Genomic DNA, 144179 nt, shown 5'->3' on the forward strand with positions numbered 1-144179 from the left:
TCTCTCTCTCTCTCTCTCTCTCTCTCTCTCTCTCTCTCTCTCTCTCTCTCTCTCTCTCTCCCCCCCCCCCCACCCCCCTCTGTCTGTCTCTTTCTCGCTCTCAGAAAAACTCCTACCCCCCAGAAAAGTGCCTCCCCCTGGCACAGACAGGTCAGTCTTTAACATACTAGAAACATACCATAACATACTATAAAAGCGAATGATGTAAATTGTTACATCATCTATAGGAGCATGGACAAGTTCGGCGGTCTGGAAAGTTTTGGCAGTCCGAACAAGTTTGGCATTCTGGACAGGCTTGGTGGTCTGGACAAGTTTGGGGGTGGTGGGGAGCGGAAGCTGCAGAGGTCACAAACACTGCCTCGCAACATCGGGATGCAGGGCAAACGGTCTCTGTTTGAGAGTTTGGCCTACGAGAGTGACAGGTACGGTAGGCACAGTCAGTCACCCTGACTTCACCCATTGTCTCTCTTGCCCACCTTAGCTAACTATTACTTCCTATTGGATAATTGTTAAAGCCAAGTTATATGTTCCCCAACCCTTTACTACATGTATATTATCAATGTCATTAACCATGTTTGCATCCACCGTTTTTATGTGAGTAAAGTCAAACCATATAAAAAAAAAAATCACGACAGCTGTGATGGAAACAGGAAGTTTTGGTACAATTTTATAAAAGCCAACAGATCATTTGTTTGCTCGACATGGTGGGATCATTTTGTGTCAGCAAAATTAATGTGAGAAATGGAGGTGGGAACTCCTTTATGAGCAAATTATTTACACAATAACCATCATATCAAAGCAAACTTGTATCACACGATATGGTGTGTGGTCCTCCCACTATGACTTGGGAAATTATGCTGTTTATTAGGCTACAGATTACTTTCACCACTTCACAGGGTGGTGAAAGTGCACGTTGATGAGCTTGATGCTCCTTTCCAATAAATATCCAGGGTCTTATTCTGGTGACATGATGAGCGATGCTTGGCTGACGTTTGACAATGAAAACATATTCTTGCTCTTATCCATAATAGTCTCATCATGTAGACTAGCCTAACCGCACAGCCTTCCCACACTGTATCTGCGAGCTGTTGGCTGGAGCGCACGCGCCAAGACCAGAGTAGGCATATTTGCTATTAAACACAACAGTTTTTTTTACATGACTATCTGTAGAGTAAAAAATGTGATGGAAACACATTGAAATTTAGATTTTTATTTGGTAAATGAAAAAGTACATTTTTATTTGGTAAACGAAAAAGTACATTTTGGGTGCACTACGTCATCCACAACAAATCTGTTTGGTGGAAACACCACAGATGCAGATTTTAGAATATTCGCAGGAAAATTCTTTATGCGGATTTTAGAATATTTGCATGAAAATCTGTCACCAGTTGGATGGAAACCTAGTTATTGTGTGATATGTCAGACTATTGGGCCCTGTTTATATGCCCCTTAGCAAACAACGCAAACAAAGCGAATTACAGCACAATGAGTGCATACATGAACCCATGACCTTGATGTTGCTGGTACTGTGTTCTCACCAACTAAGCTACACAGCCACAAACAACTGAACACCTCTATGTTCCACTCTGCAGGTCCAAGGCTGCAGGCTCCAAGCCCAAACTGCAGCGCTCTCAGAGTTTCAACAGCGCTAGCAACATCAAGGCAATGCTCCTGGAGTGGTGCCGCTCCAAAACCATTGGCTACCAGGTGAGTCCGGCCTTAGTCCCTCGTGACGGACTGTTCACAATGTGATATAAATGTTAGTTAGCAAACGTGAGATTTTCTTCTGGTTTCCAGTGATTAGCCCATTACAGTCCTTGCCAGGACTTTAGACACCATAGGAGGCTCCATATTCTGATACCATTCACTTTTGTTCATAACTGGACCACGTGTGTTAATCATGCATTTATGTTAATAGAGGATTTACAATCAAATTTGGCCCTTAGTTAGTCAATGTATAGGAATACGCAAGTTTTGAACTGTTTTTCCATGGAAGTAACACTGCATTTGGCTCCTACCATTCTCTCCTCCACCAGAACATAGACATCCACAACTTCTCGTCCAGCTGGTGTGATGGGATGGCATTCGCTGCCCTGGTCCACTCCTTTTTCCCCCTGGTGTTTGACTACAATACACTGAACCCTGCCAATCGCAAACACAACTTTGAAGTGGCCTTCACCACAGCAGAGTAAGTGTGTGTGTGTGTGTGTGTGCGCGTGCACATGTGATCCTGGGACTACTCTGTGGATTACAGTATCATAATATAGATCTACTGGAAAACTTTTTTTTTTTTCTCCTTCCGTCTCTCTCAGGGAGCAAGCCGACTGTGTGCGTCTCATAGAGGTGGAGGATATGATGGTGATGGGTAGCAGACCAGACCCTATGTGTATTTTCACCTACGTCCAGTCCCTCTACAACCACCTCAAGAAGTTTGAGTGACACTCCCATGCAGAGAGGAGCACCCCTACATTGTCTCATGTCGTCAGCAAACCAAAGCACTACTCCCTACTTTGTTCAAATCTTGATAACTGTATATGACGATTGTGCCTGTAGATTTCTATTTGAATTCTTCTGGTCCTGTAATCATGTGCTGTGCATATGGTTTGGGGGATTTATTTTGCCTCATTTAGAAAATAGAGGTAGTGAATTGGGGAAAATATTGGTAGTTTTACAAAGATATTTGTTGACTCAGAGTCAAATGCTGGTTATTTTCTATTGGTATAATACGGATGCATATCATAAAAGAAATAGAACAAGATCTATAAAATAGTGTTTATTAAGCATGAAGCTAGCAAAACACCTGAAAGACATACTTTAGTAGACAATGCAAATGAAAGGTGTACATTTAAAGAAAGGTGGCAGGATCAACGATGTAACATAGGTACCAGAGTGACCAGATCTGAGTTGGTGACTACGACTATTGTGTTGTGTAGAAATGAATTACATTGATCTTTCTAATGTGCATATAAGAAGAGGTTCAAATATACACTCAACAAAAATATAAAACGCGTGCCTCCCGAGTGGCGCAGTGGTCTAAGGCACTGCATGGTAGTGCTAGCTGTGCCACTAGAGATTCTGGTTCGAGTCCAGGCTCTGTCGCAGCCGGCCGCAACCGGGAGACCTATGGGGCGGTGCACAATTGGCCCAGCGTCGGCCCCCAGGGATGTTCTTGTCCCATCGCGCACTAGCGACTCCTGTGGCGTGCCGGGCGCAACGCACGCTGACACGATCACCAGGTGTTTCCTCCGACACATTGGTGCAGCTGGCTTCCGGGTTAAGCCGGCGTTGTGTCAAGAAGCAGTGCGGCTTGACTGGGTTGTGTTTTGGAGGACGCACGGCTCTTGACCTTCGCCTCTCCCGAGGCCGTACGGGAGTTGCAGTGATGGGACAGGACTGTAACTACCAATTGGATACCACGAAATTGGGGAGAAAAAGGGGTAAAAAAATAAATAATTATCATATCAAAAAATATAAAACTATTTCAGATGTTATTGAAATTACAGTTCATATAAGGAAATCAGACAATTGAAATAAATTCATTAGGCCCTAATCTATGGATTTCACATGACTGGAAATACAGATATGCATCTGTTGGTCACAGATACCTTAAAAAAAAGGGAGGGCGTGCATCAGAAAACCAGTCAGTATCTGGTGTGACCACCATTTGTCTCATACAGCACAACATATCTCCTTCGCATAGAGTTGATCAGGCTGTTGATTGTGGCCTGTGGAATGTTGTCCCACTCTTCAATGCCTGTGCGATGTTGCATGATATTGACGGGAACTGGAACACACTGTCACACACGTCGATCCAGAGTATCCCAAACATGCTCAGTGGGTAACATGTCTGGTGAGTATGCAGGCCATGAAAGAACTGGGACATTTTCAGCTTCAAGGAATTGTGTACAGATGCTTGCGACATGGGGCAGTGCATTATCATGCTGAAACATGAGATGATGGCAGCGGATGAATGGCTTTAGGATCTCGTCATGTTATCTCTGTGCATTCAGATTGCCATCAATGAAATGCAATTGTGTTCGTTGTCCGTAGCTTATTCCTGCCCATATCATAACCCCTCCACCACGGCACTCTGTTCACAACATTGATATCAGCAAACCGCTCGCCCACGCAATGCTTTACATGCTGTCTGCCATCTGCCCTGCACAGTTGAAACTGTGATTCATCCGTGAAGAGCACATTTCTCCCATGTGACAATGGCCATCGAAGGTGAGCATTTTCCCACTGAAGACTGTTACGATGACGAACTGCAGTCAGGTCGAGACCCTGGTGAGGAAGACGAGCACCCAGATGAGTTTCCCTGAGATGGTTTCCAAAAGTTTGTGCAGAAATGCTAAATTGTGTAAACCCACAGTTTCATCAGCTGTCCGGGTGGCTGGTCTCAGACGATCTCACAGGTGAAGAAGCCGTAGGTGGAGGTCCTGGGCTGGCGTGTTTACACATGGTCTGAGGTTGTAAGGCCAGTTGAATGTACTGCCAAATTCTGTAAAATGGCATTGGACACGGCTTATGGTAGAGAAATGAACATTCAATTCTCTGGCAACAGCTCTGGTGGACATTTCTACAGTCAGCATGCCAGTTACATGCTCCCCCAACTTGAGACATCTGTGGCATTGTGTTGTCTGGCAACACTGCACATTCTAGTGGCATTTTATTGTCCACAGCACAAGGTGCACCTGCGTAATGATCATGGTGGGGGGTTTTAGGGCGGCACTAACGTTAGATACACAAGTAAACTGTGGCTGTCACGGCTTTTAAGAGTCATGATGGCTCACAGTGATGTTGCAAAAAATGTACTATTGATGGAATTAACTATTGATGAACTGACAAGTAATTAACTTTACACTCACCATTGATAATGTCTTTATAAATAAATAAATACCGTTAAATATATGAGTTACACAAAGTAGGGAACTTTATTTTGAGAGGGGATGGATTGTGATTCTGTTCAAAGAGAGAGAAGAAGGAACATAATGTTACTTTATATAATGTTAATGAACAAAGCATGAGAATGATTAGGGTTAATATGGTAACTTCCATTAGCACGAGACAAATCATTGTATAAAGTACTTAACGTTAGTAAATTACTGTATAAAGCAACAATATTAATATTAAAAATGTATTTAATAACTCACCTCTGTCCTCTCAGTCCATCATATACTGTACACTGAATGTACAAAAAGTTATGAACACTTGCTCATTCCATGACATATACAATAACGTTATGTTGAATTACATGGAAATTATATCTACTTTTTTGAGTCCATTGCCTTGGAATGGAATCTTAATAAATGATGTTGCATGAACACAAAAACATGGCGCCGTTATACCCCTGAACAGCTACAGGCTGCTAACGAGGAGGTGAAGGCTGGGAGGAGCCTGAAGGAGGTGGCTCATACCTCCTGTTAGTACCTGTTTACCGGGAAGCCAATGGTCCAAAAACATTCCACATAGTTAATAACTATTGCAGTATGGCGATATGCTGTAAAATGTCACCGAACTGGCTGTGCACTTTGGTCTTTAAGGGAGTCACGATAATTTTCTTCACCTTTAAACAATCAAGAGCAGAAAGAGAGGCACGCAGGAATGTCATGTTTCAATTTGGGTTAGAGCATGACATTTGCAAACAAGTTTAATAGATAGCACGTGAGAGTTTAGGAAATGTGTTATTGCACACAAGATTTAACACTTCAATTATTGAACACAGCACTCGTGAACAGGTTGGCACAGCAAAGTTATTTAAAAACGTGAACACAGCAAACGTGAGAACAAAAAAACGAAAGCTCTTTATCAGAAGGTGAAGGGTTTACTTGTATAAATGCAGATTAAAGGTTGACGCAGTGGTATTCTTTTTAATATTCTGCACATCAAAGTCTTATGCAATTCATTATTGATTGATTCAGTGTTTGTGTTATTGATAACCACATTGCTATTAGCACCCTAATCATGAAAAATGTGTTTAATATTGGCCATAATAGTATTAATACTAATGCTCATTTAAACAAAAATGTCTTACAAGTGTATATGGTTAAGCATGTTTTTAATCTGCGCAAGAAACTCTACCCCTGGTGGAAAGACGCTGTACGGCACACAATGAGTTTCATAATGAGTGCTGTATGTTGCGTCGTGACATTTGCATAATATTGAGGTTTATTTTCATACATTTGACTTTTATTTGAATCAACTCTATTTTACAACAGCCCTGAACATTGTATGACCACCCCATCTTTGGACAAAACATGTTGAAATTAAGAATCCAGACAGTTGATTTGGAACCATTATTGACAAGGGATTAAGATTGACCAGTCCGCGACTTGATCACTTGAAAATAAGATCTCAGCAATGGTCAATCATATCCTCATGAAATAAAGTGTTCTGTGTTTCTGAGAAGCTTCTCTATAACATGAAATACAAAAGTATAACACCAGAACCACAGTTTAGCTTTGACCCCGGCGCCAACATACTATTACTGCTTATGAAAAGCATGCAGTTACTTGCTGTATAACTCTGATGATACAAATCGGGAATTTGTAGTTCTGACTATGCTCTTCAAGAGGTGGTGATATTAAAACCAAATAGTTCAAGTGTATTTTACAATCACTTATTACCATCAGCTAAACCAATTACATTAAAATGCCTATTTACCGTGTTCCATCTGACTGTGCAATCCACTGTCTTATCAGCCCAGCCAGGTAATTTATTAATTCTCCACCATAAAAAGCATCTAGACGTTATCTCACATTTCTTTTAGACTAACATTTAGTTTTCAACAGCGGAGATTTGTGTAAGCCTTGCTGTCTGTCTTTCCGACGTTTGCAACATTGTTTCAATATTCAAATTTGATCTCCAGCTGTCCCACAGTATTGAACGTGTCGGGACTCGGGACAAGACAGACAGTCAGGCAGCGTTTCTCAGCCAGTCGAAATCATGGTATAATTTTTATGGATATATGCAAAGAAATGTCAATTGAAAAAGGTCAAACGGAACGACGTGCAGCTAGTTTGCAATCTTTCCAGATTCAGTTTGAAGTGATTGTGTTAGCTGTGTTGTTGGCTATCTCCTCTGAACAACAGTGTCCTGACAAGAGAGCACATTTTCTATGCCAGGTGAAATCGTGCCTCATTAGCTCATTGTTATGGCTGTATCCAAATAAATGTCACTAGAAAACAGCTTAAAACAAATGCAAAGGCAGCTACTGTTGTTATTCTATCTGCACTGTTTGACGTGACTAAGTTAGCCATTGTTGGCTAGCTAGCAAGCAAGGGAATAAGAACGTTGCCAGCCAGTATTCCCAGAAGCTAGGATATGCATATAATTGGTAGATTTGGATAGAAAACACTAAAGTTTCTAAAAAACTGTTAAAATAATGTCTGTGAGTATAACAGAACTGAAATGGCAGGCAAAACACCGAGGACAAACCATCCCAAAAAAAAGAAATTCATCCAACCACTGATTTCAATGGCTGGCACTTTTATAATAGGGCGAAATCGTGCCCGATTGCAGTTCCTAGGGCTTCCACTAGATATCAACAGTCTTTAGAAAGGGTTTCAGGCTGGTTTTTGGAAAAATGAGCCAGAAATTGTAGTGTTTCTAGGTGGCTCCCATTTTGGCTGTAGTGTTTCTAAGCGCGTAAATGATAGTGCGTTCTTTGGTATTTCTCCTCCGGTAAAGACAATAACGATTCTCCGTCTTAAATTGTAGAGTTTATTTGCGTATTAGGGTACCTAAGGTTTGTTTATAAACATTGATTGACTTGTTTGGATAAGTTTATTGGTAACATTTGGGATTCATTTTGTATGCATTTTGAAGGAGGGAAACCGAGTGGATTATTGATTGAAGCGCGCCAGCTAAACTGAGTTTTTATGGATATAAAAAGGACTTTATCGAACAAAAGAACCATTTTTAATGTAACTGGGACCTTTTAGAGTGCCAACAGAAGAAGATCTTCAAAGGTAAGGCATATATTATATCACTATTTCTGACTTTTGTGTCGCAACACCCTGGTTGAAAATGATTTGTTATGCATTTGTGTGCTGGGCGCTGTCCTCAGATAATCGCATGGTTTGCTTTCGCCGTAAAGCCTTTTTGAAATCTTACATGGCGGCTGGATTAACAACAAGTTAAGCTTTATTTTGATGTATTGCACTTGCGATTTCATGAAAGTTTAATATTTATAGTAATTTAACTTGAATTTGGCGCTCTGCTATTTCATAGGAAGGTAGTGGGACGCTAGCGTCCCACTAATCCGTAAAAGGTTAACAGCTTCTACCCCTTCCCCCACTTTGATTTTACACTGCTGCAACTCTCTGTTTATTATTTATGCATAGTCACTTTACCCCTACCTACAACATTTGACATTTCTCTAAAACAGGCTATAGGCTAAATGTGCACCACCAAGTCAGAACAGTAGGCTAAATTATGAGGGGAAAAGGGACCAAATTATTAGGTTGAGGTACATTGGCTACTAACAGCTTACTACACAACATACACTTACTATTGCTTTCTTAGCTACAGTATACATATCTCCCTGGCATATTACATAATTTATGCAGCTGCATACAAGACATTTTTGGACTCAACCTTGTTGTGCTGTGCTCACTTGAACAGGAAGGTGGCGGGGCGGTCCTTCGTGGGAGTCACGTCCTGACCATGGTAAGATGTTATTTTCTATGGTAGAGTAGGTCAGGGCGTTTTGTGTTTTTCTATGTTTTCTATTTCTATGTTTAGTTCTAGTTTTCTATTTCTATGTTGTTGTTTTTTGGGATGATCTCCAATTAGAGGCAGCTGGTCCTCATTGTCTCTAATTGGAGATCATACTTAAGTAGGGTTTTTTCCACCTGTGTTTGTGGGTAGTTGTATTCTGTTTAGTCTTCAGTACTTGACAGAACTGTGAGCTGATCGTTTTCTGTTTGTTATTTTGTCATTAGTGTTTTTGAGTTATAATACATTTCATCATGAGCACTCAACACGCTGCGCTTTGGTCCCATCTCTACGACAGTCGTTACAGAACTGCCCACCACAATTGGATCAAGCAGTGTGCCCGAGAGGAGATGGATACCTGGTCTATAGAGGAGTGGCGAGAAAGGATAAACTGGACTTGGGGCCAGGTATTGGACAGATATCGAAGCCTGCCGGGGAAGAACGAGAGGCAGCCCCCAAAACATTTTTTGGGGGGGCACACGGGTAGTTTGGCGGGGTCAGGGGTGAGACCTGAGCCAACTCCCCGTGCTTATCGTGGTGAGCATGTGCCTGCATCTCACACTCTCCCTCCAGTGCGCCTCCACAGCCCAGTACGTCCTGTGTCTGCTCCTCGCACTCTCCCTCCAGTACGCCTCCACAGCCCAGTATACCCTGTGCCTGTTCTGCGCACCCGGTCTCCAGTGCGTCTCCCCAGTCCGGTGAGACCTGTTCCAGCTCCACGAAAGAAGCCTCCAGTGATGATCTATGGCCCGGAGCCTGTAGGGATGATCTACGGCCCGGAGCCTGTAGGGATGATCTACGGCCCGGAGCCTGTAGGGATGATCTACGGCCCGGAGCCTGTAGGGATGATCTACGGCCCGGAGCCTGTAGGGATGATCTATGGCCCGGAGCCTGTAGGGATGATCCATGGCCCGGAGCCTGTAGGGATAATTCATAGCACGGAGCCTCCAGAGGTAATCCATGGCCCGGAGCCTGTAGGGATAATCCATGGCCCGGAGCCTCCTGAGACGGCCTACAGTCCGGAGCCTCCTGAGACGGCCTACAGTCCGGAGCCTCCTGAGACGGCCTACAGTCCGGAGCCTCCTGAGACGGCCTACAGTCCAGAACCTCCTGAGAAGTTCCCCAGCCCGGAGTCTTCAGCGGCGGTCTGCAGCCCGGAGTCTTCAGCGATGATCTACAGTCCGGTTCCTTTGATGATCCACGGTCCGGTGGTACTAAAGCAGAGGGATCGGCGGGTGGAGCGGGGATTACGCCCCGGAGCCACCTCCTCTGCTGGAGGATAAGGCTAACAGGTGTTAGCCTTATCCCCCCACCCTACACTCCCTTTTTGTTTTTTAAGAGCATTCGGAGTCTGCACCTTTGGGGGGGGGGGGGGGGGATACTGTCACGTACTGACCATAGTAAGATGTTATTTTCTATGGTAGAGTAGGTCAGGGTGGTGTTTTGTGTTTTTCTATGTTTAGTTCTAGTTTTCTATTTCTATGTTTTTTGGGGGGATGATCTCCAATTAGAGGCAGTTGGTCCGTTGTCTCTAATTGGAGCTCATACTTAAATAGGGGTTTTTCCACCTGTGTTTGTGGGTAGTTGTATTCTGTTTAGTCTTCAGTACTTGACATAACTGTGAGCTGATCGTTTTCTGTTTGTCTTTAGTGTTTTTGAGTTATAATAAATTTCATCATGAGCACTCAACAAGCTGCGCTTTGGTCCCCTCTCTACGACAGTCGTTACAGTGGGCAAGTTTTGTCATCAAACTTTGTCATAAAAGTCTGCCATTCTCTGGATTGATGGTGCTGTCAAGACAACTGGGAACTCGGAAAAAAAACAAGATTGAATCATGACATCAGTGATCTTCAGGTCAGAGCTCTAGAAAGAGGCCCGAGTTCCCTACTTGGAGTTCCGAGTTGGATGACCATACAAAATGTATTTTCCCAGTCAGAGCTAGTTTTTTTCAGAGTTCCCAATTGTCTTGAACTCACTGAAGTCTGAGATTTCCCAGTTTCCAGTTGTTTTGAATGAAGCAGAAGTAATGCATTATTGACAGCATGGCCAATGTTGAATGTTTATCCTTTTAAGCTTGGAAAAGAGACCCTTAAACCCAGACTTGGACCACACACCCACTCTATTGAATAGCAGGCTAGTGATTGCTTTGCAATGCTTGCAGTTAGCCACTGATTCCTTCCAAACCACTCATTGTTGAATTTGCGATTTTCCAACTTCCAACGGTGTAATGTTTATGTCCAATGAGTACCGATACGTTTTATCTATTCACTTCATAATTCCGCTGCCCCACCTGCCCTGAATGACGGGTCGCCACTGCTGTAGTGATTGGCTGTTTCCCATGTATACTTTGCATGTTATTAATGTGTGGTTCTCATTGGCCAGTTAAAGTTTGGGAAAGTTATAAAGTAGGCATGCAGCCAGTGTTCCGTGATAGTAGACTTATGACATGGACGACAAATATGATGTTCCTGCCAGAGCGTCCTATTCACACAACTGCTAACGAATGTTGAAAGTTACAGCATTGTACGAGTGTAGCCTGTGTGTCAGCTGTCAGAGGACATTATAGCGCACGGTTGCTATTCCTGATTACTGAACTACTTCCCTGTGTGTGTGTGAATGGGTGACGGGGTGTGTCCATGTGTGTGAATCGATTCATGTATTGTTTCTGCACTTCAATGTGTGATTATGCAGTTTTACATATTCAAAAGCTTAATCAAGTTGTCACGGGTTTACTTTTAATTGGTAATTTCATACTTCAAAACATTATAACACGGCCTGTGCATTGTTACACAATTAAACCCTCTTTCACGCTGGCTCCCACTACCCTCCCTGGCGCTCGGAGGCGCCAGGCTCCCCAGCATTACGCGCGCCTGCCACCATCATTGCGCTCACCTGCCTTCCCCCTTCACACGCATCAGCAATTATTGGACTCACCTGGGTCATTTCCTCCCCTATATCTGTCTGCTCCCGAGCTCTGTTCCCCGCTTCAGGATTAATGTTTGTGATTTTGTTAATGGGTTCTGACGATGTTCAATGTCTGTCCCACATTAAATGGTCAACTCCCCGTACCTGCTTCTCTTCTCAAGCGTCGGTCCATACACCCTCACGTTATTTTTGGCAGGTTAATCATTTTTTACTAATAAATGTCTTTGCTTGGTGGAGGTCAATGTCGCAGTCAAATGATATGCCTCCCGGCAGGACTGCCTGTGGGACTGCTCCATTTCAGGATTACCCAATGTGCCTACAGTCACATAGAAAGTTCTGGCTGATTCAAGCCTGAAAATGTCAACCCTGTTACTGTCCAACCTGTTACTTTTATGGTCCACCCTGTTACTCTCTTACTGTCCACCTCTTACAAACGGAGGACAGACTGAAAATAGTTACACTTTAAAATGGAACTGCTTGTAAACTGACCCACTTCTTCCTATACCGAACTCAACTCTGATATTTAGACACACTTGTATGTCCGTTTAGTAATTGGCCATTACAATTAGAAGAACTCCGTGCTGCCTATAACAATTCCCAAAACCAACAAGCGAGCAGTTATCCACAGCAAATAAAATAGATAAACCACGGTTTGAACAATGTGAATGGGTAGGCCGACAGACTAAAGGTAATTGTCAAGGCTTGAAGGCTGCAGTTTGATCATCTTTAGATCCCCACCCCCATCTCTCTATATTTCTATTTTCTCCCTCAACCTGTCTGAATGAGATGAATTCAGTTTGGTTTTGCATATGCGCTTTAAATCACCATTTCGATTTACATCAGGTCTGGCTAGAATATTTTCTGTTCTATGGATTATCTGCATGCGCTTGAATCTGAGACCGCTCGAGGAAATCAAGGACATCCTTTATTTTGCGGGTCAAGTGACTTGTAGCCTATATTTTATGCCTCACTGCGATGTGTGGAGCTACGTCTGCCTGGTCATTTGTATACAGTAGACTAGCCTATGGACTGGATACTTGCATTAGGTATCTTTATTTCTTTCCATCTTGAGCAATAGGTCTATTGTATTTGCGCAGCGCGAACGTTTTTGTGCATGCATGGGTCTTCACCAAATGTGCTGTTTTTAGTTTTTCTAATGATGCGTTGCTCCGTCGCTTTGTCGTCCCTCGTGAAGCGGGAGGTTGAGTGAGTAGCAAGTTTTACAGATTAATAGACGTCATTCACGATTTGGGAAGTCCGTTTACGACGCACGATGGGAACTAAACAGACGAAGGGAGCCGCGTCGGACTCCGGCGGGTCATGCTCACTGCTTGGAGACGGACGCAGAGCGCGTACAGGCGGCGGTCGTCGGGTGATCGTCTGGGACGCGGCGGGGCTCCTCCACCCTACCTTAGACGCGTCAGTATGTTCCAGGGGGTGTTGATGATGGCTAGGGACGGGAGACAAGAGGACGCAACCGAGCTGCTGAAGACACTCCGACTGGTGAGTTGTGTTGGGGTATGTGCAGGGGCGAAAATCTGATATCAACTTTGGAGGGGACAATTACATTACATTTTCTCAAGAGCAATTCCTGAGGGGGACACCAAAAGTAGTGCTGTAACACATAGCCTACGTTTAATATGGTAAATGTATATTGAGGAACCAAAGAAATAAGGTGTTTGCCGTACTCCTAACTACCGGTACCCAAAACTACACAACTAATCACAACAGCAATACCATTGCCTTTAACAAATCTTAGTTCAGTCACCAGTTTAAGTTGAGAGTGGGGGTATCCATGGCATTTTCCAATTATGTTCCTATTTTACAAGTCAAAAAAATTGAGAACCTTTCATAATGTTGCCAAACAAAGACTCAACAAACTTACCTGAGACCCCCTGTCTCTGCCAGTCTGTCCCTGCATATGTCCCCAACTCTGCTGTCTGTGTGCCATCTGTTGCCTGCTCTGCCTAATGACATCATTGTGAAACATTTCCATTAGAATTTCATTTCTTTCTTATGAACATTTTATCAACTAGTCTTTGAGATATTAGGCTACTAGGGTTCTTACTTTGCGTTTTGGTGTACTGAAAAATACTCTGATGTCCATCTTTTTTCTGCCATTTTTCTGCCATTTTTCTACCTGGTTGGCACACACAGTATGTAGGTTATTTACAGTAGGAGATGGGCTTCTATCATCTAATCTTCTATCATTCTATATGGGCTTCGATCTAAAAGGTAGCTAGCAAATGTGAAACGGATTGCAGTGACAAGAGTTGACAGCTGTATGAGTTCACCATTTACACAACATATGCTGCAACCTTTTGTAATTTTAATCGTTTGTTTCATATTGGCTGGCTTCTAACAATAGCTGAATTTGCAAAGCTAGCGAGCACCAATTCAGTGGTGTTTGCTATAATCTTTGCTACCCGGGTTAAATAAAGGTGAAATAAAATGTATAAATAAAAGTTCCCTTGCGATAATCTAGCTTTTGCAACGAGACCATTAAATATATTTAAAACAATGGTAGAAGACAGTGTAGTTCAGTTTATTGCTAACCTTATCACAGGGACTTTGAAGCACTAACTTACATGCATGCTGATCTTGGAATAAATTGACGATAGCAAAGATTCCATCTTTGACGATGCCACATAAATAGAATAGGTACTAGCTAGCTTAATAGTTAATATTTGCGCGCTAGCTCTGCATATTCAGCTAGTGTGTGTGTGCGCGATTGACTGGATTAACCTCACATCAGTTACGTGCATTGAGTGCCTTTCAGACAGTAGATACGACCTCTACGTTACCTCGCAAGCTAAGGAACTGGCAGTGGATCAAACCATTGTGAGGCAAAGGGTGGGGGGGTCGCAATCTTTTGAAACTTAAAAACGAGCTATTAAGTGTCTATAATCAGCACAATTGCTTTCATTGCGTATTATTAATATTATTTAAATTACATAGTTATGTTTCAGTGATATAATCCTCCCCGGGATTTCCGCCCCTGGGTATGTGAGGGCTTGTGTGTGCATGTCCACCTCTTACAAACGATGATGACGTTGGTAGGCCCTATTCTCTCACACAGAATGTTTTTGTTTTCCATTGCAAAATGTTCTGCTGCTTCCTGGCTGATGTTTTGGTTACTTTTGAATGCTGGCGGTGCTTTCACTCTAGTGGTAGCATGAGACGGAGTCTACAACCCACACAAGTGGCTCAGGTAGTGCAGCTCATCCAGGATGGCACATCAATGCGAGCTGTGGCAAGAAGGTTTGCTGTGTCTGTCAGCGTAGTGTCCAGAGCATGGAGGCGCTACCAGGAGACAGGCCAGTACATCAGGAGACTGGAGGAGGCCGTAGGACGGCAACCACCCAGCAGCAGGACCGCTACCTCCGCCTTTGCAAGGAGGAGCAGGAGGACCACTGCCAGAGCCCTGCAAAATGACCTCCAGCAGGCCACAAATGTGCATGTGTCTGCTCAAACGGTCAGAAACAGACTCCATGAGGGTGGTATGAGGGCCCGACATCCACAGGTGGGGGTTGTGCTTACAGCCCAACACCGTGCAGGACGTTTGGCATTTGCCAGAGAACACCAAGATTGGCAAATTCGCCACTGGCGCCCTGTGCTCTTCACAGATGAAAGCAGGTTCACACTGAGCACATGTGACAGAGTCTGGAGACGCCGTGGAGAACGTTCTGCTGCCTGCAACATCCTCCAGCATGACCGGTTTGGCGGTGGGTCAGTCATGGTGTGGGGTGGCATTTCTTTGGGGGGCCGCACAGCCCTCCATGTGCTCGCCAGAGGTAGCCTGACTGCCATTAGGTACCGAGATGAGATCCTCAGACCCCTTGTGAGACCATATGCTGGTGCGGTTGGCCCTGGGTTCCTCCTAATGCAAGACAATGCTAGACCTCATGTGGCTGGAGTGTGTCAGCAGTTCCTGCAAGAGGAAGGCATTGATGGCCCGCCCGTTCCCCAGACCTGAATCCAATTGAGCACATCTGGGACATCATGTCTCGCTCCATCCACCAACGCCACGTTGCACCACAGACTGTCCAGGAGTTGGCGGATGCTTTAGTCCAGGTCTGGGAGGAGATCCCTCAGGAGACCATCCGCCACCTCATCAGGAGCATGCCCAGGCGTTGTAGGGAGGTCATACAGGCACGTGGAGGCCACACACACTACTGAGCCTCATTTTGACTTGTTTTAAGGACATTACATCAAAGTTGGATCAGCCTGTAGTGTGGTTTTCCACTTTAATTTTGAGTGTGACTCCAAATCCAGACCTCCATGGGTTGATAAATTGGATTTCCATTGATTATTTGTGTGTGATTTTGTTGTCAGCACATTCAACTATGTAAAGAAAAAAGTATTTAATAAGATTATTTCTTTCATTCAGATCTAGGATGTGTTTAAGTGTTCCCTTTATTTTTTTGAGCAGTATATTTTAAAGTCTCCATCGGCCTCATGATGAATTTGAACTTTTTAACTGTTTTAAAGACACCATTGGCCTCATGCTAAAATCCCTGAGCAGTTTCCTTCCTCTCTGGCAACTGAGTTAGAAGGACACCTGTATCTTTGTACTGACTGGGTGTATAGATACACCATCCAAAGTGTAATTAATAACTTCATGCTCAAAGGGATATTTTTACCGATCTACCAATAGGTGCCCTTCTTGGCAAGGCATTGGAAAACCTCCCTGGTCTTTGTAGTTGAATCTGTGTTAAAAATTCCCTGCTGGACTTTGGAACCTTACAGATAGATCATTGTAGGTGGGGGGTACAGAGATGAGGTAGTCATTCAAAAATAATTATTGCACACAGAGTGAGTTCATGCAACTTATGTGACTTGTTAAGCATATGTTTACTCCTGAACTTATTTAGGCTTGCCATAACAAAGGGTTTGATCGTTCCACTTTCACATGATGTGGTATTGTGTGTAGGCTGGTGACAAATCTAAATGTAATCAATTTTGACTTCAGGCTGTAACACAACAAAATGTGAAAAAAGTCAAGGGTTGTGAATACTTTCTGAAGGCACTGTACATTACGTTCTCGGCGTTGTTAGGTGTGTTGGCAGCGCCCACTAATCTTAACGAGTGATTTGTTTCCTTTGTAATGGGATCGTTTGAATAGACAAAAATGAACAGCTTTGTTTGAGTTTAAAAAAACATGGCATGCTAGCTCCATCCTGGAGGCACAGTGGACTAATTCCATGGATAGAGATCATAAGTTCTAATATCACTGACGCCATGCCACAATAAAAAATAAATTGTGGTTGCATGATTAATGCCTAAGCAAATTAATTTCCAGGTGTCCTATCTGTGCCTGGATTTCAAAACAGTAAACCTAAGCTAGCACTGTTATTAAGTCTTATTGAAACGTTCAGTTTGAATAAGGAAGTTATTCAAAAACTTCAAAATAACCTATCATTTCTGTTCTCAGAATGTTAATTAAACCAGAGTAAAATGTTCACAGAACTTCCCTGCAACCTAAAAAGGAATGTTCCCAGAATACGTAAAATTTTCACTTTTCTCAGAATGTTTAATAAAAAACATTGTTTTACCAGTCAGGACACGTATGGCTTTGTTCTCCGAACCAATCGGAAACCAAAAAGTTAAGTTCCCAGAACTTCCAAGGAACCAAATGTGCTAGCTGGGCTGTGTGTAAATCCTCTTCAGAACCAGTCTTTACAGAGGGGTGCTTCAGGGATCAATACTGGCCAAGTCAATATATGCTGTGGCAGCAGGCATGGAAAGAGACCCTGCTGGGCTACAAGTCAAGGCTGTTATGAAAAGGAAGGTCCAATAACATCATTCACTCTCATTCACTGGTTGTGGAAGTTACCTCTAGGGACACCTGTAGTCAATCTTAGATGAATCAATGTTTATTAACGGCAAGCTGGAGAGGTCACAGTCAAACTGATACATAAAGTACCGCTCTGAAGTGAGCTCTGTCGGGGGAGTCCCGTTTTGTTCTCTTATACAGTATACTGCTTAAACAGACCAGTCATATTTGCATGGTTCATAAGTTGGTTCCTGCATGTGTCTGGCACCGTCTCCTATTTTAACATATAAAACATCATCTGGGCATTCTGCCAAATGGTCCTAAGGAGGGGGTCATGTCGTCGTCCCTCCCTTATATCTTTACCAAGCACAGACAGGAACCAAGTATTATTTATGACATAAAAGACAAAAGTCTCTTCACATAATAACATTTTCCATCACATGCTCCGACACACTTCTAAATGTTCTCTCTCTCTCTCTCGAACGGGATTCCCTGGGTGCTATGGAGAAGGTGTGTCATCAGTTGATGTAACACTTGAGCCCTCACTCCCAGTGGCGCAGGCAGGGGCTCCTGAAGAGCAAGCCTCAGCCCAGGTGAGGCCACTGCCCCTACGACAGAACATCTGCACTCATTCACACACATGCATGCACTCACTCATGCAGGTACACATACACACACGTTTAACTGACTGTCTGGTTATAGGCATGGCCTCAATTGATCCTTTCTACCAATGGGGAGCTCAGAGACGGATAAGACAATAGCTCTTCACAGGTTAATGGATCATCACTACCTCCGCAGCTGCCCCCGCCACACAGAACACACTCCCTAATATTTCTTCCCACTCAAACACCTCTGTGCGTCTCAAATGTCACCCTATTCCCTACATACTGCACAACTTTTGACCAAGGCCCATGAGGTTCTGGTCAAAAGTAGTGTGGTCAAAAGTAATGGACTATACTGTATAGGGAATATGATGCTATTTGGGACGTACTCCTAGTACAGTGTCAACTACAAACATGCATGCAAGAATGTTTATAGGTAATCTTGTACACATTAGCAGCTAAAAGCTGAATTGTGGTACACCAACTCACTATCACAAATTATTGTGAAAACAAAATAGTGACAGACACGCAGAAAAAAAATGGCCACCACACTATTCTTATACAGTGCATTTCAATCACAGATGAAGGCAGTAGGTTACTTAAGGCAGAAACAATAGGAGGGAGGTTGGTCGGTCAGGGAGAATGGGTGGGCATTTAACAGGAAGATCTAGCAACCCAAAGGTTTGAATCACATGATGGACAACTTTAGCATTTTAGCAATTTTGCAACTACTTACAAGTTTTTAACTATTTTGCTAGCATGTTAGCTAACCCTAACCCAGGGCTTCCCAAACCTTTTTGTTCCATAACCCCATCTGAAAATTTTAGCGACCCCCAACCATGTGAAAAAAAAATGTCATTATGTAATCTCCACATAGTTTTGCACAGTGGATGGGGTTTAATGGAGATTACAATCGAAGTTAACCTGCTGCAGTATATCTCAGAGTTCTGTGCTCAGCTCTTTTGCCGCCAGTTGCTCTCAGTGTATAATACAATGCGTCCATATGGCAGAGGGAGACACATTCATAACTAGAGTGCACAGGCCTGCCTGCCATCCTGCCATAGATGGAGCCCCATCTGTGCAAAAGTCCACTATTCGATTCCATGGAATCTGTTTTTCGTCATTATAGCCACGCAGCACATTGAACGTTTCATGCTCGAGAGTCGTGAGACAGAACTATTTTGGGGGAGGAAAAAACGTATTCTGATTGTCTTATCCCTAACCCTAAACCCTAGCCTTGGAATTAGAATTCTTTATGAAGAATATTGCGTACTGGACACATGCCTTATAAGGAAATTATTAGGCAGAAAAAAAGTGTTTTTGTGTGCTTGTCACGAATTTCAAATAAGTAATTTGTGTCTATTTCACAATTTGTGATAATGTGTTGGGTACACAGGAAGAAAATAAGAGAGAATTAGATGACAGTTAGCTAGATAAAGAAGAGTGACGAAATCTCTAGCCAGCTTTAGAGGGTTCCTTCACAACAGAGAAAAGTGTGTGTGTGACTGTGTACTGCCATGCTGGGGGCAGGAGGAGGTCAGAGACCCACATGTTCTGGAACACTCTGTCTCTCTCTCCGTCTCCCTCGCCATCCTCCCTAAGAATTCCTCTCATTCTCTGCTATTGTTACGGGGGAATTAGCTGGAAGGAATGTGAAAGGCTTGTACTACTGTACTAATGCGATTAGCTTCAACGCAGCTCTCTCTCTCCTGTTCGCACCCGTCTCCCTCTTCCCCGGCACATGGCGCTAGCACTTAACCCCAGGCTTAGTGCAGCCACCGCATTGTTTGGATGCCTCTGCAACTGGGAGATACTCGTTTGTTGTGCTAATGGTAGGGCTTGATATACTCTAAGGGATTCCAGATGCTAGCAGCACCTTTTTACAGTAACTATTGTGCAGAAAGACATGTGTGTGTTGCGTTTGCTAATGCTAGTGCATGATATCCTGAAAGAGATTCCGGCTGCCAGTTGTACCTATATGGTGCAGAAAATGTCTCCTTTCTAATCCAAGTACCCTCACAATACCTACTCACAGTCTCTATATCGGGGATGAATTCAGGGGATGTTCCGCAGCTTGCGAAGTCAGTGATGGAATGAAAGCAAATCAAGGGCTCTTATGGAGGGATTTGTACAGTTAGTGTACAAAACATTAGACTGACCAGGTGAGAGCTATGATCCCTTATTGATGTCACTTGTTAAATCCACTTCAATCAGTGTAGATGAAGGGGAGAAAACCGGTTAAAGAAGGATTTTTAAGCCTTGAGACAATTGAGACATGGATTGTGTGTGTGCCATTCAGAGGGTGAAGGGGCAAGACAAAATATGTAAGTGCTTTTGAACAGGGTATGGTAGTAGGTGCATGGGCCCTCAGATCCTCAAAAAGTTATACAGCTGCACCATTGGGAGAATTTTGGCTGCATCACGTCTTCGTATGGCAACTGCTTGGCATCCGACCGCAAGGCGCTACATAGGGTAGAGTGTACGGCCCAGTACATCACTGGGGCCAAGCTCTCTGTCATCCAGGACCTCTATACCAGACAGTGTCAGAGGAAGGCTCTAAAAATTGTCAGACTCCAGCCATCCAAGTCAGTCTGTTCTCTCTGCTACTGCACGGCAAGCGGTACCAGAGCACCAAGTCTGGGACCAAAAGGCTCCTGAACAGCTTCTACCACAAAGTCAGAATGCTGCTGAACAGTTCATTAAATGGCTACGCGGACTTTCTGCTTTTCACCCCCTACCTACATGTACATATTACCTCAATCAATCACCCCAACTACCTCATACCCTAGTACACTGATTAGGTACCTGTACTCTTTGTATGTAGCTTGTGTATATAGCCTCGTCATTGTTATTTTATTGTGTTACTATATTATTTGTATCTATTAATTGTCATACTTTTTAACTGCATTGTTGGTTAAGGGCTCGTAAGTAAGCATTTCAAGGTAAAGTCTACACTTGTTGTATTCGGTGCATGTGACATACAGTTTCCTGTGTGTATCAAGAATGGTCCACCACCCAAAGGACATCCAGCCAACTTGACACAACTGTGGGAAGCATTGGAGTCAATATGGGCCAGAATCCCTGTGGAACGCTTTCAACACCTTGTAGAGTCCATGCCCCGATGAATTGAGGCTGTTCTGATGGCAAAAGGGGGTGCAACTCAATATTAGGAATGTATTCTTAATACTTTGTACACTCAGTGTATGCCCCAATTCTCTCAAATACCTGTAGTCTATGTTCCACAAAACTGTGTTAGCCTGTTGAACTAAAGCCTATGCATTCGCTTGGGAAGCCAACGCATGTTTTCAGGTCTCAGGCAAGGTTAGAACCACCTCTGTTACACTTACAAACGCACTACCGGGGTACGGGGCGGTAGTGTCGAGGGGATGATACAAACATACTTTCTACTACAGTGGCAGGAGACCTAATGTAAATTCAGACCAATCACTACCTTTCTGCTTGTGGTAATGTAAAGGTTGGCCCTAACCTCAGATATAGGATCAGGTTATCTTACCATCAAACCTAGCCGTAACTATTAGGAGGATGAAATGTATCTGATTCTGGATCAACAGTGAGAGGCAACTTCTATCATCTGGAATACGGGAATGGGAACCAATCTTCTGCCCACTATGTCTAGAGATGATGAGGCATTAATTGAGTAAAATGTCATTTTCTAGCATTAAGCTCCGTTAAAATAAGTTCCCTGCCCCTCGTCAGGAGGCAATTCGTGCTGACACAGAGATAGGAGAGGACGGGAGGGGAGTGGTCCCTTTTTGAAATGTCTCCAGTTTTGGAACCGCTAATCATCGAGATAAAGACGAATATGAATTTCTATGAGTTTTATCCCTCACATATCTTTGTCTGGTAATACACTGGGGTGCAAGATGACAATGTGATCTAGGGTTGAGCAGTGTCCAGATTTTTATACCGTCATACCATTCCTGTACCATACCGGCGTATACTGCTATTTCTTTCCGAATGTAAAAAAAAAACAATTGAAGGCTAACAAAGTACTATTCCCATAGCGGACACTAGCTAAAAGCTAACAAGCGCAAAACAAAAACGAATCGCAAAGACAGATAACCCAGCTCATAAAGTTAATACAATTTCTTAAAAGGCTACTCAGTTTGTTGCATGCACAAAACAAATATTAGGTAGCAGGGATCTTGATCCAGGAAGGGGATTGATTGTCTCTGCTGTAGCCAAGAAGCTTGATCTTGCAAGCTAACCACTTAGCAAGCAAGTTAGCAAACCAAATGCACAACTGGAGCCCTGAGCTGGAGAGAATTGATTTGGCACATCTTAGATAGTTAACCAGTGGAGGCTGATGGGAGGACGGGCTCATTGTAATGGCCGTAATGGAATGGTAACAAGCACATCAAACATATGGAAATCACGTTTGACTCCATTCCATATTTTCCATTCTAGCCATTAACTCTCTTTGCGCCAACAGAAAAGGACGCCTCGCTTCGCGTTCTTAGGAAACTATGCAGTATTTTGTTTTTTACGTATTATTTTTTACACTGTTACCCCAGGAAATCTTAAGTCTTATTACATACAGCCGGGAGGAACTATTGATATAAGAGCAACGTCAATTTACCAACATTACGACCAGGAATATGACTTTCCTGAAGCGGATCCTCTGTTTTGGACCGGCCACCACCCAGGACAATGGATCGGATCCCAATAAGCGACCCAAAACAACGGCGCCGCAGACAGAGCGATCTTCTGGTCAAGCTCCGTAGAAGGGCACATCGCCCACCGCTCCCGAGTATACTACTCGCCAATGTCCAGTCTCTTGACAACAAGGTAGACGTAATTCGAGCAAGGGTTGCCTTCCTGAGAGACATCAGAGATTGTAACATTCTTTGTTTCACGGAAACATGGTTCACTCGGGATACATTATCAGAGTCGGTACAGCCACCCGGTTTCTTCACGCATTGCGCCGACAGAAACAAACATCTCTCTGGTAAGAAGAAGGGCGGGGGTGTATGCCTTATGATTAACAAGTCATGGTGTGATCATAACAACATACATGAACTCAAGTCCTTTTGTTCACCTGACCTAGAATTCATTACGATCAAATGCCGACCGCATTATCTACCAAGAGAATTCTCTTCGATTATAATCACAGCCGTGTATATCCCCCCCAAGCAGACACCTCGACGGCCCTGAAAGAACTTCATTGGACTCTATGCACACTGGAAACCACATATCCTGAGGCTGCATGTATTGTAGCTGGGGATTTTAACAAGGCTAATCTGAAAACAAGGCTCCCTAAATTTTATCAGCATATCGAATGCGCGACCCGGGCTGGTAAAACTCTGGACCATTGCTATTCTAATTTCCACGACGCATACAAAGCCATCCCTCGCCCTCCTTTCGGCAAATCTGACCACAACTCCATTTTGTTGCTCCCAGCCTATAGACAGAAACTAAAACAGGAAACGCCATTCTCAGATCTGTTCAACGCTGGTCCAACCAATCGGATTCCACGCTTCAAGATTGCTTCGATCACGTGGACTGGGATAATTTCCGGATAGCATTGGACAATATCATTGATGTATCCGCTGATTCGGTGAGCGAGTTTATTAGCAAGTGCATCGGTGATGTGGTACCCACAGGGAATATTAAAACCTTCCCCAACCAGAAACCGTGGATTGTTGGCAGCATTCGCGCAAAACTGAAAGCGCGAACCACTGCTTTTAATCATGGCAAGGTGACCGGAAACATAACCGAATACAAACAGTGTAGCTATTCCCTCCGCAAGGCAATCAAACAAGCTAAGCCTCAGTATAGAGACAAAGTAGAGTCGCAATTCAACGGCTCAGACATGAGACATATGTGGCAGGGTCTACAGTCAATCACGGACTACAAAAAGAAAACCAGCCCCGTCGCGGAAACCGACATCTTGCTCCCAGACCAACTAAACAACTTCTTTGCTCGCTTTGAGGACAATACAGTGCCACTGACATGGCCCGCTACCAAAACCTGCGGCCTCTCCTTCACCACAGCCAACGTGAGTAAAACATTTGAAACGTGTTAATCCTCGCAAGGCTGCCGGCCCAGACGGCATCCCTAGCCACGTCCTCAGAGCATGCGCATACCAGCTGGCTGGTGTGTTTACAGACATATTCAATCAATCCCTGTCTGCTGTTCCCACATGCTTCAAGAGGGCCACCATTGTTCCTGTTCCCAAGAAAGCTAAGGTAACTGAGCTAAACGACTATCGCCCTGGAGCACTCACTTCCGTCATCATGAAGTGCTTTGAGAGACTAGTCACGGATCATATCACCTCCACCCTACCTGACACCCTAGACCCACTCCAATTTGGCCAAACAGTTCTATTTTTGTTTCATCAGACCAGAGGACATTTCTCCAAAAAGTATGATCTTTGTCCCCATGTGCATTTGCAAACCGTAGTCTGGCTTTTTTATGGCGGTTTTGGAGCAGAGGCTTCTTCCTTGCTGAGCAGCCTTTCAGGTTATGTCGATATAGGACTCGTTTTACTGTGGATATAGATACTTTTGTACCTGTTTCCTCCAGCATCTTCACAAGGTCCTTTGCTGTTGTTCTGGGATTGATTTGCACTTTTCACACCAAAGTACGTTCATCTCTAGGAGACCGAACGCGTTTCCTTCCTGAGTGGTGTGACGGCTGTGTGGTCCCATGGTGTTTATACTTGCGTACTGTTGTTTGTACAGATGAACGTGGTAGCTTCAGGCATTTGGAAATTGCTCCCAAGGATGAACCAGGCTTGTGGAGGTCTACAGTTTTTTTTTTTTACTGAGGTCTTGGCTGATTTCTTTTGATTTTTACCATGATGTCAAGCAAAGAGGCACTGAGTTTGAAGGTAGCCCTTGAAATACATCCACAGGTACACCTCCAATTGACTCAAATGATGTGAATTAGCCTATCAGAAGCTTCTAAAGCCATGACATAATTCTCTGGAATTTTCCAAGCTATTTAAAGGCACAGTTAACGTAGTGTATGAACTTCTGACCCACTGGAATTGTGATACACTGAATTATAAGTAAAATAATCTGTCTGTAAACAATTGTTGGAAAATGTACTTGTCATGCACAAGGTAGATGTCCTTGTCACATGCGTCGAAAGGATAAGACCAAGGCGCAGCGTGTTGAGTGCTCATCTTCTTTTATTAATGAGAGAACACTTAAACTAAATAAACAAACGACAAACAACAGTTCCGTAAGGTACCACGACTATACGAAAAACAACCACCCACAAAACCCAAAGGAAAACAGGCTGCCTAAGTATGGCTTCCAATCAGAGACAACGAAAGACATCTGCCTCTGATTGGAAACCATGCTCGGCCAAACCTGGAAAACGAAACATAGAAAATGAAAACTAGATCACATTCCCCTGGAAACAAACAAACCCCAAAACACACAAAACAACCCCCCCCTGCCACGCCCTGACCATTCTGCTATGGCAAATGACCCTTTTCACTGGTCAGGACGTGACAGTCCTAACCGACTTGCCAAACTATAGTTTAACAAGAAATTTGTGGAGTGGTAGAAAAACAAACAAGTTTTTATGACTCCAACCTAAATGTATGTAAACTTCCGACTTCAACTGTATTTATTTAAAAATATCAAATATTAAAATTGATGACAAAACAAGAAAAAAAAGTTCAAACTGTGTATTGACTGTTTTGTAAATCATACCATGGGTATTTTAAAATACCCCGGTATGCCTATACCGCCCAAGCCTAATGTGATCACATTACTTTCAGAAAGTATTCACACCCCTTGCCTTTTTCAAAATGTTGGTGTGTTACAGCCTGAATTTAAAATTGATTAAATTTAGAGTTTTTGTCGCTGGCCTACACACACTACCCCATAATGTCAAAGTGGAATTATGTTTTACTACTTCTTTTTTTTAATGAATTAATAACAAAATGGAAAGCTGAAATGTCTTGAGACAATAAGTATTCATCCCCTTTGTTATGGCAAGTCTAAATAAGTGCTTATTAACAAGTCACACAATATGTTGCATGGACTCACTGTGCAATAATGGTGTCTAACATGATGTTTGAATGAGTACCTCATCTCTGTACCCCCACACATACAATTATCTGTAAGGTCCCTCAGTCGAGCAGTGAATTGCAAACACAGATTCAACTACAAAGACCAGGGAGGTTTTCCAATGCCTCGCAAAGAAGGGCACCTATTGGTAGATGGGTAAAAACAAAAAAGCAGAGTTTGAATATATCCCTTTGAACATGGTGAAGTTATTAATTACACTTTGGATGGTGTATCAATGCACCCAGTCACTACAAAGATACAGGTGTCCTTCCTAATGCCGTTGCTGGAGAGGAAGGAAACCGCTCAGGGATTTCACCATGGTGACTTTAAAATAGTTACATGGAGTTTAATGGCTGTGTCAGGACAAACCTGAGGATGGATCAACAACATTGTTGTTACTCCACAATACTAACCTAATTGACAGAGTGAAAAGAAGGAAGCCTGTACAGAATAAAAATATTCCAAAACATGCATCTTGTTTCCAACAAGGCACTAAAGTAATACTGCGAAACACTTTTTGTCCTGAATACAAAGTGTTATGTTTGGGGCAAATCCAATAAAATACATTACTGAGTACCACTCTCCATATTTTCAAGCATAGTTGTGGCTACATGTTATGGGTATGCTTGTAATCATTAAGGACTGGGGGATTTTTTCAGGATAAAAAAGAAACAGAATGGAGCTATGCACAGGCAAAATCCTAGAGGAAAACCTGGTTGTCTGCTTTCCACCAGACACTGGGAGATTAATTCACCCTTTCAACCGGACAATAACCTAAACCACAAGGCCAGATCTACATTGGAGTTGCTTACCAAGAACACAGTGAATGTTCCTGAGTGGCTGAGTTATTGTTTTGACTTAAATCTGCTTGAACATCTATGGCATGACTTGAAAATGGTTGTCTAGCAATGATCAACAACCAATATAACAGAGCTTGAAGAATTTAGAAAATAATAATGGGCAAATATTGTACAATCCAAGTGTGCAAAGCTCTTAGAGACTTACCCCAAAAAGACTCACAGCTATAATCGCTGCAAAAGGTGATTCTAACATCTATTGACTCAGGGGTGTTATGGAAATTAGATATTTCTGTATTTAATTTTCAATACATTTGCTACAATTTCTAAAAACTTTTTCACATTGTCATTATGGGGTAGTGTGTGTAGGGGGGTGAGAATAAAAATCTATTTGATCAATTTTGAATTCACGCTGTAACACAAAATGTGGAATAAGTGAACAGGTATGCATACTTTCTGAAGGCACTGTAAGTTTCTATAATTTCTCCCTAGCCTCAATCCTTTTCATTGAGATGCAGCCCTGACCTCAGAAGCCAACCAAGTGCCCTCTCAATCCCCTGAATCAGTAAGCTCACCTGAGAGCAGGCTGTCATTTAGCAGCCAGTCATTAGTGACTGTGTGTGTGTGTGTGTGTGTGTGTGTGTGTGTGTGTGTTCGCTTTCAGTGTCATTTGATCCCTCATTTTTGGTGTACTTTTAAAATTGTGTGTGTTAAAAGTGTATATTTTACAAATATATGTGCTCTGGTCATTTTTTAGACTTGGAACAAGACTCTGCTGTGCACAAGGACATTATCTTATTTTTCTCCTGATATAGGATATTAATGCGTCTCCTCTCCCCAGTCTGAAAGTCGCCCTCTCTTCCCCTCCCGTGGGCGACGCCGTGGACCTCTCTGGAGTGCCACTGGATGTACGGGACATGGAGCGCCTGGCTGCCCACCTCTGTCTGCACGCCGCCTGTATGCGAAGCCTCGACTTGGGCTTCATCGAGCTCACGGACCAGGTCATATGAAAACGTCTCAATATTACAAATACAGCTTGTATAATATATTTAATGACTATGACCGATTGTCAGTTGAACCAAAAATCATAGTATTTCACTTCTAAAATTAAAATTCAACACTGAGCAAGAGCTTGTGTAACCCACAGGGATCAAACCCTAGATTGTTTCTAAACAAAGCAAAAAAAGATACGTCCCTTTTTCAGGACCCTGTCCTTCAAAGATAATTCGTAAAAATCCAAATAACTTCACAGATCTTCATTGTAAAGGGTTAAACACTGTTTCCCATGCTTGTTCAATGAACCATAAACAATTAATGAACATGCACCTGTGGAACGGTCGTTAAGACACTAACAGCTTACAGACGGTAGGCAATTAAGGTCACAGTTATGAAAATGTAGGACACTAAAGAGGCCTTTCTACTGACTCTGAAAAACACAAAGATCGATGCCCAGGGTCCCTGCTCATCTGCGTGACCGTGCCTTAGGCATGCTGCAAGGAGGCATGAGGATTGCAGATGTGGCCAGGGCAATAAATTGCAATGCCCGTACTGTGAGACGCCTAAGACAGCGCTACAGGGAGACAGGATGGACAGCTGATCGTCCTCGCAGTGGCAGACCACGTGAAACATCACCTGCACAGGATCGGTACATCCAAACATCACACCTGCGGGACAGGTACAGGATGGCAACAACAACTGCCCGAGTTACACCAGGAACTCACAATCCCTCCATCAGTGCTAAAGACTGTCCGCAATAGGCTGAGAGAGGCTGGACTGAGTGCTTGAAGGCCTGTTGTAAGGCAGGTCCTCACCAGACATCACTGGCAACAACGTCGCCTATGGGCACAAACCCACCATTGCCGGACCAGACGGGACTGGCAAAAAATGCTCTTCACTAACGAGTCGCGGTTTGTCTCACCAGGGGTGATGGTCAGATTCGCGTTTATCGTCGAAGGAATGAGCGTTACACCGAGGCCTGTGCTCCGGAGCGGGATAGAGGTGGAGGGTCCATCATGGTCTGGGGCGGTGTCACAGCATTATCGGACTGAGCTTGTTGTCATTGCAGGCAATCTCAACGCTTTGCGTTGCAGGGAAACATCCTCCTCCCTCATGTGGTACCCTTCCTCCAGGCTCATTCTGACATGACCCTCCAGCATGACAATTCCACCAGCCGTACTGCCCGTTCTGTGCGTGATTTCCTGCAAGACAGGAATGTCAGTGTTCTGCCATGGCCAGCGAAGAGCCCAGATCTCAATCCCAGAAATATCCGGGAACATGCAGGTGCCTTGGTGGAAGAGTGGGGTAACATCTCACAGCAAGAACAGGCAAATCTGCTGCAGTCCATGAGGAGGAGATGCACTGCAGTACTTAATGCAGCTGGTGGCCACACCAGATACTGACTGTTACTTTTGATTTTGATCCCCCCTTTGTTCAGGGACACATTATTCCATTTCTGTTAGTCATATGTCTGGGGAACTTCTTCAGTTTATGTCTCAGTTGTTGAATCTTGTTCTGTTCATACAAATGTTTACTCATGTTAAGTTGACAGTGAGATGACGTTTCTTTTTTTGCTGAGTTTAGTTCGTTTTATCTCCATGGTGTAACCCACAGAGATTGAACCCTAGATTGTTTCTAGTTAGTTTGTTTTATCTTCATGGTGTAACCCATCTCCAGCGCAGCTTGGAATATCTCCAGAGGAAGGAAATTACACCCTACTAATGCACAGACACAGTCACCTCCCCTAGCCAGTTGTCTCCAAATAACTATGTGCTATATAAACACTAGTGTCTCAATTTTGGTGAAAGTCACAATATACAAGGGATGCATGTTCAACTATGTTATGCTCCGGGTGACGTTTTCCTTAGGTGCAGATCCAGGATCAGCTTCCCCTCCCCCAATCTTAACCTTAATCATTAGTAAGGAAAATGCATCAGCGACGAGGGGCAACTTCATCCTACTCACTCTGTTACACAGGCACTGCTACTGCTGGTGCCAATGCTGGCCACGGTGCCCTGCCTCCAGATGCTGGCGCTCAACGCCAACCGGCTGACGTGTGCCGTCCTTTGCCAGCTCACCGACACCCTCAAGGACCCGTGCTGCTTCCCTGCCCTCACCGGGATGGACCTGGGCAACAACAGGGACATCTTTTCCCTTACTCATGGGCCTAAGGAAGCGCTGCCCCAAGCAGTGCAAGCTGCCCACCATCCAGGAGCAGGGAGAGGCCCAGGGACAGGGGGGCAATGCCCATGGAGAGAACTCCAATGGCAGGCCACTCAAGGGGGAAAGCAGGGCTGGAGCTGGGGATGGGACCTCTGGTGAGTGGCAAGGATGGAGGACACTGGACGATACTGAGGAAGAAGAGTTAGAGGACGAGATATGGGACTGTAACATGAGGAATCCAGTGAATGGAGACGGAGGACAAAAATATTTAAAGAGCGTGGCACACAGTGGCGTTGGCGAATAATCATCCAGCCAATCCAAACAGCCAATAGGAAGGGAGATTGATGATCACGTGTCCCCTCAGTCAACCAATCAGACCTGAACATTTTTGGGGGGGCTGTATATTGAGTGAAGTGAAACATTCAGCAAGTTGCAGATAGAAACGTATGAATAGAGCTGACACCATTCCCTATTCGCCAGACATAATGGGACCCATCTCGTCCAAAAGGTTGAGTCAAGTTTGCCAAAAATCACCTGGAAGTACCTGGATGATCATCAACACTCTTGAAAGAATGTTCTACGGACAGATGAGTCAGAAGTATAACTTTTTGGACGACGTGGGTCCCATTATGCCTGGCGAAAACCAAACACTTCATTCCACAGTAATAACCTTATACCAATGGTCAAGAATGATGGTGGTAGTGTGATGGTTTGGGGATGCTTTGCTGCCTCAGGACCTGAATGACTTGCCTTAATAGAAGGAACCATGAATTCTTCTCAAATGTGACGTTTTTGAATGGCCTAGTCAAAGTCCAGACCTAATCCCAATTGAGATGTTGTGGCAGGACTTGAAACGAGCAGTTCATGCTTGAAAACCCACAAATTCGCTGAGTTAACCTCTCTAGGGGAGGTGGGACGAAATCGTCCCACACTATTCAACAGCCAGTGACAAATCAGAGCGCAAATTTTAAAACCACAAAATGTCATAATTCAAAGTTCTCAAACATAGGACTATTTTAGAACCATTTTATAGATACACTTCTCCTGAATCGAACCACGTTGTCCTATTTCCAAAAGGCTTTACAGCGAAAGCAAAACATTAGATTATGTTAGGAGAGTACATAGACACAAAAAACCACACAGCCATTTCCAAGCAACTAGCATGCATCACAAATACCCAAAACACAGCTAAATTCAGCACTAACCTTTGCTCTTCATCAGATGACACTCCTAGGACATTATGTTATACAATACATGCATGTTTTGTTCAATCAAGTTCATATTTATATCAAAAACCAGCTTTTTACATCAGCATGTGCTGTTCAGAACTAGCATACCCACCGCAAACTTCCGGTGAATTTACTAAATTACTCACGATAAACGTTGACAAAATACATAACAATTACTTTAAGAATTATAGATACAGAACTCCTTTATGCAATCGCTATGTCTGATTTTAAAATAGCTTTTCGGCGAAAGCACATTTTGCAATATTCTGAGTACATAGCTCGGCCATCATGGCTAGCTAATTTGACACGCACCAAGTTTGGGACAACCTAAACTCAGAATTACTATTAGAAAAATTGGATTACCTTTCCTGTTCTTCGTCAGAATGCACTCCCAGGACTTCTACTTCAACAACAAATGTTGTTTTGGTTCCAAATAATCCATAGTTATATTCAAATAGCTCCGTTTTGTTCGTGCGTTCAGGTCACTATCCGAAGGGTGACGCGTGAGCGCATTTCGTGACAAAAAAATTAGAAATATTCCATTACCGTACTTAGAAGCATGTCAAACGCTGTTTAAAATCAATTTTTATGCGATTTTTTTTTCTCCTAAAATAGCGATAATATTCCAACCGGGCAACGTTGTATTCATTCAAAGGCTGAAAGAAAAAAATGGAGTAGTCTTGTGAATGCGCATCTCAGTCTCACTGTCCCCAGGCTGACCACTTACAAATTCTGCTGCTTTTCTTTGCCCAGAGACAGCAGACACCTCATTCCACTTTCTGGCGGCTTTAGAGAGCCAATGGAAGCCTTAGAAAATGTCACGTTACAGCACAGATGCTGTATTTTCGATAGAGATGCAACAGAAGGACAACAAATTGTCACAGGGAACTTCCTGTATGGAATCTTCTCAGGTTTTGGCCTGCCATATGAGTTCTGTTATACTCAGACACCATTCTAACCGTTTTAGAAACTTTAGAGTGTTTTCTATCCAAATCGACTAATTATATGCATATTCTAGTTTCTGGGCCAGAATAGTAACCAGATTAAATCGGGTACGTTTTTTATCCTGCCGTGAAAATACTTCCCCCTATACCACAACAGGTTAAAGGAGTTCTGCATAGAATTCCTCCATAGCGACGTGAGAAACTGATTAACAACTACAGGAAGAGTTTGGTTCGAGTCTTTGCAGCTAAAGGTGGCACAACCAGTTATTGAGTTTAAGGGGGCAGTTACATTTTTACACAGGGGCATTGGGTGTTGCATAACTTTGTTAATGAAATAAGTATGTCATTGTTGTGTTATTTGTTCACTTAGGTTCCCTTTATCTAATATTAGGTTTTGGTTGAAGATCTGATAACATTCAGGATTTTTTTTTGCAAAAGTAGAGAGAATTAGAAAAAGGGCAAATATTTTTTCACAGCACTGTACATCGAGGGGAGCCCCCTGTAGAACATTGAGAATTTAGACTCCCTGTTCTTTCAGGGGTCTGTTCAGAAGGGTGCAGCGTTACAAAACTTTGATAAAAATGCTTTTTGTAGAACAGAAAGGACTTTCCCTCGTGTAATTGGGAATCATGTCAGCTCTATGTATCTTTTTTTTTATATGAAACGTTTTGACGTTTCAATTCACTGAATGTATTATTGATGTGCCCTGTGTCCATGTCCATGCCCTCTCTAAGTGAGATGGATCCAACAGCATATTTAGGACAAGAGAATAAGCTGCATTCAATGTGCATTGCAGTATGATAGAACTGGAATGGAAGCTATAACATGTGACTTTGTCGGTCATCACACCCAACTAGAACACAAAGAACTTGGCACATGAAAATGAGAGAGAGATAGTTTGGAATGGATCACGTACTGTACAGTACCTCTTGCTTGCTCACTTTTTTTGCGAGATCTCTGAATAGAGAGTTGGTGAAGACGGTGAGTGGATGCTGTGGGGACTTCACACTCTGCTGACTACAAGTTTTAGATGAGAGACCAAGCAAGTCCTATTCTTTAACTTAGATTTTTGGATGAGATGGAGACGTGAGTTCAACATATCAATTATTAATTTGTAGACATTAGCCTATTAAATACAAACCATCCTAGGTTTTGTATTGAAGTCAATGTACCCAGAGGAGGACAGAAGCTATCTGTCCTCCGGCTACACCCCAGTGCTACCCGACAGAGTGCTGTTGAGGCTACTGTAGACCTTCTTTGAAGAATAGTGTGTTTGAATCAATTATTTGGTGATGTGATTATATTTAGTATAGTTTTATCTAAAAAGGATAACTTATTAAATGTTTTACAATTTTTATTTTCTATGAAATTCACTGAGGAGGATGGTCCTCCCCTTCCTCCTCTGAGGAGATAGATTTCACTAAATATCATTACATTTGAAATCAACCAGAGCTTGAAACCCTAGGCCTATGTATTGTCTATTTTTAGTTGAACCCTGGGTTGAATTGAAACAATAGCTGTTCATGACTTTGCAAATGCTATATAGGCCTAAATAGCATCATTGATGATTTATGAGTGATAAAGTATGGTCACATTTCCTCTGCTCTGCTAAACCTACCCTTTGGAATGAATTCGATAGCAACAATGAATCTATTTAGTTTTTAAGTGGATATTTCTCAACATTCATTCTCACGATATCACATAGCTATTGGGCTGGGCTTGGTTAAAACCTTGGATGAGAGATCAAACGGTAGCTGTAGATAGATCAATTCTCCAGTAGGAGTTAATGCCCAGCCTATTGTTTTTTTTATGATAGTCGATGTAACATTGAAGTTCTGCCGTTGATTTAAAGGTACAAATTCAGAATAATTTATACACGGTTTGTCTCTGTTAAAATTTGGTTACCATAATAACATAATCATGTGGTTCAAATTTGTCCATCAAAACAAGAGTTTACATTGATTCCACATCACAATACGTTGACAAATTACGTTGAAACAACATTGATTCCACCAGTTTGTGCCCAGTGGGTTGTCACTCATTGTCATCCATTGCCAAACATGAGCAATGGAGACACAAACAGATCTGGGACCAGGCAGTAAGTACTTCCCATCTGGTAATGTGTCATTCTAACCTCCATCAAGCTTGTCAAGCAATGTTAAAAAAATAATAATGTCAAATAGCACATACTACACGTTTTTTTAATGACCAGTATTTTATTCCCTGTTCTTTTCATTCTTCGACGGAAAAACTAGAGCGAGATTTGTTTGCATCCAGTGTGGATTAATGTTATGGCCTACATTACAGCATGTTTTATGCATTTAAATGACAATGTCTCCCCAAAATGTGGTTCCTTGGAAGTTTTGGGAACGTATGTTTTTAGTTTCACATTGGTTGTGGAAACAAAGCCATACGTTTCCTGACCGGTAAAACTGAACGTTTTTTTAAATGTTCTGAGAACAGAAGTGAACATTAACTGTTCTGGGAATGTTTATTTTTAGGTTGCAGGGAGGTTCTAAGAACATTTTACTGATTCCTTAAAAGTTTTCCATTAAGGTTTTATTAACGCTCTGAGAATGGAAATTATTGGTTATTTTGAGTTTTTTTAATAACTTAACTTTCACTGAATGTTAAGATTTTTTTCTTTAGGAATGTAGTGAAGTAAAAGTTGGCAAAAATATCAATAGTAAAGTACAGATACCCCAAAAAACTACTTAAGTAGTACTTAAGTACTTTACACCACTGTGTATGTGTAACCTACACCGTATTCACTACAGTGTCATGACTGTCCTGTGAGGATCCAAATTGATCAGATCAGCTTGGCAATAAATAACTTCAACCAGACCCCCTCTCACCCGCAGAGGGGGGAGAAGGGAACTGGGGGGGGGGGTTGACAGCTCACACCCTGTTGTAAATCAATGACAGAACATTCAGCATCTCTATCTCCAATGTTCACCACAGGAATGTGCCTTTGCTTCACAGACATTTTCCTGCCGAAACTCTAACATGTTCTAAAGTGAATACTGGAACAATATTTCTAATATAGAACGTGGGGAATGGTCAGAGGTGACCTAAAAGAACACTGTCGGTTTGGTTGTTTATTTTGTGATGTTATACTGTAGAAGAAATACTGTAACTTAAAGTATACATACTACATGCACAAAGTTTTCATCCTCTGTGTTGTGCATGAAATATGAAAAATTATTAGAGTTTTTGTTAAGATAGGGATATGATTTTAGGAGCCATAAGAGATAGTTTCACATAACTTTGTACAAGTGACAAGCCACACCCCTGAGTGAGGTCAGTGAGCCTGATGGAACCGCCCGTTTGAATGAACTGTATAAAATGATGGGTTAAGAATTAACATAGCAGACCAGAGAGATGTTGAGCTGCAGCTCACGTTTAAAGTGGTTTGAACTCTGAAACCACTCAACACGAGGTAGAAACGATAAAGTCACCTCCCGGACAATCACTGGTACGGCTGATTTAGTAAAGTATCTAGAAAAGCGAATTTATGTGGGACCATTACCCTTCTCAAATCACCGTAGTACACTACTCTCATTACCCCATTGAGAACCATCGACACGGCTGGCTAGCCTATCTTCAAATAAGCTTCTTCCAGAGCGAATGGAAGTAGAATAAGCTCTGTAGTTCTGTTCAGGACTACACAATAAGTCACCGGATATCGGACGACTGCAGAGGAGAACAACCGTAGAAGACGGGTGGGGACCCCTTTTGGACAATCAGAGCCTTACAAGCGTGCCGCGAAAAGGTCCAACCAACCCCCTTTCCAAGAAGGCCAGGTTCCGAAAGAGATATACGGTGAACCAAGGCATTTCCATGTAAATACATTCACGATTTCTTTACTCCAAGCGGGCGGCGGTTCATGTGCAAAGTATAAGTGAGAGTAGTTTCAAAATGTACCAACGTTTAGTGTCTCTGTCTGTCTGTCTGTCTGTCTGTCTGTCTGTCTGTCTGTCTGTCTGTCTGTCTGTCTGTCTGTCTGTCTGTCTGTCTGTCTGTCTGTCTGTCTGTCTGTCTGTCTGTCTGTCTGTCTGTCTGTCTGTCTGTCTGTCGTAACAAGCCGCCATATTGTTGTCAGTCCGCTTGGGACCTGTTTCTAATGTATTAAGTGTGTATATTTATCCTGTGTTACCATTTAGTTAGCTAGTAAATAAATAATTAAACCAATTTGTGTTGTACTGAATCATAAGTAAGGCTCAGGTTCTTTCAGATGCAAGGAGGATACAACTGTTCAGAATGATGATATGATATGAGGTTATGATTGATAAGTTGACTGTTTATGGATGTAATAGCTTTTAGTTTAATTCAGGACATGTTAACTCTTTCAAGAACCACTCTCGTGGTGTCCCAAATCCTAATGAGTTAATTATTTCATGATTCATTTAATCAATTAAACATAGTTAGTTGATTAGATAAATAACAGTCATCAGATTAATGAAAGTAAAGTCACGACAACAGGCACAAACACATAGTCCTGAGCTGTGTTTGAAAACTCATACTAACTGTACTATTTGTGACGTGAATTGAATATATAGTAAGCTTATTGGTCATAGTATGGATATAGTTTGTATGCCAAAAGTTCCCGGATGTCGTACTAAATTCACCAAAATATGAAGTATACACACAGAGGACACTATTTCCGTACTTTAGGGCCCATAATGCAATTCTTAAGGAAATGGGCATGGCTTCACATCGTTTTCAGATTTGAAGAAAATGGCGGAAAATATGCAGCCGAAGTACAACGAGCGGATACAAATTAGGTGTTTTAACTAATTATGACAAATGTTAAGAAAATGTTGAGCAATGTAATGACTTTTCAAATAAGTTACCTTACACGTTATGTTGGCTGATAATTTGTTACCTACGCTGTACTTACGAACCACATAGCATATCATTACAGCAGTATGTACCGGTATGTTGTTAGCTAGCTACCTAACTTAGTTGGCTACTTATACATCAAACTTGCCAGTATATTAACTATAGGCTATGTAACTTAACTACCCATCGTTTATTAACTTGATTATTCCCATCATTCTTAGCTTAGCTAAATGGTATAGTCATTGTGCGTTCTCAATCGACATTCGGGTGCTTTCGTAAATTCAATCTGGCGATCTACTCCGATTTCAGAGCACTCAACACCAGTTGAATATGGGCGGTGTCAGTAAACGTCTGCAAAAAAGCGCAATTCAATTGATGCCAGCAACACAGTTACAGTCATTAACACTCTGGATAACATGACAACTGCCTAACCAGCTCTGCTAGGGCGAGTAAAATGGTCAGTGGTCTCATTTGTGTCTGGGAGAAGCTAGCAAGCTAGCCAACGTTAGCTTGATTGCCGTTGTAAGATCAGAACACTCAAATCAACCCTACTCTTGGCCGGGGCGTCCAGTGTGCGCTCCGAGAGCGAAACACTCTGAATTTACAAACAGACAATCTGACAACGTTCCCCAGCTAGCAATGAGGAATCGGCCCAGAAGCGGCCCTCTTTCGGGGTGTCGGAACTGATTGATTCGGCCCAGAATCAAGTATCGGACTCGGCCCGGGAATCAAAATGAATGACTGCCCAGAATCGGCCCAAGTACATCAGGCCGTTTCCGTCTACCGGAATTCAGCTGACTTTGCCGGCATCTTACCAGAAACCCCCCAGAAGCGGCCCGATGCATATTTAAATAAATGTATGCAAAATTACCCGATTTAGTAATTTTAAATATGACTATTATACACATCCACAAAAAAAACATTTTGTGTCGGAGGAAACACCATTCACCTGGTGACCATGTCACCGTGCGTGCGCGTGGCCCGCCACAGGAGTCGCTACAGCGCAATGGGACAAGGACATCCCGGCCAAACCCTCCCCAAACTCGGACGACGCTAGGCCAATATTACGTCGCCTCATGGGTCTCCTGGGCGCGGCCAGCGCGGGTCTCGAACCAGCATCTGTTGCAACACAGTTTGCACTGCATTGGAGTGTCTTAGATTGCTGCGCCACTCGGGAGGCTCCATCCACAAAGTTTTTGATGCTTATCAATTGCCTTGCACAAAGTATCAAAATACTAAAATACTACACAGGACTCTTAAAGAATTTAATTTAAATGTTAATTGTATTTCGTTGATCACAGAAACAGAGAAAATATGGAAAAATAAATAATGGAATGTTAATTACATAAAGCAGCCCGTGTAATCATCTGCCAGAGAGTAGCCCCAATCGGCCCGAGCCTCAAGTAATACATTTGGTGCAGATAACACACCGGAATCAGCCAGAGCCCAATCCCCAAATCCTAGCCATAAGTAATACTGCCGAAGGCGGCCCAGACTCGGGCCACATGACTTCGGCCGAGTCTGACTCTCAGCCTAGTGCCCCAACTCTCAGCTAGAATCGGCCTAGATCCACTGTACTAGCTGGGTCTGAATTTACGAGCGGAATTTGGCACTTCAGATTGAATTTAAGAACACAATTTTGTAATTTGTTATGCTAACTAGCTAGTAAGAGGTTGCATAGCAACAGCATCATGTTCCAGTAGACTGGCAAAGAGCTAGTATGCTCAACTGAAAGGATACTGTTTGTTTACAGTATACTAAAATGAACTAATAGTACATAGTATGTACAGTGAGGGAAAAAAGTATTTGATCCCCTGCTGATTTTGTATGTTTGCCCACTGACAAAGAAATGATCAGTCTATAATTTGAATGGTAGGTTTATTTGAACAGTGAGAGACAGAATAACAACAACAAAAAAATCCAGAAAAACGCATGTCAAAAATGTTATAAAATGATTTGCATTTTAATGAGGGAAATAAGTATTTGACCCCTCTGCAAAACATGACTTAGTACTTGGTGGACACAGAGGTCAGACATTTCTTGTAGTTTGCCACCAGGTTTGCACACATCTCAGGAGGGATTTTGTCCCACTCCTCTTTGCAGATCTTCTCCCAAGTCATTAAGGTTTCGAGGCTGATGTTTGGCAACTCGAACCTTCAGCTCCCTCGACAGTTTTCTATGGGATTAAGGTCTGGAGACTGGCTAGGCCCCTCCAGGACCTTTATGTGTTTCTTCTTGAGCCACTCCTTTGTTGCCTTGGCCGTGTGTTTTGGGTCATTGTCATGCTGGAATACCCATCCACGACCCATTTTCAATTCCCTGGCTGAGGGAAGGAGGTTCTCACCCAAGATTTGACGGTACATGGCCCCGTCCATCGTCTCTGATGCGGTGAAGTTGTCCTGTCCCCTTAGCAGAAAAACACCCCCAAAGCATAATGTTTCCACCTCCATGTTTGACGGTGGGGATGGTGTTCTTGGGCTCATAGGCAGCATTCCTCCTCCTCCAAACACGGCGAGTTGAGTTGATGCCAAAGAGCTCCATTTTGGTCTCATCTGACCACAACACTTTCACCCAGTTGTCCTCTGAATCATTCAGATGTTCATTGGCAAACTTCAGAAGGGCATGTATATGTGCTTTCTTGAGCAGGGGGACCTCGCGGGTGCTGCAGGATTTCAGTCCTTCACGGCGTAGTGTGTTACCAATTGTTTTCTTGGTGACTATGGTCCCAGCTGCCTTGAGATCATTGACAAGATCCTCCCGTGTAGTTCTGGGCTGATTCCTCACCGTTCTCATGATCATTGCAACTCCACGAGGTGAGATCTTGCATGGAGCCCCAGGCCGAGGGAGATTTGCGAATAATTGCACCAACTGTTGTCACCTTCTCACCAAGCTGCTTGGCGATGGTCTTGTAGCCCATTCCAGCCTTGTAGGTCTACAATCTTGTCCATGACATCCTTGGAGAGCTCTTTGATCTTGGCCATGGTGGAGAGTTTGGTATCTGATTGATTGATTGCTTCTGTGGACAGGTGTCTTTTATACAGGTAACAAACTGAGATTAGGAGCACTCCCTTTAAGAGTGTGTTCTTAATCTCAGCTCGTTACCTGTATAAAAGACACCTGGGAGCCAGAAATCTTTCTGATTGAGAGGGGGTCAAATACTTATTTCCCCTCATTAAAATGCAAATCAATTTATAAAAATTTTGACATGCGTTTTTCTGGATTTTTTTGTTGTTATTCTGTCTCTCGCTGTTCAAATAAACCTACCATTAAAATTATAGACTGATTCTTTCTTTGTCAGTGGGCAAACGTACAAAATCAGCAGAGGATGAAATAATTTTTTCCCTCACTGTCATGTATATACTCATTAAGTATGGGTATTCGAACACAGCTCTGGATTAGAAAACTTTCAATGGAGAATCTCAATTGAGATTTTTTTAAATCCTGGTCTGTATCCACAAAGCATCTAAGAGTAGGAATGCTGATCTAAGATCAGTTTTGCCTTTTAGATAATAATAACTGTTCTATAGTTTGCATGGTGCCCTCGTAGCAGCATAAGCACAGAGCTCATGTTACTGTGTACATATTTTGTTATTTTGTAGGTGTTTTTAATTGCAGCTTTTTTGTTTTTGATAACATTCAAATCAAATGTATGTATATAGCCCTTCTTAGATCAGCTGATATCTCAAAGTGCTGTACAGAAACCCAGCCTAAAACCCCAAACAGCAAGCAATGCATGTGTAGAAGCACGGTGGCTAGGAAAAACTCCCTAGAAAGGCCAAAACCTACTAAGAAACCTAGAGAGGAACCAGGCTATGAGGAGTGGCCAATCCTCATCTGGCTATGCCGGGTGGAGATTATAACAGAACATGGCCAAGATGTTCAAATGTTCATAAATGACCAGCATGGTCAAATAATAATCACAGTAGTTGTCGAGGATGCAACAGGTCAGCACCTAAATGTCAGTTGGCTTTTCATAGCCGATCATTGAGAGTATGTCTACCGCTCCTGCTGTCTCTAGAGAGTTGAAAACAGCAGGTCTGTTTAACATTGAGTTTTTATTGCATATATCTGATGTTTTTGAGCCACAGATTTTCACATTGACTAACAGGTTAACACTTTTGTCATGGCTAGCTAGCTGGCTAATGTTTTTGTTTGAAAAAATGCATCTGGACACAGTACATTTGTTTTTGTTTCACCTGGCTGCCAATTACTGATCTCCTGAGAACATCATTTGAGGAGTCGGCTGAAGCGTGAGAGGAATGGGAGAGAGGAATACAGTAGTGCTGAGGCAGAGGGCTGGTAGTGAGGATAACTGCCTACGATTCTGAACTATGTGTGGTGAGTTTTCTGGCACCCAGAGCTGCTGAGGCATCACCCAAGTGGGTGCTACACAGAATGGAAGAGGAGAAGTCCAGTGGCTCTAAGACTCACGTTGGTTTCCAGACTTGCCCTCTACAACATCATCAGCAGACTCCATCACCATCATTTACCATCCTCTGTGGATACGGGCCCTGGACAAAGCTTAATCTGCGTCTGTGAAACCAGCCTATAAAATCCAGCAAGTTTCAATAGCTTTTGTTCTACTTGGAAAATATACAAATAAAACAGCAAGGTAGTTTATAGATGGGACAGATCATGATTTTCTACTTATGATATCTTTAAAAATATATTAAAAACACAGAAAAGTTTAAATGTGTGCCAAAATGTTGTCATAAGTGTCACCATGTTACCTCAAAATAACGAGTCCATCTCTTTTCGAGGCATTGAGACACCACATTTTTTGTCCATTGAGATGGCAGTGGAGAGAGTCTGATGTCATAGACTCACAGAGCAATGTGTAGAATATCATTCATTAATGCCCTCACAAATAACATGACATAACTACTTGTTAATTATGAATGTAATAATGACTGCTGTCCTAACCTAGTAGGTTCCCCCTTACATCTTCCCTAGGCTTCAGGAAAGGTCACTCAACTGAGACTGCTCTCTGTCACGGAGGCTCTCCGCACTGCCAAAGCTGACTCGCTCTCCTCTATACGCTGCCTTCGACGCCGTGAACCATCAGATCCTCCTCTCAACCCTCTCAGGGCTGGGCGTCTCAGGCTCAGCAGACTCTTTGATTGCATCCTACCTGGCAGGCCACTCCTACCAGGTGATGTGGAGAGGATGTGTGTGTGCACCACGTACTCTTGCTACTGGTGTCCCCCAGGGCTCGGTTCTAGGCTCTCTCCTCTTCGCTCCATAAACCAAGTCACTAGGCGCCATCATATCCTCACATGGTCTCTCCTTTCATTGCTATGCGGATGACACTCAACTACTTTTCTCCTTTCCCCCTTCTGACACCCAGGTGGCGATGCATCTCTGCGTGCCTGGCAGATATCTCAGCTTGGTTGTTGGCCCACCACCTCAAGCTCAACCTCGACAAGACGGAGCTGCTCTTCCTCCCGGGGAAGGCCTGCCTGCTCTAACACCTCTACATCACGGTTGACAACTCCACGGTGTCTCCCTCCCAGAGTACATAAACCTTGGCGTGACCCTAGACAACATCCTGTCATTCTCTGAAAATATCAAAGCAGTGACTTTATCCTGCAGGGTCATGCTTTACAACAGGGGTATTCAACTTTTACCCTACGACGTTTCTGTTCTGGTGGGAGGTGCTATAGGAGGACAGGCTCATTTTAATGGCTTGGATGGAATAACTGGAAAGGTATCAAACATATGGAAACCACATGTTTGACTCTGTTACATTTATTCCATTCCAAAAACATCTGAAACTGTAACTCTTCAAAGAATACCTTAAATAATCCCACAGCATGAACTAACACTCACACTTGAGTCATTTCCCCCCTAGCACTGACTTTGCTGATAAGTACTTTTTGAGGAAAAATGTACTTACTATGACTGAGATATGTGTTTGTCCCACCTAGCTAACTTAAGATGAATGACTTACTAAATGTAAATCGCACTGCATAAGACCACCTGCTAAATGACAAAAATGTCAAATGTAAATACAATTAAGTGGCATTTGAGTGACATCTAGTGTCAAATTGTTGAAGCTGCATACACTTGACTTATATTCATCAAGAACAAAAATCTGCGGTCCAGGCTAAATAACCAGGTAGTCTAATATTTAACAAGCAACCAGATGAGTTGAAGTCAGAGGTGAACTTTTGATAATTGATTAATCAACGACATAATTTCTCGACCTTCTCAAAATGGATGGATGTGATGCCCATCATGACATGCTCCATCATGACTAGTTACACCTCATTACATCCGGTGGATGAGGTCAATCTTTCCCTAAAGATCCGCCATTTCAGCCTCTGAGTTTATATTTCAAATTACTTAAGAGATTTATTTTAAAACGCCTTGACAAATAAATTATAGATTTCTGGTTGCCACAATTAATTCTTAATTAAGGTGTTAACTGTATTGTTTCGTGGGAGTCGGTGAAATGTACATAGATGTAACGGTTTAAAGCGGTATCGATGCCATGGTTTTTTCCCGGAGCGTGTTCCATAGTGAACCAAAGTTTTTGTATGAGTTGAATCCCGATTGCGAATAGGGAGAGGCAAGGGGAAGGCCTTGGATCCTCGGAGTGGATTTGGAGCCATGGCCGGGAATTTTGATGCCGAGGACCGTGCTAGCTGGTACTGGGGAAGGTTGAGCCGACAGGAGGCGGTTTCTCTCTTGCAGGGTCAGAGACATGGCGTGTTCCTGGTCAGGGACTCGATTACCAGTCCTGGGGACTACGTGCTATCTGTCTCAGAAAACTCAAAAGTCTCACATTATATAATTAACAGCATCAGCAACAACCGGCAATCTGGATCAGGTAAAATAGCGAGCTAGCCAGCTAACTAACGTTACACCAGACATACATAGCTAGTTAGCAAACCTAAACCAAAGACAATAGCTATTTGTTTAGAAACTCTGGCTAAGCTATGAACGTCTAGCTAACGTTAGTTAGATGTCTACTGATGTTAGTTAAGGACTGAATATACTGTATTATGTTGCAACGGAAGCAACCCTAACGTTACGTCGTTAGCTGTGGCGGTCATGTAGCTAGCTTGTGCTTAGTGAACTACATACAGTATATAAGACTGGTGGTGGCTGCTTTAAAAAAAAAAAACTGTTTAATAGTGGGTTTTCAAAGGTCTGTTTAGTTTTGTCATCTGGAGTTTTAGGTACTTTCTGTTTAGTAAGAACCTGGTAGACGGAGTGAAAGGGGTGGGTTGGGTTGATCCTGTGAATGAATGGACAGGCTGTCACAATTGGAGGATGACTATTCCGAATGGTGTGTGTGGAATGCCTGTGTTCCTGCCCTGTTTTTTTTTTTACACAGGCTCAGTTCTTATTTGTTACTTTATTTTGATATCGTAACGACCATCTGCACTGATCTGTGTTTTTGACAGATGGGATGCTGCCAATATCAGAAGTGACTTTACGCAGCAGTTTAGAAGAATTCATGTAGCGTATACGAATTATGGTTAGGGTTAGCTAAGTGCAAAAAGTCAACCTGATGCGACTCAAATATGCAACTTTGAAATTAGCACATGCCATCTCGACATGCGCCTGATAACTCGCAAACACTGACGTGATAAAGCTTTGGCGATATCCAGATTGTTATACCTTCAAACCGAACACAAGGGGCGCTATTTTCAAACACCACTGAGCCTTTGTAATCCAAAGGTTAGCAATGCTAACAAGTACATGTAAAATCGCATAGCGAATGCTAACTAAATGCTAACGAGGGCATTGAGAACAGTTTATACAGTCTCTGACCTGAAGTATTTGCAGGACAGACATCCCAGCTCAAAGTTATACAAGTAACTAAAAAATGCTGCATGCAGAAAACCAATATTAGACAGCAAGTCTCTTGATCCAGGAGGGAATTCTCTGCTGTTACCAAGCGAAGCTTGATTATGGAAGAAGCTAACCACGTAGCTATACTAAACCAAAATATAAACATAACATGCAACAATTTCAATGATTTTACTGAGGGACAGTTCATATAAGGAAATCAGTCAATTGAAATAAATTCATTAGGGCCTAATCTATGGATTACACATGACTGGGCATGTGCGCAGCCATTAGGGAGCCAGGCCCAGCCAAAAAGAATGAGTTTTGCCCCACAAAAGGGCTTTATTACAGATAGAAATACTCCTCAGTTTCATCAGCTGTGCAGGTGGCTGGTCTCAGACGATCCCGTAGGTGAAGAAGCCTGAAGTGGAGGTCCTGGGCTGGCATGGTTACATGTGTTCTGCGGTTGTGAGGCAGGTTGGACGTACTGCCAAATTCTCTAAAACGGAGGCGGCTTATTGTAGATAAATGAACATAAAATTCTCTGGCAACAGCTCTGGTGGACATTCCTGCAGTCAGCATGTCAATTGCATGTGCCCTCAACTTGAGACATCTGTGGCATTGTGTTGTGCTGCACATTTTAGTGGCCTTTTGTCCCCAGCACAAGGTGCACCTGTGTAATGTATAATGCTGTTTCATCAGCTTCTTGATATGCCACACCTATCAGGTGGATTGATTATCTTGACAAAGGAGAAATGCTGACTAACAAGGAAGTAAATGCATTTCTGCACAAAATATGAGAAAAAAAGCTTTGTGCGTTTTTGAACATTTGTCTGAATTAATCCTACCAAAAACGATAAATCCATAGCTAATTTGACGTTTTATTCCTGAGCAAGTCTTAACTACTTGATTTTACCTCTAACTAAGAGTTTAGTGGTTGTTGGACCAGTATTTGTGAATTTTGAAATGTGCATGAAAATTAGCTAGAAGCTATTGTGCTTGCTAGCTGAATCAGTCTTATCAATCCATATGAAACGAAGGATGCTAACAATGCCAGTTCACACACTCCATACTGAATACTCCTTCTAGCCTACAGTGCCTTCAGAAAGTATTCATACCCTTTGACTTATTCCACATTTTGTTGTGTTACAGCCTGAATTCAAAATGGATTAAATATTTTTTTCTCGCCCATCACACAATACCCCATGACAGTGAAAACATATTTTCTGAAATTTTACCAAATGTATTGAAAATTAAATACATATCTCATTTACTTAAGTATTCACCGCCAAAGGTTATAACCACCTTTGGCGGTGATTACAGCTGTAAGGCTTTCTCGGTAAGTCCCTAAGAGCTTTTCACACCTGGATTATATAATATTTTCCCATTATTATTTTCTAAATTCTTTAAGCTCAGTCATTTTGGTTGTTGATCAATGCTAGACAACCATTTTCAATTCTTGCCATAGATTTAACTCCCCAGTCCTTAATGATTACAAGCATACCCATAACATGATGCAGCCATCACTGTGCTTGAAAATATAGAGAGTGGTACTCAGTAATGTGTTGTATTGGATTTGCCCTAAACATAACTCTGTATTCAGGACAAAAAGTTTTTTTGCTTTGTCACATTTATTGCAGTATTACTTTAGTGTCTTGTTGCAAACAGGATTCATGTTTTGGGATATTTTTGTTCTGTACAGCCTTCCTTTTCACTTTGTCAATTAGTTTAGTATTGTGGAGCTCAGTCATTTTGGTTGTTGATCAATGCTAGACAACCATTTTCAATTCTTGCCATAGATTTAACTCCCCAGTCCTTAATGATTACAAGCATACCCATAACATGATGCAGCCATCACTGTGCTTGAAAATATAGAGAGTGGTACTCAGTAATGTGTTGTATTGGATTTGCCCTAAACATAACTCTGTATTCAGGACAAAAAGTTTTTTTGCTTTGTCACATTTATTGCAGTATTACTTTAGTGTCTTGTTGCAAACAGGATTCATGTTTTGGGATATTTTTGTTCTGTACAGCCTTCCTTTTCACTTTGTCAATTAGTTTAGTATTGTGGAGTAATTCCACTTTGACAATGACAAAAGGCTGTAACACAACAACGTGGAAAAAGTCAGAGTTTCTGAAGGCGCTGTAGCCATCCACTGTAGTGAAATTCTAGCTAATAGCACAGTTCATGTTTTATGATAATCCAGTTTCTGTTCTGCCGTGACTAGTGCACTGCTCAAGCTGCGACGTTATTGCTCTGGCCAAATGTTAAAGTAGCGAGGCACAGTACCAGCTGTCAGATACATATGATTTCTGAGAACAGTCCCATAACTTTAGTGCCATACAACTTAATCAGCAAGCTTGCAAATTAGCTACCGCAATGGCCATTCAAACAAGCTAGCAGTAAGCTTCTAACTGGAGCAAGTTTGCACAGCTCGTCAAGCATGGTGTGCCGTAGTAGCCAGCCCAGTGTATCATAGTGGAGTGATTTAGGAACTAGTGTAAGCGAATGAGCAAAATCACGATTTTTAGAGATTAGTTCCATGATTTGTAATACAGATGGCAACTGCATGTCACGTTAAAATGACGCCACCTATCGGAAGACAATGGTGTGACCATTAGCTATGCTTTGAAATTGAATCAAACTATTGAATGAGTAGGCCTATGTCTTCTTAGACCCAGATACTGTGGGTGGCATTAAAATGTATTATGATGACGATCCCCTTGAACATATTTGTTTTTATTAATAAACTTGCAAAGAAATTGTGACTGGGAGCGTTTGCATGCTGTATGTGAAGCCGTGGGAGACTTCAATACTATTTCAGCTAACTCCTTGACTTGAGCCACATTCTTTTGTTAGGGCTCCATTGTCAGAATTCTTTTTTTGCTGTGAGGCTCTTTCAGTAGCCTCTGAGTTCCAGGAGAGTGGTTTTCTCCAGAATAGGCCAGGCAACAGCAGGAGCCTAGGTCACCTCCGCTTGGGATAACTCTATAAAAGCATGAGACCTAAGCCAATATCATCTTTTACATAAACAATTTCAACAAAATTAATTGCATCAGTGTCAGACCTTCATTTAGTGCAACACTGCCTTTGATGCAGAAGGGAAAATCCACCCATTGGTCCACCATACGTTGTTAGATCAGCCGTGGTAATGATATGACATAACAAACTGCTCCATCCTCTCCCCCTGCCTCGCCCGCCAGGTCTGGCCCCCCCGCGGTTCCGCATCGGGGATCAGGAGTTTGATGCCCTACCCGCCCTGCTGGAGTTCTACAAGATCCACTACCTGGACACCACCACGCTGATCGAACCCATCAGCAAGGCCAAGCATGCGGGCTTCGTGAGCTGTGCCGCCGCTGCCCCGGGGGGCGCCCTGCAGGAGGCAGAGTTTGTTCGCGCCCTCTTTGACTTCCCTGGCAACGATGAGGAGGACCTGCCCTTCCGCAAGGGAGATGTGCTGCGCGTGCTGGAGAAGCCTGAGGAGCAGTGGTGGAACGCGGCCAACCAAGAGGGCCGTGTCGGCATGATTCCCGTGCCCTACGTGGAGAAGTACCGGCCTGCCTCGCCCAACTCCTTGGGGGCTCCGGCGGCAGGGAGACCCGGCGGGGCAGGAGGAGTAGGCGGAGTAGCGGCAGGTGTTGGAGGCAGCACTACCGACGGAGCAGCTCCCCAGCTGCCCCCGCCTCTGGGGGAGCCGGGCCAGTATGCCCAGCCCGTGGGCAATACACCCCTGCCCAACCTGCAGAACGGGCCTGTCTACGCCCGTGCCATTCAGAAGAGGGTGCCCAACGCCTACGACAAGACGGCCCTCGCCTTGGAGGTATTCCATCCCTGAGTGTATTTGAAGTGGAAACTGACCTTATTTAGAGAAACGAAATAGAGTTTAGCTACTGTGCATGTCAGGCAAAGGCTGGGGTCGGTTTGACAGGAGGAGGCTTTGTTCCTACACATTTTGAAACGTTTCCCCCCACAAAAACCTTGGATGTTGGTGCACCTGGCCGCATTTCAAATTAAACAAAACAGAATTTTGTTGAATAGTACGGGGTGTAACCAAGTTATTAAATCATTTTCATGTGGTTGTTCAAGTGTGAGGTAGAGCTGATTTGATGTGTTCATTCTTCTACTATTGTTGATTGATTAGGCTGCATTAAATAACTAATTATAGAACACCATTGAGCCAGACAGGGGCTTTTTAAGAGCCACACGTTAGACCCCAGGAGGTCTTGTTTCTTTCCAATCTATCTCTATATTCAAACCTGTGTGTGTTTCTGCAGGTCGGAGACATGGTAAAAGTGACCAAGATCAACGTGAACGGCCAGTGGGAGGGCGAGTGCAAGGGCAAGCATGGCCACTTTCCCTTCACGCACGTCCGGCTTCTGGACCACCAACACCCTGAGGAGGAGAGCTGAGAGACACACTTCGTCTCACTCCTCACTTCACAAAATCCCTCTGTGATCGTTTCTCACAGATGATAGGAAGAGCACACAGGATATACGGACTACAGTGGTCAGGAGTTGCAACTCAGCAGCTGTTGTTGCCAATGGGGCTGGAGTACACTCCCCTCCCTTCACATACACACACAGAATAGAGTTTACACTTCCACCCCAGTATTGAAGTCCTGATACACAACACACAGCAGCGTTTATGACCCCTCTCCCATGTTATCCACGAAATCCTCCTCTACACACATACTTACGCACGCACGCACGCACACAATTCAGATGTGTATATGTGGCTTCTCTCACAGACTCATGGATCACCCTTTTGTAGTAATGGACTGTGAACTTGGCAGTGAGAAGAGTAGCCACCCTGACTCCTAATTTTGACTCCCTCTTGTGGAGACAGATGCTCACTGCGACTGAAACCGACCATTGCTGCACTTCAGACAGCACGAGTTACCACAGCATACTCCACTATTCACCACAGGGGCTCTAACCCAGCCCCTCTCTGCTACAAACGTCACACTACAAACCCCCAAGTTCTCTTTTTGTATTGAAATGAAAAATATTATGATAGAATTATGACAGGTACAGCAACTGCCAAAAGAAAGGAAACACTTGAGTAAATGATGGATACAAAGTATATTGAAAACAGGTGCTTTCACACAGGTGCGGTTCCTCAGCAATTCCTAAGCAATTAACATCCCAACATGCTTAGGGTCATGTATAAAAATGCTGGGCAGGCCCAGTTTCCCATTATTTTGGCTAACATGGCTATAGGATGACAATGCCCCCATCCACAGGGCATTAATGGTTCGATGAGCATGAAAACGTCACCAGATCTCAATTGTACACTTATGCAAGATTCTGGAGTGGCGCTTGAGACCACCAACAAAACACCAAATGATGGAATTTCTCATGGAAGAATGGTGTCACATCCCTCCAATAGAGTTCCATCCAGAATTGTGTATAATCTATGGCAAGGCACATTGAGGCTGTTCTGGCTCATGGTGGCACAACGCCCTATTAAGACACTATTGGCGTTTCCTTTTTTTGGGCAGTTATATATATATATATAGTACCAGTCAAAAGTTTGGACACACCTACTCATTCAAGAGTTTCTTTATTTTTACTATTTTCTACATTGTAAAATAATAGTGAAGACATCAAAACGATGAAATAACACACAGAATCATGTAGTAACCCAAAAAAAAAGTGTTAAACAAATCAAAATATATTTTATATTTGAGATTCTTCAAAGTAGCAACCCTTTGCCTTGATGACAGCTTTGCACACTCTGGCATTCTCTCAACCAGCTTCACCTGGGATGCTTTTCCAACAGTCTTGAAGGAGTTCCCACATATGCTGAGCACTTGTTGGCTGCTTTTCCTTCACTCTGCGGTTCAACTCATCCCAAACCATCTCAATTGGGTTGAGGTTGGGTGATTGTGGAGGCTAGGTCATCTGATGCAGCACTCCATCACTCTCCTTATTGGTCAAATTGCCCTTACACAGCCTGGAGGTGTGTTGGGTCATTGTCCTGTTGAAAAACAAATGATAGTCCCACTAAGCGCCAACCAGATGAGATGGCGTATCGCTGCAGAATGCTGTGGTAGCCATGCTGGTTAAGTGTGCCTTGAATCCTAAATAAATCACAGACAGTGTCACCAGCAAAGCACCCCCACACCATCACAGCTCCTCCTCCATGCTTCACGGTGGGAACCACACATGCAGAGATCATCTGTTCACCTACTCTGCGTCTCACAAAGACAACGTTTTTGCGACTGCATTTGAAACTTTCTAAGTTCTTAATTTTCCATATTGACTGACCTTCATGTCTTAAATTAATGATGGACTGTAGTTTCTCTTTGCTTATTTGAACTGTTTTTGCCATAATATGGACTTAGTCTTTTACCAAATAGGGCTATCTTCTGTATACCAACCCCTACATTGACACAACTCAACTGATTGGCTCAAACGTATTAAGAAGGAAAGAATTTCCACAAATTAACTTTTAACAAGGCACACCTGTTAATTGAAATGCACTCCAGGTGACTGCCTCAAGAAGCTGGTTGAGAGAATGCCAAGAGTGTGCAAAGCTGTCATCAAGGCAAAAGGTGGCTACTTTGAAGAATCTCAAATATAAAATATATTTTGATTTGTTTACCACTGTTTTGGTTACTACATGATTCCATATGTGTTATTTTTTATGTTTTGATGTCTAGACTATTATTCTACAATGTAGAAAATAGTAAAAATAAAAACCCTTGAATGAGTAGGTGTGTCCAAACCTTTGACTGGTACTGTGTATATATATCATTACATGCTAAATATTATGTTAAATGTTTTGTTTTTTCGTTGCCCTGTGTGTGAACAGACCCTCACGCTTTGTGTGGTCACTGTTATGCATCTATCTGAAACACTATGATGACTGTGTCTGGGGAGGAAGTGGAGACATTCCTTAGGACTGTCAGGTATGGGGCCTTTGTCCAGTCCACCTCATTGTTTTGAGAAATGGTCATATAAGGATACAATGGCCAGACAATGACAGAAAAATGTAAATATACCAACACCGCCCTCTCTCCTCTTACTTTGATTTGCCCAGTCCCCTCCTCTCCCATCCTGTCAGTCTCCTCCACCTGTCTCATTCATTTGTTACATGGTCTGATCCATTTCCTCCCGTACCTCCCCTATGCTAAAGACACTAGAGGCACCTACAGAGTACAGTTTTGTTTCAGTGTACATAAAGGCCTTTTGGCAGATGGAACCTGTTAACGTCACATTTGAAATGATGCAGACTTAGTCCCCAGCACTGTGATGCAGAAGCTCACATTGTCACACTCGACAGAAAGCCGCAGCCTTAATCCTTTGGTGTCTCCCCTAGTTTCCCTCCCACGTGGTCGTAGCAAACACACAGTAAATATATATACACGTTTTTAAGTTGACAGAATTCATTGTTTCTGTCAGCTACGTTTCAACTGGGTGCTCTAAGTTAGGTCTGGGTTGTATTCAGTAGGGCACAATATTGAAAGTGTTTTAAAAAGTTATGCTACCGGAAAAAATATTGAATGTTTCTTATCGGACAGGTTTGGGAGTACCGCCCCGTTTTGAAACCTTTCTTCCCGACTGAACATGACCACGTTCATTTCCCTAGTGTCTCCCTTAGTGCCAATCTATCAGCATCTCACCCAGTACCTAGCCTCTGGGCACAGTTATGACACATCGAGCCACTGACGTGCCAGATACACCGCAGTATGCTAAACGTCCTCATAGGATGACTACATTACATTGCTAAAGGACTGTGTGGGTGAAAGGCACATAGCCACTGATCGATCATAGTAACATGGGTGGGTGTATTGACCAATCGTAGGCACATGTGAGTGTTTTAGGCCAATCATCCTCATTTGGGGAGGGTCTGTTTATTTTGTCCTTTCTACCTCGTCTGAATTGTTTTAATTGATGTTAATTGTCTTTCCGAAATAGGAAAATAACATGACCTGAAGTGCCAGGCTCAGTTCATCTGTATTTTTGTGGAAATGTTGGTAGATTTTATTTCCTTATTTTTTATTTTTTTTGCCAACCGAACAATTATAGTCCAAATAGTCCTTACTCCCTCAACTATACCCTGTGGTATTATTGTGTAAATGTGCATAGTTGCACAACCTTCCCAACAGTGTAAGAACCCATGTTCCTTCCAAGTCCATGTCTATGAAGCTGCAAGGCTTTTTAATAATACTAAGAGTGAGAATATTAATTACAAGCCCTGTGTAGATGTTTTCTATGTTAAAGTTTACAAAGACACTACCGTTGCTCTATTGAAGGCAGAACTGAGGGCAACCTGCATAACTTGTGTTGACTGCAGCATCACTGTATTTATGAGACAATGAACAGTTAAAATGTGTCTGTAAAGGTTTGAATGGTTTTATGCTCTGTAGGTGATATAAACAGATTTCAGTGACGGGAGGAGTAGTACGGCAAGAGGATGATTGAACTATGACACAGTACAGAAAGCACCAGGGTTGTGTTCAGTAGGGTACAAAGTAGCAAAATGTTTTGCAAAGGGGGTAAAAAAAATATAGTTTTGGTCAAGTTCAGGTAGTAGGCTACCTCCCAGTTTCACTGTTTTGTTTTCTACCTACTGAACCAGACCAGGGTCACTGCTAGATCCAAAAACTTGTGTTGCCCCTGTTAAGTAATATTTCTATATATTTTATGAATTAGAAATTATGGAATCTGTATTTAGCAATGACAGAGAAAGATTTACACAAATAAATGAATGACAAACTCAAATTGAAAATATGACATTAAACTGCCTGACAGAGTTCCCCTATTGCATAACTTTGAATTATTTGTTTAAGTCAATACTGCAGATTGGGAAGGGTGCTGTGGACATGTACCTGGCACCTCTCATTTTCCCTTTCTAGTTTTCTTGAACTCTGTTGTCAATACTGTTTGGATTTCTTGAAAGGAAACAAATAATTGATGTGCTTTCTGTTGGTCTTTGGCTTTTTAATGTTGTCCTCTGATATGGCACTGATGGGTATGTATTTTACCATTATGTTCATAGTGTAAGAAGTTGTTGTACTTTGTTTGGTTAACATTGCTCAAATGTTCTCGAACATTTCCCACCAACACCATTCTGCAATGTGTTGCCAGTTGAGCCAGGTCCTGTTGTGTCTGTTGTACTTGCATGTTGCATCCAGTGACAGCCGTCTGTCATCCAACCATCTCAGGCTTGCCTTGAAGAGAAGAGACTGTCTCCATTTCATAGAGGGTCATGATCATATGATACCGTTTTGTCTAGTGGAGTATAGGCCAGTCAGGTGAAGCAACTTTCGCCCTTGGACCAACGAATACTTGGATTTTAATGAGTGATTTTAAAATGGTGTCCTTTCCCAAACATTTTTCAACGTTGAATCCCTTTTCTGCACCTTATCGCTTATATTGCCTCTGTTAGTGATGATTGTTTTTTTATGCCTCATCATTCATGCCAAACTGTTTTCATTCTCCTGTATTTTTGTACCAGGTAATTCCACAGAAACTGAATTACGCTGAGACTCTGGTTTAAAAAAAATAATGTTATGCCAAACAAAAAACATTTATTTAAAAGTTTAATAACAAACCATACAACTATGCAGAATGACTAATTTGAACAATTTAAACAGTAAATTACAAACAAATAACATTTACTGGAAAAACTATCTGCACAGTTCTTCCTGTAAATATTTTTTGTAAAAATGTATAAGTAGTCATTGTGCATAGAGTTTGTATGGTTAAACATTGAAATTAATGTTTTTTCTGTTTGGTATACATTTTTAAAGTGAAATCTCAGCGTAATTCCATGACATGAAATTGCCCTATCCCAATTACAATTTTCCTTTTGTGCCATCCCTTTTCTTTTGAAGAGGACAGGAGTGGGTGAAAATATAAATAATTGATTTTAAGATGTTCCATTGTGATATAACACTATTATTTGACGTTCACATTTTACCTTTTATTTTCTGTAGCATGTAATGTGTTAATATCCTTAGTAAATAAAAACCTATTACAATTGTGTCAATTTGCTATGTCTTAATTTGTGTTTGTCTCCATTCAACACCTGACAGGACTGTGAAGCAACATGAATATTCGCACAGACACATGCATACACACACACAATAACATACGCACTATTCATACACATGGATTTAGTCCTGTAGATATGTGGTAGTGGTGGAGTAGGGGCCTGAGGGAACACAGTGTGTTGTGAAAGTATTGTAATGTTTTTAAAATTGTATAAACTGCCTTAATTTTGCTGGACCCTAGGAAGAGTGCAGCAGCTAATGGGGATCCATAATAAATACAAATACAGGCATTCTTACATTTTGGGCATTTTTTTTGTCACATATAGCCTATGTCTCTGCTGACTGTCACAAATCGAAAGTGAAGTGATACAATACACACTGAATGCTAGCTAGCCCTTCATCATGACTGTTCCATGGCATTACATTACACATAAGAGTCATTGGACGAAGGCGTCTTCTGTAAGGGGAGTTTTAATTAAGGATCGGCGTCCCGTCAACGGGACAGTTGTAAATCATGCAGCGCCTTATGTCAAGATCACAGATTTTAGAGAAACAACAAATGGCAGTACATATAAGTGTCTTATATCCGCTGAAAGCTTAAATTCCCAGAGATAACATGAAGTGTCGTTTTGTTAGATAAAATCCTTTTTCATATCCTAAAATGGTCCATATAGCATGCACGATCGATTTTGTATTTCCACTCGTTCAATTTGCAAAGAAAGGAATATGAAAATCTTACCCTAAACGTTGTTTCAACGAGTCAAATCACGTTCTTATCTATTCCTCAGAGAGGTAACAAGACTTCACGATTTCATTAGGGGTGTAGTATATCCTATAGCACACCATATTTGGTCAGAGAGCGACACCTTCATGGCACACCGATGACGTGGGCGGCCATCACTTTAACAACTGTATCTTTGTCAAATAAGCACCAATTGGGGTCAAACAAAGCTAGCTAGATAGCCAATGAGCTGGGCTTTACGGGAGTATCCAGAAACCATGTATATGTCATAAAATGTAGCTATTAACCTTATACGACAGCATGCCTTTTCATTTTGGACAAGAATGATAAGGATATTCAGAGTTATGAAGTTATGAAAACTGATTGTTTTGCAAATGTTGAACTTCTAATATGGCTACTAATACCTGGAAAGCTAAATCAAAGTCCAAGTATACAGATTTGATGATATTCTTGCAGAAAAATGGAATATGAATGCGAATGTCTCCTTCACGATTTGCCCAAATGTACCTGGGGACTTCACACTAAAAGTCTTGTAGTTCAGTCATACTTCAACTTTGCACATACACTGCCGCCATCTTGTGGACACTATGGAATTACAACCAGAGTGATGGCTAGAACTATGAGCTTTCTTTTGCATTTCAGAGATGGTGGTAGAAAAAGACTGGTTGGTTTTTTCTTTGTATTTTCTTCAACCAGATCTATTGTGTTATATTCTCTTACATTCAATTCATATTTCCACAAACTTTAAAGTGTTTCATTTGAAATGGTACCAATAATATGCATATCCTTGCTTCAGGGCCTGAGCTACAGGCAGTTAGATCTGGGTATGTCATTTAGGCGAAAAAAAAGAAAAAGGGGGGGGCTATCCCTAAGAAGTTTTAAGATCCCAGACGCTCGGTCTGAACATTACCATGCATCACTCGCTGTATGGTTTTGGAAGCATAAGGACCTTATCTTTCATATCAGTGAGATACAATTTTTTATACACACCTTGATAAGGTTAGTGTTCCCACACCGCGATATCTACATGTTACAGCGCTTGTTTACGGAAAACAGACAAGACAAGGCGACCACCTGTGCTAATTAGTTATCTAGCAAGCTCCCCCGAAAACCTGTGTAAGTGCAACTCGGGGAAGTGTATTTTTGTCAGATGGAGGCACCCATATAGTTGTATGGATCTGTGCAAAACTGCTACGGTAAGTGTATCTTTTTTATTTGAAGGATTCTCGCTGATGAAAGATAAGGGACGTATGTTGCGAAAGGAGTATCGCAAGCAATGATTATTAACTTTTCTAAACGTTAAATACAGCGTCGGGATTGTAGTTCACGAGGCAGTCGTGGGAGAAGTCATGGCTGAGAACTGTAGGGGAAAAGCAGAATGCCACCTAGAGTTTGAGAGCTAACAATGCATACAGCCAACCTGAGATTATGACAGATTGATTGACTACCCATGGCTGGTGAGAAGAGGTGATAAAATCACTTATATATTTTTTATTTAACCATTTTTTAAACTAGGCAAGTCAGTTAAGAACAAATTCTTAGTTACAATGATGGCCTACGCCGGCCAAACCCGGCCGACGCCGGACCAATTGTGCACTGCCCTATTGGACTGCCAATCACAGCCAGTTGTGATACAGCCTGCAATCGAATCAGGGTGTCTTTAGTGACACTTCAAGCACTGAGATGCAGTATTTTGGACCGCTATGCCACTCCGGAGTCACAGGATTATAATAACAGTATTGACTCCAGCAATGATAAAATGTAAATATGTGGCCCTGATGTGTGAACCACCATTATTATATGCACACTACTTTATGGAGTCTGGTCATGCTGAGTGGATTATATTTAACTGAATCTGTTTAATACTGGCCTGTGTTTCACATTGTATTTCAATCGATTTTTGGTTGGCATATAATCACACCATAAATACATGAGATGAAATGAGTTGGTGGCCAATAACTTGCACGGGAGTGTGTGAGAAAGAAAAGTGAAGAGCGGGGATGTGGTGTTGGCGTGGATTGCGTCAATTCCCCGGATTGAGTTCGGACGCCATCTTTAAACCAGTGCTACCGGTAGTTAGAGAGTGGGGACGCTGAGCTTCTGCTCCACCAGGAACCGCAGTCCGAGACAGATCCACGTTCGAGCCGCACATCAGCGACAGCCCGACCTCGAACACCATGGCAGATCGAGAACACTTAGTATACCAGGCCAAACTCGCCGAACAAGCCGAGAGATACGATGGTAAGGGCTAAGATTTACTGTCAATGCGGAGTATGCCCCTCATTCGCTTGTCTCCCTCTCTCTAGCGGGGGGCTTCGAGGAGCGGGTGAGGTGGTTTGAAGATGGATTCGTTAACTAGCTAGTAAGAGATCGTAGTAGAGACAAAATGGCGGAGGCGATGGGGTTTCCCAACTAGTTACAGTCATTTCACGTTAGTGGTTTGACTGAACAAAGGTATCAAGCGATACACATGTGTATTAGTGGGGTTTAGGATATTCAGTGTTTGCATGGGCATGGGTGATATTCAGCCCATACTATCTTGAAAGCCGTTGGTTGTTTCTGCTGGTGGTCCTGTTGTTCCGACTTGGTTGTTAATTATCAATGGATATACTAACGTTACTATAACTAGCTGACGCTAGTTAACAAGAGAGCATGACAGCTAACGAACGTGAGCTAAAATCTGTGGTAAAATTGCGGTTAACAATGGTTGACAAATTGCAATAATAGCTACCGTGTCATGGGGAATGGTTAAGGTTACCAAACCATTTGTTCACTAAAATAATTTGGTTATTTGATTAACTAGCTATTTTGACAGTAATGACGTTACACTAGAAATAGCGGCTTCGTAGTTAGCTAACGTTAGTCTTGAAGCTACTTTGCTAGCGACTGCAGTTTTGCCAACTATTTTTCAAGGAAAGTATAAATTACTTAGATGAGGTTTAACGGCACCCAGAAATGTTGGATTACTGCCACCAACTAGACAGGAATAGAACCCTCTTATACTTTGCTTGGAAAAAGTACGGTATTTGTTGATTTCCCTATATAACCCTACACTAATTAAAAACCCACCCGACTTCACTATTTAAACCTATCTAGTCCTACCTCAGGCTTAAAGGACGGGACACCACCACTCAACATACCCGGTAACTCTTCTGACATCAAATATCGTACACCCAAGTACTTCTCTGCATCTGCCACCACAACCTCTATTTTCTGCGACTGGTGTTCCATCCCTGCAGTACTATTGATAACTAACCATTGTTATGAACAAAGCCAATCTTACTGAAGCATATATCCAGGGTTGCCAGGTCAAGTTAACATTTCTAGCACAATGACCACTCAAAACCTGCTCCAAAGGCTTGAAAACTAGCCCAATTTCTTTCCCCCACAGCAAGTGAGGAGTTGCCATATTTATACAATAAACCGTTTTCCGTAAGTTATCGAGCCAATTAAGAAGGAATATCCTTGTAACGCCGTTAGAAGCAAAATTTAGGTTCTCAAAATAATTATTGCAAGCTATGACATGGTGTAATAAAGGAATTTGAATATGTGACATCGGAACTGATAAGTCACCTTTATTTAACTTGCCAGATCATTTTCCATCAATGGATGTGGATTTAACTCGCTTGACTGCTATGATTAAGTAATACGGCACACGGGGGTGTGGTATATGTCCAATATACCACAGTGGCCAATGGCCAGTAACCACGACGCAATGCGGGGTGCCTGGATACAGCCGTTAGGTGTGGGTATATTAGCCATGAACCACAAACCCCCGGGGTGCCTTATTGCTGTTATAAACTGGTTACCAACGTAATTAGAACAGTAAAAAGTAGTTTTGTCATACCTGTGGTATATGGTTTGATATACCACGGCTTTCAGCCAATCAGCATTCGGGGCTCGAACCAGGTTTATAATTGTAAGTAAATCGCTGTTGTGCATTTGCATAACAAAAGATAAATCCGACAGGAGAGTTTGAGTGATGAATGTTGGACTGAAGATCTCAATCTCTGAGCAAGAAACACTTGGATGAACATAAAAAAATCGAATGTTAGGCTATTTTCTGGCAATTGTGCTGATGTTAAGACTACAAACCGTTATAAATGGCCCATTTGCGAGATTGACTTGTCATTTCAATAGGCATAGGCTTCAGACTCAAATCTGGGTTTATGATTTTAATAAAATGTTGATATAGTTTGCTTAGATAAAGGCAGGTAGCCTATAGCCCCTGATATGTTCTACATCTCATTTCAGACAGTCTACAGTAGCCTACACAAGATATAGGCAAGATGTAAACTGAACAATTCAGCAGCTTGCTTAGTTCAAATTAACAGACAAATTTGTTTAACATGAATAGCGAGGCGATTTCGCAATAAGAAGTGCTTGTTTTCCCAATAGCCTGCTGGAATAGGCTACTGAGAATGGGGTAATCATTTCAATCACTGAATTAAATATTAATAATATCTTAATGAACTGAATATGCTTGTCAACAATAGCCAGTGTTTATTTTATCTGTAGCCTAATCTGACTACTTTTACCGTCAATCTAATGCGTTCATAATAATACAAGGCTACATTAAACTGAAGTTACAGGCAGAATGATTTGCAATGACTCAAGTGATATCGTAATTTCAGCATATTTATTGTATCAAATGTTAGCCTACAACGGCATATACATTAATTGGCTATTTGTTGGCCATCAAAGGCAAATGTATAATTCTCCACACACACACACTGCCTGTCAGTTTAATTTAGGACTTTTCCCCCATAAAAAGAACCATGCGAGGGAGTTCTGTAACTTTCATTTAAAATTTCTACTCGGGCAGCCCCCGGGAACCTAGAACTGAGCATGCATAAAGCACTTTGTTTGATACTGTTTTCTTTAAGCAGTCAACATTAGAATGCAGTTTAAACCACCTCAGAGTGGATTTATATAATGTGCCCAAAGTCTTTTTCCAGTGCTTTGTCACCATTATTTCTTGATGTGCATCAGTTCTACAGTATTAATGTTTTATGGAAAAAGGTTTGAAAATAGCTCTCTCCATAATGACAATCTAAATAGCCTACCTACAACTGGTAAAAAGTTGTCATAACGTGTGCATGTGCTGGCTGCTCTCTCGCTCACGTGCCTCAGCCAATAACGTAGTGCTTTCTCAACACACACACCCCTCTGGCCCTCCCCACCACTCACTCAGCAACAGCCTGTCTCACTGCTTGACAGTCAGGAGCCGTTCACAGTGGGTGTGGATTTAAAAAAAAAGTATATATATATATATATGAGATGCCGTGGCAGCCGCAGTGCAAATACCTGCGAACCAATACATTTTCACTCGCAGTGTTTTCCAAGTAGCCCAATTAATCTGGAAAACTGCAAACATGGCAACAAAACATGGCAACACTGCATATATCACTCATTGGCCTTATCCCTCTATATTGGTACAGATCTACAACTCACAAATTATCTCAGGATCCCTCCCCCTTGACCTATTACTTTATTTACTGCCTCAGCATTAGACACCCTCTGCACTACTCTAACCCTAGGTAACCTCAACCTGCCTCTCTCGCACTGGACATTTCTGATCCGAAGCCCCTTGGGCACCACTACAACTAGCACATACCGCTTCTTTTCCCAATGCTACTCATTCCTTTGTCTCATGCCTTTCTGCACACTTCTCACACATAGGAACCTCCCTCCTACACAGTGCTGCCACATGCCCATAAGCTTGACACCTGTAACAACTAGGGATGCATAATATATTGGTGAACTTATCGGCATCGCCCCGATGTCTAGTTTAACGCCGATGTGCAAAACCAATGTCAAAGCTGACGTGCATACCTATATAACGTAATGACGCCACGTCAAATTTTGCGCTACACTTGCAACAACATTCCTAACCTAGCCCACAATGTCTGCTGTGTGGATCGAGCAGTCGTTTGAAAGAGTAAGACAATTTCAGCGACTCAACTCAAAGGCGAAATCCATTAATAGCTTGATAATGGTATTCATTGCCCTTGACAATCAACCGTTCTGTTGTGGGTGATGTTGGCTTTCGCCGACAGGTCGAGCACTAGTACATACTACTAAGTGTGCTATTTTTCAGATGTTGCTCTACCAAAGTTACACAGTAATGGCGTCACTGCTAAAAAAAATAAACATTGTGTCACTGCTATTGGCGTTATGACTGACATTTGGACCAGCGATATCAGCCCCGTGAGCATGCTGAGTCTGACAGCACAATGTGTCGTCAAGGATTTGGTACTGAGGAAAGTCGTATTGCATGTTCATGAATGTTCCGGTTTGTCATTTTGCTGCTGCCATTTCAATGGCATTTGAGAACATGTTTGGAACTTGGAAACATGAACACACTGGCAAGCTCCATTCAAACAACTGACTCGCGATATGCTCATCCACTGCGCCTGCAGCAGATGTGATACCCTCTGTCATGGCATTGAAACGCCTGCTCAACAAAGCGATTCGGTGGCATTCTCTCTCTGTGTCGCCACAATGCTCGACGCAAGGACTGCTGCTTCGATGCAGACAAACGGGGTTTACGTGAAATGTTACTTACGCAGCTGGACAAGATGGAAACGGACACAGTGACCATGCACACTGAGAAAGAGAGGCCATGGACAGAGCTGAAACTTCACTGCTTGACATGTCATGAAATCCTGGTTGAGAATTAAACGACTGAACAAATGAACAATGAAACAGCAGTGCAAGTAAGTGAAAGAAATAGGTTTTGATTATGTTTTACTGGTAATATGCATAAAAGCCAAAAAACTTACTTTTTGGTGTGTGTGTGTGTGTAACCTTTATTTAACTAGGCAAGTTGGATAAGAACAAATTCTTATTTACAATGACGGCCTTCCCCGGATGACGCTGGGCTAATTGTGCGCCGCCCTATGGGACTAGTAACAACGTAATGTGTTTGGCGCAAAATCTCATATGGTATAACTGAAATATCCTAACATCAATTTGTTTCATCAAATGTTTTTTGTTTTGTTTGTGCTGGACTCCCAATCACAGCCTGGATTCGAACCAGGGACTGTAGTGATGCCTCTTGCACTGAGATGCAGTGCCTTAGACCGCTGCGCCACTCGAGAGTCTGGAGGAACAAACAGGAACTGATTAAATAATTGAATAAGGTAGATTACCCTTTTTAGAAAATATTTGTACTTTTAATTTTTTTAAATTTATTATTCATGCCTGTGGAGTCATTTAACAACAAGGAACAGATTTTAAAAAGTGATGGGTGCACACACTCAGCAGCCGCCCGGCAGTGCCACCGCACAGCTGAGTTCAGCTGAGCGGGCACACTCAAACAGTGAAGTCGATAAATCAACTAAGTCTCTTGGGCAGCCTTATAAAGTACGTGTGTGTGTGTGTGTGGAGTCCACACAGGTTGTCAAACCCTGATTTGCGGCCACAGAGCTCTGAGGGTTGGGTTTCCTGCTAGTTCTTGCTATCTATTATCAACGCTAACCGTAAGCAAACGTTAAACTCAACACGCTAGGCAGCTAGCTAGTTAATGTTAATTGACAGTTTTGTAGAATGTTTTAGCTGGTGCGATCGTAGTTAGATAGCTTGCTAACTATGAGGCGATGGGTCTAACCCCCTGCCATCAGAACAGCCTCAATTCGTCGGGGCATTTAACTCTACAAGGTCTCAAGCGTTCCACAGGGATGCTGGCACATATCGACTCCAATGCTTCCCACAGTTGTGTGAAGTTGGCTGTATGTCCTTTTGGCTTTTCTTGATACATGGGAAACTGTTGCGCCTGGCACCTACTACCATACCCCGTTCAAATGCACGTCAATCTTTTGACTTGCCCATTCACCCCCGGAATGGCACACGTTCACAGTCCATGTCTCAATTGTCTCAAGCATAAAAATCCTTCTTTAACATGTCTCCTCTTAATCTACACTGGACAAAAATATAACCCAACATATAAAGCCCATGTTTCACCAGCTGAAATAAAAGATCCTAGAAATGTTCCATATGCACAAAATGCTCTCAGAATTTCTCCCAAATGTTTACAAATTTGTTTACATCCTATTCAGTGAGCGTTTCTCATTTGCCAAGATAATCCATCCACCTGACAGGTGTGGCATATCAAGAAGCTGGTTAAAAAGCATGATTATTACACAGGTGCACCTTGTGCTGGGGTCAATAAAATGCCACTCTAAAATGTGCAGTTTTGTCACCACACAATGCCACAGATGTTTCAAGTTGAGGGAGTGTGCAATTGGCACACTCCCTCAACTTAATGTCCACCAGAAAATGGAATACTAATTTCTCTACCATAAGCCACTGTTGTTTTAGAGAATTTGGCAATACGTCCAACCGGCCTCACAACCGCAGACCACGTGTATGGTGCCGTGTGGGTTAGCGGTTTGCTGATGTTAACGTTGTGATCAGTGTCCCATGGTGGAGGTGGTGTTATGGTATGGCATGCATAAGCTACGGACAACGAACACAGTTGCATTTTATCGATGGCAATTTGAATGCACAGAAATACCTTGACGAGATCCTGAGGCCCATTTTGGCCCATATGATCTTTAACTCAGTAAAATCTTTGAAATTGTTGCATGTTGCGTTTTATATTCCGTATACATTAACCTCTATGGGCTAGGTGGGACGCTAGCGTGCCACCCGTGGTGCACTCCATCAACAGCAGGTGCATTTCAAGAGCGGCAAATTTGAATCCAAATAAATGTCAAAATTCAAATTTTTCAAACATACAACTATTTTACACCCTTTGAAAGATAAACATCTCCTTAATCTAACCACGTTTTACGATTTCAAAAAGGTTTTACGGCGAAAGCATAAATTTAGAGTATGTTAGGACAGTACATTTACAAGAGTTGTGTGTAATGTTGTCAATTCAAAGACAGGGTCACCAAAACCATAAAACCAGCTAAAATGATGCACTAACCTTTTACAATCTCCATCAGATGACACTCCTAGGACATTATGTTAGACAATGCATGCATTTTTAGTTCTATCAAGTTCATATTTATATCCAAAAACAGCGTTTTACTATGGCATTGATGTTGAGGAAATCGTTTCCCTCCAATAACCGGCAGTCAAGTCAGCGTCACAAATTAAATAATTAAAATTAGAAAACATTGGTAAAATATTATATTGTCATTTAAAGAATTATAGATTTACATCTCTTGAACGCAATCAACTTGCCAGATTTAAAAATAACCTTACTGGGAAATCACACTTTGCAATAATCTGAGCACTGCGCCCAGAAAAATACGCGTTGCGATACAGACTAGACGTCATGTTGGGGAGATCTAAAATCGAAAATACTATGTAAATAATCCATTACCTTTGATTCTCTTCATCAGATGTCACTTCCAGGTATCACAGGTCCATAACGAATGTAGTTTTGTTCAAAAAAGCTCATCATTTATGTCCAAAAATCTCCGTCTCGTTAGCACATGATGTAAGCCAGCCGGACTTCTCGTCATGAACGAGGGGAAAAAATATATTTCCGATCGTTCAAACATGTCAAACGTTGTATAGCATAAATCATTAGGGCCTTTTTTAACCAGAACATGAATAATATTCAAGGTGGACGAATGCATACTCTTTTATAACGTATTGGAACGAGGGTACCCCAACATGAACTCGCGCGCCAGGTGTCTAATGGGACATCATCGTTCCATGGCTCTTGTTCGGTCAGATCTCCCTCCAGAAGACTCCAAACACTTTGTAAAGGCTGGTGACATCTAGTGGAAGCAATAGGAAGTGCCAAAATATTCCTCAGCCCCTGTGTTTTTCAATGGGATAGGTTTAAAGTCAATACAACACATCAGGTATCCACTTCCTGTCAGAAAATGTCTCAGGGTTTTGCCTGCCAAATGAGTTCTGTTATACTCACAGACACCATTCAAACAGTTTTAGAAAATGTAGAGTGTTTTCTATCCATATATAATAAGTATATGCATATTCTAGTTACTGGGTAGGATTAGTAACCAGATTAAATCGGGTACATTTTTTTTATCCAGCCGTGTCAATACTGCCCCCTAGCCCTAACAGGTTAACCTGTTAGGGCTAGGGGGCAGTATTGACACGGCTGGATAAAAAAACATACCCGATTTAATCTGGTTACCACTCCTACCCAGTAACTAGAATATGCATATACTTATTACATATGGATAGAAAACACCCTACATTTTCTAAAACTGTTTGAATGGTGTCTGTGAGTATAACAGAACTCATTTGGCAGGCAAAACCCTGAGACATTTTCTGACAGGAAGTGGATACCTGATGTGTTGTATTGCCTTTAAACCTATCCCATTGAAAAACACAGGGGCTGAGGAATATTTTGGCACTTCCTATTGCTTCCACTAGATGTCACCAGCCTTTACAAAGTGTTTTGAGTCTTCTGGAGGGAGATCTGACCGAACAAGAGCCATGGAACGATGATGTCCCATTAGACACCTGGCGCGCGAGTTCATGTTGGGTACCCTCGTTCCAATACGTTATAAAAGAGTATGCATTCGTCCACCTTGAATATTATTCATGTTCTGGTTAAAAAAGGCCCTAATGATTTATGCTATACAACGTTTGACATGTTTGAACGAACGTAAATATATTTTTTCCCCTCGTTCATGACGAGAAGTCCGGCTGGCTTAGATCATGTGCTAACAAGACGGAGATTTTTGGACATAAATGATGAGCTTTTTTGAACAAAACTACATTCGTTATGGACCTGTGATACCTGGAAGTGACATCTGATGAAGAGAATCAAAGGTAATGGATTATTTACATAGTATTTTCGATTTTAGATCTCCCCAACATGACGTCTAGTCTGTATCGCAACGCGTATTTTTCTGGGCGCAGTGCTCAGATTATTGCAAAGTGTGATTTCCCAGTAAGGTTATTTTTAAATCTGGCAAGTTGATTGCGTTCAAGAGATGTAAATCTATAATTCTTTAAATGACAATATAATATTTTACCAATGTTTTCTAATTTTAATTATTTAATTTGTGACGCTGACTTGACTGCCGGTTATTGGAGGGAAACGATTTCCTCAACATCAATGCCATAGTAAAACGCTGTTTTTGGATATAAATATGAACTTGATAGAACTAAAAATGCATGCATTGTCTAACATAATGTCCTAGGAGTGTCATCTGATGGAGATTGTAAAAGGTTAGTGCATCATTTTAGCTGGTTTTATGGTTTTGGTGACCCTGTCTTTGAATTGACAACATTACACACAACTCTTGTAAATGTACTGTCCTAACATACTCTAAATTTATGCTTTCGCCGTAAAACCTTTTTGAAATCGTAAAACGTGGTTAGATTAAGGAGATGTTTATCTTTCAAAGGGTGTAAAATAGTTGTATGTTTGAAAAATTTGAATTTTGACATTTATTTGGATTCAAATTTGCCGCTCTTGAAATGCACCTGCTGTTGATGGAGTGCACCACGGGTGGCACGCTAGCGTCCCACCTAGCCCATAGAGGTTAAGGAGCCTTTTGGACCTAGACTTGGCGCTCCAGTACCGCTTGCCGTGCGGTAGCAGAGATAAGTCGGACTTGGGTGACTGGAGACAAAACTGTTGCAAAAGCATTCCAGCTGAAGCTGGTTGAGAGAATGCCAAGAGTGTGCAAAGCTATCAAGGCAAAGGGTGGCTACTTTTTAAAGAATCTCAAATATATATCATATATTTTGATTTGTTTCCCACTTTTTTTGATTACTACATGATTCCATGTGTTATTTCATAGTTTTGATGTCTTCACTATTATTCTACAATGTAGAAAATGGTAAAAGCAAAAAAAGAAAAACCCTTGGATGAATAGTTGTCCAAACTTTTGACTGGTACTGTAGGTCCTGGATGGCAGGAAGCTTGGCCCCAGTGACGTACTGGGCCGTACGCACTACCCTCTGTAGTGTTTTACGGTCCGATGCCGGGCAGTTGCCATACCAGGCGGTGACGCAACCGGTCAGGATGCTCTCGATGGTGCAGCTATGTAACTTTTTGAGGATCTGGGGACCCATGTCAAATCTTTTCAGTCTCCTGAGGGGGAAAAGGTGTTGTCGTGCCTTCACGACTGCCTTCGTGTGTTCTGACCATGATACTTTGTTGATGTGGATGCCAAGGAAATTGAAGCTCTCAACCTGCACCACTACAGTACAGCCCTGTCAATGTTAATGGGGGCCTGTTCAGCCCTCTTTTTCCTGTAGTCCACAATCAGCTCTTTTGTCTTGCTCACATTGAGGGAGAGGTTGTTGTCCTGGCACCACAATGCCAGTTCTCTGACCTCCCTATAGGCTGTCTCATCGTTGTCAGTGATCAGGCCTACCACTGCTGTGTTGTCAGCAAACGTAATGATGATGTTGGAATTGTGCTTGGCAACACAGTCGTGTGTGAGCAGTGAGCACAGGGACTAAGGAGCCCCTGTGTTGAGGATCAGCGTGGCAGATGTGTTGTTGCCTATCCTTGCCACATGGGGGTGGCCCGTCAGGAACTCCACGATCCAGTTGCAGAGGGAGGTGTTTAGTCCCAGGGTCCTTACCTTGGTGATTGGTTTTGTGGGCGCTATGGTGTTGAACGCTGAGCTGTACTCAGTGAACAGCATTCTCACATCAGTGTTCCTTTTGTCCACGTGGGAAAGGGCAGTGTGGAGTGCGCTTTGAGATTGCGTCATCTGTGGATCTGTTGGGGCGTTATGCAAATTGAGGTGGGTCTAGGGTTTCCGGGACGATGATGTTGATGTGAGCCATGACCAGCCTTTCAAAGCACTTCATGGCAACTGATGTGAGTTTACTGGGCGGTAGTCATTTAGGCAGGTTACCTTCGTTTTCTTGGTGTGCTTGAAACCTATAGTATTACAGACTCAGCCAGGGAGAGAGAGAAAATGTCAGTGAAGACACTTGCCAGTTGGTCCGTGCATTGCTCTTAGTACACGTCCTGGTAATCCGTCTGCCCCTGCGGCCTTGTGAATGTTGACCTGTTTAAAGGTCTTTCTCACATCGGATACAGACGGCGTGATCACACAGTCGTCCGGAACAGCTGGAGCTCTCTTGCATGCTTCATTGTTGCTGCCTCGTAGCAAGCATAAAAGGCATTTAGCTCGTCTGGTAGGCTCGCGTCACAGGGCAGCTCGCAGCTGGGTTACCCTTTGTAGTCCGTAATAGTTTGCAAGCCCTGCCACATCCATGTAGTAGGATTCAATCTTAGTCTTGTATTGATGCTTTGCCTGTTTGATGTATCGTCTGAGGGCATAGCGGGATTTCTTATAAGTGTCCAGGTTAGTGTCCCACTCCTTGAAAGCGGCAGCTCTAGCCATTAGCTCGGTGCGGATGTTGCCTGTAATCCATGGCTTCTGGTTGGAATAAGTACGTACGGTCACTGTGTGGGGACGACGTTGTAGATGCGCTTATTGATGAAGCTGGTGACAGGTGGTCTACTCCTCATTGCCATTGGATGAATCCCGGAACATATTCCAGTCTGTGCTAGCAAAACAGTCCTGCAACATGGCGTCTGCGTCATCTGACCACTTCTCTATTTAGCGATTCACAGGTACTTTCGGCTTGTAAGCAGGATTCAGGAGGATAAAATTACTTTCAGATTTCCCTATTGGAGGATGAGGGAGACCTTTGTATGCGTCTCTATGTGTGGAGTATAGGTGGTCTAGATTATTATTATTTTTTGAAATTTTTTAAAATTTATTATTTATTTATTTCTCTGGTTGCACGTGACATGCTGGTAGACATGAGGTACAGAGGATTTAAGTTTGCCTGCATTAAAGTCCCCGACCACGAGGAGCACCGCTTCGGGATGAGCATTTTCTTTTTTTACTTATGGCCTCATCGGTTTGTGGTGGTAAATAGACAGCTACGAAAAATAAGAAACTCTCTTGGTAAATAGTGTGGTCTACAGCTTATCATGAGGTACTCGACAGAGGTAGAGCAAAACCTCGAGACGTCCTTAAAATTAGACATTGCGCACCAGCTGTTAACATATTGCTCACATATCTCTGTTGCAGAGTGACGAGAGCCATGATAATGAGTTTAGATTAGTCATGGAAATAAAAGTGCATAAAACAAATTGCTGCCCTATTTAAAAAGATGGAGAACAAGCTATGAAGGAAAAATAGGTAGGTACAGCCAACTAGTGCAAAAATAATATTGCGATATTGTCAAAACGATACGATATAGCATCAAATAATATCCTGACATTTAACTTGATTTTTTTTCTTCCTATCACTAGTCTTGAAGAGAATACAAGGAATGTGCTTATTTTTTTTTGTTTGTTTTTTTTCCTAACTTATTATTACTTCAATTATCTGAACTGTACCACTCTGATGACCCCGTTCATAAACTATGCAGACTCATCTGGGCTAAGACTTTCCCATGATGATGAATGCAGAGGAAGATGTGTTAAATGCCTTAGGTTCATTTAACTTTTTATTTTCCCAATTTAACATGATGGCAGTATTGCTGAGAAGGCATACTGTTAACCTGTTAGGGCTAGGGGGCAGCATTGACACGGCTGGATAAAAAACATACCCGATTTAATCTGGTTACCACTCCTACTCAGTAACTAGAATATGCATATACTTATTACATATGGATAGAAAACACCCTAAATTTTCTAAAACTGTTTGAATGGTGTCTGTGAGTATAACAGAACTCAAATGGCAGGTCAAAACCTGAGAGATTCCTTTACAGGAAGTGGCCTGTCTGACCATTTCTGGAACTTCTTTGCCATCTCTATCATTTACTAAGGATCTCTGCTCTAACGTGACACTTCCCACGTCGTCCATAGGCTCTCAGAGCCCGGGAAAAAAGAGAATGTCGTCATTCCAGCCCCAGGCTGAAACACATTATCGCCTTTCTCAAGTGGCCCATCAAGAGACACTAGCTTATGCGCGTGACCCCGACCGCCCCCGCCTTTGGGATTTTTTCCTCTGTTTGCCGAAAAGGAGATTCCCTGTCGGAATATTATCGCTTTTCTACGAGAAAAATGACGTAAAAATTGATTTTAAACAGCGGTTGACATGCTTCGACGTACGGCAATGGAATACTTTGAATTTTATTGTCAGGAATTGCGCCAAGCGCGCGACACTTCTTTACTATTTCGGATAGTGTCTGGAACGCACGAACAAAACGCCGCTATTCGGATATAACGATGGATTATTTTGGACCAAACCAACATTTGTTATTGAAGTAGACGTCCTGGGTGTGCATTCTGACGAAGACAACAAAAGGTAATGACATTTTTATAATAGTAAATATGATTATGGTGAGTGCTAAACTTGCCGGGTGTCTAAATAGCGAGCCCGTGATGCCTGGGCTATGTACTTAGAATATTGCAAAATGTGCTTTCACCAAAAAGCTATTTTAAAATCGGACATATCGAGTGCATAGAGGAGGTCTGTATCTATAATTCTTAAAATAATTGTTATGCTTTTTGTGAACGTTTATCGTGAGTAATTTAGTAAAATGTTAGCGAATTCCCCGTAAGTTTGCGGGGGGTATGCTAGTTCTGAACGTCACATGCTAATGTAAAAAGCTGGTTTTTGATATAAATATGAACTTGATTGAACAAAACATGCATGTATTGTATAACATAATGTCCTAGGGTTGTCATCTGATGAAGATCATCAAAGGTGAGTGCTGCATTTAGCTGTCTTCTGGGTTTTGGTGACATTATATGCTGGCTTGAAAAATGGGTGTCTGATTATTTCTGGCTTGGTACTCTGCTGACATAATCTAATGTTTTGCTTTCGTTGTAAAGCCTTTTTGAAATCGGACAGTGTGGTTAGATTAACGAGAGTCTTATCTTTAAATGGCTGTAAAATAGTCATATGTTTGAGAAATTGAAGTAATAGGATTTTGAAGATTTTGAAAATCGCGCCACAGGCTGGCAGTGGCTGTTACGTAGGTGGGACGAATTCGTCCCGCCGGTCCCATAGAGGTTAAGTGCCGTAGTAGTACCTGAAGAGTTTTCTAGATTTTGATATCAAAGATCAGCAGTGCTACTCATGGGCCATGCAGTCTCTTCTCTCTTTTGCCCTGCTATGAAACAGGATACTGTCCCCTACCAGCTCTAGCCTACACCTCCCCCACCCCTCATGTCGTTACGCCTGCTGAAAGGGGTCAATCACCTGGAGGGGCCGGCCACTCAGAGCCAGGATGATTTCCCCCCCCTGCAGGCCTGCTGTGGAACAGGCCACTCCTGAGCCCCCTTTGGCACAGAGGAATGTGCAAGGCGGATAGTGCAGCTGGGCTTAAGCCAGACCATAGAGGGGAAGGTATGCACCTATGCAGCCACCCTGACATGGGGACCAAGGGACAGGAGGAGACTAGAGCAGCACTGCGCTACTCTCTTATGTAACCCCTTTCTCTCGCTCTCTCTCTCTCCAGCTCAGGCGAGTCATCCAGCCCCAGTGTGTGTGTGTGTGTGTGCGCACAAATAGATCAGACAGGAGCTGCCTGCTTAGTGGGTATCTTTGCAAAGACTGTGCTGTCTTACCTTTTCCTCGCTCCCCTCCTTGGTGCCTATTCTTTCAGTAAGTGCACTTATACACTGCCTCCATCCAGACCGGGCTCAGCAGTCCTGGTCTGTCACTCAACAGACCTGAACACGTTCCAATGTGGTGTCATAATGGTGGCGGTAACACCCCTCCCCCCAACACACCTCAGTCACGTCTGTTCTCTTCTTTCTAAAGAGACTGAGTAGTATTCCTCTTTCCTTGCTTGATGGGTTAAGATGGAACAGTTAACAGAAAGTATTTTCTTTAGACACCGATTGTTCTTGCAGTCATTTAAAATGTTAATTTGATTTTGTCGAGTCGTGCTAATCAGGGTGGCAGAGTAGCTGAGCACAATAGTAAGATGTGCTGCTTCCTCACATGAATGAAAGGCAAGCTGGTGCGAGTCCTGTTCATTCAAACTAGCTGAGATCTTCCTTTTTTTCATGTGTTCTCGATGACCCAGGTCCCCCACACAGACATGACATTTCTACCTTAACTTCTTACATCTAGACGTTCCGCTAGCAGAACACCGCTCCAATATCCAATGATGGGGCGTGTCGCGAAATACAAACGCCTCAAAAATCCGAAAACTTCCATTTTTCAAACATATGACTATTTTACACCATTTTAAAGACAAGACTCTCCTTTATCTAACCACACTGTCCGATTTCAAAAAGGCTTTACAACGAAAGCAAAACATTCGATTATGTCAGGAGAGTACCCAGCCAGAAATAATCAGACACCCATTTTTCAAGCTAGCATATAATGTCACAAAAACCAAAACCACAGCTAAATGCAGCACTAACCTTTTGATGATCTTCATCAGATGACACTCCTAGGACATTATGTTATACAATACATGCATGTTTTGTTCAATCAAGTTCATATTTATATAAAAAAACAGCTTTTTACATTAGCATGTGACGTTCAGAACTAGCATTCCCACCGAACACTTCTGGTGAATTTACTAAATTACGCACGATAAACGTTCACAAAAAACATAACAATTATTTTAAGAATTATAGATACATAACTCCTTTATGCAATCGCGGTGTCCGATTTTAAAATAGCTTTTCGGTGAAAGCACATTTTGCAATATTCTGAGTAGATAGCCCGGCCATCACAGGCTAGCTATTTTGACACCCACCAAGTTTGGTACTCGCCAAACTCAGATTTACTGTAAGAAAAATTGGATTACCTTTGCTGTTCTTCGTCAGAATGCACTCCTAGGACTTCTACTTCAACACCCAATGTTGGTTTGGTTCCAAATAATCCATAGTTATATCCAAATAGCGGCGTTTTGTTTGTGCGTTCAAGACACTATCCGAAGGGTAACGTGCCCGCGCTTATTGTGACAAAAAAATGTTATGCGATTTTTCTCGTAAAATAGCGATAATATTCTGACCGGGAGTCGTTGTTTTCGTTCAAAGACTGAAAATGTAAAATGGACTCTTCACGTGCACGCGCGCACCCGTCTCATTGTTCTCAGATCGACCACTATCCAAATGCGCTACTGTTTTTCAGCCATGGACTGCAAAGTCATCATTTAACGTTCTGGCGCCTTCTGAGAGCCTATGGGAGCCTTAAGGTGTCACGTTACAGCAAAGATCCTCTGTTTTCAATAAAGAGGCTAAAGAAGGCCAAGAAATGGTCAGAGAGGGCACTTCCTGTTTGGAATCTTCTCAGGTTTTGGCCTGCCATATGAGTTCTGTTGTACTCAGACACCATTCAAACAGTTTTTTAGAAACTTTAGAGTGTTTTCTATGCAAATCAAACAATTATATGCATATTCTAGTTTCTGGGCAGGAGTAATAAACAGATTAAATCGGGTATGTTTTTTTTTATCCAGCCGTGAAAATACTGCCCCCTATCCATTACAGGTTAAGTGAGGCACCACACCCTAATAGGGTGATTTTCCCCCCCCCCCCCCCCCCACCAATCATTTCACAATTAACTTTTACCAGTTGAATATGGACACCAATATAACACTGTTTTTATATTAACATATTTTCTGAAATATTGTTGCCTCATTTGTATAATTTTATACATCTCTCTATACATTTCTGCACACTGAATGAAGTCAGCATAAATATTTAGGTATAGTTTAAAAAAAAAAAAACAGGACCAGACATGTGTAGAGCAGATTGTGGATATATACTTTTTTGTAAAATACTAAAGACGTACATACACAGCATTTTTGGTGCATATTTCCAACAATTGTTATCAGAATCAAAAGTTTGCAACATATCAACAATTCCCTCTATACAAGTCTGGAGAATATATCGACGTAAAACCACAAATCCAGATGTTTCTGAAGCTGAGAAATTAGTTGGCGTGTGGGAAGAGTCTGACTTAAGGGAAATGTCAGTTAAAGAACAATGACTTAAGCTGACCAAATGCCTATTTATACCAAATCACGATCTCTTCAAAGTAAGTTACTACATGTAGTTCAGTTCGTAACATTTTTTTAATGAAATGGGCTTTTAAATGATGTATGATTACATGTAGTGAGCTTTGACATTATGGATTTGTCCATTTTAATGTGATTTAAAAATCATAGTAGTTATGACAATAGCATGATAAACAAGTTTGAGATTTTTAATGTTTTTGAAAGTACTAACAGTAAAGGTAGACTCAGCGATATGACGTAGATGCAGAAAGTAAACAGCATAGTGGGTACATTTCCGCAACAACTAACAGCGTTGAAACGTGTGGCTCAACTTCTCTGCTGTTTTGGTGTCCTGGCTACGGCGCTGTGAAGCGTACTCATGCACATGCGCAAATACTGTGTGAGAGCGAAGTCTTGCATCTCGATCGTCTGAATGTCTGCGGTGCTGCTCGTGGCAGTCATTTAGCTGAGTCTACCTTTTTAAAGGTCCCAAACATTCATTCTGATTCCCTTGAGTGGGTGATTAGTACTAACATTTTTAGCATTTCTTTCTATCATGGCTAACTACCAGGAAGTTTGAAAAGACAGGTTTATGGGCGGTAAGCTTATATTCATGAGCTCGCCTTGACTGACAGCTCTTTGATACGCGTATGTCAAGAAACTTGGATTCAGTGTTGCAGTAAAATCATCTCAAGCAAATTTGGTGATATACAATGCAACTCAAACAACATTGATATTGCATGAATGATGTCTTTTTTATACATCTCCCGTATGGCATGTCTCTTGTGATGCGAATCACAGCAGCACTGACGGATGTGCTGACATGACAACTTTGTCAGTTTTGAATGACCCTTCCCCCTCTGTTCCATGCTGGCTGAAGACCTAGCTAGCCAGTAACTAGCTAACACCAGACACAGATGAAAGGGGAAACATATACAGTGCCTTCGGAAAGTATTCAGACCACTTCACTTGTTCCACATTTAGTTAGGTTAAAGCCGCATTCTAAAATGGATTAAAAAAAAAAATAATAATCCTCAGCAATCTACACACAATACCCCATAATGACAAAGTGAAAACAGGTTTGTAGAAATGTTTGCAAATGTGTTATGTAAATAATTTTTTTTTTTTTTTTTTTTTTAAGTATTCAGACCATTTGCTCTGAGACTTGAAATTGAGTGCACCTGTGGTAAATTCAGTTGATTGGACATGATTTGGAAAGGCACACACCTGTCTATATAAGATCCCACAGTTGACAGTGCATGTCAGAGCAAAAAACCAAGCCATGATGTAGAAGGAATTGTCAGTAGAGCTCCGAGACAGGATTGTGCCGAGGTAAAGACTTGGAAGGGTACCAAAACATTTCTGCAGCATTGAAGGCCCCCAAGAACACAGTGGCCTCCACTCTTAAATAGAAGTTTGGAACCACCAAGACTCTTCCTAGAGCTGGCCATCCCGGTCAAACTGAGCAATCGGGGGTGAAGGTTTTTGGTCAGGGAGGTGACCAAGAACCCGATGGTCACTCTGACAGAGTTCCTCTGAAGATGGGAGAGAGAACCTTCCAGAAGGACAACCATCTCTGCAGCACTCCACCAATTAGGCCTTTATGGTAGAGTGACCAGACAGAAGCCGCTCCTCAGTAAAAGGCACATGACAGCCTGCTTGGAGTTTGCCAAAAGGAGAAACAAGATTCTCTGGTCTGATGAAACCAAGATTGAACTCTTTGGCCTGAATGCCAAGCGTCACGTCTGGAGGAAACCTGGCACCATCCCTATGGTGAAGCGTAGTGGTTGCATCATGTTGGGATGTTTTTCAGCGGCAGTGACTGGGAGACTAGTCAGAATCGAAAGATGAACGGCGCGAAGTACAGGGAGATCCATGATGAAAACCTGCTCCAAAGCACTCAGGATCTCAGACTGGGGCATAGGTTCACCTTCCAACAGGACACCGACCCTAAGCACACAGCCAAGACAATGCAGGAGTAGCTTTGGGACAATTCTCTGAATGAGTAGCCCAGCCGTAGCCGAGATTGAACCCGATCAAACATCTATGGAGAGACCTGAAAATAGCTGAGCAGCAACGCTCTCCATCCAACCTGACAAAGCTTGAGAGGATCTGCAGAGAAGAATGGGAGAAACTCCCCAAATACAGGTGTGCCAAGCTTGTAGCATCATACGCAAGAAGACTTGAGGCTATAATCGATGCCAAAGGTGCTTCAACAAAGTACTAATTTAAAGGGACTGAATACTTATGGAAATGTGTTAACTTAGAATTATTTTGCTAATTTATAAAAAATTCAACAGTTTTTGCTTTGTCATTATGTGGTATTATGTGTAGATTGAGGGGGGGGGGAATAAAAAAAATATATATTTTAGATTAAGACTGTAACCTAACAAAGTGGAAAAAGTCAATTGGTCTGACTACTTTCTGAAGGCACCATGTCTTTGCCATAGTTGAATAGTGTAAACTAGTAATTATATTTGCTGACACCCTACAGTCAAATTTTGACACTGACAGACTAGTTATCCCAGCGCCGTTGGTTACAAGGTGGTACTTATTTAAATTGGGTCAAAAATACCACGTTACGTTGGTGTATTAAAATGAGTTAGGTTTACGTCACCCTACGCCCTTAATAATCCCGCCTTTCTGAATCCAAGTGTTTGACATGGGGGAGGGGACAAGTAACTTCATGATCTAACTTTATCAATCTAGAAGCAACAGTAATTTTTCATACTTTGGTCATCATACTTTTGATCTGCTTTCATCCAATTTCATGAGAAATGTTATTTCAGCTTGTGGTGCCTCTCCTTTAAATCCTATTCGAATAAATATTGTTTCCTTTCCCTTACCGTCCTTTCAAATTTTGTGTCAATCCGTAGAGGGGTCACTGAGTGTGTTTTGAGCACGGCCCTAGTCCGCTGATCAAAGCCACGGCTCAGTGGTCTTCTGCTGCAGAGATACTGTAGTGCTGCTGCTCTTCCTGGGCGCTGACTGTGGAGCATTGAGTTTCTGCAGCATGCTTTGTGGAGGTCTGCCATTGGCTGCTGTAGGTACACTCTCTCTAGAAGTCATAGGCTCTATGTATATGGCACACACTGAGCTGCCTGCCTGTGCACCGCATGGCGGTGCTTTGATTTTTTTTTATGCACCTGCAGGGTCACATAGTGCAAGATCCCACGCTTTCTGGGGGTTCTCCCTCAGTCCCATAAGCATTAGTATAAAGCAATAGTAGGGTATTGTGTAACTGTAAACATATAGGCCTAACGTGGGCTATAGGCCTAGTACGGCAATGTTATGCCGTAATTATTACGAGCAATACTTCTGCTCTAGCTAAGACCTGTTGTAACCACTTACTGTATTATAACACCCATATTGGACAGCTGCACAGCTCCTGTCATTTTCCTTGATCTGATTTACTGGTGTAACATTAAATGTGAAAGGCCTCCACCTGCAAGTTGCCTCACTGTGATTACACCAGCCCTGTAATGGTGTCTCTTGATTAATTCGTTTTACAGACACAAACCCAAAGTTATTTTACAAAAAACATCTCCCAGACTTGGATACTGACGCAGTACTGAATTCGGCGTCGTTCTATGAGGGAAGATTCTAGAATTTCGAGACACTCCTCTGGTCTTTGGCTCTACTCCCACGGCTACGCCCATCTAGCGTTAATGCAGGTTTGCATAAAGTCCCCCCTGTCTACGCTGGCAACTCCCCAGACACTCCATTAAGAGAGCTTGTGATGACAGGAACCTTTCAAGGTGTGCATCTAAACTCTTTATACATCTAAATATGGAAGAGAAATGTGCCAGGAGACCCTGTTCTATACAGTGAGTGTAGTTGGCCTATTTGATCTGTCCTGATAGTCATTGTGTATGAACCCAGTGAACTGCTTTGGATTGAGGATAAATCCATTTGAATTCAATCACTTTTTGACAATCATCTTTTTGATTGAACGAATCCTTTAATACATATTTGCCCACTGTAGAAGTGCTCAGAAAGGGATTTTTTTAGACCTGAATGCCAAAACATTCACGAGATGGTGCTCAAAGTTTACATACTGTATTTTGCGTACCCCACCCTACCATGAGACCTCAATGTTTTCAACACTCAAAACTAGAAACGTTTGATATTGATATAATTTTACAAACAGGGTTGTCAAACAATTTGATAATTTCTTAGTGTTTTTAATAAAAATGGTAATTTACATAGATTTTTTTTGTGTAATAATTAAATTGTCAAACTAAAATAAATAAATTACGACTGTCAGGACCAATCCAGTTAACAACCCAAATAAAACTATCAGTAATCAAAGTGCAATCTGTGTACATACACCAAAATATATACTAAGAATATGTACAGAAGTAAATATATTAGTGAGCTATGTCAAGAATCCAGTATATAACTACAGGCTGTGTTTTTTATATAAACAGTATTTAAAAAATGCAATGTACAGCAGTAGATAGTGTTTCCTCTGCTTTCATTTGTGGCGCTGCGCCACAACAGAATCATTGCCACCACACCAAGAGAAACTATTTCTACCAAACGTAGTTTCAATAATATTCTGTGAAGCACATCAGCTGTTCTTCGTAAATAGATCATCTGGCTTCATCACAGTTCTGAAGGTTATTTAGCTCTCTGAGCTGTGGCAGGCAGCCTGCAACTCAAGAAACACAGCGTGCCAGTGCGCAATACAAAACTCTGTGGCGCGAAACACAATTCACTTCAATCACCTCAGTGTACCCGTGTGAGAAACTGCAAGAAAGGTATGTTAGCTTGTTTGTTTGACAATCGTTAGCCAGCCAACTAGTTAAGTACATAAACTACCTATAACCTAAAAACTCTAACATCATTTAGATCTATAGTTGAAGTCAGAAGTTGACTCCAATTTAAGTGTATGTAATTAACTTGTTTTTCAACCACTCCACAAATTTCTTCCTCTCTGGGATATGTGGGACGCTAGCGTCCCACCTCGACAACAGCCAGTGAAATTGCAGGGCGCCAAATTCAAAACAACAGAAATCTCATAATTAAAATTCCTCAAACATACAAGTATTATACACCATTTTAAAGATAAACGTATTGTTAATCCAGCCACAGTGTCTGATTTCAAAAAGGCTTTATGGCGAAAGCATACCATACGATTATGTTATGTTAGCGCCTAGTCACAAAAAAACATACAGCCATTTTCCAGCCAAAGAGAGGAGTCATAAAAAGCAGAAATAGAGAGAAAATGAATCACTAACCTTTGATCTTCATCAGATGGCAGTCATAGGACTTCATGTTACACAATACATGTATGTTTTGTTGGATAAAGTTCCTATTTATATCCAAAAATCTCAGTTTACATTGGCGCGTTATGTTCAGTAATGTTTTTCCTCCAAAACAACCGGTGATTTTGCAGAGAGCCACATCAATTTACAGAAATACTCATCATAAACTTTGATGAAAGATACAAGTGTTATGCATAGGATTATAGATACACTTCTCCTTAATGCAACCGCTGTGTCAGATTTAAAGCTGTACGGTGAAAGCACACCATGCGATAGTCTGAGTACAGCGCTCAGCCACCAAAACAAGCCATACAGATACCCGCCATGTTGTGGAGTCAACAAAAGTCAGAAATAGTGTTATAAATATTCACTTACGTTTGATCTTCACCGGAATGCACTCCCAGGAATCCCAGTTCCACAATAAATGTTTGTTTTGTTCGATAAAGTAAATCTTTATGTCCAAAGTCCAAAAAGTTCCATTACAGTTCGTAGAAACATGTCAAACGATGTATATAATCAATCTTTAGAATATTTTATCATAAATCTTCAATAATATTCCAACCGGACAATTCTTTTGTCTTTAGAAAGGAAAGGAAAGGGAACGGAGCTCGTGCTCACGGCTGCGCGTGATCAACAACTAAAGGCTTTCAGCTGAGGCAGTTACTGTGACTGGTGTTATTCACTCCCCTTTCACAATAGAAGCCTGAAACAATGTTCTAAAGACTGTTGACATCTAGTGGAAGCCTTAGGAAGTGCAATCTGACCAAATTTACACTGTATATTGGAAAGGCAATCACTTGAAAAACTACAAACCTCAGATTTCCCACTTCCTGGCTGGCTTTTTCTCAGGTTTTCTCCTGCCATATGACTTCTGTTATACTCACAGACATCATTCAAACAGTTTTAGAAACTTCAGAGTGTTTTCTATCCAAATCTATATATATCAAATAATATGCATATCCTAGCTTCTGGGACTGAGTAGCAGGCAGTTTACTCTGGGCAAGCTTTTCATCCGGACGTGAAAATACTGCCCCCTATCCCAAAGACGTTAACAAACTAGTTTTGGCAAGTCGGTTAGGACATCTACTTTGTGCATGACACAAGTCACTTTTCCAACAATTGTTTACAGACAGATTATTTCACTTATAATTCACTGTATCACAATTCCAGTGGGTCAGAAGTTTACATACACTAAGTTGACTGTGCCTTTAAACAGCTTGGAAAATTCAAAAAAATTGTCACGGCTTTAGAAGCTTCTGATAGGCTAATTCACATCATTTGAGTCAATTGGAGGTGTACCTGTGGATGTATTTCAAGGCCTACTTTCAAACTCAGTCCCTTTTTGCTTGACATCATGGGAAAATCAAAAGAAATCAGCCAAGACTTCAGAAAAAGATTGTAGACGACCTTGGGAGCAATTTCCAAATGCCTGAAGATACCACATTCATCTGTACAAACAATAGTATGCAAGTATAAACACCATGGGACCACGCAGCCGTCATACCGCTTAGGAAGGAGACGCGTTCTGTCTCCTAGAGATCAGCGTACATTGGTACAAAAAGTGCAAATCAATCCCAGAACAACAGCAAACGACCTTGTGAAGATGCTGGAGGAAACAGGTGCAAAAGTATCTATATCCACAGTAAAACGAGTCCTAGATCGACAACCTGAAAGGCCGCTCAGCAAGGAAGAAGCCACTGCTCCAAAACCACCATAAAGAAGCCAGACTACGTTTTGTAACTGCACATGGGGACAAAGATTGTACTTTTTGGAGAAATGTCCTCTGGTCTGATGAAACAAAAATAGAACTGTTTGGCCATAATGACCATCGTTATGTTTGGAGGAAAAAGAGGGAGGCTTGTAAACCGAAGAACACCATCCCAACCGTGAAGCACGGGGGTGGCAGCATCATGTTGTGGGGGTGCTTTACTGCAGGAGTGACTGGTGCACTTCAAAATAGATGGCAACATAAGGAAAATTATGTGGATATATTGAAGCAACATCTGAAGACATCAGTCAGGAAGTTAAAGCTTGGTCGCAAATGGGTCTTCCAAATGGATAATGACCCCAAGCATACTTCCAAAGTTGTTGCAAAATGACTTAAGGACAACAAAGTCAAGGTATTGGAGTGGCCATCACAGAGCCCTGACCTTAATAATCCTGTAGAAAATTTGTGGGCAGAACTTAAAGCGTGTGCGAGCAAGGAGGCCTACAAACCTGACTCAGTTACACCAGCTCTGTCAGGAGGAATGGGCCAAAATTCACCCAACTTATTGTGGGACGCTTGTGGAAGGCTACCTGAAACGTTTGACCCAAGTTAAACAATTTAAAAGCAACGCTACCGAATACTAATTGAGTGTATGTAAACTTCTGACCCACTGGGAATGTGATGAAATAAATAAAAGCTGAAATAAATCATTCTCTCCACTATTATTCTGACATTTCACATTCTTAAAATAAAGTGGTGATCCTAACTGACCTAAGACATGGAATTTTTACTAGGATTAAATGTCAGGAATTGAGTTTAAATGTACTTGGCTAAGGTGTATGTAAACTTCCGACTTCAACTGTATAATATTGCTGCCACAATTGAAAACTGCAAGGCCAGCTATTGAATATCCACAAGTAACGTTATGTTGATGATAGAAAAATGGTTATCTAACGTTAATAATCTAGCAAGTTAGGTAGTTTGTTTGGAACTGTATCGTGCAAGAAAGATGGCTCCATTTATCTGTCTTCAATTAGATTTTATTTTTCTCAGACGAGTTAATTGAAGTACACTGCTCAAAATAATAAAGGGAACACTTAAACAACACAATGTAACTCCAAGTCAATCACACTTCTGTGAAATCAAACTGTCCACTTAGGAAGCAACACTGATTGACAATAAATGTCACGTGCTGTTGTGCAAATGGAATAGACAACAGGTGGAAATTATAGGCAATTAGCAAGACACCCCCAATAAAGGAGTGGTTCTGCAGGTGGGGACCACAGACCACTTCTCAGTTCCTATGCTTCCTGGCTGATGTTTTGGTCACTTTTGAATGCTGGCGGTGCTTTCACTCTAGTGGTAGCATGAGACGGAGTCTACAACCAACACAAGTGGCTCAGGTAGTGCAGCTCATCCAGGATGGCACATCAATGTGAGCTGTGGCAAGAAGGTTTGCTGTGTCTGTCAGCGTAGTGTCCAGAGCATGGAGGCGCTACCAGGAGACAGGCCAGTACATCAGGAGACGTGGAGGAGGCCGTAGGAGGGCAACAACCCAGCAGCAGGACCTCTACCTCCGCCTTTGTGCAAGGAGAACCAGGAGAAGCACTGCCAGAGCCCTGCAAAATGACCTCCAGCAGGCCACAAATGTGCATGTGTCTGCTCAAACGGTCAGAAACAGACTCCATGAGGGTGGTATGAGGGCCCGACGTCCACAGGTGGGGGTTGTGCTTACAGCCCAACACCGTGCAGGACGTTTGGCATTTGCCAGAGAACACCAAGATTGGCAAATTCGCCACTGGCTCCCTGTGCTCTTCACAGATGAAAGCAGGTTCACACTGAGCACGTGACAGACGTGACAGAGTCTGGAGACGCCGTGGAGAACGTTCTGCTGCCTGCAACATCTTCCAGCATGACCGGTTTGGCGGTGGGTCAGTCATGGTGTGGGGTGGCATTTCTTTGGGGGGCCGCACAGCCCTCCATGTGCTCGCCAGAGGTAGCCTGACTGCCATTAGGTACCGAGATGAGATCCTCAGACCCCTTGTGAGACCATATGCTGGTGCGGTTGGCCCTGGGTTCCTCCTAATGCAAGACAATGCTAGACCTCATGTGGCTGGAGTGTGTCAGCAGTTCCTGCAAGAGGAAGGCATTGATGCTATGGACTGGCCCGCCCGTTCCCCAGACCTGAATCCAATTGAGTACATCTTGGACATCATGTCTCGCTCCATCCACCAACGCCACGTTGCACCACAGACTGTCCAGGAGTTGGCGGATGCTTTTGTCCAGGTCTGGGAGGAGATCCCTCAGGAGACCATCCGCCACCTCATCAGGAGCATGCCCAGGCGTTGTAGGGAGGTCATACAGGCACGTGGAGGCCACACACACTACTGAGCCTCATTTTGACTTGTTTTAAGGACATTACATCAAAGTTGGATCAGCCTGTAGTGTGGTTTTCCACTTTTAATTTTGAGTGTGACTCCAAATCCAGAGCTCCATGGGTTGATAAATTGGATTTCCAATGATTATTTTTGTGTGATTTTGTTGTCAGCACATTCAACTATGTGAAGAAAAAGTATTTACTAAGATTATTTCTTTCATTCAGATCTAGGATGTGTTGTTTAAGTGTTCCCTTTATTTTTTGGAGCAGTATATTTCCAGCCACAGCAGCAAAATAGAAAGGGGGAGCAGGGACAAGTGTCGGGTAACGTTAACTTAGCTAGCTAATGGCAAATCAGCCTGATTTTTATATGAAACTTTCTTTAGATAGCTTAAGCTTTTAAAGAGTTAGCTATCCTTTTTATAATAAGTGTGTCACTTTACTAGACCGAGACGAGGCAGAATCCTGGGAGTGAGTTAGGGTTGCATGAGGGACAACATTTTTAAGAGGAGAGGAAAGCCAGGAGGGTAGATGGAAGGAGTAGAGGAGGAGAGCTGAGTAAGGCCAAGTGCGTACCACTGGCAATCCAGATGTGACCCAAAGTGACTTTAAATTGACAGACTGAAGCTGTGGCTATATAATACGCCACACGGTTAGTCAAATGTCCTTTAATTTGGCTACGGGCTAAAAATGTTTCTGCATATTTAGTCTGTACTAGTCTGCAGCATTATGTATTTATTTTTGAGCCAACTCCACTAGGACCTCGATGGCCCAATGGGTTTCTGGGTGCATTCATCATCGAGGAGGAGAGGGAGAGGCCAGGTGGACAAGACCAGGGTGCAGTTCTGGGTTCGGTTCAGAAAGAAGGTAAAAACATTTGTTTTCAAATGCTGTGACTAAACCAATGTTACATCCTGTGTGTTGAATAAACTAAAATGGCTATTAATTCCTTATTTTCTCTTTTGTGCTGTAATTAGGTAATGGATCCATATCTTGTTGGCCTTCAGGACAGCCTAGACCGGCGGTTCCAACACCGGTACATTCTGGGGGGCCTTCAGTCTGTTGGGACCTCAGCCTGCTTTCTCCTGGTTCTCTTACAAGCAACATGTGCTTGTTGGAGCATTCAAGGTATGGCATTGAGTGTGAGTCTTTTTGAAGAGAACATTTTAGGGCAGTGTTGCCCAACCCTTTTTCCTGTTGAACTACCACTCTGTTGGCTCTTTAATGTTGTATATATTTTTGTATTTCAGGGGTTGGACCAGATGATGGCAATGACAAAGCTGGCCTCGCAGTTTGAGTGGAGGCAATCTACACTTTTTTTATTATCCAGCTGGCAGCAATCACACTGACTATACCAGTGTATTCCGTTAGTTGTGAGAGGGACTTCTCTGCAATGAAACGAGTAAGAACATTTAAATGTTGAAGTAGAGCCTCTTTGTCCCACTCCCGTGTCTTATTATTCTTTGTTATTGCAGGTCAAAACAAACTTGAGGAACAGACTGCAGGGAGAGCATCTTGCGTCATTCTCTCTCTTTCCCCCCCCCCCCCCCCAATCAAGGAGCTCAATTACAGGAGGGCGTTGGAAATCTTTTTCCAAAAGCCCAGAAGAATAAAGTGCTCTGACCAAGGCTGTTACCTAAGTCAGAACTAGGTTTTTGTCAGAACCTGGAAAGAGATTTCCAACACCCTCCTTTTGTGATGAACATGAATCAGGGGGCTGTAATTCATGTTCCTCTGTTACTTTTGTCAATATAAACGTTTTTAGTTCAGAAAGGTCTCTGTTGTGTTTCTTTAGATGGCTGCAGCACTCAACCTTAAATTGCATCCTGTATACTATAATCATTTTACCAATACCTTATTGAGCTCATTTCTAGGAGTGGAAATATATTTAAGATTTCAGTTTTTTTTCCTTTAAAAAGTCACCAGAACCAAGCTTTTCAGTACTTGTTTTGGGAGAGAGGACCTTGGAACACTGAGAATGAGCTATGTGAAGAGTTGAGTATATGAATAAGAATACAGTATTTAATCCAGTATATAAATACTGTGTATAAATAGTGTAATGAAAATGCAATAGTAGTAGATGTATTAGAATGAGCAATATGAAAGGGAAAGGAAGAATACATTATATGAATACAGTGTTAAAGACAGTATAAAGGAAACGGTCCCGTGTTTAATGTCTCAATATACAGTGCTTTCGGAAAGCACTGTATAAGACTCCTTGACTTTTTCCACATTTTGTTACGATACAGCCTTATTCTACAATTGAGGAAACAAAAAATGTAATCCATCAACACATAATGACAGTGAAAACTTTTATTTTTTTTAATGTTTGCAAATGTATTAAAGAAAAAAATGACACCTTATTTGCATAAGTATTCAGACCCTTTGCTTTGAGACCCTAAATTGAGCTCAGGTGCATCCTTTTTCCATTGATCATCCATGAGCTGTTTTTACAATTTGATTGGAGTCCATCTGTGGTAAATTATATTGATTGGACATGATTTAGAAAGGCACACGCCTGTCTATTTAAGTCCCACAGTTGACAGTGCATGTCAGATGAAAAACCAAGCCATGAGGTCGAAGGAATTGTCTGTAGAGATCCAAGACAGGATCGTGTCAAGGCACAGATCTGGGGAAGGGTACCAACAAATGTATTCAGCATTGAAGGTCCCGAAGAACACAGTGGCCTCTCATTCTTAAATAGAAGAAGTTTGGAACCACCAAGACTTACTAGAGCTGGTCTCCCGGCCAAACTGAGCAATCGGGGGAGAAGGGCCTTGGCCAGAGTTCCTCTGTGGAGATGGGAGAACCTTCCAGAAGGACAACCATCTCTGCAGCACTCCACCAATCAGGCCTTCATGCTAGAGTGGCCAGAATGAAGCTGTTCCTCAGTAAAATGCACATGACAGCCCACCTGGAGTTTGCCAAAAGGCACCTAAAGGACTCTGACCATGAGAAAGATTCTCTGGTCTGATGATAGCAAGATTGAACTCTTTGGCCTGAATGCCAAGTGTCACGTTTGGAGGAAACCTGGCACCATCCCTACGGTGGAGCATGGTGGTAGCAGTATCATGCTGTAGGGATGTTTTTCACGGGCAGGGACTGGGAGACTAGTCAGGATCGAGGGGAAAGTTGAACGGAACAAAGAACAGGGAGATCCTTGATGAAAACCCACTCCAGTGTGCTCAGGGCCTCAGACTGGGTCTAAGGTTCATCGACCCTAAGCACACAGCCAAGACAATGCAAGAGTGGCTTCAGTCTATGAATGACCTTGAGCGGCCTAGCCAGAGCCCGGACTTGAACCCGATTCAAATATCTCAGGAGAGACCTGAAAATAGCTGTGCAGCTACACTCCCCATTGAACCTGATAGAGAAGAGAAGAATGGGAGAAACTCCCCAAATACAGGTGTGCCAAGCTTGTAGGCCAGGTACTTCTATGCGTGCACGGGCTCAGGCACCAGACCATTATTCCTCCTTCACCAAACTTTACAGCTGGCACTATGTGGTGTTCTAATGGCATCCGGCAAAGCCAGATTCATCTGTCGGACTGCCGGATGGTGAAGTGTGATTCATCACTCCACTGAACGTGTTTCCACTGCTCCAGAGTCCAATGTTGATGAGTTTTACACCACTCCGGCCAACGCTTGTGCATGGTGATCTTAGGCTTGTGTGCCTAAGATCACCATGGAAACCCATTTCATGAAGCTCCCGACGAACAGTTGTTGTGCTGACGTTGCGTCCAGAGGCAGTTTGAAACTCAATAGTGAGTGTTGCAACCGAAGACGGACGATTTTTACGCGCTCCAGCACTCGGCGGTCCCGTTCTGTGAGCTTGTGTGGCCTACCATTTCGTGGCTGAGCTTCACAATAACATCTTAAATGCAAGTAAAACTAAATGCATGCTCTTCAACTGATGGCTGCCCGCACCCGCCCGCCCGTCTCGCATCACTACTCTGGACGGTTCTGACTTAGAATATGTGGACAACTACAAATACCTAGGTGTCTGGTTAGACTGGGAAATCTCATTCCAGACTCCCATTAAGCATCTCCAATCCAAAATTAAATCTAGAATCGGCTTCCTATTTCGCAACAAAGCATCCTTCACTCATGCTGCCAAACATACCCTCGTAAAACTGACCATCCTACCGATCCTTGACTTCGGCGATGTCATTTACAAAATAGCCTTCAACACTCTACTCAACAAATAGACTACATTCAATCACAGTGCCATCCGTTTTGTCACCAAAGCCCCATATACTACCCACCACTGCAATCTGTATGCTCTCGTTGGCTGGCCCTCACTTCATATTCGTCGCCAGATCTTCTCCACTGGCTCCAGGTCATCTATAAGTCCTTGCTAGGTAAAGCCCCGCCTTATCTCAGCTCACTGGTCACCATAGCAGCACCCACCTGTAGCACTCGCTCCAGCAGGTATATTTCACTGGTCCCCCCCCCAAAGCCAACTCCTCCTTTGGCCGCCTTTCCTACGAGTTCTCTGCTGCCAATGACTGGAACGAATTGCAAAAATCACTGAAGCTGGAGGCTCATATCTCCCTCACTAACTTTAAGCATCAGCTGTCAGAGCAGCTTACGGATCATTGCACCTGTACATAGCCCATCTGTAAATAGCCCACCCAACTACCTCATCCCCATATTATTTATTTTTTGTGCCTTTTCACCCCAGTATCTCTACTTGTACATTCGTCTTCTGCACGTCTATCACTCCAGTGTTTAATTGCTAAATTGTAATTATTTCGCCTATTTATTGCCTTACCTCCCTAATCTTACTACATTTGCACACACTGTATATAGACTTTTCTATTGTGTTATTGACTATGTTTGTTTATCCCATGTGGAACTCTGTGTCGCACTGCTTTGCTCAATCTTGGCCAGGTCGCATTTGTAAATGAGAACTTGTTCTCAACTGGTCTACCTGGTTAAAAAAAGGTGAAATAAAAAAAACATCACTTATATTTGACCGGGGCAGCTCTAGCAGGGTAGAAATTTGACAAACTTGAAAGTCCCTGAGCTCTTCAGTAAGGCCATTATATTGCCAATGTTTGTATATGGAGATTGACATTGCTGTGTGCTCGATTTTATACACCTGTCATCAACAGGTGTGGTTGAAATAGCCGAATCCACTAATTTGAAGGGGTGTCCACATCATTTTGTGTATATATTGTGTACTTGAATGGGAATATTGGTTTGAAATTCTGTCAATCCCCCATAACAAACCTATTCATAGAAATATAGATAATAGAATAGATGTTACCATTTAAATTGACCTTTGACGGTGGGTGACTGGCGGCCATCTTTGTTGTAGTAATGAAAAGTTCAAATAAATTAAATTATAAAGGTGTATGAATGGACAAAGCCATCGTTCACTTGACACCATTCATTCCTATGTTTAGCCTCAATAGCGCATTGAAGCCAACTGAAGTCGGTTAAGATGGCGTCTCATGGAGACATTAGATGTGCAGTTTGAGCTACTCCAAGAAGTGATGTTTCAAGCTAGCTCAGTGCTGCCCCATTTCATTGAGTAACTCAAGTTGAAGGCCTGACCGTGGTACTGCAGGCTGCAATTAGCAACTAAATTATCCGTAACTTCTGTGTGCGATTACATTTTTTTTTAATTATTTTAGTTTTTTTTGAATAATCTGTTCAAGGGCATACATCTGGTGTATTGGAAGTAATTTTTGGCAACATGATTGTCTTCTAAAATGTTTTTATTTATATAAAGATTGACCACGTAATTTTTTCCATTCTATAATGGGGATCTTGTTTTCTGCTAACAATGCCCACAGTACCACTGTCGGCCTTGAACTTCTGTGGCTTCATTGAGAAGGGGCAGTCGTTCTCCCCTGGTCTCAACTGATAGAGGGCACAACACAACCTCAGAGTATATAAAGTAGGGTCTAAGCTATGCGAGTATGCAACAACAAAAAAATATTGACTTTATGCGTTTTTAGGCTATAGGTATGGCGTTTGGTAATGGCTTTGTAACCTCTTGTGATGAGCTTTCTTATAGGCTAGTACTGAACAGTGGGAGTGGCTATTTGCATATTTGTAGACTGATTCATAAATGCAGCAAGTGTCCTTGTTAACACCGGTTACCCCATCAAATGACCCAGTTGCATTCAGTTCATTCCTCAGTTTGACTCATTTACTCACATGACTTATGAGACAGTGGCCCAGTTCAAATGCTCCGTTCTATGTTGACCCATTTCTCCCCGGTTTCAGGGGGTCGATCTTTACTTACACTGACAAGTTTGGTTGGTGCAGCCCAAAAGACTTGCTAATTAAACTTACAACCACCAACAAACCCTTGACCCCTATAAATTCCCTCACAGTGGCTGTAAATGTAGTTAAAAAAATACTGCTGTGCTGTGTGCTTCCTGATATGTTAGTCTCAGTCAGGGATGTAATTCGTCAGGAATTCCTGCTTTCTCGACATTATCCTCAATTCCTGCATAATAGAAACTGACCTATCCCCTAGTGAAAATCTTGATTTTCCTATGTTGACTGTCATGTGTGAACGACTTTGTCAACCACTTTGAAAATAACCACTTTAAAAAGGTTGACGACATCCGCTCCTCATTCAATCTGCCTATTCAATCCACAGGTCCCACTCACACGCTTTGACGTCTTTCTCCCCTTTCTCTCCAGATGAAATCCTGCGACTAGTGAGGTCAGACCGCCTGACAACCTACCCGCTCGACCCCATCCCCTCCTCCCTTCTCCAGAACATCTCTGGAGATCTTCTCCCATTCCTCACTTCCCTCATCAACTCATCCCTGACCACTGGCTGCATCCCCTCTGACTTAACAAAAGCCAGAGTTGCTTCCCTCCTCAAGAAACCAACACTCTGTCAAACTACAGACCGGTATTCATTATTTTCTTTCCAAAACACTTAAGCCTGCTGTCTTTCTCTGAACGGTATTGACCCTAACTAGTCAGGCTTCAAGACAGGTCTCAACTGAGACTGCTCTGCTCTCTGTCTCACGAATGCTCTCCACACTGCCAAAGCTGACGCTCTTGCCTCTGTTCTCATCCTCCTAGATCTATTCGCTGCCTTCGACACATGAACCATCAGATCTTCCTCTCCACCCTCTCAGGGCTGGGCGTTTCAGGCTCTGCACGCTCTTGGGTTGCATCCTACCTGGCAGGCCGCTCCTATCAGGTGACGTGGAGAGGATCTGTGTCTGCACCACATGCTCTCACTATTGGTGTCCCCCAGGGCTCGGTTCTAGGCCCTCTCCTCTTCTCTATACACCAAGTTACTCAGCTCCGTCATATAACATGTTCTCTCCTAGCATTGCTATGCGGATGACACTCAACTATATTTCTCCTTCCCCTCCCCTTCTGACACCCAGGTGACACACCCAGGTGCCTGGCAGATATCTCTGCTTGGATGTCGGCCCACCAGCTCAAGCTCAACCTCTACATGATTGAGCTGCTCTTCCTCCCGGAAAGGCCTGCCCGCTTCAAGACCTCTCCATCATGGTTGACTCCACAGTGTCCCCCCCCAGAGAGCAAAGAACTTGGCATGACCCTGGACACATTCTTTTGTTCTCTGAAAACATCAAAGCGGTTACTCGCTCATGCAAGTTAGACCCCACCTCATACAGGAAGCAGCGCAGATCCTAATCCAGGCACTTGTCACCACCCGTCTGGACTACTGCAACTCGCTGTTAGCTGGGCTCCCCGCTTGTGCCATCAAACCCCTGCAACTTATCCAGAACGCCGCAGGCCGCCTGGTGTTCAACCTTCCCAAGTTCTACCATGTGACCCTGCTCCTTTGCACACTCCACTGGCTTCTAGTCGAGGCTTGCATCCACTACAAGACCATGGTACTTGCCTACGGAGCAGCAAGAGAACTTGCCTTTCGTGAACTAACAGTCACACTTTACTTTTCCCCCCCTACTGGCACTAACTGTGATAACTACGTTATTGAAGAAAAATGTACTTACTATCAGTGAGATACTTTTGTGTACATGTGGACACCCCTTCAAATATGTGCATTTGTTTATCTCAGCCACACCTGTTGCTGGCAGGTGTATACAATCGAGCACACAGCCATGCAATCTCCATAGCCAAACTTTGGCAGTAGAATGGCCTTACTGAAGAGCTCAATGACTTTCAACGTGACACCGTCATAGGATGCCACCTTTCCAACAAGTCAGTTCGTCAAATTTCTGCCCTGCTAGAGATGCCCTGGTAAACTAGCTGCTGTTATTGTGAAGTGGAAACGTCTAGGAGCAACAACGGCTCAGCCGCGAAGTTGTAGACCACACAAGCTCACAGAACGGGACCGCCGAGTGCTGAAGAACGTAGGGCGTCAAATTCGTCTGTCCTCAGTTGCAACACTCACTACCGAGTTCCAAACGGCCTCTGCAAGAAAAGTCAGCATAAGAACTGTTTGTCGGGGGCTTCATGAAATGGGTTTCCATGGCCGAGCAGCCGCACACAAGCCTATGATCGCAATGTGAAATGCCAAGCGTCGGCTGGAGTGGTGTAAAGCTCGCCGCCATTGGACTCTGGAGCAGTGGAAACGCGTTATTTGGAGTGATGAATCACGCTTCACCATCTGGCAGTCAACGGACAAATCCTGTTTCAGCATGACAGCATGACAAGGGCACAAAGTGAGGTCCATACAGAATTGGTTTGTCGATCGGTGTGGAAGAAATTGACTGGCCTCCACAGAGCTCTGACCTCAGCTCCATCGCACACCTTTGGGATGAATTGGAACGCCGACTGTGAGCCAGGCCTAATCGCCCAACATCAATGCCCGACCTCAGCTGCTCTTGTGGCTGAATGAAAGCAAGTCCCCACAGCAATGTTCCAACATCTCGTGGAAAGCCTTCCCAGAAGAGTGGAGGCTGTTATAGCAGCAAAGGGGGGGACCAACTCCATACTAATGCCATGATTTTGGAATGATATGTTGAACGAGCAGGTGTCCACATACTTTTGGTCATATGTATGTGGTTGTCCAACCTAGCTATCTTAAAATGAATGCACTAACTAAGTTGCTCTGGGTAAGAGCTTCTGCTAAATTCTTAAAATGTTTAATTATTGCAGCCAGCAAGCAACTGACGATCCCCCAGAACAGACTGTTCCTACCTTTTTTGAAAACGGGTTGTGTGATGGTTGAGCTTCATTCTTTTCTGTCTCTTCTCTCTGTCAGAAATGGTGGAGTCCATGAAGAATGTGGCCGGCATGGACGTGGAGCTGACGGTGGAAGAGCGGAACCTGCTGTCGGTGGCGTACAAAAACGTGATCGGAGCCAGAAGAGCATCCTGGAGGATAATCAGCAGCCTCGAACAGAAAGAAGAGAACAAAGGAGGCGAAGACAAACTAAAGATGATCAGGGAATACAGGCAAACGGTGAGCCACCGGGACGGAGGTAGTAGAAGAATAGCATCCCTGATGAAGGCAGCTTGCTGTCGAAATGTTAGTTACATAATAGATGTAGACCTATTGCATCGGAGGGATGGTGTGTGGCTCCTTTCAAAGTAGAGGTTAAGACTCGGCTCCTCTTTAATCTTTTGAAGAGGTCTTTCAATGGTCATGTTATGTAAAACTGAGACTTCAAAGTTGAGTGTGATGTTTTTTCCTATTCTCCTTGAGTTTGTTGTCCTCTGGTGTTTGTGTTGTCTGCTCTGCAGGTGGAGACTGAGCTAAAATCAATCTGTAACGACATTCTGGATGTACTGGACAAGCACCTCATTCCAGCTGCAAACACGGGAGAATCAAAGGTTTTCTACTACAAAATGTACGTCTGTGGATGGGAGATATCTTCAAAAACTATTTTGCACACACCAGCGAATATGTACGCCCTGACTGCGCTAGTAATATGAGAAAAGGCTGCCATGTCTTCTCAGTGCAGCGTTGTGGCCGTCGCTCATACAACACTCGCTCTCTCTGGCAAGCAGAGCGTAAAACCTCTTATCTGAGCTGTGAAAAAACAGCTACTCAAACTAGCTAAAAAACATCTGTTTTCCACACTTTTCCGTGAAGTGTGCATTTGTGCGCAACCTAGAGCTTGGCCAATAAACCAAAAATGATCAATACCGACCATACCAATCACTTATCGCAGACATTTTGCTGATATCATTCATTACAATAAGCAGACTATACTAGAAAAATGTGACTTTTGATAATATGGGTGATTGTTAATGGGACAATTGATGGCTACAACCATCAAACTAGTAGTATTAACATTTGGTCTTCAACAAGGACCTGAGGGCTGCGCTGAAAATGTGTTATATTTCCTCTCTGTTAAAATTAGCAAAATGTAGTCTTCTATCCAAAGTGTTTAAAATGTTCTATGCTCCCTGACTGTCTTACTTTCATTTCAGTGTTTATTAGCAAGCTGGACACAGTCAAGAAACTGTATAAATGATCGATTTGGTCTTATGTATCAACATTTGAAATTGTGTTTTTTACGTTGGATAAAAGTGGAGACTCAGAGCTAGAAAATGTTATATTATACACTGCAGTTGAGCAACAATGGGAAAGTAATTCTGCTTTGAAAGTTGATAAACTTGTAACCCCACTTTTGAGAAAATGGCCCTTTTGGTAAACGTACTGGAGAGCTGCTCTTTGTCTATACCCGTTCAGCATTGTTTACACCCACTGAAGCCTTAGTCCCAGCCATCTCTTTAAGGATTCACATGTGAGGTCATGTGATAAACACACGTTATATCAAATCAAAGTTTATTTGTCACATGCACAGGATGCGGAAGGTGTAAACGGTACAATGATAGTACTTGCATAGTAGCAATATCAAAAACAGAATGTGTCCAGATAAAAATATTTTATGAATATTTGATCGTTATTAGATGACGCTTACCCGACACACTTGTCTAAATTGATGGGTTATGTGAAGGAGATGCTATATCCACCCCTCACCCAGATCTTGCTAAGTGAATGGATCACTATTGTCTAGACATGTACACATGTTCATGAAATGCCATCGATGGTTGTAATCACCCACAGACACACCTGCTAATTTGATGGGTCTTGTAATAATCCAGACGAAGTGGAGTCTTGTTAGACTTGTAGCTAGCTAGCTAAACAATGAACCGGCATAACCCCAACTACTACCAATACAAACATTGTCATAGCTGTAGTATGAATCTGCAGGTAGCTAAAGCTAACAAACTAGGTTAAATGTTAACTAGCTAACATTAGGCTATAACTAGCAATGCAAATGGATTTCTGCTTCAAATAATATTACTACACAGATCATACACGTAACGTTAGCTAGTGAGCCCGCAAGCTAACATTTGCTAGCTAACAGTCTGCTTTAACTTGCAAAAAAAAGACTTTCTAACCAAATTTGAAACTTCTATCAGAAAAATGTAGCTAGGCTCTTACCCGTATACATGGATGAATGCTTCATGGGCAGACTGGAACCATTTTAACTCCGTTTTCTTTGTAGCTAACTCTTGTTTGGCCAGCTTTGTGTCAAGTCACTCAGTTCAAACTAACCGTAGCGTGTGCAGAATGTTGCCCATCGCTTTTTCCTACTGATCTGTTGATGGTGCCTACTAAATTCAGGGCATCAATCTTGTGAAAAGTAGCAAAACTTTTGTACTTCTCGATGGCTAACATCATTTTTTTTTTTAAATGGCGCGGTAGAAAGGACTGTCAACACATACTAAACAGCTCACGTTATAGACAGAAGTGTGCTACATGGCAGACCAAACCCATCTCCTGTCATGTCCAGCCTATACATTATCTCAGCCAATCATGGCTAGTGGGAAGGTTTCTGTCCCACGGGCCGTATATTTGACATTCCTGGTTTAAAGAATCGTAACAAAACTTGTGTACATGGTTATAGACTTATTGTTCTATTTATCGTTATAGCATCAATTCAGGACATTTATCGCGATATAGATTTTTGTCCATATTGCCCAGCTCTAGCACTACCCCACAAGGATTTAAAAGCACACGCTTGGTGTAAGCAAGGGCACTTAACACCAATCCTTTTAATTCCAAATAGGGGAATTCAGTGCAGAAGTGCATATTTCAGGAAAAGAGTCTTATATTAACATAAGGAGACCATGGATTTATTGTTTTGTGGGGTTGAAATAACCGTGGTCTCGTTCTCCCCTCTGTCCCCAGGAAGGGAGACTACCACAGGTACCTGGCAGAGTTCGCCACGGGCAACGACAGGAAGGAGGCGGCGGAGAACAGTTTGGTAGCCTACAAAGCCGCGAGCGACATCGCCATGATTGAGCTCCCCCCGACTCACCCCATCCGCCTGGGACTGGCACTCAACTTCTCCGTATTTTATTATGAAATTCTCAATTCCCCTGACCGTGCATGCAGGTGGGCCCCTTCTCTCCTGTCTCATCTTCTCATCTTCTCTTTTTTCCCTGCTCACTCCACGTCTGTCTCGCCCATCTTCCTCTACACTCAATTGCCAGATGTGTTAAGTAGAAAGGGATTGTGAGGGAGTAATAATACACTTGATTTATATGCATTGCCTTACTCATCGTTTTCTTGCAGTACCAGGCATTGAACCGTCTTTCAGTAATATCTTCAAAGAAACAGAACGAGTTCTGATTTGATTATTATTTGGGGCTCATATCTGGTGCTGCATCATGCCATGGTGAAATTTTCAGACTAGGTGTGCAGTACAGTCTCACCAATACAGTACATTGAGGAAGTCACCTCATGCCCTGGCTAGTAATACTATGTGTGTGTGTGTGTGTGTGTGTGTGTGTGTGTGTGTATATATATATATATATATATATATATATATATATATATATATATATATATATATATATATATATATATATATATATATATATATATATATATATATATATATATATATATATATATATATATATATATATATATACAAATTTTAACAAATACATTTTATTGTATATTCCATACCGGTACATGTTACCAGATGTTCAGCCCATTGTTGATGTGTGACTTGGATGCTGTGTGAAATCCAACCTTTGACCCCTCTGCTCTGCCCATGCTGCTGCCCTCAGGTTGGCAAAGGCAGCATTTGACGATGCCATTGCAGAACTGGACACGCTGAGCGAGGAGAGCTACAAGGACTCCACGCTCATCATGCAGTTGCTACGCGACAACCTTACATTATGGACTTCAGACATGCAGGGGGATGGTGAGCGTTCCATGCTTCTTCACCTGTTATATGTAGCACAATAACTATTGACTAAACACACTCCAGCGTCTCTTTTCAGTGTTGTTCAAAAAGTATGCTGCTACATCAGCTTGACAGCAAACAAGGTCACGTAGAGGATGGGTGTTTTCCAGCTATTGACTTTACAGACTGCTGGACTGGTGCGGTGTACACTTGACCTCACCCACCCTTTCTCTAACTTCCCTCCTCCCCTCAGTACAGTGGTCCTTCTCTAACCGAAGCACCTCTCCATCTCTAGCGCTCTCTTTCTCCCACTCGTTCTCTTTCTTTCACTATCTCTTTGTCTTTCACCTTTCTCTTTGTTTCTCTCCCTTTTACTTTTTTTGTCCTGGTCCGTCTGTTGAGCTGTACTCCCTTTCACTGCTCTAATATCTCTCTCCCATCTCTCTCGTGTCTCCGTTTTCCTCTGTGTAGATTCTTAAGGACAACCCCTCTTCATTCCCTCTATAGAACTGTATTTTGTAAGTTATCTCTTTCACCTTTCTTGGGCATACCTCTTGCTCCCCCACTCAGACTTGCTACCCCTCACTAACCCTTTGTCACTGCATCATCCAGCGCCAGGTTGGGCTCATTAGGGCACACGGTAGCAAAATGTTGTGCAACGGGAAACAGGTGTTTCTTATTAAATAGCGCTGAACATTGAGTGCATTTTTAGGTCTTTTTTTCAGCTTTGGTTTGATAATGAAACAATAATCACGGTTTTTGGTTTCTTTTTTTATTAAATGTTTTATTAAGTGCACTATGCATTATGTGCATTAAATGATGTAACAACACAGAATAAAACTATTAATAAACCTCCCATGATGGTAGGGACTTCCCATTACTGATTATCACTTATTAACCCCGTAAAACAATACACATCAATATCTGTCTGTTTTTTTGTTGCATGGCCTGTCTCCATCTGCCGATGTTGGCCCTCAGCATCTGCGGTGGAAGTTGGCAGCGTTACAGCGGTGTTTGTCAGTCCAGGAGATATCCCGGAAATCTGTCTTCTCACGAAAATGCCTGTCGTGTCCGAACGGTTATAGCCTAATGTTAGCTAGTTAACATTGAACCTAGTTTGTTAGCTTTAGCTTATTTAGTCTCAAATTAATAATGAAACATGTTCAATTTGGTTTAAATAATGCAAAAACAAAGTGTTGGAGAAGAAAGTAAAAGTTAAATATTTGCCATGTAAAAAAGCTAACGTTTAAGTTCCTTGCTCAGAACATGAGAACATATGAAAGCTGGTGGTTCCTTTTAACATGAGTCTTCATTATTCTCAGGTAAGAAGTTTTAGGTTGTAGTTATTATAGGACTATTTCTCTCTATACCATTTGCTCAGTCAGACTGCTATATCAAATCATAGACTTAATTATAATATAACACACAGAAATACGAGCCTTAGGTCATTTAATATGGTCAAATCCGGAAGCTATCATTTCGAAAACAAACTGTTTATTCTTTAAGTGAAATACGGAACCGTTCCGTATTTTATCTAACGGGGGGCATCCCTAAGTCTAAATATTGCTGTTACATTGCACAACTTTCAACGTTATGTCATAATTATGTACAATTCCGGCAAATTAATTACGGTCTTTGTTAGGAAGAAATGGTCTTCACACAGTTCGCTACGAGCCAGACAGCCCACAGTGACACAATTTCCCTAGTTAAAAGAAATTCATGTTAGCAGGCAATATGAACTAAATATGCAGGTTTAAAATATATATACACGTGTATTGATTTTAAGAATTTATGTTTATGGTTAGGTGCAACGGCAGTACTTTTTTTCGCGAATGCGCTTGTTAGATCTTCACCCGTTTGGCGAAGTAAGCTGTAATTCGATGATAAATTAACAGGTACTGCATCGATTATATGCAACGCAGGACAAGCTAGATAAACTAGTAATATCATCAACCATGTGTAGTTAACTAGTGATTGTGTTAAGATTGATTGTTTTTTATAAGATATGCTTAATGCTTGCTAGCAACTTACCTTGGCTCTTGCTGCACTCGTGTAAAAGTTAGTCAGCCTGCTATGCAGTCTCCTCGTGGAGTGCAATGTAATCGGCCATAACCGGTGTCCAAAAATGCCGATTACCGATTGTTATGGAAACTTGAAATCGGCCCTAATTAATCGGTCGACCTCTAGTTTGGGCTACACACTAATATGACCCCTCTATGGAAAGGTGAGACTCACGAACACGTACAGTGCCTTCAGAAAGTATTCGCACCCCTTTAGTGTTTCCAAATTTTGTTGATACAGCCAGGATATGAAATGTATTACATTGAAATTGTGTCACAGATCTACACACAATACCCCATAATGTAAAGGTGGAATTTTGTTTTGTAGAACATTTTTTTTATGAAAATGAAAAGCTGAAATGTCTTGAGTCAATAAGTATTCAACCTTTTGTTATGGCAAGCCTAAATAAGTAAAAAATGTGCTTAACAAATCGCATAACAAGTTTTCAATGCCACTCAAAGAAGGGTACCGATCAATGGCTAAAAGTAACTGAATGTCCCTTTTGAGCATGAGGAAGTTATTAATTAAGCTTTTCATGGTGTTTCAATACACCCAGTCACTACAGAGATAGAGGCGTCCTTTCTAACTCATTTGCCAGAGAGGAAGGAAACTGCTCAGGGATTTCGCCATGAGGCCAATGGTGATTTTAAAGTAGTTATAGTTTAATGGTTGTGATATGAGAACTGATGGAGCAACAACATTGTAGTTACTAACCTAAATGACAGAGTGAAAAGATTGAAACCTGTACAGAATACAAATATTCCAAAACATGCATCCTGTTTGCAACAAGGCACTTAACTAATACTGCAAAAACGTGGCAAAGAAATGTACTTTTTGTCCTGAATACAAAGTGTTCACGGAGTACACATTACTGAGTACCACTCTTCATATTTTCAAGCATGGTGGTGGGTGCATCATGTTATGGGTACGCTTGTCATAGGGAAAGACTAAGACGTTTTTTAAGATAAGAAACCGAATACAGTCTAGCACAGGCAAAATCCTAGAGGGAGAAGCTGGAAGTCTGCTTTCCAACAGACACTGGGAGACATTCACATTTCAGTGGGACAATAACCTAAAACACAAGGCCAAATCTACACTGGATTTTCTTACCAAAATAACATTCAATGTTCCTGAGTGGCTTAGTTACAGCTTTACTTAAATCGGCTTGAAAATCTATGACAAGACTTGAAAATGGTTGTCTGGCAACGATCAACTTGACAGACCTTGAAGAATTAAAAAAATAGTAATGGGCAAATATTATACAATCCAGGTGTGCAAAACAAATCTCCACCAACGGCGCTTCTACAAAGTTTTACTTGGATATGAACACTTAAGTAAATGAGATGTATTTCTGTATTTAAAATGTACACATTTATAAAAACTTGTTTTCACTTTGTCATTATGGGGTATTGTGTGTAGATGGGTGAGAATCTATTTAATGTTTTTATTCTGGCTGTAACACAACAAAATGTGGAATAAGTGAACTGGTATGAATACTTTTTGAAGGCACTGTACGTCGCTTGTTTTGCTCTAGGATGCCCACAAGCCTCATAAGACTTGTCTGAAGGTAGCCTGATACCAGTTTTAAAAAATGAATGGAAGTATATATGGAAGTAGTTTAGTGCCTAAGAAATGTGTTAAAAGAATACTTTGGGATTTTGGCAATGAGGCCCTTTATCTACTTCCCCAGAGTCGGATGAAGTCGTGGATACCATTTTATGACGAATTATCCCTTTAAATATGGGTAAAACAAATGAATCATTGAGCTTTCTTACATCTCTCAGATATAGGACAGACACTTCAAAACAATCTTCCTTTTAATTTATTTTTTGACTATGAATCTGTTATTCAATGTGTTTCTATGGGCTAATGACTGTAAGGCCAAATTCAATGTTTAATCAAATATTTTTCTTTTTATACCTAAAGGGGTCCCTCAAGCGTAGACTCTCGGACAGGAGTCTCCAACCTATTCTAACATGAGAACTACTCAAATAAGCCTGTCCTTCTCTTCTCCCTTGCAATGCTTCCCCAGGTTCTTAGTGCACTACTTTCTCTTGTCCGCTATGCTTTCTTTTAAAGGGGGCACTATAAAATGAGTCCTTGCGCTAACTGAGAAAATATTGACGTAACACAACCGGTCATATTTAGCTAACTCTCGGCTGACAGAAACCACAATAGGAATTAGCTAATAGAAATTACTATTTACAATTCATCAAATCACGGGTGATCTCACCGTTGATTGAAATAATTGAGTAAAACACTTTCTAAAAATCGTGTGCGCCACAATGTTTGTTTTTTCACGTCAGCCGAAGAGGAGACAAGATTAGTTTGTTCTGTTTGCACTATGCATGTTGAGAAGGTGGTGTGTCTATGATCATTCACTTCCGGAAGTTTACTCGAAAGATGAGTGAACCATTCCTTCACCTCGTTATAACATCTTTGGTCTGACAGATGTTTACGTGACACCCAGAATGCATTGTAGAATGTCAACAAACATGGCGCCACACATAGCTGGCAAATGGCTTAACATTCGCTCATCATAATCAGTACAACCTTCAAAAAAGTATTTTACACTCATCATGGGTGTCCATTACAATCTATACAATAACCAGAATGCATTATTTGCCACCAGTACTTGAAAATGTGAATAAAACTGTAAATACATTATGCTTCATACATAAACGACAACACGATATACAGGAAATAATGCACTTATTTTGATAGGAACACGCACGTTTAATTTATTTAACCTTTGTTTAACTAGGCAGGTCAGTTAACCTCTCTAGGCTAGGCGGGACGAATTCGTCCCACCTACGTAACAGCCACGGCTATCCTGTGGCGCGATTTTCAAAACCTTAAAAATCCTATTACTTCAATTTCTCAAACATATGACTATTTTACAGCCATTTAAAGATAAGACTCTCGTTAATCTAACCACACTGTCCGATTTCAAAAAGGCTTTACAACGAAAGCAAAACATTAGATTATGTCAGCAGAGTACCAAGCCAGAAATAATCAGACACCCATTTTTCAAGCCAGCATATAATGTCACCAAAACCCAGAAGACAGCTAAATGCAGCACTCACCTTTGATGATCTTCATCAGATGACAACCCTAGGACATTATGTTATACAATACATGCATGTTTTGTTCAATCAAGTTCATATTTATATCAAAAACCAGCTTTTTACATTAGCATGTGACGTTCAGAACTAGCATACCCCCCGCAAACTTCCGGGGAATTCGCTAACATTTTACTAAATTACTCACGATAAACGTTCACAAAAAGCATAACAATTATTTTAAGAATTATAGATACAGACCTCCTCTATGCACTCGATATGTCCGATTTTAAAATAGCTTTTTGGTGAAAGCACATTTTGCAATATTCTAAGTACATAGCCCAGGCATCACGGGCTCGCTATTTAGACACCCGGCAAGTTTAGCACTCACCATAATCATATTTACTATTATAAAAATTTCATTACCTTTTGTTGTCTTCGTCAGAATACACACCCAGGACAGCTACTTCAATAACAAATGTTGGTTTGGTCCAAAATAATCCATCGTTATATCCGAATAGCGGCGTTTTGTTCGTGCGTTCCAGACACTATCCGAAATAGTAAAGAAGTGTCACGCGCTTGGCGCAATTCGTGACAATAAAATTCTAAGTATTCCATTACCGTACTTCGAAGCATGTCAACCGCTGTTTAAAATCAATTTTTACGACATTTTTCTCGTAGAAAAGCGATAATATTCCGACAGGGAATCTCCTTTTCGGCAAACAGAGGAAAAAATCCCAAAGGCGGGGGCGGTCGGGGTCACGCGCATAAGCTAGTGTCTCTTGATCGGCCACTTGAGAAAGGCGATAATGTGTTTCAGCCTGGGGCTGGAATGACGACATTCTGTTTTTTCCCGGGCTCTGATCGCCTATGGACGACGTGGGAAGTGTCACGTTAGAGCAGAGATCCTTAGTAAATGATAGAGATGGAAAAGAAGTTCAACAAATGGTCAGACAGGCCACTTCCTGTAAAGGAATCTCTCAGGTTTTGACCTGCCATTTGAGTTCTGTTATACTCACAGACACCATTCAAACAGTTTTAGAAAATTTAGGGTGTTTTCTATCCATATGTAATAAGTATATGCATATTCTAGTTACTGGGTAGGAGTGGTAACCAGATTAACTCGGGTACGTTTTTTATCCAGCCGTGAAAATAAGTAGAAGCTAGAGATGTTCCCCTCTCATTCGGCATGAGTTGAATGGGGTGTGGTTAGTGACACTGTCTGACTCACTGAAATGCAAGTTCTACCAACACTGTCTGTCTGGTTTTGGGCTAAACTTAAGGGACTCCACTTATTAATATGGCTGAACATGATACACTCAATCTTCACACCGAAACACAAATGTGTGGTTGATGTGCACCAACACACTAACTACATGAAGCTAAGATGTTTTTCTCCCCTCACCATCTCACATGTGTGGCACTAGTCTGGGTGATGTCAGAGGACATGGGCAGTCCAACCAAGCAGCCTGTTGGTGTGTATGTAATGGTTATAGCAGGTCTTAAAAATAAATTATATATATATATCTATATCATTTATCATTTATTTTGAGGCGGGGCAACAAACTCAGTACTTTAAAATGACTAAAACCTGTAGAAATGATCATGGATATACATTAAGTCCTCACTGCCCTGTTGTCATGGTAACAGTGGGTGGGCTCTGGATTCTTGTCAGTTTTTAAAAAATGTTTTTTGCATTTGTGGTGAAATTGACAAACTGGCTTTTTAATTATGAAAATGTAATCGATTTTCCTCTCTCTTCAGGTGAAGAACAGAATAAAGAAGCACTGCAAGATGTGGAGGATGAGACCCAGCAGTGAGACTTTACAGCTAATACCCGAAACCTCCCTCTCCCTCCTATTGCCTGCCCCGCTAACCCCAGGTCCTACTACGTGTCAGTGAGAGCTCACAAACTTGGCTTTTACTCCGACGTCCACTCGCTCTATTTTTCCCCACCTCTTCTTTCTTTAATTCTTTCTTTATGTTCTATCACTCTGTCTGTTAGCTCATAGCCCCTCTGTGCTTCCTAGGGTTTTTATTTTCTTTAAAAACAATCCTATTAAATTCTCCTATTTCAGTGGAAATAATATACTTCCACGTTAAAACACAAGAGAAAATGTAAAAGCTAAAGCTTCGAGCTGTTCCTGGTTGTTACCTTTTATTGATTTTTATAACTCCTGTTGCAAGCCTGTAAGGTTCACGTCGTTCCCTTTCCTTTTTTTGTTGTTGCTTTTTTTCGTTTACATTTTTGCCATGTCATCAGTTGCCAAGTGTGCTTGCTTGGGGTCGTCAACGTTCACACAATTAACGAGTTGATTTTTAAAACACAAACGTTTAACTCTTTTTCCATACCTGTGATGTCTTTGTGCTACTTTACGCTAATCGTCTAAGTTTTTGGTCGGAAATTAGGGATGGTCGTGAATTTTGACGGTTTGTAAAAGGGACATTTTAATGCCCTCTCTCGCTCTCTCGCTCTGTCGCTCATTGCAAGACTGTTTTATCAATGGTGATAGCTGAACTTCCCATGAGTGTCTCTTTCTTTGCGATCACCCCTCAAGTCCAGAGCATGGACCATGAAAGAGGCTGTAGCGCTGCTTTTTTACTCATTGCTGACGTAAGGACACGATGGCTTGTAGCAGTTGGATGGGGGAAAAAACAAGAATCTCCCTTTCTCTGATGTTAGGTAAAGCAGGTTTGCATTGGCACTGTCAAAACAAAAACAACCTTTGTTTAAAAAAATAAAAACTTGCTTATGTCATCTTGTATCCCCATTCTGTTCCAGAATGTTCCCTTTCTTTCTCTATTTCTTTCTTTCTCTGTCATGCCCCCATATTTTCTCTCTCTGTTCAGTATGTGTAACTTGAATCTGATTTGTACTACTGGATATTCTGACTGGAGCCACAAGCACTGTCTGTATTCTTACTGAAACACAGCATGGAAATTAACATTAAACTTCAAATTTAAAAAAAGGAACTTAAATTAAAATGCACCTGTCATGTCATTTTTCGCCTCAAATGCCAGAGACTGACAACAGTTTACCTTCTGTTGTTACTGTCATTGAAGGGTAAGGTGCTCATTCAGTGAGCTGATCAGGAAATGAGTCTTACCCTCCAACAGTAACAACAGAATGTAAACTGTCAGTTTCTGGCTAGACTACAATCTTTTGATTCTGTGGATCTTTTTCTTTTGGAGTACCTAGGTTGAAGCGGGAAAGGCATAAGAACAACACACATTTTTGGAAAGATGTCTACTAATTAATACAGTATCTTGTTTTTGGCCCCACAGATGACTTGTAGTCCATGGGCCAGAGAGCCAAATTTCACATATTTCGGTCCATGTATGTGGGTTATATTTTGGTATAATACCCACATTTAGCTACCTCTGATACATGGGTATCACTGCATTATTATGCCCCCTATGCTGTTATTTGGGCCAAAAGGATTGAAGATATGAAATGTCATTTTGTATTATAAGGGAAAAATCATCTGTAAGGCAATTTGATAAGTTAACTTCATAATACAACACATTAAGGTGGGAAACAATTGGAATGGTGATGTCATCTCTATATCGAGCTAGAATGGACAGTATTGGGATGTGCTCTATTATGACATGGTATCCTCATAACTATACCAAATTTCACACATGACAAGGAGACACATTGGGTCTTATTTTTGTAAATTGATCCTACCAAAGGGGCCGCCAGTTGCCAATCCCTGCAACAGACTATTACAGGTGGCAACTAGAAAACCAATATGCCACCAGATTTCGATCTTTTGGACTTGAATTATTTCCCTGTATGACCAATTTCCCGAAAACAATACAGTGCATTTGGAAAGAATAGACACTGACTTTTTCCACGTTTTGTGTTACAGCCTTGTTCTAAAATGCATTTTATTTTTTTCAATCTACACAACACCCCATAATGAAAAAAGATCACATTTACATAAGTATTTAGACCTTTTACTCAGTGCTTTGTTGAAGCTCCTTTTGCCGCGATTACAGCCTCGAGTCTTCTTGGGTAAGACGCTACAAGCTTGGCACACCTGTATTTGGGGAGTTTCTCCCATTCTTCTCTGCAGATTCTCTCAAGCTCTGTCAGGTTGGATGGGGAGCATCGCTGCACAGCTATTTTCTGGTCTCTCCAGAGATGTTAGATCAGGTTCAAATCCGGGCTCTGGCTGGGCCACTCCGGGACATTGAGGCTTGTTCCGAAGCCACTCCTGCATTGTCTTGGCTGTGTGCTTAGGGTCATTGTCCTGTTGGAAGGTGAACTTTCGTCCCGGTCTGAGGTCCTGAGTGCTCTGGAGCAGGTTTTCATCAAGGATCTCTGTACTTTGCTGCGTTCATCTTTTCCTCGATCCTGACTAGTCTCCCAGTCCCTGCTGCTGAAAAACATCCCCACAGCATGATGCTGCCACCACCATGCTTCACCGTAGGGATGGTGCCAGGTTTCTTCCAGACGTGACCCTTGGCATTCAGGCCAAAGAGTTAAATCTTGGTTTCATCAGACCGGTGAATTGTGTTTCTCATGGTCAGAGTTCTTTAGGTGCCTTTTGGCAAACTCCAAGCAGGCTGTCATGTACCTTTTACTTAAGAGTGGCTTCCATCTACCATAAAGGCCTGATTTGGTGCAGTGCTGCAGAAATACTTGTCCTTCTGGAAGGTTCTCCCATCTCCACAGAGGAGCTCTGTCAGAATAACCATCAGGTTTTTGGTCACCTCCCTGACCAAGGCCCTTCTCCCCCGATTGCTCTGTTTGGCCGGGCGGCCAGCTCTAGGAAGAGTGTCGTGGTTCCAAACTTCTTCCATTTAAGAATGATTAGAGGCCACTGTGTTCTTAGGGACCTTCAATGCATTTTTTGGTACCCTTACCCAGATCTGTGCCTCGACACAATCCTGTCTCGGACCTCTACGGACAATTCCTTCGACCTCATGGCTTGGATTTTACTCTGACATGCACTGTCAACTGTGGGAACTTATATAGACAGGTGTGTGTCTTTCCAAATCATGTCCAATTAATTGAATTTACCACAGGTGGACTCCAATCAAGTTGTAGAACATCTCAAGGATGATCAACGGAAACAGGATGCACCTGAACTCAATTTCGAGTCGCAAAGCAAAGCGTCTGAATACTTATGTATATATTTTTCTGTTTTTATTTTGAATACATTTACAATAATGTCAAACTGTTCGGTTTCTCATTATGGGGTATTGTGTAGATTGAGGGAAAACTTTGAATACATTTTAGAATAATGCTGTAACGTAACAAAATGTGGAAAAAGGGAAGGGGTCTGAATACTTTACGAATGCACTGTAGTTCTGCTATTTGTAACGTTGTTTCAATGATGAGTCAGTCTAGGTAAATCATCATAAGTAAACAAAATGCTATGTTTTTTAAGATAATTCATTCCAACTTGTCTCAACATGATAGGTTTTCGTAGGGAGGTTCCTTTTCTAAAATCAGTCAAGTTCTTGTAACACCTGATAAGCCTTCATCATTGGGCTTGTTAATGCACGTCATTGTTGGAGCCAACTGCAAAATACACTTCAATTGGATGCTCTGATGCCACTTAAAATATTGATTGGGTAACTATTTTCAGAGGAATGTGGCTGTTTTTCTTGATTATTTGATTTGTCTATGAATTGTATGTGCAGGGTTCCCTTGCAAAATAGACCCTGGTCTCAACGGTGCCCCCCTATTTAAGTAAAGGTCAAATAAAAATACTACTCATTCTTCTTTGTAGATCAGTCTATCAATCACAATTAACAATTCAATTAATGTCTGCTGCAATTTATGGACGAGCCCCTTTCTGTTGTGTGGGAGCTCTGCGGCCTGAAGTGTTTCCCTCTCCTGTGAGATTTCTGGTTTTCTCATGACCTCTGGTGGTCAGTCAACTGCAATCGCGTATCAAATGTTGCTCAAATTTAGCTAGGGCCCAGTCGATATATTCTAATCCAGCGATTCTCAACTGGTAGGTTGCCACTGAAATTTTGGAGTGTCTGAGTAAAAAATATATATGAAAAAAAATACTCCAGTCTGAATTTAGATGACTTAAACCAGGTTGAAAGTGTATACACAGCATTCCGGTGTGTACACGTTTATGTGTGTGTCTCTTTCTTTGAGGGGGGGATTGGGGTGTTAATGTCAGCTCAAATCGGGTCACGGTTTTATTAGGCTTCTATGCAATGATGTGCATCATCTCTCTCACGTTGCGGACATACAGGACTCAATACCAGAGGACCAAACCGATGCGTACAGCTGGAAGGATCTTGGGTCAGTTTTGCATAGTTACACTATGTATTGTCCTGAAGTTCTGGAAATGAGTTGTACCTTGAAAGGAGCCTGGGTAATATCTAACCTGTCGTATATTTACCATGTCTTTCTTCTCCTTCATGAAACACACACACACTAGAGCCATTTCCCCCTGAGTCTAGATAGTTTTGTCTTTATTTATCATTCAGTCCATAAGTCCCCTGCTTACTGGTTTCAGTGTATCACCGTTCGACACCATCTCTATCACAAGACTCCAAACAAACAGCTTGATTGAAGATAGTCAATGATGGATCAAAAGATCAAGTGCCAGTGTTGCTGATCAGTCCTGGAGCAGATGTCAGCTAAAGACCCGAGCTGTATCAAAGTAAATTGCTTGCGCCAGCAGCCAAGTGACGTCACCATCGCTGAGACGTGAAGTAACGTCTCTTCTTTTGCCCAACCACGACAAATTTCGTCCACTAGCTTCTGGAGTATGAAGTTGCTGGCTTTGGATCGAATCCTGCCTCCTCGAACAGACAAGGACCTACTGTTGATCGTAACAGATAGAGAGCACCAGCTAGTTGGATGTGGTTGAAGTAGTAGGATCAGTCCTAGAGGGAGAAGGGTTTGTATCACGAAACACCGCGCTAGATCTTTCCTTCCTTGTCGTCCTTATCTCTTATTTTTGTCACCCTGCGCACTTTCATCAAAGCTATCTATCCGCCGCTCCTGCAGCACTGTGTGTGTGTGCGTGCATGCTAACATTATCAGCTAACAGAGCTGTTACATTTACATTTACATTACATTTACATTTAAGTCATTTAGCAGACGCTCTTATCCAGAGCGACTTACAAATTGGTGCATTCACCTTATGATATCCAGTGGAACAACCACTTTACAATAGTGCATCTAAATCTTTTAAGGGGGGGGGGGGGTTAGAAGGATTACTTTATCCTATCCTAGGTATTCCTTAAAGAGGTGGGGTTTCAGGTGTCTCCGGAAGGTGGTGATTGACTCCGCTGTCCTGGCGTCGTGAGGGAGCTTGTTCCACCATTGGGGTGCCAGAGCAGCGAACAGTTTTGACTGGGCTGAGCGGGAACTGTGCTTCCTCAGAGGTAGGGGGGCCAGCAGGCCAGAGGTGGATGAACGCAGTGCCCTTGTATTGCAGGCGTACAGCAGAGCGGCAAAGGGGGATACCTAGTCAGTTGTACAACTGAATGCCTTCAACTGAAATGTGTCTTCCGCATTTAACCCAACCCCTCTGAAGGGGGGGAACCCTCTGTTACTGGAGGCATCAGTATCTGTCTGCATCACACACATCACTGAGCCGAGGCACAGCCAAACATTTGGGCTATAAGGGAGTCAGGAGGCTGCTATGGGCGGAAGATGAACAATCTTTTGGGAAATGGCTAATATGCTGCTGTTGCGGCTCTGCGTGTCGGCCATTTTGGTGCAATGTTGCATCAGCTGATAAGAGACCCTTACTAATGTGTACTGTCTGCTCCTGGTGGAGGAGCTGGATGAGGTTTCTATCGATCGGTGATGAGGCCCAAAGGGGTGTCTGTCTGTGTCTGTCCGCGTTTCTCTCACGAGCTCATGAGGTTATTCGAGGCTACCACGAATCATTGATGTTACCCTCTACTGTTCTCATCCGCTACCCTGCTAAATAGGTTACTAGCTGCCCTGTCAGGGTATGGGACTTACTAGCCCTAGAGGAGAATGTGCAGATCACATCAGATCCCTCTCTGTCTGTGTGTGTGTGTGTGTGTCACATTCTCTTCTATATGTGCGTTCGCATGTGTGTGAGTGAGAGAACGTGTGTGTGTGTGTGCGTGTCATGCTCTCCTCTCTCAAACCTGCCCTCTCTCCACTCCACACCAGAATGGATACCAGCCCCGAGTAGTTTAAGAGCCACTTACCTTTTTAGCTGACTGATTGTCAATGTCTGTTACCCATGGACTTTTGGAGTGTAGAAAGCTTGTGTTTTCATACAGTTCAGTCATTTGGAGATGACTCTCACCTCATGTTCACAGCATGTGTGTTTGTGTGGCTAGCTTGAGAAAATTATTTAATTGTGTTATCATCGTGATTGATGTCCTATAACTTTAGGAGTACAGAGAGCATGATGTCTTTAGACTCTGCTCCTTCAGCTTAAACAGGTTGGAGGACTACTAAGACATTTGATCTTTCTTGAATTGCGGTGGCATTTTCTGGATTGTTTTGCAAGGCGGAGGTCCTGGGTTTGAGCATCGGTATCAGTTGAATTAGGAGGAAGTGTTACTTGCTAAGCCTTTATACCACCAGCAGTGTTAGGTCAGGACACATGCCTGAGACTGACTGTCTCACCCTAACTCCATCTCCCTATACACGCACAAACACAATACACACATCACCTGGGCTTTGGGGGCTTTGTCAAGAGGCTCTGTTATCAAACTCACTGGATGCCTCCTTGGAGAGAGAGCATGTAAGAGAGAGCACCTCTTTAAGATCAGACCGAGGGGGCTGTGTGAGAACAAAGCGGGGAACGCTGCGTTGTGCATCACATCAAAGTCCAGGATTTAAGAGGATCAGCCACAGACTTCCAATACAGGTAAGGAGTCCTCAGGTAAACCCTGTGTGTGTCTGTATGTGTCTGTGTCTGCCTGCCTTCCTGCCTGCCTGCTGTCTGAGGGAGCTGACACTGTCACTCTCCCCCGGCACACACATGCACAAGTTTAACAGCACCGCTCACTGGGAGAGAACTGATGTGAACTCACACAAACAAGCTTGTCACTGGGGAGAATGTTTGGGTGAGGATTTTTTGTCTTGTCCACACTTTCTGCTCTATATTACACTAGGCCTGCTACAGCTAGTTGGGTAACATTCTTCTTTACTAAATACCAGCCATTTTGATACGTAAAGAGTCATGTTATACAGTATATAGCCTACTTATAATACGTTCTAAATCATTATACCTGCAGGCTTTACGATCTGACCCTTTTTTTCAATTTTAATCTAAAATGACATACCCAAATCTAATTGCCTGTAGGTCAGGACCTGAAGCAAGGATATGCATATTCTTGATACCATTTGAAAGGAAACACTTTGAAGTTTGTGGAAATGTGAAATTAATGTAGGAGAATATAACACATTAGATCTGGTGAAAGATTGGCTCTGCTTGATTCAGCACAGCTCAGTAGTATGAAAAAGGTCAGTGTGCCACCAGAGGCTGTCCCTTGAGTCTGGTTTTTAACAGGAAATGTTGTACTAAGACCTGGGGCCATTTATTGAACCTTTATTTATAAAGGGAATCCCTAATGGGATTCCCTTTATAGGGTCTCTCTTTCAATTGTGTCCTATGTTTCAACAATCCAAACAGATAACATTAAATACAGAGCAAAAATTATATACAGAGAAATGATTCGATTTATATAATATATAATAATATACGCCATTTAGCTGAAGCTTTTATCCAAATTGACATAGTCATGCTTGCATACATTTTGCATATGGGTAGTCCCGGGAATCAAACCCACGAGCCTGGATTTTACAAGTGCACTTTTTTGTCCAGTGATATTTTTTTTTTGCAATTCCACTTGGTTATGAGAAACTTACCCCACCAGCACCATGCTCATTCTGCAGTATCGGTATCATGTTTCAAAACATGAACAAAGGCTCCAAAAACACCAAAATATGTGATGCCGGTTTTAGATGTACTCATGAAATGATGTCATTCCGAACTTTATCCGCAACATTATATCCCATTTTGTTGGACTCGAGAGAGAGTTTAACATGCACATGCTTTCTATCAGCACAATGAAAACAAGAAAGCATGCGCATGCTCGCACACAGGAAAGTATTGCTCGAGTCCAACAAAAATGAAATATAATGTTGCGGATAAAGTTCAGAATGACACAATTTTGTGTGTACAACATCATAGCAGCCTTTCTCTCCTCACCGCCCCCATTGGTCTGTCAGGAATAGAAGTGTCTTTTTTTCTCTCTGTGTGGAGAGTCATTGGATTCATGCAAGGCACAGTCTACTGCTTCAATTGACTATCGATCGTAACCAAGCTCCTACATTGACTGGCTGTATGTGTAACTTTTAGGTTGCATCCTAAATGACACCCTACATCAAATATAATTTTATTGGTCACATACACATGGTTAGCAGTGGTTAATGCGAGTGTAGCGAAATGCTTGTGCTTCTAGTTCCGACAGTGCAGTAATATCTAACAAGTAATCTAACAATTTCCCAACAACTACCTAATACACACAAATCTAAAGGGGTGAATGAGAATTTGTACATATAAATATATGGATGAGCGGCATAGGCAAGGTGCTGTAGATGGTATAAAATACATGTGATATGAGTAATGTAAGATATGTAGACATTATTAAAGTGGCATTATTTAAAGTGGCATTGTTTAAAGCAGGGGACACCAACCTTTTTGAAACTGAGAGCTACTTCATGGGTACTGAGTCATACGAAGGGCTACCAGTTTGATACGCTCTTCTGAAATAACAAATTTGCTCAGTTTGCCTTTAGTTATACGTTATTAATAATGATTAATGATACTCATCTATGTGAAGACACTGATCACGCTAATAATTTCTCACAATAATTATCAACAATGACAATAAGGTGGGAAACAGATATCAATATTCAGCACTTTAATCTCAGTAATTGTTACATTTTCAGATGATCACTTACATCACTACATTTCATAGGAAAAATGTCCCATTTTCACTAGCCACTGACAAACCCTTGTAACAAATCATGAACTGTCTCAAAAAGTTATCAATTATGTAATGTTAGAAAAATCAACTTATTTTTAAATAAATCTTGTCACATTTTGAACTATTGACCAAATCTGCTGCATTTTTTAACACACTTTTAAATTGAACAAAATTCTTCAATATTTTACTTCAACTTCGCCATGGCACTGCCATGTTGCCACTGACATCTGGTATCTGTTTCTTTGTTAGTGGGAAGACTGGCATTGCATGCTGTTCACCAGTGTATTGTAATCTGGTGTGTAACTTGACACTGCAATTGTGAGTGAGTCTTTCAGATGTGCATCAGTGAGGCGTGTTCTGTGTTTGTTCTTGATGAAGTTCATGTCAGAAAACGCTGATTCACAGAGATGGGTTGAACCAAACAGGCTAGCAACCTTCATAGCTGCTGTGCATACTCCACTGTACTTCTCTGTGTCAACAAGGCACCAAAAGTTTGGTGCAGCCTGGTAGACTTTGAGGTGGAGGTCATTTTGCAATGTTATGATTTCAATCTCCACCTGTCCAGCATCCAAGTTGAACGTTGCACTTAGTTGCTCAGCAAAGAATGTTGTGTCCACATTCATGAAAGGATTGGAAATGAACGACACACATGGCTCAAGCTGATGAAGGTCACAAAACCTATTCTCAAACTCTTGCCCAAGTCTGTTTATGACTTCACAGTACTTTTCTGCAACTTTGTCAAATGTCTCAGATGCAGAAGCATTGTCTTTCAGCACCGACTGCACACAGGGAAAGTGCAGCACCTTTTTTTCTGTAAATCCACAGAGAAAATGTTCATCTTGGCTTTAAATGCATTTAAAGCACTTATCAGATCAACAACAGTCTTGCCTTGCAGCTTGCAGTTCAAGTCGTTTAGTTTCCCAGTAATGTCCGTCAAAAATGCAAGGTCAAGTGTCCACTCTGTCCTCTAGCAGTGAGACGTCTTTGCCTTTGGACTGCTTGAACTCTTTGATTTCACCCAAAAGTGACAAAAAACTCGCCCTCTGCTGAGCCATCGGATTTCTCTGTGTAGCAGCAGGTCACCATATTCAGCTAACATCTCCTCAAATAGCACCTTGAAAATCCTGTGCTGTTTTGCTTTGGAGCGGATGTTGTTTATGATTTTTACAACGGAGTCATCACGTGCTCAAAGCCGATCACTTTTGTTTTCTTCGCTGCGCCCGCTAGCTTACTCTCCACGAGCACTGTTTTTTTCACGCGCACAATACTGACCTTTGAACTAGAGTAGGTCAGAGTTCACCTGAACTTATCTAAACTCATGTATAATGAAAATATTTTTAAGATATTGTCATTTTTAAATATATATAAATGCAAGTGTAATTAAAAAGAATAGCAACAGAATACAATTACATTTCAGACGTAGCTCACTAGTGAGTTGTGCTATTTTTAGACCAGGCCTGCGGGCGACTCATGTGGTCCCTGGGGGCGACCTGGTGCCCGTGGGCACCGTGTTGGTAACCCCTGGTTTAAAGTGACAGGTGATCCATTTATTAAAGTGTCCAGTGATTGGGTCTCAATGTAGGCAGCAGCCTTTCTGAGTTAGTGATTGCTGTTTAGCAGTCTGATGGCCTTGAGAAATAAGCTGTTTCACAATCTCTCGGTCCCATCTTTGATGCACCTGTACTGACCTCACCTTCTGGATGGTAGCAGGGTGAACAGGCAGTGACTCGGGTGGCTGTTGTCCTTCATGATCTTTTTGGCCTTCCTGTGACAATGGGTGGTGTAGGTGTCATGGAGGGCAGGTAGTTTGCCCCCGGTGATGCGTTGTGCTCTCGATTGTGCATCTGTAAAAGTTTGTCAGGGTTTTGGGTGACAAGACAAATTTCTTCAGCCTCCTGAGGTTGAAGAGGCGCTGTTGCGCCTTCTTCACCACACTGACTGTGTGGGTGGACCATTTCAGTTTCTCTGTGATGTGTACGCCGAGGAACTTAAAACTTTCCACCTTCTCCACTGCTGTCCCTTCGATGTGGATAGGAGGGTGCTCCCTCTGCTGTTTCCTGAAGTCCACGATCATCTCCTTTGTTTTGTTGGCATTGAGTGAGAGGTTATTTTCCTCACACCACACTCCGAGTGCCCTCACCTCCTCCGTGTAGGGTGTCTCGTCGTTGTTGGTAAACAAGCCCACTACTGTTGTGTCGTCTGCAAACTTGATGATTGAGTTGGAGGTGTGCATGGCTACGCAGTCGTGGGTGAACAGGGTGTACAGGAGGGAGCTGAGCACGCACCCTTGTGGGACTCCAGTGTTGAGGGTCAGCGAAGTGGAGATGTTGTTTCCTACCTTCACCACCTGGGGGCGGCCCGTCAAAAAGTCCAGGATCCAATTGCACAGGCTGGGGTTGAAACCCAGGGCCTTCAGCTTGATGATGAGCTTGGAGGGTACTATGGTGTTGAATGCTGAGCTGTAGTCAATGAACAGCATTCTTATATAGGTATTCCTCTTGTCCAGATGGGATAGGGCAGTGTGATGGCGATTGCATCGTCTGTGGGCCTGTTGGGGCGGTATGCAAACTGAAGTGGGTCTAGGGTGGCGGGTAAGGTGGAGGTTTTATGATCCTTGACGAGTCTCTCAAAGCACTTTATGATGACAGAAGTGAGTGCGTCGGGCGGTAGTCATTTAGTTCAGTTATCTTTGCCTTCTTGGGTACAAGAACAATGGTGGCCATCTTGACGCATGTGGGGACAGCAGACCGGGATAGGGAGTTTGAGTTTGAGTTTATTTTATTTTTACAGGGACAGTGCACATTATTCAACGTTTCAGTAAAAGTGCTGGTTTTAGCCAGCCGGCTAATTTTCAACCGCAGTCCCTGGGCAGGTTATTAAAAACAATTACAATATAGACAATCATTGAACAGTGAGCACACGCAGAGTAACATAGGAGCAATTGAATATGTCCGTTAACACACCAGCCAGCCAGTCTGCGCATGCTCTGAGGATGCGGCTAGGGATGCCGTCTGGGCCAGTAGGCATGTGAGGGTTAACACGTTTAAATGTTTTACTCACGTCGACCACGGAGAAGGAGAGGGGTGGGGGCGCAGTCCTTGTTAGTGGGCCTCGACGATGGCACTGTATTATCCTCAAAGTGGGTAAAGAAGGTGTTTAGTTTGTCTGGAAGTGTGACGTCGGTGTCCATGACGTGGCTGGTTTTCTTTTTGTAGTCCATGATTTCCTGTAGACCCTGCCACATACGTCTCATGTCTGAGCCGTCGAATTGCGACTCCACTTTGTCCCTGTACCAGCATTTCGCTTGTTTGATTGCCCTGCGGAGGGAATAACTACACTGTTTATATTCAGCCATATTCCCAGACCTCTTTCCATGGTTAAAGGCAGTGGTTCTCGCTTTCAGTTTTGTGCGAATGCAGCCATCCATCCACGGTTTGTGGTTAGGGTAGGTTTTAATAGTCACAGTGGGTACAACATCGCCAATGCAGTTCTTTATAAAATCACTCACCGAGTCAGCGTATAGATGTTGTTATCTGAGACTGACCGGAACATGGTGCACTACTTTTGTAGATACTGTAGGTGAAAATCCACTTCGTCTGAGGATGACAGAGAATTAGTGTAGAGGTCAATGACCCTAATATGATATACCATCTGACTCCATTATCATATGAATGCTATATGCCCATAATCATATCAGGTGGATATAGCCAAGGTTGCGAGCCTTGCGTCACCAATCGGAATACTATATGCTGCACATGTCTAGGTTTACCATTATGCAAGTATTAAGAGGCTAAGGAACAAGGAGCTAATATCTTGCAATCGATGTGCTCACATTCAATGATTGAGTTAACCTTAGCTCAGAGATGCACAGTTAAAGACCAAGCACATATGCTATGTGTATTGTGAATAACATTTCCCATTAGACATTTCACCAAATAATAATTCAAAGAATGTTACTCAGGAATGTGAGGGCTACAGTTTGTACCTATTTAAAAGTAATCAAATTTATTACAGTTACGCAATAAGAATACAATTAGCAAATGGTACATACCAGAAATCTTCACGATAAAAACAATACAAAATATTCTAACTTTTAACAGCATAGAAAATTCACCACTATGACGTACATCAGGAGATCGGTTTACCAATGACTCCATGATCAAAGTTTAAACCCAGCTTTTATTCTTCCAGGAGCTTCAAATCCCAGTATCTCCCATCGTCTAATTAACATCACTTTGCATGGCCCAAAACATTAAAACAAAAGGCATCAAACTTTACATACATTCCCTAATCTAATCACCACACCTCAAAACTGTACGATAAGACCGAAACCCTGTGTCGCTCCTCTTTGAACTATCCACTGTCCGACGAACAGTATAACACAGTTTCTCTGTAACAATAAATCTATAGCACTTACAGTACAATGAAACATATCAAAATGCGTAGTTCTTTATGAACTCCTGAAACAATCCAAACATTACAATTTAATTCACACAGTAACATTCATTTTGTCGATTCAAGTTTCATCAGTCTTCACACCTCTCCTGGCGTCAGTGACCCCAGGGCGTCTGTGGGAATGTCTCTTCCTCGAGATTGCCACAGATAAGGTGTGTTTGACCCCTGCGATATCCCACAGATGGTCAGCCATTTAAAAAATGTCATAAATCGTGATTGAGTCATCATGCTGGGCCTCTGTGCCAGCAAGTTCTCTAGATGCATCTTCATCACTGGCCTTCATCATTGTTCACATTGATTCACTCTCTGTTTTCAACTACACTTTTGACCAAAGGTAGTGCACGAGGGAATAGGGTGCCATTTGGAACACAATGTGTTTGTTTGTATTAATGTGACTGTATCTGTGTATATGATGAGATGACAGTCAACTTCTGTGAGAATAAGTTCAATCACAGACGAAGAAAGATTAATCTAGCGTTGTTTATGCCCTCCATCTTGATAGTACTTAATGGCATTACAGGCAGTTAACAGTTATTAAGGGGTGATAAACCAACCAGGATGTGTCTCACTGTCAGTCATGGATGAGAGGATTTATTGCCAGCTTCTTTCTGTCTCTTTCATTCTCTTTCTCTCCCCCTCCTGTTTCTCTTTGCCCCTCCTCACTCTCGTTCTCACTCTCTAATTCTCACTCTCTCTTTCCATGTTAACACAAGACTGAACTGAGGTAATATCATTGCCACAAATGGAAATCCACAACAAACCATAATCCAATAATGCAATCTCAATTCTCATCTGATCTGTTATAGTGTTTACATTATACAATAAAGTCTTAGGGGCCGATTCCGACTTAGGAATTGATTCCTTTCCTATGCACGCCTTTCCTATGCACGTCCCAGTATTTGGTATTCAGACTTACCTTGTTGAGATGTGGCTCCCTTGCATGCTCTGAATAAATTTCATTCAACCACTGAAAACCCTTCCACTTAGTGACCAACACATTTTCTCGTGGAGTTTTCATTCAATAGGGTTTTCAGTACATTTATCTTAAGCCATCCCTTTAAATACGCTGTACCTTTTAAGTTCGGATTTTGTCTAGAGACTCACTAGAATGTATATCGAGAGAATGGGTTCAGAGTATTTGGGATCAATGAAAAAAAGCCATCTAAATATATGCATATTAGTCTCCGTTTCAGCACCAATTGGTAGATACAAAAATACTCTGATCTTATAGATTATTTTGTTTAGAAAAGTATTTATGAAACATAAAAAACAGGTTTGGAGAGCCTTTAAATCACATGCGCCGAATACAAGTGTATACTTTACTGTGAAATGCTTACTTACAAGCCCTTAACAAACAATGCAGTTCAAGAAATAGAGTTAAGAAAATATTTACTAAATAAAAAAATAAAAGAGTAACCAAGAAAATTACACAACAAGGCTATATACAGGTTGTACCGGTACCGAGTCAATGTGCAGGGGTATAGGTTAGTTGAGGTAATTTGTAAAGTGACTATGCATAGATAATAAACAGTGAGTAGCAGCAGTGTAAAAACAAAGGTGGGGTCAATTTATATAGTCCAGGTGGCCATTTGGTTAATTGTTCAGCAGTCTTGTGGCTTGGGGGTAGAAGCTGTTAAGGAGCCTTTTGGTCCTAGACTTGGCACTCCGGTACTGTCACGACTTCTGCCGAAGTCGGCTCCTCTCCTTGTTCGGGCGGCGTTCGGCGGTCGACGTCACTGGCTTTCTAGCCATCGCCGCTCCATTTTTCATTTATCCATTTGTTTTGTCTTGTTCCCTGCACACCTAGTTTTCATTCCCCAATCACACTACATGTATTTATTCCTCTGTTCCACCTCATTCTTTGTGCGAATTTTTTTTGTGTTATGTGTCAATTTTAACGCGATAGCCTGGTGTTCGTTTTGTTCCGTGTTTTATTCACAAGGTATGTTTATTTGTTTGAACATAATTATTGTGACTGCGCGTTTTGCACTTTTGCATATTGGCTGGAGGTTTCAACGCAGTGGCGTCCGTCTGTTGGTTTCTCCTGCCTCAAAAAAATGTGCGCCTGTTCACAACTCTCTGCTCTCCTGCACCTGACTCCGCTCCCAGTACGCACACCATTGACAGGTACCGCTTGCCGTGCGGTAGCAGAGAGAACAGTCTATGACTTGGGTGACTGGAGTCTTTGCCAATTTCTTCTGACACCGCCTAGTATATACAGTGGCTTGCGAAAGTATTCACTGCCCTTGGCATTTTGTTGCCTTACAACCTGGAATTTAAATTGATTTTTTGGGGGGGTTGTATCATTTGATTTACATAACATGCCTACCACTTCAAAGATGCTAAATCTTTTTTATTGTGAAACAAACAAGAAATAACACAAAAAAACAGAACTTGAGCGTGCATAACTATTTACCACCCCAAAGTTAATACTTTGTTATGGGTTGGGTTATGTCTCTATAAGCTTGGCACATCTTGCCAATGGGATTTTTGCCCATCCTTCAAGGCAAAACTGCTCCAGCTCCTTCAAGTTGGATGGGTTCCGCTGATGTACAGCAATATTTAAGTCAAACCACAGATTCTCAATTGGATTGAAGTCTGGGCTTTGACTAGGCCATTCCAAGACATTTAAATGTTTCCCCTCTAACCACTCAAGTGTTGCTTTAGCAGTATGCTTAGGGTCATTGTCCTGCTGGAAGGTGAACCTCTGGAAGACTGAAACAGGTTTTCCTCAAGAATTTCCTTGTATTTAGCTCCATCCATCATTCCTTCAATTCTGACCGGTTTCCCAGTCCCTGCCGATGAAAAACATCCCCACAGCATGATTCTGCCACCACCATGCTTCACTGTGGGGATGGTGTCCTTAGGGTGATGAGAGGTGTTGGGTTTGCGCCAGACATAGCATTTTCCTTGATGGCCAAAAGCTCAATTTTAGTCTCATCTGACCAGAGTACCTTCTTCCATATGTTTGGGGAGTCTCCCACATGCCTTTTGGCAAACACCAAACGTGCTTGCTTATTTTTTCTTTAAGCAATGGCTTTTTTCTGGCCACTCTTCCGTAAAGCCCAGCTCTGTGGAGTGTACGGCTTAAAGTGGTCCTATGGACAGATACTCCAATCTCCGCTGTGGAGCTTTGCAGCTCCTTCAGGGTTATCTTTAGTCTCTTTGTGGCCTCTCTGATTAAAGCCATCCTTGCCTGGTCTGTAAGTTTTGGTGGGCGGCCCTCTCTTTGCAGGTTTGTTGTGGTGCCATATACAGGTTGTAATGCATCAAAATAGGAAAAACGCCAAGGGGGATGAATACTTTGGCAAGGCACTGTAGGCCCTGGATGTCAGGAAGCTTGGCCCCAGTGATGTACTGGGCCGTATGCACTACCCTCTGTAGAGCCTTACGCTCAGATGCCGAGCAGTTGCAATACCAGGCGGTGATGCAACCAGTCAGGATGCTCTCGATGGTGCAGCTGTATAACTTTTTGAGGATCTGGGGACCCATGCCAAATCTTTTCAGTCTCTTGAGGTTGGAAAAAGGTGTTGTCGTGCGCACGGAATAAAAAAAACGGTGGTTTGAATACTGTACATTGTAGACTATACCCTGTCTATTGCCTACACCAATGATGGAACTGTGTGACGACATGGCCAAGTATTGCGCCAAGGGCTTGGCCTGCGCTCCACCTCGTAACAATTTAATTATCATTCCTGTCTTTTAAAAAATATGATCAACTGTTATTAATGATCCTCAGCCACAACCACACAGCTGTGACAGCGTTTACAGAGGAATCAAATGAAGGTAAATGAAGCAATGTAATTACATGAAATGATAATATAGGCTATAACACCTGAAGGGAACTAACAGTAAATTGGCAGTTGAATATGTGTGGTTTTAGACCTACTGACGGTCGATACTGATAGTGGCTAATATTTAACATGATAGAAATAGGAGACAGAGAAAGTCGGCTTAGCCTATGATTAAGACATTTGAGAGTGGCCATCCCTGCATTAAAAGGCTGTACAATGTCTCCCGAGTGGCGCAGTGGTCTAAGGCACTGCATCGCAGTGCTAGCTAGAGATTCTGGGTTTGAGTCCAGGCTCTGTCACAGCTGGCCGTGACCGGGAGACCCATGGGGCGGCGCACAATTGGCCCAGCGTCGTCCGGGTTAGGGGAGGGTTTGGCCGGCAGGGATGTCCTTGTCCCATCATGCACTAGCGACTCCTGTGGCGGGCCGGGCGCAGTGCATGCTGAAACGGTTGCCTGGTGCACGGTGTTTCCTCCGACACATTGGGTTAAGTGGGCATTGTGTCAAGAAGCAGTGCGGCTTGGTTGGGTTGTGTTTCGGAGGACGAACTTCTCTAGACCTTCGCCTATCCCGTGTCCGTACGGGAGTTGCAGCGATGACACAAGACTGTAACTACCAATTGGATACCACGAAAAAGGGGTAAAAGTAAAAAAAGAAAAAAAGAGTCTGTACAATTTAAATTCTGCATAAAGGTATAGCATTTCAGAAACTTTACTGTGGGAAAGTTGATATGTTTATATGCTTCCGTTTGCTGTCATATGACTGGTTTCACATTTGTCTCCAGCGATTATAAGGTAAAATAGATTAAAACCTTATCCAAACGGATTACAAATGTACCTAGCTCTTATCAATAGCTCTTATTAAGTTGTAAATTAAAGTGCATGGAGAAGAAAAAATAGATGATTTTACAACTTGAAACAGGTTGGTTCGCTAGACTTTATTCATGGTTTCCTCACACGTAAAGGTGTTGGAATTATTAGGGAATTAAGGTCAGAAGACAGTTTATCTGTAGACCACTCTGCCACACCTTAATTTATTCAATCTCTACCCCAAACGAATAGCTGGTAAATAGCATGCTATTCTCATGCTTAAATTCAAGGTCAGAATACACAGAGACAAAAGTGCATAAAAAGGGGATTACGCTCCATTTACACTCACTTAACTCGGGTCGGAATCGGGCCCTTATAGAATATGCAGTTATCACAGGATCCCCTTCTGACAGTTGCAGTAAACCTGGGTCATGTTCCTTAGGACATGCAACATTAAACATTGTGCATGCTTTTCTTATTGGACAAGACCTGTTTCAGTCACTTTTCTTCTGTTTGGTGCCTAATGGATATCATAAGGTGAATCCACCAATTTGTAAGTCGCTCTGCATAAGAGCGTCTGCTAAATGACGTAAATGTAAATGTAATGAACACAACCCTAATCTCTGTGTGTCTGGCAATCTGACATTGCTGCTGGTGCAGCAAGTGGCCATGTGGTGGTGCCAGCGGACAGCAACATCCACTCTCTGCTACGCTTGTGTCTGACTGCCGCAACATATACATTTGCAGTGGGGTGAGTTGAGATATTGAATAGATATTGCAAAGTCATAACATACCCAAATGAATGGGCCAAGGAGAATGTTGTACTGTAGGCTATTGCTTGAATGGCATTTTCTATTCATCCTGTATTAAGAGATCAGGCTACACACACACACTTTTGGAGGTTCAAATGCGATCATGACTTTGTTTTTTAATCAGTCAAAGAAGAAAACTTTTTGCATTTCAAACTATAAGTGTATGAAATTATTTCTACCTTATTGATTAGGCATAGGGAGTGACAACCCTTGCAAGAATTCAGAGGCCCTCATGCATTATCAAAGCTCCATGACATTTTACCTAGGTAAAGATCTATGATTAGCTTCCCCTCTCCCATTCCTAACCTTATTTGTTAGTGCGGGAAATGCAAAACTGACTCAAGACAGCGTCTAGGGGCAACTTTACCCTACACCGTTACATTATGGAAAGAGCTATATGTACAGTATTATATATCTTTATATGTGGCTCTGTCTCAAACTGTACACACAATCAAAGATTCATATTACTGCACAGTAGTGGATTGAATATATTTCCTACTCATGAATCCAAAGTGGATGAATCAGCAATTATTCATTTTGACAAACAAAGATGATTTGCAACATCCATTTTATCGCTATCTGTCTCACCCTTCAAAGCTTTGATACAATGCCTATGATTATGACTAAGTGAAAACTCAAGGTGACAGAAACTGAATAGAAACATCCTTCAAACTAAAATTCAAAAGCGACTTTTAGTCATTCCTTTTGCTCGATTAAACGTTACAAATTAATCAAGACATACTATCACCGATGTATCCTTTCATAGGTGCGATTAACCTAATATAAATCAAGAATCGAGTTGTTTTCTGAAAACAAAACGGTAACAAGCGACTCTGTTTTCATTCGCTGCGACCACATTTATTTCTCTCCCCCTCACTCCCCTCATTTCTCTCTCAATTCAATTCAAAGGGCTTTATTGGCATGGGAAACATATGTTTACATTGACAAAGCAAGTGAAATGGATAAACAAAAGAGAAATAAACAAAAAGTTGACAGTAAATATTACACTAACACAAGTTCCAAAATAATAGAGACATTTCAAATGTCATTGTGTCTATATACAGTGTTGTAACGATGTGCAAATTGTAAAAAACTGTAAAAAAAACTGAACATAAATATGGGTGTATTTACAATGGTGTTTGGTCTTTACTCGTTGCCTTTTTCTTGTGGCAACAGGTCACAAATGTTGCTGCTGTGATTGCATACTGGGGTATTTCACCCAAAAGATATGGATGTTTATCAAAAATGGATTTGTTTTTCAATTCTTTGTGGGTCTGTGTGATCTGAGGGAAATATGTGTCTCTAATATGGTCATACATTTGGCAGGTTAGGAAGTGCTACTCAGTTTGCACCTCATTTTATGGGCAGTGTGCATATAGAGGAATGAATAAGAATATGTACATATAAATATATGGATGCGCGATGGCCGAACGGCATAGGCAAGATGCAGTAGATGGTATAGAGTACAGTATATATATGAGATGAGTAATGTAGGGTATGTAAACATTAGATAAAGTGGCATTGTTTAAAGTGACTAGTGATACATTTATTACATCCAATTTGTATTATTAAAGTGGCTAGAGATTTGAGTCAGTATGTTGGCAGCAGCCACTCAATGTTAGTGATGGCTGTTTAACAGTCTGATGGCCTTGAGATAGAAGCTGTTTTTCAGTCTCTCAGTCCCAGCTTTGATGCACCTGTACTGACCTTGCCTTCTGGATAATAATGAGGTGAACAGGCAGTGGCTCGGGTGGTTGTTGTCCTTGATGATCTTTCTGTAGTCGATGAACAGCATTCTTACATAGGTATTCCTCTTGTCCAGATGGGTTAGGGCAGTGTGATTGTGATTGCGTCATCTCTCGACCTATTGGGGTGGTAAGCAAATTGGAGTGAGTCTAGGGTGTCAGGTAGGGTGGAGGTGATATGATCCTTGACAAGTCTCTCAAAGCACTTCATGATGACGGAAGTGAGTGCTACGGGCGATAGTCGTTTAGCTCAATTACCTTAGCTTTCTTGGGAACAGGAACAATGGTGGCCCTCTTGAAGCATGTGGGAAAAGCAGACTGGGATAGCGATTGATTGAATATGTCCGTAAACACACCAGCCAGCTGGTCTGCGCATGCTCTGAGGACGCGGCTAGGGATGCCGTCTGGGCCGGCAGCCTTGCGAGGATTAACACGTTTAAATGTTTTACTCATGTTGGCTACAGTGAAGGAGAGCCCGCAGGTTTTGGTAGCGGGCTGTGTCGGTGGCACTGTATTGTCCTCAAAGCGAGCAAAGAAGTTGTTTAGTTTGTCTGGGAGCAAAACATCGAGGTCCGTGACGGGGCTGGTTTTCTTTTTGTAGTCCGTGATTGACTGTAGACCCTGCCACATACCTCTCATGTCTGAGCTGTTGAATTGAGACTCTACTTTCTCTATACTGACGCTTAGCTTGCTTGATTGCCTTGTGGAGGAAGCTATACTGTTTGTATTTGGTCATGTTTCCGGTCGCCTTGCCCTGATTAAAAGCAGTGGTTCGCTCTTTCAGTTTTGCGCGAATGCTGCCATCAATCCACGGTTTCTAGTTGGGGAAGGTTTTAACCTCTATGGGCTAGGTGGGACGCTGTCCGATTTCAAAAAGGCTTTACAACTAAAGCAAAACATTAGATTATGTCAGCAGAGTACCAAGCCAGAAATAATCAGACACCCATTTTTCAAGCCAGCATATAATGTCACCAAAACCCAGAAGACAGCTAAATGCAGCACTCACCTTTGATGATCTTCATCAGATGACAACCCTAGGACATTATGTTATACAATACATGCATGTTTTGTTCAATCAAGTTCATATTTATATCAAAAACCAGCTTTTTACATTAGCATGTGACGTTCAGAACTAGCAAACTTCCGGGGAATTCGCTAACATTTTACTAAATTACTCACGATAAACGTTCACAAAAAGCATAACAATTATTTTAAGAATTATAGATACAGACCTCCTCTATGCACTCGATATGTCCGATTTTAAAATAGCTTTTTGGTGAAAGCACATTTTGCAATATTCTAAGTACATAGCCCAGGCATCACGGGCTCGCTATTTAGACACCCGGCAAGTTTAGCACTCACCATAATCATATTTACTATTATAAAAGTTTGATTACCTTTTGTTGTCTTCGTCAGAATGCACACCCAGGACTGCTACTTCAATAACAAATGTTGGTTTGGTCCAAAATAATCCATCGTTATATCCGAATAGCGGCGTTTTGTTCGTGCGTTCCAGACACTATCCGAAATAGTAAAGAAGTGTCGCGCATGGCGCAATTCGTGACAATAAAATTCTAAATATTCCATTACCGTACTTCGAAGCATGTCAACCGCTGTTTAAAATCAATTTTTACGCCATTTTTCTCGTAGAAAAGCGATAATATTCCGACAGGGAATCTCCTTTTCGGCAAACAGAGGAAAAAAATCCCAAAGGCGGGGGCGGTCGGGTCACGCGCCTAAGCCCAGTGTCCCTTGATCGGCCACTTGAGAAAGGCGATAATGTGTTTCAGCCTGGGGCTGGAATGACGACATTCTGTTTTTTCCCGGGCTCTGAGCGCCTATGGACGACGTGGGAAGTGTCACGTTAAAGCAGAGATCCTTAGTAAATGATAGAAATGGAAAAGAAGTTCAAGAAATGGTCAGACAGGCCACTTCCTGTAAAGGAATCTCTCAGGTTTTGACCTGCCATTTGAGTTCTGTTATACTCACAGACACCATTCAAACAGTTTTAGAAAATTTAGGGTGTTTTCTATCCATATGTAATAAGTATATGCATATTCTAGTTACTGGGTAGGAGTGGTAACCAGATTAAATCGGGTATGTTTTTTATCCAGCCGTGTCAATACTGCCCCCTAGCCCTAACAGGTTTAATAGTCGCCTTGGGTACAACATCACTGATGCACTTGCTAATAAACTCACTCACCGAATCAGCGTATACATCAATGTTGTTGTTCGATGCTATCCGGAACATATCCCAGTCCACGTGATCGAAGCAATCTTGAAGCGTGGAATCAGATTGGTCGGACCAGCGTTGAACAGACCTGAGCACGGGCGTTTCCTGTTTCAGTTTCTGTCTCCATTTTGCTGGGAGCAACAAAATGGAGTTGTGGTCAGATTTGCCCAAAGGAGGGCGGGGGAGGGCTTTGTATGCGTCGCGGAAGTTGGAGTAACAATGATCCAGAATTTTGCCAGCCCGGGTCACACATTCGTTATGCTGATATCATTTAGGGAGCATTGTTTTCAGATTAGCCTTGTTAAAATCCCCAGCTACAATAAATGCAGCCTCAGGATATGTGGTTTCCAGTTTACATAGAGTCCAATTAAGTTCTTTCAGGGCCGTCGAGGTGTCTGCTTGGGGGGGATATACACGACTGTGATTATAATCGAAGAGAATTATCTTGGTAGATAATGCAGTCGGCATTTGATTGTAAGGAATTCTAGGTCAGGTGAACAACAGGACTTGAGTTCCTGTATGTTGTTATGATCACACCACAACTCGTTAACTTCTCTAGGGTCTGTGGGATGCTACCGTCCCATCTGGCCAACATCCAGTGAAATTGCAGAGCGCCAAATTCAAAAACGGAAATACTCATTATAAACATTGATGAAACATACAAGTGTTGTACATCGGTTTAAAGATAAACTTCTTGTTAATCCAACCACAGTGTCAGATTTCAAAAAGACTTTACGGCAAAAGCAAACCATGTGATTATCTGAGAACAGCGCCCAGCAGACAAATCATTATAAACAGTAACCAGCCAAGTAGACGAGTAACAAAAGTCAGAAATAGCGATAAAATGAATCACTTACCTTTGATGATCTTCATATGGTTACACTCACAAAACTCCCAGTTACCCAATAAATGTTTGTTTTGTTCGATCAAGTCCCTCTTTATATCAAAAAACCTCAGTTTTGTTAGCGCGTTTTGTTCAGTAAAACACTGTCTCAAACAACAGCCGGTGAAATTGCAGAGCGTGAAACTCAACAAAACAGAAATTCTCATAATAAACATACATAAAAGATACAAATGTTATACACCAGCTTAAAGATAAACTTATTGGTAATCCAACCACTGTGTCAGATTTCAATAAGGCTTTACGGCGAAAGCAAACCATGCGCTTATCTGAGAACAGCGCCCAGCAGACAAATCATTACAAACAGTTAGCAGCCAAGAAGAGGAGTAACAAAAGTCAGAAATAGCATTAAAATGTATCACTTACCTTTGATGATCTTCATATGGTTGCACTCCGAAGACTCCATGTTACACAATAAATATTTGTTTTGTTCGATAATGTCCCTCTTTATGTCCAATAACCTCAGTTTTGTTGGTGCGTTTTGTTCAGTATTCCATTGGAACAAAGCGCGGTCACAAAAGACAGACGAAAAATCAAAAAAGTACCATAAAGGTTCGTAGAAACATGACAAACGATGTTTATAATCAATCCTCAAGTTGTTTTTGTCATAAATAATCGATAATATTTCAACCGGACAAAAGCTTGGTCAATAGAAAAGGAAAAACAAGAAAGGCTCCCGGTCGCGCGCTGGCTTCATGTCTGGAAATTTCCACTGTCCACTCATTGAATGTGCTTTTTCTCCCTCATTTTTCAGAGTAAAAGCCTGAAACAATGCCTAAAGACTGGCCACATGTTGTAGAAGGCATAGAGATTATTAACTGCGTCATAAGTCTTTGTATGGTGGATAGGCTTTCAATGGAAAAACAGGCATTTCAAAATAAAGGCACTTCTTGGATGGATTTTCCTCAGGTCTTCTCCTGCCATATCAGTTCTGTTATACTCACATTATTTTAACAGTTTTGGAAACTTCAGAGTGTTTTCTATCCAAATCAAATGTTTTCTATCCAACCAATTATATGCATATCCTAGCTTTTGGACCTGAGTAGCAGGCAGTTTACTTTGGACACGCTTTTCATCCAAAAATTCCAAATGCTGCCCCCTACCCTAATGAGGTTAATCATAAGGCATACCTTCTTCTTACCAGAGAGATGCTTGTTTCTGTCGGCGCGATGCGTGAAGAAACCAGGTAGCTGTACTGACTCTGATAACGTATCTCGAGTGAGCCATGTTTCCGTGAAACAGAAAATGTTACAATCTCTGATGTCTCTCTGGAAGTCAACCCTTGCTTGGATTTTGTCTGCCTTGTTGTCAAGAGACTGGACATTGGCGAGTAGTATACTTGGGAGCGGTGGGCGATGTGCCCCTCTACGGAGCCTGACCAGAAGACCGCTCCGTCTGCCCCTTCTGCGGCGCTGTTGTTTTGGGTCACCTGCTGGGATCCGATCCATTGTCCTGGGTGGTGGGCAAAACAGAGGATCCACTTCGGGAAAGTCGTATTCCTGGTTATAATGTTGCTAAGTTGACGTTGCTCTTATATCCAATAGTTCCTCCCAGCTGTCTGTAATAAGACTTAAGATTTCCTGGGGTAACAGTGTAAGAAATAATACATAAAAAAAACGAAATACTGCATAGTTTCCTAAGAAGCGAGGCAGCCGTCTCTGTCAGTGCCGGAAGTAAATGGGCGGGGTCGAGCCTGCATCCCTGTCTCACCCCACGGCCCTTTAGAAAGAAATGTGGGTGTTTTTTGCCAATTTTAACCGCACACTTGTTGTTTTTGTACATGGAATTTATAGTGTCATCATTTTTTCCCCAAACACCAATTTCCGTCAATTTGTATAGCAGACCCTCATGCCAAATTGAGTCAAAAGCTTTTTTGAAGTCAACAAAGCATGAGAAGACTTTGCCTTTGTTTTGTTTTGTTTGTCAATTAGCGTCTGCAGGGTGAAAACGTGGTTTGTCATACGGTAATTTGGTAAAAAGCCAATTTGATATTTTCTCAGTACTGAAAGGTACGGGGAGTTGAACATCTAATGCGGAACAGACAGGTAACAGGACAGGAACAGCGTCAGTCAACGGGTATAAAAAGAAATGCAAACATTAATGCTGAAGCAGGGAACAGAGCGGGAAACCAGAGAGATATAGGGGAGGTAATGACAGAGGTGACTTGAGTCCAATAATCGCTGATGCGCATGACAGGGCGGAGGCAGGTGTGCGTAATGATGGTGACAGGGGTGTGTAATGCTGGGCAGCCTGACGCTCGGAGGGGGAGTGGGAGCAGGCGTGACACAGTACATTGTTTTCACTGAGGAAAATGTGCAAGTCTACTGTTAATGATAATGCAGAGGATTTTCCCAAGGTTGCTGTTGAAGCATATCCCACTCTAGTTATTGGGGTCAAATTTTCTTTCTCTTTTGTGGATTGGGATTATCAGTCCTTGGTTCCAAATATTGGGGAAGATGCCAGAGCTGAAGATGATGTTAAAGAGTTTTAAGTATAGCCAATTGGAATTTGTGGTCTGTATATTTTATAATTTCATGTAGGATACCATCAACACCACAGGCCTTTTTTGGGTTGGAGGGTTTGTATTTTGTTCATTCAATGTAATTGGAGAATCCAGTGGGTTCTGGTAGTCTCCAATAGCTGATTCTAAGATTTGTAATTGATCATGTATATGTTTTTGCTGTTTGTTCTTTGTTATAGAGCCAATAAGATTGTAAAAGTGGTTTTGGATAGATAACTTTGTGGTGTTGTTTGTTTAGTGTGTTCCAATTTCCCCAGAAGCGGTAAGATTCTATGGACTCTTCAATTACATTGAGCTGATTTCTGACATGCTGTTCCTTCTTTTTCCATTGTGAATTTCTGTATTGTTTTAGTGATTCACCATAGTGAAGGTGTAGACTGGTTTTCTGTCTCTCTATGTTTTTGGTTGGATAGGTTTCTCAATTTCTTTCTCAGGTTTTTTGCATTCTTCATCAAACCATTTGTCATTATTGGCTTTCAACTGCCAAGTTTACACCTTCACTATTACAGTGAAATGTTTTGTCCAGGAAGTTGTCTAAAAGGGATTGAATTTGTTGTTGCCTAATTGTTTTTTGGTAGGTTTCTACGCTACTTTTCTTCTATCTATAGCACTTCTTAATATTGTGTAGTTCTTTTGGCTTTGATGTCTCATGATTGAGTATTGCTATCTTCTTGTAGACTGTGATTTTGTTGTGATCTAATAGGGGTGTTAGTGGGCTGACTGTGAACGCACTGCCAGATGCTTTATGGCATCTCTCTCTCACCCCAACCATACTCTCTCTCTCTCTCTCTCTCTCTCTCTCTCTCTCTCTCTCTCTCACTTTTTCCCTCTCTCCCCCCACCCACCCTCCTTCAATCTCTTTCTCCTCCAACTCTCTTTCCCCCCAAAACTTTCTCCCCCCCACCCTCTCTATTTTGGCTCGCACCACACTGTCAGTCGCCGAGCGACAATTAATTAACAAGAGGATGTTAATGGCGCTCCACTTAAGCGCGGCAGGTCACCCCTGGTAATCAAGGTGTATTTTACGCAAATCAAATGATCATACACAGGTCTGCCATCTCTCCCTGAGTACCCTACTCACGCTCCCATCATTCATCATCTCATTCACCTTTGCACCTTTGCGTTCCCTCCGCTCTGCTGCCGAGAATACAGTACTGCAGGTTTGGTTGTCTTTCACACGCATACAGATACAAATCAAACCAAACTTTATTTGTCACATGCGCCGAATACAACAATTGTAGACCTTAACGTAAAATGCTTACTTACAAGCCCTTAACCAAAAGTGCAGTTCAAGAAGAGTTGAAGAAAATATTTACCAAATTAAATAAAAAATAATAAAAAGTAACACAATAACATAACAATAATGAGGCTATATACAGGGTGTACCGGTACCGAGTCATTGTGCGGCGGTACAGTTTAGTTGAGGTAATTTGTACATGTAGGTAGGGGTGAAGTGACTATGCATAGATAATAAACAGCGAGTAGCAGCAGTATACCAAACAAATGGGGGGGTGTCAAGGTAAATAGTCTGGTGGCCATTTGATTAATTGTTCAGCAGTCTTATGGCTGGGGGTAGAAGCTGTTAAGGAGCCTTTTGGTCCTAGACTTGGCGCTCAGGTACCGCTTGCCGTTCTGTAGCTTAGAAAACAGTCGATGACTTGGGAGACTGAAGTCTCTGACAATTTTATGGCCATTTCTCTGACACCACCTATTATATAGGTCCTGAATGGCAGGAAGCTTGGCCCCAGTGATGTACTGGGCCGTACGCACTACCCTCTGTAGCGCCTTCCGGTCAGATGCTGAGCAGTTGACATACCAGGCGGTGATGCAACCTGTCAGGATGCTCTCGATGGTGCTGGGGACCCATGCCAAAACTTTTCAGTCTCCTGAGGGGAAAAATGTTTTGTTTGGACCATGATAGTTCATTGGTGATGTGGACACTAAGGATCTTGAAACTCTCGACCCGCTCCACTACAGCCCCGTCGATGTTAATGGGGGCCTGTTCGGCTCGCATTTTCCTGTAGTCCACGATCAGCTCCTTTGTCTTGCTCACATTGAGGGAGAGGTTGTTGTCTTGGCACCACACTGCCAGTTCTCTGACCTCCTCCTCCATCTTCCACTTCCTCCTCCATCGGAGACACATATCTCCCTCACTAGCTTTAAGCACCAGCTGTCAGAGCAGCTCACAGATCACTGCACCTGTACATAGCCCATCTGTAAATAGCCCATCCAACTACCTCATACCCATACTGTATTTATTTATCTTTCCCCTTTGCACCCCAGTATCTCTACTTGCACATTCATCTTCTGCACATCTATCACTCCAGTGTTTAATTGGTATATTGTAATTACTTAGCCACCATGGCCTATTTATTGCCTTACCTCCCTTATCTTACCTCAGACTTGTTCTACTGTATTATTGACTATGTTTGTTTATTCCATGTGTAACTCTGTGTTGTTGTATGTGTCAAACTGCTTTATTTTATCTTGGCCAGGTCGCAGTTGTAAATGCGAACTTGTTCTCAACTAGCCTACCTGGTTAAATAAAGGTGAAATAAAGAAATAAAAATCGTTGTCGTGATCAGGCCTACCACTGTTGTGTCATCAGCAAACTTAATGATGGTGTTGGAGTCGTGTTTGGCTATGCAGTCGTGGGTGAACAGGGAGTAGAGGAGGGGACTAAGTACCCACCCCTGGGAGCCTCAGTGTTGAGGATCAGCGTGGCAGACGTGTTGTTGCCTACTCTTACCACCTGGGTGTGGCCTGTCAGGAAGTCCAGGATCCAGTAGCAGAGGGAGGTGTTTAGTCCCAGGGTCCTTAGCTTAGCGATGAGCTTTGTGGGCACTATGGTGTTGAACGCTGAGCTTTAGTCAATGAACAGCATTCTCACATACAGTTAAAGTCGGATGTTTACATAGACTTAGGTTGGAGTCATTAAAACTCGTTTTTCAACCACTCCACAAATTTCTTGTTAACAAACTATAGTTTTGGCAAGTTGGTTAGGACATCTACTAAGTCATTTTTCCAACAATTGTTTACAGACAGATTATTTCACTTTTTATTCACGGTATCACAATTCCAGTGGGTCAGAAGTTTACATACACTAAGTTGACTGTGCCTTTAAACGGCTTGGAAAATTCCAGAAAATAATGTCATGGCTTTAGAAGCTTCTGATAGGCTAATTGGCATCATTTGAGTCAATTGGAGGTGTACCTGTGGATGTATTTCAATTCCTACCTTCAAACTCAGTGCCTCTTTGCTTCACATTATGGGAAAATCAAAAGAAATCAGCCAAGACCTCAGAAAACAAATTGTAGACCTCCACAAGTCTGGTTCATCCTTGGGAACAATTTCCAAATTCCTGAAGGTACCACGTTCATCTGTACAAACAATAGTATGCAAGTATAAACACCATGGAACTACGCAGCCATCATACCGCTCAGGAAGGAGACGCGTTCTGTCTCCTAGAGATGAACGTACTTTGGTGCGAAAAGTGCAAATCAATCCCAGAACAACAGCAAAGGACCATTTGAAGATGCTGGAAGAAACAGATACTTTTGTATCTATATCCACAGTAAAACGAGTCCTATATCGACATAACCTGAAAGGCCACTCAGCAAGGAAGAAGCCACTGCTCCAAAACCTCCATAAACAAGCCCGACTACGGTTTGCAACTGCACATGGGGACAAAGATTGCACTTTTTGGAGAAAGCTCCTCTAGTCTGATGAAACAAAAATAGAACTGTGTTACGTGAATGAAGTTATCAATGTTCTTAAACCGAACTTCAATTAAACTACTCAGTCTGCCCCCCCCCCCCCCCCCCCCCCCAGAGTGTATAAGATTCCGGTTAACCTCTGGACATCCAGCGAAAAATCCTATCGCCATTTGCATAACAATGTGTAAAGCCTTTTTGAAATCAGACAGTGTGGTTAGATTAACGAGAGTCTTGTCTTTAAAATGCTGTAAAATAGTCATATGTTTGAAAAATGGAAGTTTTTGTATTTTTGAGGAATTTGTAATTCGCGCCACGCCTATCATTGGATATTGGAGCAGGTGTTCCGCTAGCGGAACGTCTAGATGTAAGAGGTTAATTAAAATGGGCACAAATTGTTTTCAAAAATCGCTGTAGCGCCCCCTATCCTAGGCGACCGTCAAGAGGTTAAATGACGCAGATGGAGAACCAGCCCACAATGGTCAAAACGTTTATTTATGAGAGCTCTGAAATCCTTACAATGTACAAAGCCTTTTATATTACCTCTCTAGGATAGGTGGCACCAAATCGTCCCACCTACGTAACAGCCAGTGTAATCCCGTGGCGCGTTATTCAAAAACCTTAGAAATGCAAAAACTTCAATTTTTCAAACATATGACTATTTTACACCATTTTAAAGACAAGACTCTCGTTAATCTAACCACACTGTCAAAAAGGCTTTACAACGAAAGCAAAACATTAGATTATGTCAGCAGAGTACCCAGCCAGAAATAATCAGACACCCATTTTTCAAGCTAGCATATAATGTCACATAAACCCAAACCACAGCTAAATGCAGCACTAACCTTTGATGATCTTCATCAGATGACAACCCTAGGACATTATGTTATACAATACGTGCATGTTTTGTTCAATCAAGTTCATATTTATATCAAAAACCAGCTTTTTACATTAGCATGTGACTAGCATGTGACTAGCATTCCCACCGAACACTGCCGGTGAATTTACTAAATTACTCACGATAAACATTCACAAAAAGCATAACAATTATTTTAAGAATTATAGATACAGAACTCCTCTATGCACTCGATATGTCCGATTTTAAAATAGCTTTTCGGTGAAAGCACATTTTGCAATATTCTCAGTAGATAGCCCGGCATCACAGGGCTAGCTATTTAGACACCCACCAAGTTTAGCACTCAGAAAAGTCACATTTACTATAAGAAAAATGTTATTACCTTTGCTGTCTTCGTCAGAATGCACTCCCAGGACTTCTACTTCAATAACAAATGTTGCTTTGGTTCAAAATAATCCATAGTTATATCCAAACAGCGGCGTTTTGTTCGTGGGTTCAAGACACTATCCGAAAGGGTAAATAAGGGTGACGAGCATGGCGCAATTCGTGACAAAAAAAATCGAAATATTCCATTACCGTACTTCGAAGCATGTCAACCGCTGTTTAAAATCCATTTTTATGCCATTTTTCTCGTAAAAAAGCGATAATATTCCGACCGGGAATCTGCATTTAGGTAAACAGAGGAAAGAAAATAAAGCATTCGGTCGACTCGGGCACGCGCCTAAGCCCACAGTACTCTGAGCGGCCACTTGCCAAACGTGATAATGTGTTTCAGCCAGAGCCTGCCTCGATATCCTTCATCTTTTTCCCGGGCTCTGAGAGCCTATGGGAGCTGTAGGAAGTGTCACGTTATTGCAAAGATCCTAAATCTTCAATAAAGAGCCCAGATGAAACACAACTTGTCAGACAGGCCACTTCCTGCATGGAATCTTCTCAGGTTTTGGCCTGCCATATGAGTTCTGTTATACTCACAGACACCATTCAAACAGTTTTAGAAACTTTAGGGTTTTTTCTATCCAAAGCCAATAATTATATGCATATTCTAGTTACTGGGCAGGAGTAGTAACCAGATTAAATCGGGTACGTTTTTTATCCAGCCGTGTCAATACTGCCCCCTAGCCCTAACAGGTTAACACACACACACACATAAACTTACATCAGTAGAGAACTCCACCCTGCTTTAGGCGGCTGTATTTTTCCACAGTACACATACATTCCTTATCAAACCTTGCCACCTGTCTTCTAATCTCCTGCCAACTAAGCAGTTCCCAGGCCGTTGTTTCTCTCCCTAACTTAGGGAGGCATCTTCTCCTGTTCCTTTCCCAAGGTCGTCTTATCAACTCTGCCCTGCTCATTTTGAAGTGGTAACAGTGTCTTAGTTTTAAACAGTCTACTCACCCACAGCCATAGCCTTTATAATTTCTAATACATTTCAACAGGTTATATGGTTTCTGAGTGAAATCATTTAGTCAAACCTTTAATCATATAATTTCCATTACAAACTGTTTGGACATTATGACCTTTTAGGGTCATAATGGAAAAAGGGGGAGGCTTGCAAGCCGAAGAACACCATCCCAACTGTGAAGCACGGGGGTGGCAGCATCATGTTGTGGGTGTGCTTTGCGGCAGGAAGGACTGGTGCACTTCACAAAATAGATGGCATCATGAGGCAGGAAAATTATGTGGATATTTTGAAGCAACATCTCAAGACATCAGTCAGGATGTTAAAGCTTGGTCGCAAATGGGTCTTCCAAATGGACAATGACGCCAAGAATACTTCCAAAGTTGTGGCAAAATGGCTTAAGGACAACAAAGTCAAGGTATTGGAGTGGCCATCACAAAGCCCTGACCTCAATCCTATGGAAAATTTGTGGGCAGAGCAAGGAGGCCTACAAACCTGACTCAGTTACACCAGCTCTGTCAGGAGGAATGGGACAAAATTCACCCAACTTATTGTGGGAAGCTTGTGGAAGGCTACCCAAAACATTTGACCCAAGTTAAACAATTTAAAGGCAATGCTATCAAATACTAATTGAGTGTATGTAAACTTCTGACCCACTGGGAATGTGATGAAAGAAATAAAAGCTGAATTAAATCCATCTCTCTATAATTATTCTGACATTTCACATTCTTAAAATAAAGTTGTGATCCTAACTGACCTAAGACAGGGAATTTTTACTAGGATTAAATGTCAGGAATTGTGAAAAACTGATTTTAAATGTATTTGGCTAAGGTGTATGTAAACTTCCGACTTCAACTGTAGGTGTTCCTTTTGCCCAGGTGGGAAAGGGCAGTGTGGATTGCGATTGAGATTGCATCGTCTGCGGATCTGTTGGGTCGGTATGCGAATTGGAGTGGGACTAGGGTATCCGGAGGATGCTTTTGATGTGAGCCATGACCAGCCTTTCAAAGCACTTCATGGCTACCAACGTGAGTGCTACGGTGTGGTAATCATTTAGGCAGGTTACTTTCACTTCCTTGGGCAAAGGTACTATGGTGGACTGCTTGAAATATGTCGGTATTACAGACTCGATCAGGGAGAGGTTGAAAATGTCAGTGAAGACACTTGCCATTTGGTCCGTGCATGCTTTGAGTACACGTCCTGGTAATCCGTCTGGCCCCGCGGCTTTGTGAATGTTGGCCTGTTTAAAGGGTTTCCTCACATCGGCTACCGAGAGTGTTATCACACTGTCATCCAGAACAGCTGGTGCTCTTGTGCATGCTCGTTCAGCCACAACTCTATGAAACACAAGATATTACAGTTCTTAATGTCCCATTGGTAGGGTAATCGTAGGTCATCAATTTTATTTTACAATGATTGCATGTTAGCAAGTAGAACGGAGGGCAGTGGGAGTTTACTCGCTAGCCTACGGATTCTCAGAAGACAGCCCGATCTGCGCCCTCTTTTCCTCCGTCTTTTCTTCACACAAATGACAGGGATTTGGGCCTGTTCCTAGGAAAGCAGTATATCCTTCTCGTCGGACTCGTTAAAGGAAAAAGCTTCTTCCAGTTCGTGGTGAGTAATCGCTGTTCTGATGTCCTGAAGTTATTTTCTGTCTTAAGAGACGATAGTAGCAACATTATGTACAAAATAATGAGTAATGAAACCCTCACGAACTAACCAGCAGCATGACACCTCAGTACACATTAGTTTGGTAACAGATTCAGGCAAGCACAGTAAGAGTACGTTATAGTAAACACACACACGTGCATACTCACACACATGCACACCTCAGCATGTGACACGCATACTGTGCCGCTCATTGTGCCGACGCTTTGATCACTGCACCATCAAAGCGATGGATAGGCTGCTCGTATCTTTATAGATACTCACTTTGACGCACACACACACCAACGACATGAGAACCAGTTAATATAATGCTTGTAGTACAGAGCGGGGCACTCAGAGGCCAGGCAGAATTAGCATTTGTTGATCTTCATAATTATGATTTGTTTATCTGGCAACCTGCATGAGACACGTGATTATCTGGCAACCTGCATTAGACGAGGATAAGACAATCCGTTGCTGTCGGCGAGAAAATGTTGATAGACTCAGAGATGAGACAGGATGAGTATTGACTCGGGTGTGAATGGGGCCTGGCTGTTGTTTCTATCTTTCTCTCGCTCCCTCTGTCTCTCCCTCTCTCTTCCCCTATTGTTCTGTCTTTCTTCCTCTCTCTCTTGCACACTTTCTCTAGAAGATGAAATCCCAATGCCCCAAAAAAACATAACTACTTTTTTTTATTTTATTTTATTTTACTTGATCCCCTCCCAAGCACTCTTCACTGTGATATTCTTTCTAGATTGAATGAGGTCGAGGGCATTGATGGTTGGTGCTTTGACCTATTTCTGCATATTCTATGGGATAATACGACTGAAACAATTGATAGAGGTCATTGCTGATGTGTTCCTAAGACTTTGAGCTAGACTGATGGGTATCACAGGCTGCGTACACACTGTACTGTAGCTTAGAGTCTATCTGCCGTACCCTTATTGATCTACATCACACTCTTCTTTTTTTCTCCCCCTCTGTTTCCTCTTTCTTTCTCCCTCTTTCTCTCCTTTCTTTCTTTTCCTTATCCTGTCTTTTCTCTCTCCCTCTCATTCCATCCTCTTTCTCTTCCTCTGTTTCTTTACCTCCTTTCTCTTTCTTTTCCCTCATAGCTTTCATTTTATCTCTCTCTCTTCAACTACCTCTCTCTCCCTGTCTCTCGTAAACTGCTCCTCTCCTGCTCCTCTTGTTCTCCTCTTTGACTGTAAAAGTATTAGCGTTGAGGTGTTTCTGCAGGAGAGGAGCCATGTTAGAGAAACAAGGAAATCACACGAGTATTCTGGTGAGCACAATTCCCTTTGATCCATTCCCTCTCTCTCACTATATACCCTCTCGCTTCCCTCTCTCTACTGCCTCTTTCCCTCTACCTTCATCTCTCCTAGCTCTTTCTCTACCTGTATCTCTCTCCCTCTCTCTCGTCTCTCTCTCTCTCTCTCTCTCTACCACCTCTTTCCCTCTACTTCATCCCTGATCTCTGCCCGTCTCTTTTTCTCTTTCCCTCCATCTCTATCTCTTCCCTGCCCTTTCTCCCTCCATCCCTCTGCCTCCCTGCCCTCCATCTCCCCCATCTTCCTGCCATCTCTCTCTCTCTCCCCCCTCCCACCACCCTCATCTCTGTCTCTCTGTCTCTCTGATTAAGCATGCTGATGCATTAATCAAGTGAAACTCCCCCCCCCCCCCCCCCCCCTCCTCCATTGGGATTAGGCAGAGCACTAATTCTCTCTCTCCAGTCCTGCTCTCGCTTTGAAGTCAAACTGTGAGGGGAAACCGCCAGATTCTCTGCACGGTGCCATTTCCATAATCCCGCTACTACACTCCATCTCACACACGCCTATCAGGCGAAGGAGAAGTTAGATGAGCTAATATTCAAACTGTGATCTAACAGCTTTATCAGCGTTGCCGATAGTGTTATTGAAATCGTTATCAATATATCAACATCTTTATCGTCAACATCGTTATCATCTTCATCACCACCATCATCGTAACCAACACCACCGTCACTGAACTCATCCCTATTAATCAATCTGAGCCTGGTTGTTTTCAGTAATAATCAGTAATTAACTAACACGAATGATTATTATCTCATCAACAGTTACTGATTGGGCCCCTTGGATACACCTTGTGCCAATATCAGCTAATTTCACTTAATAGTTGATAACAAGAGTCTGCTATTCCCAATCCTGCACCAAGGAACCAACATGTGGGATCAGGAATGGTGATTCAACAGTGTCTAGTATACACACACCAGTAGACCTATTGATGTCTAACAAGGAACAGTGGTAATATAATTGCAACTTCCACACATATACTGTATATAGTGCACTCCTTTTGACCAGAGACACTTCTTGGAGGACTAGCCCGCAGAACAGCGCGCGTTTCCAATAACACAATATACTAGCTGAAACAGGGATGGACTACCTGAAGTTGTCCAATAAGAAATGCTTATTTTTGTTTTCTGATGCAAAACATTTGAAAATGTTTTCTGTTGCAGGCCCTACTGAATGTGCCCCATGTTGTAGTCGGATCCTTGCTGGTTTCCACTGTAAACGTGAGAGGCCGTTTGTAACAATGAATTACTCGAGTGGTAAGAGTTGAATTTCTCTCTTCACCAAAGGGCTTTAAATAAAACAGAAGCCAGTAGGCTAGGCTGCCCCGCACATTAGCATAGGGAAAAAACTGTTTTAATCGAGTGCAGAGCAAAGGACTGCGAGATAGATGTAAACATGTAATACGAGAGTGGGGTAGGATGACGGACAGAGAAATTGTTAAACTCTGCACCTTGTGCTCTCAAGCGTTCCTCTGAGGTCAGTGATAAATGTATAGGTGAGCGCGGGAAGCAGTGCTGCTCATCAAAATCTATATTCTACGATTCTCCCAGACACTTGCACAGCGAGGCTTGAGTCCTCGATTACTATAACCACTGGCTGTATCATCTCTCTTTATTTGGAAATTTAAGCCACAAGAATAGGGACTTTATAATCTAGCCCCACATTTTCACAGAGGAAAATGAGCTGCAGCAGGCATGTTAATATGAATGTGGTAGTAACAGAGGTAAGGGTAAGTGCATCCACCAGTAAGTAAGTAAGCCTTGTCCCAGACAGAATGGACCATAGGTGTCATGTAGTACAGGGGTTCCCAAACTTTTTCACCCTGGGACCCCCTTCCAGCATTGGGAAACATCACGCGTCCCACTGGCGTGCACACACGTGCCATGTCTATTTCTATGGGCACAAGCACTGTTCATGACACAAACTGTTCACAACCCTCTTGTTGGTGGAGAGAATTTTGCAGGTTTAAAGCAAATGTTCATGCAATTCTATACATTTTGTCATGTCTAATGTGTATTCATGTAATATTTGAGTGACAAAATAATTACAACAATATCTATGGGCTAAAAAAACGAAATAAAACAACTTTGCTGACATGGGCTAGTTGATCTGGACATTTCTGACAAGGTATAAATAATAAAGGTTTGCAATGACTAACATGACAAGAGGAACTGACGATGCATTACCCAATTCCGAAATTGCACCTTGTGCATTCTACTATTACAACTTTCAAAACCTTCAAGGGTAAGTTAAAAGCCAGACTGAGTTCTGAAATTATTATTTTTTAAATATATATACAGTACCAGTCAAAAGTTTGGACACACCTACTCATTCAAGGGTTTTTCTTCTTTTTTTTTTTTTACTATTTTCTGCATTGTCGAATAATAGTGAAGACATAAAAACTATGAAATAACACATATGGAATCATGTAGTAACCAAAAAAAGTGTTCAAGAAATCAAAATATATTTGAGGTTCTTCAAAGTAGCCACCCTTTGCCTTGATTACTGCTTTGCACACTCTTGGCATTCTGAGACGTAGAGTAGGTGAACGGATGATATCCGAATGTGTGGTTTCAACTGTGAAGCATGGAGTAGGAGGTGTGATGGTGTGGGGGTACTTTGCTGGTGACACTGTCAGTGATTTATTTAGAATTCAAGTTACACTTAACCAGCATGGCTATCACAGCATTCTGCAGCGATACGCCATCCCATCTGGTTTTCACTTGGTGGCTCTATCATTTGTTTTTCAACAGGACAATGCCAAACACACCTCCAGGCATTTGACCAAGATGGAGAGTGATAGAGTGCTGAATCAGATGACCTGGCCTCCACAATCACCTGACCTCAACCCAATTGAGATGGTTTGGGATAAGTTGGACCGCAGAGTGAAGGAAAAGCAGCCAACAAGTGCTCAGCATATGTGTGAACTTCTTCAAGACTGTTGGAAAAGCATTACAGGTGAAGCTGGTTGAGAGAATGACAGGAGTGGGAAAACAGACCACAATGTCAATTCCATGTTTTTGTTGATATGTTCATATTATGTGATATGTTGATATTATTATATGTTGATATTGTAGTTTGTACGGACCTGTCCATTCCAGTCCACCAGTAGAGTTTACGGAGCTGTTGTTTTGTTCAGACAACTCCCTGATGGCTGTCATGAGCGAGTGAAACCAGTCTGTGACGCAGCAGAGAGTTCATCCTGAATGGGAAAGTAAGGTACCAGTTCTGGGGGTAAAAATAATTCTCATTTTGGGACAGCCTTTTTCAATCTTGCTGCGCAAAGCAGCCAGTTCAGGTCATGTAGCACATTGGGAGGAGAACTCAGCCACTGACAGTGTGTTAAGTACCCCGCAGGAACGTTCGCCGCCGCTCAACCGACCACACACAGGCAAGCGCTACTATAGAGTATTTGCGCTCGGCTGAGGAGAGGGACAGGGATGCAAACGCCACTGTGCGTTCTGTTTAATCTGTATGTATTTGCGTAAGCACACCACCCAAGCCATAATCTGATGCATCTGTGAACACCAGGGTAGGAGAAGCAGGATCCAATATTGCCAGGGCAGAGCTATTGACAATCAGCTGCTTGACTTTGTCAAAGCTCTCCTGCGCAGCATCCGTCCATGTGAAATAGCCGCCTGTCCTGTTTCAGGCGCGCATATGCTCGACCTAGAGAGAGTAGTTGCAGACGAATTTGGAGTACCACCCAGTTAAGCCAAGGTATGAGTGCAGGGTGGTAGCATCGGAAGGAGCAGGGGCCTTGTGAATGGCAGTGACTAAGTAGTAGTCCTTGTGCAGTAATGGTATGACAAAGAAAGTTACATTTTCTTTGTTTAGCAGCAGACCGGCACTCTCCAAGGTGCTGAGAACGGCTTGCAAGTTGCGATCATGTTCCTTTTTCGTTTTTCCGTATATTACGACGTCATACAGGTAGGCTTGTGCACATTGTATTTTCTGCAGTAGGGAGCACATCATCTTTTGAAAAGCAGCAGGAGGCCAAACCGTAGGGGACCCGGTGGAATCTGAAAAGGTTGTTGTGTGCAGTGGTGGAAAAAGTAACCAATTGTCATACTTCAGTAAAAGCCTTAATAGAAATTGACTCAAGTGAAAGTCCTCCAGTAAAATACTACTTGAGTAAGTCTACAAGTATTTGGTTTTAAATATACTTAAGTCTCAAAAGTAAATGTAATTGCTAAAATATACTTAAGTATATTTGTTGTTCTGGGATTGATTTGCACTTTTCACACCAAAGTACGTTCATCTCTAGGAGACAGAACGCGCCTCCTTCCTGAGCGGTATGATGCCTACGTGGTCCCATGGTGTTTATACTTGCGAACTATTGTTTGTACAGATGAACGTGGTACCTTCAGGCGTTTGGAAATTGCTCCCAAGGATGAACCAGACTTTTCTTTCTGATGTCTTGGCTGATTTCTTTTGATTTTCCCATGATGTCACGCAAAGAGGCACGGAGTTTGAAGGTAGGCCTTGAAATACATCCACAGGTACACCTGCAATTGACTCAAATTATGTCAATTAGCCTATCAGAAGCTTCTAAAGCCATGTCATCATTTTCTGGAATTTTCCAAGCTGTTTAGAGGCAGTCAACTTAATGTATGTAAACTTCTGACCCATTGGAATTGTGATGCAGTGAATTATAAGTGAAATAATCTGTCTGTAAACAATTGTTGGAAAAAATGACTTTTGTCATGCACAAAGTAGATGTCCTAACGGACTTGACAAAACTATAGTTTGTTAACAAGAAATATGTGGAGTGGTTGATAAAGAAGTTTTAATGACTCCAACCTAAGTGTATGTAAACTTCCGACTTCAACTGTAAGTATTCAGACTCTTTACTCAGTACAGCCTTGAGTCTTCTTGGGTATGACGCTACAAGC

At 42.3% G+C, this 144179-nt stretch overlaps 3 protein-coding genes across 10 annotated transcripts in view; all 3 read left to right on the forward strand.

Moving 5' to 3' along the window:
* Positions 1-5150, forward strand: part of LOC106567577 (uncharacterized) — a 15721-nt gene extending 10571 nt beyond the window's left edge. For both annotated transcript variants that reach the window (XM_045693469.2, XM_014137060.3), the window contains exons 6-10: positions 105-150; positions 228-422; positions 1593-1707; positions 2037-2188; positions 2313-5150. In XM_045693469.2, the coding sequence (XP_045549425.2) occupies positions 105-150; positions 228-422; positions 1593-1707; positions 2037-2188; positions 2313-2439 (635 nt within the window). In that variant the 3' untranslated portion in view covers positions 2440-5150. The remainder of the gene's footprint in view (positions 1-104; positions 151-227; positions 423-1592; positions 1708-2036; positions 2189-2312) is intronic.
* Positions 5151-12676: 7526 nt separating this feature from the next.
* On the forward strand, positions 12677-54836 carry LOC106567578 (adapter molecule crk). 4 transcript variants are annotated; one of them, XM_082960279.1, is made up of 6 exons: positions 12677-13146; positions 27708-27867; positions 41994-42192; positions 42388-43872; positions 48045-48661; positions 49116-54836. In XM_082960279.1, exons 4-6 carry the CDS (start codon positions 43653-43655, stop codon positions 49248-49250), a joined length of 972 nt encoding a protein of 323 aa, XP_082816405.1. In that variant the 5' UTR covers positions 12677-13146; positions 27708-27867; positions 41994-42192; positions 42388-43652; the 3' UTR covers positions 49251-54836. The 4 variants fall into 4 exon arrangements, with proteins under 4 accessions (XP_082816405.1, XP_082816407.1, XP_082816406.1 ...); XM_082960280.1 differs by lacking the exons at positions 12677-13146; positions 27708-27867 and adding an exon at positions 35295-36040; XM_082960281.1 differs by lacking the exons at positions 27708-27867; positions 41994-42192.
* Positions 54837-57603: 2767 nt separating this feature from the next.
* LOC106567579 (14-3-3 protein epsilon) lies at positions 57604-105080 on the forward strand. 4 transcript variants are annotated; one of them, XM_014137064.3, is made up of 11 exons: positions 57623-57827; positions 84595-84702; positions 84813-84963; positions 85086-85237; positions 90501-90717; positions 90894-91014; positions 93019-93218; positions 93500-93606; positions 95964-96170; positions 96854-96990; positions 103860-105080. In XM_014137064.3, the coding sequence occupies exons 7-11, from the start codon at positions 93021-93023 to the stop codon at positions 103913-103915; spliced, it is 705 nt and encodes a 234-aa protein (XP_013992539.1). In that variant the 5' UTR covers positions 57623-57827; positions 84595-84702; positions 84813-84963; positions 85086-85237; positions 90501-90717; positions 90894-91014; positions 93019-93020; the 3' UTR covers positions 103916-105080. The 4 variants fall into 4 exon arrangements, with proteins under 4 accessions (XP_013992538.1, XP_013992537.1, XP_013992539.1 ...); XM_014137065.3 differs by lacking the exons at positions 90501-90717; positions 90894-91014; XM_014137063.3 differs by lacking the exons at positions 84595-84702; positions 84813-84963; positions 85086-85237; positions 90501-90717; positions 90894-91014 and adding an exon at positions 97444-97490 and having other exon boundaries at positions 57604-57827.
* Positions 105081-144179: the final 39099 nt, after the last annotated feature.

This window comes from Salmo salar, chromosome 13, assembly GCF_965601325.2.
Source record: "Salmo salar chromosome 13, fSalSal1, whole genome shotgun sequence".
NCBI classification, from domain to species: domain Eukaryota; kingdom Metazoa; phylum Chordata; class Actinopteri; order Salmoniformes; family Salmonidae; genus Salmo; species Salmo salar.

Bases quoted from the DNA above. Each gene is read 5' to 3' on its own strand.
- LOC106567579 (XM_014137062.3), top strand. From the start codon at position 57,764: ATGGCAGATCGAGAACACTTAGTATACCAGGCCAAACTCGCCGAACAA. The intron at 57,828-93,018 runs GTAAGGGCTAAG...TCTCTCTGTCAG, and splicing joins ACAAGCCGAGAGATACGATG to AAATGGTGGAGTCCATGAAG. The intron at 93,219-93,499 runs GTGAGCCACCGG...TCTGCTCTGCAG, and splicing joins TCAGGGAATACAGGCAAACG to GTGGAGACTGAGCTAAAATC.
- LOC106567578 (XM_082960279.1), top strand. From the start codon at position 43,653: ATGGCCGGGAATTTTGATGCCGAGGACCGTGCTAGCTGGTACTGGGGA. The intron at 43,873-48,044 runs GTAAAATAGCGA...CTCGCCCGCCAG, and splicing joins CAACCGGCAATCTGGATCAG to GTCTGGCCCCCCCGCGGTTC. The intron at 48,662-49,115 runs GTATTCCATCCC...GTGTTTCTGCAG, and splicing joins AGACGGCCCTCGCCTTGGAG to GTCGGAGACATGGTAAAAGT.